This window comes from Trachinotus anak, unplaced genomic scaffold, assembly GCF_046630095.1.
Source record: "Trachinotus anak isolate AG129_WGS33_773 ecotype Australia unplaced genomic scaffold, CSIRO_AGI_Tana_v1 ptg000004l, whole genome shotgun sequence".
In the NCBI taxonomy this organism is placed as follows: Eukaryota; Metazoa; Chordata; class Actinopteri; order Carangiformes; family Carangidae; genus Trachinotus; species Trachinotus anak.
In genome coordinates, this window is record NW_027273855.1 from 2,707,501 (window position 1) to 2,818,539 (window position 111,039).

General features: G+C 41.8%; 5 protein-coding genes and 3 long non-coding RNA genes across 13 annotated transcripts; 3 read left to right on the plus strand and 5 right to left on the minus strand.

Moving 5' to 3' along the window:
• Positions 1-19,492: 19,492 nt before the first annotated feature.
• Positions 19,493-22,020, minus strand: LOC139619918 (uncharacterized). 2 transcript variants are annotated; one of them, XR_011690688.1, is made up of 3 exons: positions 21,608-22,020; positions 20,558-20,660; positions 19,493-20,177 (listed from the first exon to the last, which is right to left on the minus strand). It is a non-coding gene; the product is annotated as an uncharacterized lncRNA (long non-coding RNA). The 2 variants fall into 2 exon arrangements; XR_011690689.1 differs by having other exon boundaries at positions 19,493-20,387.
• Positions 22,021-24,203: 2,183 nt separating this feature from the next.
• Positions 24,204-36,203, minus strand: dalrd3 (DALR anticodon binding domain containing 3). Of its 2 annotated transcripts, none has more exons than XM_071475243.1 (13): positions 35,970-36,203; positions 34,454-34,761; positions 33,820-34,130; positions 32,630-32,688; positions 32,394-32,495; positions 32,246-32,310; positions 31,859-31,917; positions 31,660-31,742; positions 31,377-31,503; positions 30,382-30,440; positions 30,157-30,273; positions 30,001-30,069; positions 24,204-29,474 (listed from the first exon to the last, which is right to left on the minus strand). In XM_071475243.1, the coding sequence occupies exons 1-13, from the start codon at positions 36,201-36,203 to the stop codon at positions 29,355-29,357; spliced, it is 1,713 nt and encodes a 570-aa protein (XP_071331344.1). In that variant the 3' UTR covers positions 24,204-29,354. The 2 variants fall into 2 exon arrangements, with proteins under 2 accessions (XP_071331344.1, XP_071331346.1); XM_071475245.1 differs by lacking the exon at positions 35,970-36,203 and adding an exon at positions 35,810-35,930.
• Positions 36,105-50,623, plus strand: LOC139620080 (uncharacterized). Its single transcript, XR_011690733.1, has 7 exons — positions 36,105-36,225; positions 41,310-46,578; positions 47,695-47,871; positions 48,427-48,526; positions 48,726-48,822; positions 50,206-50,368; positions 50,482-50,623. It is a non-coding gene; the product is annotated as an uncharacterized lncRNA (long non-coding RNA).
• LOC139620079 (uncharacterized) lies at positions 37,525-41,901 on the plus strand. The gene is made up of 2 exons (XM_071475252.1): positions 37,525-38,152; positions 38,952-41,901. The coding sequence occupies exons 1-2, from the start codon at positions 37,606-37,608 to the stop codon at positions 39,230-39,232; spliced, it is 828 nt and encodes a 275-aa protein (XP_071331353.1). The 5' UTR covers positions 37,525-37,605; the 3' UTR covers positions 39,233-41,901.
• On the minus strand, positions 48,013-60,930 carry impdh2 (IMP (inosine 5'-monophosphate) dehydrogenase 2). Of its 2 annotated transcripts, XM_071475246.1 has the most exons (15): positions 60,474-60,930; positions 58,422-58,470; positions 57,302-57,403; positions 57,116-57,190; positions 56,561-56,767; positions 56,359-56,446; positions 56,029-56,228; positions 55,077-55,167; positions 54,716-54,811; positions 53,665-53,736; positions 50,891-51,034; positions 50,476-50,620; positions 49,839-49,982; positions 48,664-48,747; positions 48,013-48,439 (listed from the first exon to the last, which is right to left on the minus strand). In XM_071475246.1, the coding sequence occupies exons 1-15, from the start codon at positions 60,569-60,571 to the stop codon at positions 48,418-48,420; spliced, it is 1,617 nt and encodes a 538-aa protein (XP_071331347.1). In that variant the 5' UTR covers positions 60,572-60,930; the 3' UTR covers positions 48,013-48,417. The 2 variants fall into 2 exon arrangements, with proteins under 2 accessions (XP_071331347.1, XP_071331348.1); XM_071475247.1 differs by lacking the exon at positions 53,665-53,736.
• LOC139620081 (uncharacterized) lies at positions 59,984-63,840 on the plus strand. Its single transcript, XR_011690734.1, has 2 exons — positions 59,984-60,183; positions 63,264-63,840. It is a non-coding gene; the product is annotated as an uncharacterized lncRNA (long non-coding RNA).
• arih2 (ariadne homolog 2 (Drosophila)) lies at positions 63,126-80,510 on the minus strand. 2 transcript variants are annotated; one of them, XM_071475248.1, is made up of 15 exons: positions 80,356-80,510; positions 75,749-76,306; positions 72,521-72,588; positions 72,111-72,183; positions 71,054-71,195; positions 69,859-69,980; positions 69,161-69,270; positions 68,612-68,729; positions 68,294-68,344; positions 67,971-67,992; positions 67,011-67,162; positions 66,420-66,563; positions 66,144-66,212; positions 65,844-65,969; positions 63,126-64,829 (listed from the first exon to the last, which is right to left on the minus strand). In XM_071475248.1, the coding sequence occupies exons 2-15, from the start codon at positions 76,013-76,015 to the stop codon at positions 64,758-64,760; spliced, it is 1,536 nt and encodes a 511-aa protein (XP_071331349.1). In that variant the 5' UTR covers positions 76,016-76,306; positions 80,356-80,510; the 3' UTR covers positions 63,126-64,757. The 2 variants fall into 2 exon arrangements, with proteins under 2 accessions (XP_071331349.1, XP_071331350.1); XM_071475249.1 differs by having other exon boundaries at positions 75,749-76,281; positions 80,356-80,508.
• Positions 80,511-80,713: 203 nt separating this feature from the next.
• xpc (xeroderma pigmentosum, complementation group C) lies at positions 80,714-95,995 on the minus strand. Of its 2 annotated transcripts, none has more exons than XM_071475238.1 (14): positions 95,518-95,648; positions 93,788-94,108; positions 93,553-93,649; positions 92,615-92,699; positions 92,377-92,534; positions 92,107-92,227; positions 91,906-91,995; positions 89,490-90,344; positions 89,093-89,253; positions 88,040-88,121; positions 86,879-87,010; positions 86,416-86,585; positions 85,445-85,538; positions 80,714-84,239 (listed from the first exon to the last, which is right to left on the minus strand). In XM_071475238.1, the coding sequence occupies exons 1-14, from the start codon at positions 95,537-95,539 to the stop codon at positions 83,913-83,915; spliced, it is 2,715 nt and encodes a 904-aa protein (XP_071331339.1). In that variant the 5' UTR covers positions 95,540-95,648; the 3' UTR covers positions 80,714-83,912. The 2 variants fall into 2 exon arrangements, with proteins under 2 accessions (XP_071331339.1, XP_071331338.1); XM_071475237.1 differs by having other exon boundaries at positions 80,716-84,239; positions 95,608-95,995.
• Positions 95,996-111,039: the final 15,044 nt, after the last annotated feature.

Here is a 111,039-nt window from a genome sequence, read left to right on the forward strand (position 1 = left end):
GAGAGGAGGGCACAGTGGTTTATAGGCCAGCTGTGTGTAGTCTTTTAGTCAGTCAGTGACCTAAATCACAGAATAAATAGAGTGAGAGAGAATAAGAGGAGAAAAGCAAGTGAGAGTGTGTGAAAGGAGGAGTTTACAGATACAGGGACGTGGAGGAGCGGTAAACGAAGGAGTTGAGGAGGGGAAAAAAAGGATGTTGACAGAGAATGAAGTAGGAAGGAGTTGGCATGTAGGCAAAGAACGAAAGAAGAGGGGAGTGAGAGAGCGAGATGACATTTATGAAGCTGAAATTATGCTGCACTGATATAAATATCTGGGCTTGTTATTTGTTGTTTGTCTGCTTTACATTTCCAGAGCAAAAAAAAACAAAAAAAACGTCCTAACCACGGTGTTGGCTCACTTCACAAACACACAACAGCTCCCTGCAGCCACAGCTGTCTTCCTCTGTGACTGTGTACGAAGCACAGCATCACACCACCACATACATAATGGAAGAACAAATACCCAAAGCACGCCAAGCTGTAAAGTCGACACATAGAGAGGGATAATTAGCTGCTTTTGGGTAGTAGTGCGCCCTTGACACAAAATGCCACATTAAGAATTTATCACTATGCTGCAAATTAAAGAAGAAATTAATCTTTTTAAATAATTAAATGGCAGAAACAGTGTGAGGGCTCGTTATACACAGAGATTTGTACCAGCACGCAAACATATACGGATCAGAAAGACAGAATCTGTCATGTTTCAGCTGTAACTATTCTGGTGGTCAAATAATTATATTTGTGATGCAGGGAAGCACTCCAAGAGGGGCGAGGGGGGGTCAGAAACAAGGGCAGAATCCATTAGCGTCATTTTCAGGCCTCACATCAGCTCGCTGCCCCGCCAGCGCAGGACCACAGCACTGCCCAGGCCTCTGCACCAGCGTGGCTCGCCAGTAGTTCAGGCACAGTTTGAGCTTTGAGTGTGAAGTTGGAAAAATGTCACACAAACATAAACACTCGCTCCTTTTAGGCTGTGAAAAGTCTGGTGGAGAACAGAGGCCGGGAGTCAGGATGTCAGTGCAGTGACAAGCTCTCATGGTCAGACGTTAGAAGTAGATGTGATTCTTATTTGTGCGGAAAAAAGGGGATTTGAAAAGGTTTGTGCCAATGCAGTGTTTTCTCAGAGGATGCTCCACAATCTGGGCAGCTGCAGGTGTGACCGTGTTCAACTGTGTAGAAAAAAATAAAAAAAGAGTAATGCTCGATCAGCGAAAGCTTTTCCGGGATGTGTGTCTCAGAAGTTTCAGATTCTGGCTCTGCTTGCAAAAGTTGGCTTTTTCTGCGTGGAGGGGTAATTGGTCACCTCATCCAGAGATGCTTAACAGTCCATTAGCCTGGCAAGCTTTGTTTTTTTTATGTTGTTGTCTTTGGTCGCTTGTTCACTTGTTTCAAACAGCGGTGAAAATATACAGAGCAGTGCTTCTTGTGCAGATTAAGACTCACAGGCAACAACCACACAATCCACGCCCACTTTCTGCTGGGCGTCGCCATATTTCCAGCTGAGTGATCAGGTATGATCGAAATGTTTGGGGCCATAGTGCAAATGAAACACAGAGCACAAGACAGATCTTTTTTTTTTCCTCCCACACCTCCCATTCACTGTTGGAACATCTTGGGAAGCTGGTGACACTTCAGGCCTCACATTATTAAGTTTACACAGTTTGATTTTTGAGTGAACAGTAACGCGGTTTAAGATCTGAGTGTTTCGCAAATTCTGCTGAACTAATTCAAATGAGAAATCAACACGTCACATTAAACAATCGTACCTAACTGGACAGACTTCTATAATTGTTTTGTAAAAATTGTTGCTCCAACAAAGTTTCATTGTATGACCTACAATGAAAATAAAGATCTATTAATCTATCTATTCACATCGTGGTTTACATCAGGACAGTATCAGTTATTACACAGAACATTACAGTCAATAGAGTTTTTTCAGATGAGCTGGAACTGAAAAAAAAACCAACTCCACCACAGCCTTTTAAATAGCTATAGATCTATTCTTTGTTAGCAGTTTGCAGTTTTTTAAACAGTGATGGATAATCGATGACATGTGCAAAGCCTTAGGCCGGACAGTTGTTGTGATTTCATTTGCACAGCCCATTGAGTGTGTCAGTGGGCTTCACAGGCCTCTCAGCAGCGGTTAGCAACGCAGCTCAAACTCTCAGACAGCACAGGAAAAAACTCAGCAAAAAGAAAGAGAAATGTAAGAAACCTCAGGAGGCAAATCAAAGAGAGCTCCCTCCTCTTCAGACAGTTACAAAAAAATAATACAACAATGTGAACATTATCCAGTAATAAGATGTATTAAATCCGGTGCTAATGTGAATCCAGCACAGCAGCACTACAGGAAGGATCTTTACAGTGAAGCAGAAAGAGAGAGATGGTGAGCAGCAACATCACAGACCAACAATTAATTTTAATTACTATAACTATGATACTTCCCTAATCTTATCTAGAGCTTAACCACACTGAGGTTGTGCTGTCCTTTGTCAGTGCTTTGTCTGTTTGGTTAAATCCAATGTGAGAGGTCATGCAATGCCACAAGAAAGCGGGGGGGCGTGTTTGGAAGGCAGAGGACATTTTCCATGAAATCGGTTCCAATCCACAACACTGTGAGTATGTGGCAGGCATCACAACCCACTGAGCCAGCGGGGCGTTCAGGAACCCAGATTGGTTGTAAATTAGTTACACATGGTTACGGGGACAGACTTCCCTGTTGGACAGAGCACACAACACTCCACAAACAAATCTTTACTGCAATTATGCTCCTGACAGTGATGCAGTTTGATTTTCTGCACAGCGCGGAAAATACAAAGAGCATCTTCAGACGCATCACAGCCTTTATGCAGCAGCGTATCTACATAACAACACATGTGCACGTACAGACCTTATAGAAAACACACAGTACATCAGAATAATCACCTAAAATAACACAAGATAGGAAGATACAAAAACAGCAGGTGGGACACATCTTTGATCAGATTTTATGGCTGGAAAAAAAAGTGATAACTGAACCACAGATTTCATTAGATCTTATGTGAACAGCAGTGATTTTATGTCTTTTATCTCAAAGCACTGTTGCTGTCAAGCACTTTGAATTGTGTTGTGAATGAAAGCCCCTCTATAAATAACCCTCCCCTGCTCCCCTGTTGGTATGTCCCCTGTGCCAAAATCTGGTTTCTTGTATGTTTTGTATTTTACACCCCCCTCCCCCCATTCCTTCCCGTCACACCACAGAAATCCACAGCATTCAGATGTTTTATTATTTCCTTTTCAATTCATTTCATTTCCAGAGCCATATTCCACAAATCCCAGCCTCTGTCTGAGAGCAAAATGAGGAGAGTTGGACAAAAAGCCTGTTCTGGTTTTCAGTCTGTGTGCAGCAGCAGTTCTGTCTCACACATCACTTTTGGATCAGTGCATCGTTTCCCTCTGCCTTACGCAATCGAACATTGCTTCACATCCCTCCTGCTGCTGCACACACAGCGATAATGAAGAGAGACACTCAGCAGATCAGAGAAACCAAACTGGTAATCAACCTCGAAACCAAATCTGTAATCTGACTCTAAGCACCACTCATCACTGGATCCCATTCAGTTTCTGTCTCAGTCTGGACGCGAGTCAAACTGCATTCATATTCAGATCAGCATAGCTTTGTGCAGCTCTGGCTCCGGTTCCTCCATCACCCAGTCTGTGTGTTTGGCAGCGGGCGAGTCGGTCTGCAGCCAGAGCTCAGATGGAAATCAGACCAAATTGGATCAATATTGAATCCAGGAGGGAGATCTGTGTCTTATTACAGCGCGGTATTGGAAAGTTAGGCTCCTGATTACCTGCAACAGGATTACAGTAATGCACTGAGACAAAAAAGGTAACTGCACTTCAACAATCTAATTTTACTCACATGGTTAGACAAAAAAAAAAAAAAAAAAAAATCAGTCAGCGGTAATCAGACTGCACTGGATCAGTATTTAATCCAACTGGATGACTGAGTCTTTTAACTGGTCAGAATTAGGAATTTACTCATTTCATGTAATAGGATTACAGGATTACTGGAAATCTGGTCACAAAAAAAAAACCAAAAAAAAAAACTGTATGATACATTTCCTAAAGAAGACGCAAAGTCTATAGCCATGCTAGCAGCCCCACAAGGCTGTGATGTTCATTACAAAGAACAAAACACCTTTTTCGCGATGGATGAAAAATGAAAAGACGTCTTTGCTGTTCTCATTTCTTTACCACTAGTAGAGTTAAAAATGTAAAGTTTGAAAGGTTCATGGCACCTAAATCAAAAAGGCTGAACCTCAGCTTTACGTCGTGCCTGATCCCTCCACACAGCGACCCATTAAATATGAGAGCTTCTGGTGCAGCATCCCACAGTGTCAAAATGAGTTGCAGTTGATCCATTGTGCAAACTCAACTGTGTGGAAGCTCAGGAAGGATTTACTTGGTCTCCTTTGACAGAATGATCATAACCAATCATGTGATTTCTGTGTGAAATGTTGTCATAGATGCTGATGTGACTGGTGTGTGGCTCTTCCACCATTAATCAGTTTTCTGTCAAAAATAAATGAGAAATTATTTAAAATGAGGAGCTATCCAACAGACAGAGCTGCAGTAGCAGCGACAGAGCAGACACACGGCCGGTGTGGAAAACACACACACGCCTGTTTCTGCAGGAACGGCGGCTGAAATGCATACGCCACATATCCAGTGTGTCTGTGGTGTAAACTGTACTTTGTCAGGCTCAGCTGTTGTTAGTCCAACGGAACTTTGGCTTGAAGAAAGTCACGCTCATCATTAGGGCTGGATATCAGCTTTAATCTCCTGATTCAGTTCACACAGTTCAGGAGAGATTCAATTCAATTCAATGCTTGATGATTCAGTTACATCAGATAAATATCAATGCTGTGGGAAGAGCTCATTATAGGTTAAATTGTGAGAATACTTCTCAGTATTTTTTATGCCTTCATGCATAAAAACCTGCACCACTCACAGGAGCGTCGTCATCATTATGCACATTTTAAAAAATGAATGGACTGTTAACAGCAGATGCTTCAACTAAGTAGAGACGTCCACTTTATTTTCACTTTGAGCACAGACGGGGCTGAAACGGAAATTCTGCTCACTAATTCATCTGCACTGTTTGTGTGAAGGAGGCATCAGTCTGCAGACAGCTGGTTAACTAGAGCAGAATAGATATGGGATAATTCAAATAAAAATTAATTGTGATTAACTGGAAAGTCATCACAATAAACTCTAGCTCGATCCAAGAATGGGAAAATTAAAAAAAAAAAAAAAAAAAAAAAACGTTATTAAATGATTGAATATGGAGAGAACTGGTGTAGCTGTCTGAGCTGCAGCAGTGACGTGCTGCAGTGTTTCACTTCACTCCGGCTTGTGTGCGTCTCTTCAGTGAAAGAGACATCTACATCTGCCTCAGAATAAAGTCTGGCTGCACTGGGTATTGTGTCAATGCAAATACAGTCTGACTTGCTGTGTTAGGAAATTTCATAGCACCTATCACTTTTATTTCAGTCCCTTGTTTCCAGAGAAGAGAGAAGAGTTCTTTAGCTGCTCTGACACAAACATGAAATATAAAACAGATGCATAAAACTCTGTAGGTTCAGGACCAAAACTATGTGTTCGCACAAAACCAGAAACATGCATTTGCATAGTTTTCATCAGGATTACAAAGACGTGTGCAGCATGATTCTCTTTTATAAATCTCACTCTCACGTGCACGAGCTTCATTTTCACTCCTACAGTTGGCCATAAATGGATGAAGATTCTCCCTTAATCCATCAGTTTGCAAACACAAACACAGTCTGTGCCACAAGTTGTCAGACATGGTGCAGAAAAGAACAACAAAAAAAGAAACACAACTTCACTGATTGTTGGTTGGATTACAAACAAGAGCTGATCAGTAAACTTCAACTCCAACTGTGAAGTCCTGTTTTACTCTGAACTTCATCTGTCAGGGCCAGAGTCTTCATCAGGCTCCAGTCAGGCATCAAACTGTGATTAGTGAATATTAAAACAGTCTGGAAACAGTTAAATAATGAGGATATAAACATTAGAAACATTAAACTTACAAACACAATTATTTCACAATTGTTTTTTCTGTGTAAACATTAAAACTTATAAATAATAGTAATAATGAATGAGGCTGTGTGAAGGTGGCGACAGTGTTTCATGTTAAATGCTGTGTCTCCTCTTTATTTTGCATTTTGTATCTAACTTGTCTCGCTCTAAAAAAACATGAGTACACATGGTCATAAAAAGGAAAAAGGAAAAAGGAAATGGTGTGTGAACGCATCATTAATGCATCTGGCCCCTGATGTTTAAAGTCTGTGTGTCTCAGATCTGATCAGGCCCGCCCACAACCGTGCTTCTCTGCTATTGTGAAAACCCATTATAATCCAAATAATAACAACTATAATAGTAGACAATTTACATACATATTTCAATCATTCAGTTGACAGTCTAATTGAAGCAAATGCACTGTCTATGGTGGAGAATCGACCCTATAGGGATATAGAGGGAATTGACTCATCTGTGGAACATAATCACTGAATCACTGAACATGGTTGGTCTTGAGATGTGCATTAGTGCAGAAAGATGGGAGCGCTCAGCAGAACAGAGGGAACATCTCATCTTGTATTCTTTATAGGTATCTCTAGGCTTTCCAGCGCATTTACATTTCCACATTTACATTTCCTAACAAAAACCCAGCCACTTATCTTAAGTGCTTTCTGCAGGAGTTTGGTGAGAGTCCAAAGATTATCATCTTATCGTAAAACGCTGGCAGACGGATGACTGGGGCTCGTATACAGAAATGAGCTTTCCTGAAAATATGGATGGAGAGAGGCCTCATTTATTCCTCATTCACCAACTTATTACCACAAGAAGTGAGAGAGTAAATACTGCTACCCACCTCTGAGGGTTTGGTCCCGCGATTCAACTCAATTCTATTTTGTTCAACTCATTTTGAAAAACGAATCTTCACAATACAACTCACTTTAATCAGCTGTGTCCTGTCTGCACGGAGTAAAGTCTCGACCGTCGTCGCTCCATTGTTGAGCGACAGTCTGCTGTGGTTTGGAGGTATCCAGCACTGACGGCAGTTATCTGCTCAGCTCTCAGCAGGTTGAGCCTGTTGACTCAGCCGTGGAGGCCGTCAGTGAGAATCATCGATTTCACCCACTTGCTGTTTCTCCTTCCTTTCTGACTTTTCCTCCTCTTTTCTTTCCCCCTGGGCTGACAACACAGGCGGGAAACAAAGCCCTCTCGGTGCCAGTTGCCACTTTTCATCAGACGTATTAGTTTCTTTGCTGTCCGAGCATATAAGATGATACACGAGCGTCTGACAAGTTGGTTCTGTTTGCCTTTTGTTTTCTCTTTTTTCCCATCACATATGGGCTCCAGGTTTTCGCGTATGGATAAGAACCTGACTCGTTATTTTCCCTCCACAGACACAGAGCGTGTGTGCATGCTGGGCGTCGACTGCAACTTTTGCTTTGTGTTTAAAAAGACGCACTGCGTTTGATCATTTGGCCCTTGTTGCTGCTAGATCTTTGCGACTGCTTTTGTGTGTCAACTACAACAGCAACAACATGAAATGGTGAGTACAGAAATCAATAACCGATAGCTCTCTGACCAAAGGATGAAAGAAAACTGACTGCAGGGATTTTAAGTAGATCATGCGGAGACATACAGGCTGGTGGGCGTTTACAATAAGTGGCAAATAAGCATTTGAGAAACAAAAGTATTATTGTACTATAATACTATTGTATTAAACTTTTTCTGCAAGTTTTGAGTTGTTCACTGAAATGATGTTAAGACTGATCTCCCTGTACAGGCCACACAGCTAGCAGCCAGCTGTCCTATTAATATCTGCAGAGACAAGGTGGATGTGGAGAATCTGCGTGTGTTGTCTTCCTACAGCAAAAAAAAAAAAGAGTGTGAGTCATGAGTCATTATGAACGGCTGAGCAGATGGGTAAGTGCTTACAGTTGGATTCACATTGAAGTCCTGCTCTATCCTCTGGTGTAAATGGATGTGTGTGCACTGTGGCAGGTGTAATCACAGCCTGGTGCCGGAGAGGAAATTATGTCCAGGTTAAATATTCAACAAAATGAGCTGGGCTGTAATAGAGGCTAATATAGAGAGGTGAGGAGTGTGAGTCTGTGTGTGTGTGTGGTTCAGGTATTACTCATGTTGTGGGGACCTAAATCTGTTGAGTCTCATTATGGGGACTTGTCTTCCTCATGGGGACAAAAAGAAATTCCCTAAAGGTCAGGGTGAGTTTAGGTTTAGGTTAGGGTTAGAGAAGAGTTAGAGAAGGGTTAGAGAAGGGTTAGAGAAGAGTTAGAGAAGAGTTAGAGAAGAGTTAGAGAAGGGTTGGGATTAGACTAATGGTGTTTTCACACCAAAATTGTCTTTGTTCTGCTCCGATTCAGTTGATGAGTTTGTAAATTAGCATTTCCCCCATGGTTCGATTTGTTTCACACAAAGGAAAATTCAAGTGAACCAAGGCAAGGCAATCAATGAACTTTGACCGCTGTGATGAACATGCGTCAGCCAATAGAAACGAGGCATCCACACAGGTATGTAAAGTAAACGGAAAGTATACCTGAAAACGGTTGCCAAGGAAACGGAGCCCATTCACAAGCCTAATTCCCTAAGCTGCTCTCAACACCTGAGGACACCCACAGCCTCTTCTTGCTGCTCCACTTCCTCTTATTAGCAGGGCTCATGCTAACACTCGTTTCTTAGCACTGGACAGATGCATCCGTGTTGCTGGGAACGACAGTGGGACCTTCCCACTTTGTAGCGACATGTTTCGCTAGAAGTTTGGAAAACTCCGACCATGTTTGAACAATCTGCTCATCCTGTCTGCAAGCGCAGTGCAAGTCGCGTTCTGCCTGAAAGTTGCATGACTCTGCTTGGACGCACTGCTGTAAGACGTTTGAGAATTATGGAGCTAATGTCGAGGATGTACAATGACATGCTAACATCACGTCTAACCAATCCAGGAAGTAAATCAGTCAGCAGACAGGATTTTATGTGTGCTATTATCAATATCCATTCCTGCTCAAACATTTTCTTGATTAATCTGACAGATGAATAAATCAAGTATCAGGTGTCATTTTAATAATCTTTCCATTATTTCAATGATTCATTCATATAAAATTCCAAACAGTCACTCGTTCCGAGGATTTGCTGCTTTTCTCTGCGTGCAAGTGCAGGCGTCCGCTAACAGACAGGAATTATTCAAGTCAGGTTCAAGTGGAGCTTGTCAGTCAAATCATCAGACAGCATTTGGCAGGGTCTCGTCTCTGCTGTGTGAAGTTTAGCGTCCTGCTGTTCATGTAACTGAGACTCCAGGAAGTCCCATCTTGACAGTTGCATGAGGTCTCACAGATCGTGTCAGTGTGGCCAGTGATATTTCAGCGTGTCTGTCAACAGAACAGGACTGACGCTGAGTTATGTCAGCTACATTTTTATTTTACTATGTAAATACAATAAAAATATTCAGTGAAATTTCAATTTCGGATCAGTTTTTCTATCTCAATCACCCACTCTTTGTCTTTTCTCTTTCGTCTAGTAACAACAGAAACACTTGATTTAAAAAATGAAAAAAATGGAGATGGAGCAAATCATACATGATGTTTTTCCCCAAGCGTTTATTCAGAATGGGTTTATTTCTCTAGGGGGATGTATGGTGATTTTAACATGACCTGCGCCGGTAAATGATTTTAATTCCATCCAGAATTTTTCACCCCTAACCCAGCAATAATTACAACCCCCATTACCAATTACCCACTTTTTCTCACCAAATTCACTGGTCGTCCTGTAATTTAAATCCTGTCCGGAGCAACGTCCTTGTATTTCAAAGGGATCTCTGATTATTTTTAAACAGGAAGAGCTGCTTGTCTTTCAATACTTTTTTAAATCAGCTCTGTGTGAAATAAATGTTTTTGCAAAACTACACAGCTGTGTTACACATGTTAACACCAGCATAGACAAAGGAAAATAAAATTAAAGCCAACAGGAAACAAAGACCCCATAAAGCTTATTAAGGCTGTTGTAATGTCAGCTACAGGGAGGCACTGGCAGTGTTTTGGCTCGTCCTGCACAATGTCCATGTCTCTTACAGACCACATCCTGTAATTTAACACTGGTTAAAATGCCATTTGCAATGATGAGCTAATATTTCATTTCCCACATCCCCCTGTTCTGTTAATCTCGTCCAAATTGAGCTCTGTAATGTGCAGCCCTGTGTCCGTGACTCCTCCACGCGAATGTTATAACTTTGGTAAATGAGACGTGGCTTCATGTGAAACATCTTCAAGTGGGCATTGGACTGAGTGGGAATGTGTGTGTGTGTGTGTCTGTGTCTGTGTGTCTGTGTGTGTGTAAGCTTGTTGAGGACTGTATTGTATCCCACTGTTTCATGCCAGTATCAGAAACCTCCTTCCTTCTCACACACACACACAAACTGTGGAGTGCTTTCAGCCCCAATGGGGGTTCATCACACACACACACACACACACACACAGCCTGGACTCCCTGCTGCTCCTTCCCAATCACTAATGCTGCATATGCACTTTGATAGGAGTGTGTGCGTGTGTATGTGATAACAAAAGAGATGGAGAAAATGAGCGTATTAGCATATGTGCGTGCTATCTTGCATGTTTAAAGCCATTGTGTGTGTGTGTGTGAGTGTGTGTGTGTGTGTGTGTGCGCATGGGGCTTGGATGTGCGTTTTTAGAGATACAGCATAATAAACAGACTTGAATAGAGGCCTTGAAGATGAGTTGGGATACTGACAGCTTCTGCAGCAGCCCAGTGAACTTGAGCAAAATTAGGTTAAATGCTGTTTCAAAGCTTAATGACTTGCAATTCCAGGCTAAAGACCCTTTCATAGTTAATACAGGAAGTTATATCAGCACCAAAGCAGTGAAATGAAAAAAAAGAAACCCTTGGTAGTCGGCTGTAAGTGTTGGTGGAGAAATAATTTCCCCAACTACTGAGGTGTCTTTAATGAAGGTGCTCACATGAAAACCTCCACCTTACACAGGATGATATCACCAGACTGTGATGTTCAGTTTTGTTAAGTGTCTTTATATATATCTCTCAAACTGTCCTGTTTTGCTTTGACTGAGTTGTTGATGTCTAATATTTCCCTGAATGACTTTCCCTCATGTCCAGAAATCAGACCTGAACACTTACGTTTGGAAATACCCAGCTTCACCAAAGGAGAAAACAGAGGTCTGTGGTTGCACATCTGGATACGTCTGCAGTAAGCTCAGCTAACTTTACTCAGACAATCATAATAATAATAATAATCATAATAATAATAATAATAGGGATCTGGGCCAACATGTCTGTCAGCGTCTGCATAATTAGCTGCTCTCACTGCTCTGAACATTTGCTGCATCAACAAGTTTTCATCTGACTGAGATTTGTATCTGTTAGTCATGGTAAAAAATACTTATAAATATGTATAAATAAATATTTAAATCATGTTAGATTTACAGTGCAATTCATCACAGGAAGTTTTATGGATATTTAAACATGACCTCAGCGGCATGTACAGTTTGTGTGGTAAATATTCTAAATGCAACGTCCATTTACTTGATATGTCTTCATATGTCAGTATTAACACACGGTCAGATGACAGATCCTCTAGACTTCAGATGTTGTGTCCTGAGCAGCTTCGAAGGTAAAACAAGCTTCGTGAACATGAAGCTGATGCTGTGTCACTAAAATAAACACAATAATACCAGACATTAATTCAATTCTGTCTCTAAATTAAATTCAATTTATGTCTCTTGTACCCAGAAAAGTGAAAAACAAAACCATAGTACAAAACTGCAACAAACGTACAAAGCTGGGGAGCTGTGTATGTTTCATTATCTATAACAGTGTTTTAATGATGCTCATACTTCTGACTCTCAGGCTGTTACAGAACAAAACCTCCTCACCCATCTTCTAACAGCCATAGATTACTTAATGCCCCTGTAATCCAGCAGCAGAGATAAGTAAAGCTTAGTGGGAGAATGGGGAGGCAGGTCGACTCACTGACACTGGGCCATAATGAAAAGGTCAAAAGGTTTGATCTCTGCAAGACTGAGTGTTGTGTTAATCAGCGGCCAAAGTGTCCTTCAGCAGGACACTGAGTGTCCATGCAGCCCACTCACAGTAATTCAGTCTCTGTCAGAACATCTGCTAAAAAAATAAACCAAAAAAACAACGTAACAATAGATGTGAGCAGTGTGTTTGTTTGTCTTTGTTAAAAAGAAGATCCTCAGCAGCTGGATTAGAGACTGAGATGGATAATGGACAGAACATGAGCTGCCCTCTGACCTAATGGTATGTGTGTGTGTGTGTGTGTGTGTGTGTGTGTGTGGCTACATGCACACATTGGGGGTACACTTATATGCATGTTTCTAAGTACACTAGCATGCAAACACTCTTGTACTGACATGTACTGATATGGAGACAGAGAAAAACATTAAGCAGAAACAGAGAGAGAGAGAGAGAGAGAGAGAGAGGTTAGGAAGGGAGATTGGGTCATAGACAGGCTGGGTCTGGGTGACAGCTGTTGCAGCAAGAGTTTATCAGATTAAATCTGACCATCTCCGCTGTGGGAGGGAGGGACCCAGTTAACTGATGCCCCAAAGACACAAACACAGAGATGCACACACCCATTCACACACACACACACACTTCATGCTTTCAGCTGCTTTCGCCAAATTTTAAAAAATGTTGCTCATCATATGATAAATAGCTTAAATCACAAATTAGAGCTGCAAAAGAGAAAAACATAAGAGCGACCTCTGCTACTGAATAATTACAGTGTATATTTCCCCCAGAGTCTGGTGTGTTGTATAGTCACTAGTGGTAAATGACAAAACAAAGATTGCGAGTGAAATTCTAAAATGTCTAATAAACAGCAGCTACTCAGCGTTCTGTCTAAACACGGTTCACCAACGACACTAAATCTCTTCATCATCTCCACCCTCCAAAACTAAAACATGATCTGATATTAAAGAGATGTTGAACCCAAACAGGAAGTCTCTCATCAAGGTACAGCTTTGAAGTCTACATAACCCACATTTGCATGTTTTTCTTTCTGGAAATGATAATTCCAGTAACACCTATGAAATCTTTCAGGATCAGACGCTGCTTGTAAGCCAGTCGATCTCAGCCATTCCTCGCTGATACGTCCCTGTTTGGCTCTGGTGGCTGAAACAACATGTCCTCTTGAGGACAAGGACTACAGCTGAAGTCAGACAGGTTCAAATCTGGCTGAAAAATATACTCTCTTTGGTAAAGTTCAAACATTCATTATCACATATAGATTCATATTTTAAGATAATACTTAGAAAAGTTGCTAAATGCCATTTAGTTTAAATCTGCTTCTGCAATATTTTGCAAAATGGTTGGTAAATGTTGAAGTCAGATCCACTCCTCCTGCAGTCACCGCTGTTGTTTGCAGCACATCCTACAATCAAGCATCAACCTACCGTGATGTCACCTATTGGTTTGTGAGCTGCTGTTTTGAAGCGTCAAGTTTGTAATTTGGCCGTCGCCATCTTAGTTTTTTGAAACCAGAAGAAACCATATTTGGAGGAGAAGGTGGAACTGAGGAGGAGTGAGGGGTGAAGCTGACCTGCTCTGTCCTCTATCCTGATTGTCAGGCAGGTCGCTGTATGTGGTACAATCTGTCAATCACACGGTAGCCCCGCCCTAAAGCATCCCCTGCTTTATTGTCTATTTTCATCTAAATGGACCATAATTTTAAAAATGAACATCATGTTGTGTTGAAGACTTGAAACTAGAGACTGAGACATAAACTCATCAGGAAAATGTTTACTGAGGTAATAAATCAGTGAGAAGTAGAGACATTTTCCCATAGACTTCAATACAATCAGACTTCTTTTTACAACCAGTGGAGTCACCCCCTGATGGTCATTAGATAGAATGAAGCTTTAAGGCTCTTCAGCATTGGCTTCACTTTTCAGACCTGGAGTCTACGTCAAGTTTTATAAACAGTCTGTAGCTACAACAAATGTTTGCTGTGACACTGCTCAGCACTCAAGAACTGAAGCTTAGCTTAAATTCAATCTAAGGTGTTTTCTGTAACCAATCAGACTTTGCTACGATCTCAACCAGCCAATCATGTTGTTGCTGTCAAACTTTAAAATCTGTTCTCCTCTCTTCTGCTGTCATTTCAGTGCATATCACTGCAACCTTCCTCCCCTCTTCACTTCAGAAATACCATCACTCTGAGAGGTTGCCCCAGGAGTTACCTTGTGATCAAGTGCTAAATTACTTTTTTCAGTATCCACTTTCCTTTCAATTACCTTCTGCTGCAGTTAAAGAATCTGAACGTGAGCATGAGAAATTTTTTTGGGTCTTGTTTATCTGAGAAGGCTAAAATGCTACTCTACCAAGAAATGAGCTATTGAAAAGAAAGAAAAAAAAAGTAGGAGCCAGGCTCTGTCTCTTATTCAAATCACAACCTGTCCTTTTGGTTGCACTGGATTTGGGTCTATTTTCTGTGCCAGTGGATGCAGAAATTGCTTTTATGATGGATTTCTCCCTGTATGACTGTTAAACATCAGTGCAAAATAGCATGTCTACGAAGCCCCTGCTCTTTGATTCTGGGGGTCAGATTTCATGGTTAACACTGCTGAAGTCTCCACTGTAGCTGGAGCAGTAATATTTTCTACTTTAAAGCAACATTGGTTTGTCTGTGTAATTATTCCAAACAACGGCCCCGGCGCAGGAATGTGAGGTCCCCTGCAGATCTTTTGAGGTGGGTTTTTCTGTTAAAGCTTATTTACTCTGCAATGAATGGACGACAGAGGCTATTCCTTTTGTCTTTTTGAAGTCTATTAAAGAACAAAAATTATTTATCACAAGGGCAGAGCATCATTGCCATTGCCTCTCCTCCACCCAGCCCCCATCTCAACTACGAGCCATAGCCTCGGGCAAGCAGCCACAGTTCACAGCAATTAGATATACCCAGAATCCTAATTTATACAATTTAATTTAATTCAATTCTCAATTTATTCAATTATTGTATAACACAGACCCTGCTCCTATGCCACCACCTCCCCTCCTCCATCCTTTTCATGGCCAAACCCCCACCAATCTCCTGCATGTCACTTACACTGCTGCTGCACTTGACAGGCGCATTTGCAACTGTTTTGGAAATTAATTGAAGGGGCACGGTTCAGAAAATACTCCACGTGTTGAATCCAGCGGAGAATGCTGAGTCTCTGCTGCAGAGAGATTATTCCACACTAGCAGCCACAGTGATATCTGCAGCTTGCCTTCAGTCGCACTCTCATCCTCCCACTAAAATCAATTTAAGTGCAGCCCTGTTTCCGCTGAATCCTCGAGTGTGCGTGTGTGTGTGCTTGTTCACCAAAACTTTAGAGATGGCTGTCAGAACATGCAGGAGGTCTGAGTGTCACGCAGCAATGCTCTTGCTCCAGTGCAGCAATACACCCAACAACTCACATATTAGCACTTTGAAATATCTGCAGAGTAAAGGGAAAACTACACCCACTGTAAACTGCTTTTCGAGTTCTGTTTCATTAGGCGGTACGTCATGACCGATTCAATCCATTCAAAAATGTGTTTTACTTATTATTAATTAAGCTGCATTTTCAGCCTCGACTCTTCAGCATAATGTGTGTGCCGATCCCATAAACCTGTCCTCAAAATGACTTGCTGAGAGAGGAGAAGTTTCTCTGCTCGCCTGAAATCTCATTTTAAAGTGATGTGTGAAGAAAGTTTGGAGGAACTTCTTGCACACGTACACCGAGAATGGATTTTTCTTAGTGAAGTAGCAGCCTTCTTATGTCCACCAGTTAAACCTTTGAAATGAGTAATTTTCATATTTGTTGTTGGGAGAAGGAATAGATCAGTTTTAACAAGGTAATTTAACTTCTCAGTGCAGACTCAGATTATTCTTCCAAGCAGAATATTGTTATATTATAGATCAAGGCTGTCAGTATTCTACTATTCAACCAATACTTTGAATTGATCCCACACAGACCGTCCTGCTGCCATAAATAACTCACTGTGGGCAGTAATTGTGTATCAATCCACGGCTCCAACAAATGCACAGCAAATACCAGATATCACAACAACACTTAGACTTCTAAATATTATCTGACACTCTGTTTTTAGCTTGTTTACTTAATAAGGTTTGATACTCATCCATAAAACAATAGAGATGTAGAAAAGAGCCAGTAACTTCTATTGCTTCAGACATGAAAATAAGCAAAGTTGGAGTTCGGAGGTTATCTCATCATATCAATAATACGTTGTGTTTAGTGCTGCTCTAATTTTCATTGTTCAGTATTTAGAACAAGAGATGCACAAGAATGCGAAACAGCATTTCTTTTTCCATAAGATGGTCCAGAAACTCAAGAAAATGACAACTCATAGGCTACATTTGTTATATAAAGCATGTGGGCTGGTCACCACCAGTCTGACTGCTCCAGCCCTCCCAGCATCCTCCTCTTTCCGTCTCCAGGCTTTCCTGCTGAGTCAATGAGGATGAAAATATCTGAGAATAAAGCGTCTTAGCTTCCTTGTCGCCCAGATATGAGCTGCGTGGAATCTTGAGCAGTGTGTTAAGTCTGTTGACATGACTGTGTCAGAGGCCTAGATGAAGCGGACGTCACACCCGCCTGCGTCTCTCCTTGCATGGAGAGGGGAGATAAGTCTGCTGCTTGTTGACTGCTGCTTGAGATCGGGGGGTATTAATGTTTCACAGCCCACTGTACTGTATTTCTTTTATCTTGTGTTGTGCTTGCTACTGTCTTGAGTGAGTGTTGTTTCGCAAACGCATTATTACACACACCCACACTGCCGCAGACAGGAGAACACTGTGCTGTTTCCGAAATTTCCCATCACACACAACACTGCCGAGAAGATGCACGTTTTTCTTCACAGAGCCCATTTCCTCCTGACATCACCATGTCACCTGTATGCGTATGTCTTTTCAAGGTACGGAAAAACAAATGCTAATGCAAACGTCTCATTCCACCTTCTCCCGCCATCTGAAGCAACCCCAGCAAAGAGCTGCAGCCTGTACTGCAGCATCTTGATCTGGTTGACAGGTCTGCCGGCTCCAAGTTTGCTTCCTAATATCAGGTATAAACACAAAGGTCTAGGATGAAATGTTACTGTGTTAGCTGCAGATATTAGTGAGTTATTGATGAATTCCTGTTATTGATCAGTTAAGACATATTACCCTGTGACACAGAAGACGAGGACATGTGGAGTAACTGTCAGAAAATGTACTGTAGTTTACTGTAGTACCCGGCTGCGCCACCAGGTGGAGCCTCTTACTGTTTCACGAGATGGAGTTACACGTGCATTTGTTGACCCATAGGAAGGTGCACAAATCATAAAACAAACGCACCTTCTTGCCATCCAGAAAACACTGGAGATGCAGCGTGGCTCTCTGTGCCCACTGTCATGTTGATGACGCTGCTGGTAGAGAAAACACTTTTGTCCGGTTTAGCTAGCTGGTCCCATCATGTTGATGAGGTTTTGTATTATCTTATGTAAAACCAGTGAAGCGTGACTCCACAGCGAGAGGTCTGAGGTAACCTGTTTCATGTTTATCTAATAAAGTTGCAGGTTATTTACGGTCGAAGGCGACAATGAGTCAGGCCTAGTTTTAATTGTGCAATATGTCCAACATGTTTAATCTGATTTATGTTCTCTACTGAAGCCTGGAAGTTGTACAGTACTGTTTTCATTATTTTATACTTTGGATTGTGTCAGTAATTCAATAGCATGGAAGCTGCGCAACTTTAAAAGAAGTCATTATTTTGTGTTGTTTATGAATAAACTAACCTGGTGTTTACTTCATATGTTCTGTATTAATTTACTCTGAGTTTGCAGCATATATAAGAGACATCAGCAGTTCACAGTAAGTGCTTTATTATGGAAAATGACCGTCCTATTTCATAAATTGTTAATGATGGATCATTAACATGGCTGATTACTGATTAAGGAAATTGCTCAAAATGTGCCTCCCTAGTATTCCTGATAATATATTCAGCTAGAGATCACATGTTAACACCTGGTGTTGTATAACAGGTCAAAACACAAATAGATACTGAAGAGTGTAGTCGCACACACACAGACACACACACACATTCAGGTCGAGAGGACTCATCTGACTGATTGATACGAGGACGGTGGATATAACTGGAATAACAGAGATACCGAAGTGGTAAGAAACACCATGAGTGTCCAGTTTTCCAGAAGTAAAAGTCCTGCATGGACAATGTTTGGCTTGTGTGGACATGAAACTCTCCTGCTGAAATCATCAGTACAAACAATGAGCAACTGCAGAAAACTGATTCTATGATGAAGAAAAAATATAAATCCCAACTTGCATGAATAAATAAAAAACATTAAGAGAAGAAGTCAACACCAATCTCTAGGCTTCAAATTCTGTGTTGTGCTCCCAATAAGTCCTTACACAGCACCTGCCATCATTAGTCTGTTTCCCTCCCCAGGAGTAAATCACTGTGTTCCTGGATAAGGCAAATCCTCTCCCCTGTCCCCTCCCTTCTGACTGGAGGCCCCCCTCTCTGCTGATTTCCCTCAACCTCTCCGTCTTCTCTCTCTCTCTTTCTCCCTCATTAAACTCTCTCCCTGTCCTCCTTTTTCCATCTCTTCCTCTCTCTTCCTGGTTATCCACCAATTTACACTTGGTCTCACGCTCTCTCACACTTCTCCTATTTTTATCTCCCTCTTTCCTGCTGCCTCCTGCTCTTCTTTCCCGCTCTGTCTTGCACACTTTCTTTCCTCATTCTCCATTTCTCTGTTATTTAATTCCTCACCGCTGTTGCCCTCAGTCCATTTCCACCTCATGCATTTACTCCATCCTACCTTCTGTTATCCCCCTTTCTCTCACTCTATCAAGCCTCCTCTCTTTCTCTTTTTATTCTCAGGGGCGTCCCTGACCCCATTCATTCATCTCTCTTCAAGACAGTGGATCCGCTCTCAGCGATTACTCTACATGCTCCGCTCTCTCTAACATCACATCCCTGTGTTTCCCAACCACTTTCACATCCCCACATCCCCCCACCACCCATACCCCCCCTCCTGTTTTATCCTTCCTCCCTTTCTCTCGCTCTCCTCCCTCTTTTGTCTCGCTCCAACCTATCGCCCGAGGGGAGTGATTGACAAGCAAGTGGGGGTCTTGTAAGGGGGAGTTTCTGATTGGTGGTGAGGGAGATGAAAAGGATGAAGCCTCCTGGACCTGCCCTGACTACACTGCAAAAAAAAAAAAAAAAAAAAGATTGATTGTCTTGTGCTCAGTGTGAGGGAGCATGTTTGAAGTGGCATCTTTGAACTTGGCAGTGTTTACAGCTTCAGTACGGGTCTGTCAATGGGAGAGCGGTGCCATCCACAGCTCAGATGGCACCAAAGTATCAAACTGATTAACAGTGAAAATGGAGTTACTATAACATCCAAAACAGAGTAGGCATCCCGAAGAGGTCAACTGAAACTCTTGGAGAAAAAGAAGGAAAGCCATACAACAGTGCAAAAATCAAATACCAGCAAACTGCTTTGACGTGCAGTCTGTGTGGCTGCTTTGTTCTGTATTGTGTGCAGAAAGATTTGGTGAATTAAACTTTCTTTTTGCATTGAACAGCTTCCCTCATATTATACCAGGATTGTTCTTAACAGAGACCATTAGATGATTTATTTATTTTTTATTATTAATTAATGAATCATTGTGACATAATTTGGAGCTCATGCCCTCATGTGAAGAGCAAGGTTTTATTTTGAGAGGAAAAACATAAATGAACCGTGGTTTCAAATTTAAAATACATTCTATATCAAAATTTGCTCAGCATTCAAAATTCTGTTACAACAGCTTTGTTATAAATGGTGAAGTCATTCATTTTCAGATGAGAGAGGGATCATCTGCACTCTTTGAAGACAGCTGCAATGTAGCCAGGACTTATGACATAACAAACTAAAGGAAACAAGCCTAAAACCAAAGGGTTTGTGGGTATGAAGAGACAGATGTTGGCAGCTGGCAGCCGACAGTTCCTCAGGCCTAGAAAGCTGAGCACAACAAAATGAGCTGAGGAGCCGAACCACGATGCTCATATTCAGCTTCTTCTTCGTGTGACCTTTAAAACGGTATGCACACCAAAGAGGAAGAGCGATGACCGATGATCACACTTTTCTGGATCTACAGGAACTGAATTCAGGTTTTGACTCCTTCTCTTACCATAGATTCCACCAAAATGACAGAATTATGAAATTCAGGGCCTATAATAAAATTATCATAGTGAGATAGTGTTTTTTTATATATTTTTTTCTAATGATCCTAAACATAACATGTATTGAAACCATTTTAACTACATTTAAAAACATCATCCACACTGACACAAACAAAACAATCAAAACGTACAGCTCATTAAAAGACCACTGTCCCTCACCTTGCATTTGTTAGCCGACAGAAAACCTGTCCAGACATCGCCTCCATGTGGTGGATCTGCTGCACTGCTGCTCAGCTTTCACCTGCTCTCCAGTCAGCTTGAGCTGTGTTTCATGTCAGGAGTGGAGAGATTTGTGGGCGATCAAAAAAACCACGAAGAGTCAGACTGAAGAAACATCTCAGTGACCGTAAAAACTCGTGTGAGTGAGTAAAAATCACAAACAGCTGTTTTTGCTTTTGCTAAACACACAACAGACCCCAGCAGCAGATGATTCCCCACCTGAGAGAATCCAACAGTGACCTCTTTATCACCTGACTCGTGCATCTGTGCTTATGAACACACACATACACACACACACACAGACACACACACACATACACACACAGCCCCCTGATCGCACTCCCTTTGAGACTTAAACCCACCTGCCTCCAGCTGCAGCCAGAGAACAGTGTGTGTGTGTCTGTGTGTGTGTGTGTGTGTGTGTGTTGGTAGTTGTATGGGTGTATGACAGCACATAAGATAGAGGAACAAGCATGAGAAAGCACTTTGGTGTATTTTTCTACATGACTGCAAAAGTAAGTGTTTCTATGCAGGAGTGACTATGAACACAGATAAGAAAATAACATTTTTAAACAACAAGCTGAGATCAAGAGTGTAATTTGTTTTTTCGCATCCAGGAAATCCTCCTCTTCAAACAAGTTTTTCAATCACCTGATGGCCAGACACCCCACTAAACCAGCGGCACCTCAGACCAAAACAAACGCTTCATCACAGCCTCATCTCCGGCCTCCGTTTGACCCCAACCCCCCCTCCTCACCTCCCCTCTCCTCCCTTCACACCCTCAGCCAGGGAGGTGTTACAAGCCCAGTGAAAGCTCCACAAAACACACAACAAGAAACACAACTGAATAAAGTTCCTGTCCACACATGGGCCAACAAAGACAACCCAGCCACAGCCATTAGCCACCTTAGCATCAGTGGCTAGCTAGCGATAGCAACATTTCCCAAACAAGTTAGCTAATGTTACCACGGTACTCATGAAAACACACACCTGGCATTATGCAGCATGGAGGTACTTCCTCACTGAGAAGTGTGAAGGCCGGTTCAGGGTCAAGCTGGAGTCCGCTGTCAGCTGGTAGGGCTTCCCAACCCTGGCAGAGGCCGGAAAAAGTTCTCGGGTGTTTCTGAATCTGAGCCGGTTGTCCTGGAAGACGGTCCGCCTGTAATCTGGTCTCACCTCTCCCTCTGTCCTGTACATGACAGAGTGGTTTCTTCAGTGGAGGAAGTTCTGTAAGGTGACCCTCACCTGGACCTGTGCTGCACTGTGCCATCTCACCTGTGGGTGGTCCCAGGTGTTTATATAGGGACCAGTGGTTTAACAAGAGTACAACACACAACCACCCAGGGTGTGATTTTGGCCTCTTCTGACTCCTCCACTAGAACTTTACATAGAAAATAGTTGTTTTCTGCTTTATTATGGTTTAAAACCTTTAAGAATTAGAGATCAAGAGAAGTCTCATGTTCTCTTAGCAAATTGCAATTTAAGCTGCAACCCTTGCACATTTCCTTCCAAAGCTGTGTCACCAGTGATCTTTAAACAACAGCAGGGGACTTGGTGTAAGGACTGCCTGGTGCTGTCTTATTTAGATTTTCCTGGAACAACTTCAAAACATAAAACCTGTTAACTTAAATCTTATTGAGCCGTTCAAGTCTCCAGTCTACAGATCTGTAAATCACTACTACAGATGATGCTTGTGAGCCCATTTCTAAACCCTTCTTATTTTGTCCATATCTTATGTTTGTACACATTTCATAACAGATGTACTGTAAGAAAAAAAAAAGTAATGCATGTGTGTACTGTGAGTGTGTGTGTGTGTGTGTGTTTGAACTATGTGGTCTATAACCGATACAGCTGACTGCTGCTCATTACTGCAGGTCAGAGCAGGTTGTGAAAAGGAGGAAACACATCATTAAATTGCTCTGTGGGCTCACCATGCTTATTGGATGTCTGTGGCTGTAAATGTCAGGAGTTTATAGCATTATTTCAAGTCAAATCTAAAAGCTGACTTGTTATTCTGTTTTAATGTATACAGTTTTCCTGCGATATTATTCTCTGCAGGCATCCAAAGGGGCCTGCACCTCAGGGTAATAAACACTGTGGCTTTGGATCTTTGTGAAATGGTCTGTCAGTTCTCTATGTGCCATGTTGGCAGGAGGATGCATCAAGACTACGTGGACTTGGACCATCTCTCGCTCTCCACACTGTCCTAGAGGAAATGCTGGAAGAAGAAGAAGCTGACAGCCAGAGCAGGTGGAAGCTGTCTTGTCCCTGGAGACACCATAAATCATCAAATCATTTTCCTCTTCTCTTTAAAGAGATAAAGTTCTGTCTAAGAGGAAAACAGTGAGATATAAATTTAAACACAGATGAATAAGTAGTACAATTTTAGGGACAGTATGTGAGATTTGATTCTTTTCCTCCACTGTTTTTACAGTATCTCATGGCTGTAGTTATTCAGTTAAATGACTACATGAATACTTGTATGTCAACAGTATTGCTTCTGGTAATAAACCCACAGAGAAATATCACCCAGCTCTCATCAGTCTTGTTTTCAGCTCCAACAGCAAAAACCATTTCGAGGTTATATTTCCCCAGGAGTCAGTGGGGACTAAAACAGGCATAACATAGAGTCAATATTGTATTTGCATTTGTCAGGTAGCCAGAGACAGGACTTCAAATGAAAGCTAATGTTGTTACTTATCTGGCAGATAAATAAGGAGCTTGCTGCCAACAAATTCACCAGATTAACTTAAAAATGTATGAGTCAGGGTTGTGTTTACAGTTTCACCCTGCCAACGGCAAATGGCAAAAAAATCAGTTAATTAATTTAAAAAAAAAATAGAATAATATAATAAAATAATAATAATAACAATGAACACTAGTTATTGCAGATTTCAAATATGCTGCTTTCTGCATTTCATAGCAGTAAAATTACATCACATGTAGTGACAAGCTTCACAACCAGAGTCAAGTCCAGAGATTCCACGGCCAAGATGTTCAGGACAAACACAAAGTTGGCAACGCATGTTTGTGGAAAGTTTCACTGGCACAATAGTTGCTCTGAACAAAATGTACCATTAACATCATTAAAAAAAACACACAGAGACACAAATGGTATTTGGCACATCTATCAAGCTCAGTCATAATGGTTTGAGGATTACCACTGCAGCATAATGATCTTCTTATCATCTTTCCCATTAGTTTAAGTTGATTATAATGATCTTTCAGTGGATAATTAAAATTTAAAACCATCATTGTTAAACTGAGCTAATTGGGATTTGTCAGTGCAGGATTATTGTAGACGTTAACCAACAACACCAAGCTACAATCTTCCCTCTGTGAAATTTAGAGGGTCCAGTAATTGCCTCCGTGGTTTCCTACAAATTAATTGGTGCTTGTGACCTTAACCATAGTGATGCTCTCCACTAATAGCATTATTATTATTAGGGCATCCAGCTCTTTGTCTGTGTTGCTCAGTTAATTAAAATTACAGCTGATATGTTGACCAACTCGTGCCTGACTCTTTGTTTCACTGCAGAACTAAATGATCCAAAATATCACAGACTGAATAAAATCAAAAGGTTGGTGGAGTTACAAATAATTTATTGATCCCACACGTGTACAATTAGCATAGCTTGGAAAGAACAGATTTACACAAGAACACAGAGAAAAAGGTTGCAGGTGAGACACACAACTATGTTTGTGTGTGTGTGTGTGTATGTGTTATATTCAGACAGATACAGAGACAGATCTCTGGGTTTTATAGCCGTATGATGGGATAAATACTTTTTCTTAAGCTTTTCAAACCAGAGAAAAATTTAATTCTGGAGGAAAGGACACTTATTCATTCACAATATAAGCAATGCTCAATTTACAGTATATATACTGAATATCAGCACTGAAGTTTACTGGTCCAACCCTTGTGTGCGCATGTGTGTGATTTGTCCCACGTACAGTCATGGTCAAAATTATTGGCACCCCTGAATTTGAAGTAAAGAATTTAGAATATCTTCAGAAATAAATGCAAATGAACAGAATTTCTATAACCAGAATATTTAATAAAGTAAACAACAATTTGATTAATTCGAATTAGTTCCTCAAACAAAATAATAAACAGTGTTCATATGACCTGAATTAGCCAATGACTATTGGTTTTATTGTGTAAAAAGGAGCTGATTGTTTCCAGTTTCTTACTTTATTAAAGAAGCTGTCTGAGAGCATCAGAAATGCTTTTATCAAAAAAACATATAACACTTCCAAAGCCTGCAAGGCCCCAAAGATCCTGAAATCTCTGTTTCAACTGTTCCTAATGTTATCAAGAAGTTTCACAGTCATAGAAATGTTAAGACTCTACCAGGATAAGAAGAAACTTGACAGTTGGTGAGGATTGTGGGTAAAAAAACAAACACCACATGACTTCTAAAAAGCTGCAGGTTGACCTGGAGCAGTCAGGTGTGGTGGTTTAACCTGTGCACAACAAACCAAGCAGGGCTCCATGGGCTAAGGCCAACGAGGGCACCACTACTGAAAGAAAAAACTGTCATAGGTGAGCCTCGGGTCTTTAAGCAGGACGCAAAGCTCACATCCAGCAGCACAGAAGGGTGTCGCATAAAAGACTGCGGCAAACTTTAAAAAGCTTGAGCACACAGCAGTGGAAGAGCAAGAAGCTTTTAGACGGCTACAAGAAACATTTAGAGGCTGTCATTAATGTTGCCAAATGTGCTGCTGACGTTTTCGTGGAGGCTGCCAATAATTGTGTCCGGGGTACATTTTGTGTTTTGGGTTATTTCATTATTATAAGTTTTTTACCTTTTGTTCAGTAACCTCGGAGATGTTATTAAAATATTCTGGTTAAACAAAATTGGTTAACTTGTATTTATCTCTGAGGGGGCACTCATTTTGATTAGGACTGAATAATGTCACAGAACATTAGATTGGAAACAGTGAGAGAGGAAATGCAGGACCTTCTGAAATAGTGCATTTCAAATTAGTCAACATTTACCATCTGTTTCATAATCAGTCAGTCCTTCCGCCTCTTTTTCCCTTTCTCTTGGTTTCTTTTTTACTGACTGAATGAGAAGAGGGAACAATAAGGGAACATGCAAAGGGGAGACTATTGGAGGACTCAAGAGGACGGCTGAGGAATAAGAGAAATTAGGCAAGGAAAGGAAGAAAATGATGCATGGAAAGAATTACATAAGGAAGAAATGACATGAGAGAAAAGGAACAGGAGTCTGGTTGTGAATAGCATCATAACTACTGAATATGTCAAGTTTTATAAATCCATGATCACACTTTTGCATCTGTATGTAAAAGCATATAAAGTTAGTCGGGATTTCCAGTTTGACTGCAGCAGAACCAGTGGGTTTGATACTGGTGCACTCACCAAAACAAGGATCAGACAAGAGCTGCATTACAGTAAATGTAATATTCAGTTCTCAGGCCTGTGACAGCAGAGATACAGGAGGAGATGGAGACAAACAGCAGCAAGCAGTTTCAGCTGGGACAGGATACATGTGTATTCACAAAGTCAGCAGAGGGCCTCATTTATAGAATATGAAAACTTCATACTGGAGTAAACTGTATGACAGTCTAATCAGAAGTCAACAGGATTCCTACCCTGGACTATTCATTAAAATAAGGTGGTTTAAGGTTGTGATAAAATCAGAGAGAATCTGAGCAGAAATGTGATGCAACCCTCAGAATTATGAATTAAGGCTCAGATTTTAAGAAGTCAACACTTTGGCTTGTAATCAGCGCTTGAAATTTTATAAATGAGCTCCAAAGGAGGGAACTGATGATCAGCAGAGGAAAGGGAAGAAAACACCGATTTAGGAATCCAAGCAAGAGAAAAGGACATACAAAGAGAAAAAGGGACAAAGACAAACAGCACGTCACGTTACCATGGTTGTATCTACAGTGATGGATCAATGTTAACAGCATACTCCGTATATCCATGCAGTTTGTGGGTTATTGTTGTATCTATGTGGCCTAAGGGTAGTGCGCAGCAAACGGAGCACAAGGGGATTTATCTATAGAAGAACAGTATCAGTATGTGCATCTGTCTGATGCTGAAGCCAGAGACAAACACGCAGCAAGAGAGTCTGTCGTGGTTATTTTAATTCTGCAGACGGGAAAGACACAGAAACTGTGGACAGACAGATGTGTGTAGGAGTAAGTTTGGCAGTTTTATCTAGTTTCAGATGGACGGAGAAGGGTCAGAGACATATATAGATTTTTCAGGACAGGAAGGAATTTCCTGTGAGGCTGAGGCAAATATTGTAAATGTCTGAGTGACTTTTATTTAGTTTATTCATTTTATTACTATTGAAAATAAGAGAATAGAAATTCATGATGTTCATTCCTTCCTCAGAAGCAGTATTTTTGCTGCCTGACCCTTGGCTTAACACGGTTATTTAAAGCATTTGAATTGTGTTGTAGCTGTTTGGTTTCCAGCTGAAAAAAACCCTTCATGACAGGATTTCCAAAAAAAAAAAACGTTCCAAGAAAATTAATCAGGAGTACTTGAACATCCAAAACCTGTGGCATTAAAATTAGGAAAGGGGAGGTGTGTGAGCTCTCGGTTTGTGATTATATAAAAAAGAAGAGAATGAAGGGACGTACATTACCGGAGAGACAGGAGTAAGGGGGAAAGAACGAGAGATGGGTGAAAACGTGGCAGCACGAGAAACACGCCATTGATGTGAGTGAACACTCTGCATCTACACCTACACTACCTCTGTTCACAGATACAGGGGGACAGTGAAGTATGAGGCGAGATAAAATGAAAATAAAATATCATCCTGCATCTCTCCTGCTTTAATACTGTGGTAATTACAGCGCCAGTTAACAAGACACTTACTGTAAAACAATCAGCATATGCACAACATCCCCTTCTCTTCTCTTTAGTGAATAAAATGTCAAAATAAAAGTCCACAAAAAAAAAATATGTGGACAATTCAAGAACAAACAACATTTCATGCAGTGAGAAGTGAATTTGTAAGATATTTGATTTTCATGGAGGATACAGCTGCTTCGTTTCAATGTGAGATCATTTCTTAAAAAACAACAACAACAAAAAAACATTTCCTTACAAAATAATGTAGCAGAAAGTTAAAACAAGTTATGGCACATGTTAACAGATGGCAAGGAAATAAAAGAAATGTCAGCTCCCATTTCAGAGATGCTAAAGGATCAACTTCAGGTCATTACTTTCCCCTTCCCTTAATTCATAAATAACATTTTTGGCATAAAATTCTTCACATATATTATTTTCATGCCATTTCATGCATTTCCTAACATTTTGGCACAAGGTCCTAAATGCTGCTAATGTACTGGGTTTGTCACACCTGTTTATCCTGGTTTCATACTGAACATGATGTGATTTGTCAAGCAAGATAACTAGAACTAATCTGAGGACTCAGAATAATCATATGAATACAGCAATTAAGACTCGTTATGCAGAATATATATATTCTGTACAGGTCTACAGTTTTTTTTTTAAATTGAGAATAAATATTTGTATGGCATTAATAAATGCAAGGTGGCTAACATACATGAAACTGGACAACAACAACGCATCATTAAAAGTAGGATTTTTGTTCTGACTAAGACACTTACATGTGTTTCAAAGAGGGGGGGCTGTGGGGGTACTGAGATAATAATAAGGCAATTTAGAAAGTTGAACAGGTCTTACTACAGTTTAGATGGGACACTTAGACTAATGTTGGGATTTTGGCACCAAAATCACAATTTATGGGTTGTTAGGTCCCATCTTCACTAACAGGAGCTCTGTGATTTCTTTTTCCTGGAAGGAGGGAAATCTTCATGAATGTAGCAGCTAATCCAAATTTAAAAGAATAGTTGAGACATGTTGGGAAAATACGCTTATTCGCTTTCTCTGAGGAGAAGACTGATACCACTGATTCAGCCTGTTCGTTAGCTTAGCATAAAAACTGCAAACAGTGGAAGACAGTTTGCCTCCAAAACTGACAAACTGATTCTTATTTGTTTAATCTGTTCAAAAACAGACAGTTTGCTGCTTTGTGGGAGGTGTGTGACCCTGTTCTTCCATAAGTACGTTCACATCGACAAGTACAGCAACATGCAGTGCACTGTAGGTACATGGATGATGTACTGTGTGGAACAGTGACCTCCAACACCCTCGGCAGTCTGCATCTCAGTAACAAAGCCACAAACTGTCATCACTGACTGCAGATTAAACACTGAAGATACAATGGTTTAACCTTTGGATAGAGCCAGGCTAGCTGTTTCCCCCCACTTCCAGTCTTTGTGCTAAGATAAGCTAAGCTAAGCTACTGCTCGCACAAGCAAATAAGCAGATTTCAAAACGTCAAACTATTTTTTTTTTTTCACAATGTAAAAACTGTACATGTTTGTCAAAGTCAGTCAGGCTGGGTGTGCAGAGTTCAGACATTTACCAGTGTCACATTACATGATTGATGGGTCTTTAAAATATCCAAACAGCTACAGTATATCCAGCTACAGGAGTCATTCACAATGAGCTTTAGGTAAAACTGTACTGTAACAACGGAAAAACCAGGGAAGAATGTGTCAGGTGGATACATTTAATTTCCAAGCATGAGGCTACAGTGTGTGTGTGTGTGTGTGTGTGTGTGTGTGTGTGTGTGTGTGTGTGTGTGTGTGTGTGTGAGAGACAGGATGGGTGGGGAGGTAGGACCAACAGTGATCACAGGGGGAGTGAATTATGTCGAGGCTATAGTTGCCTGATGGGGGGAAGGTTAAGGGTGTCCAGAGCGCTGTGGTAGAGCTCTCTCAGGGCTCTCAACAGATACAGACGACAAAACATCTGGTTGAAGAGATGAGGCAATGGCTCCTGGAGAGAAGGAAGGAAAGACGAGAGAAAGACGAAGAATATGATGAGAGCGTGTGTGGGAATTAAAGGAGGGAGAAAAAGGAGAATGAATAAGTGACCAAGAGAGATTTAGAGAGAGAGAGAGAGAGAGAGAGAGAGAGAGAGAGAGAGAGAGACATAAAAGATTAAAAACAGCTGACCTGACAATGAACTGGTGTGTTTTTTTTTGGTCAGTAATCACATTCTGTCAGTGACTGAAAGTCATCAGTCTGGGCAATGGGCTATTAACACACTAATGTCCATATGGTGTAGAGAAGGAAGGGAACGCACAAACCCAAACAAACTACACCAACACAGACTCACTTAAGCATCCACTTCAGTGACTAAATCACTACATGTCCACAAGTACCCTACACACACAAGACCAACTTCTTTAATCAAAACAATCTCTATGATGTAATCCAGTTGAATCAGTCTTATCTGCTGTATGGACACACACACACACACACACACACACACACACACACACACACGAATGCATCCTCACCCCCAGCACGTGGACTCTGTTGTAGTACGAGCTGAAGTCTTTACTGAGAGACACGAGAAATTTACAGATCTGAGGAACACAAGCACATTATTGAGTTACATTAACATCTCCACAGCATCCTACTGAACTGTCATCTGTTCGTCTGAATCCTCCTACCTGTTCAGTCTTAATATTGACTCTGGCCCCTCCCCCTTCTCCGTCTAACGCTTGTCCCGATTGGTCCAGCAGCTCAGAGAAAGGAATGAGGTAATTGAAGAGGAGGAGCCACTCGCCCTGTCAGTCACAGCACAGAAACAGGATGAAAACGTTGCAGTTTATAATGTATTCCTTAGTGGAAAGAGAAAAATGAAATGGTGGTACAACTGTAAAGTAAAATGGTACCTCCTCTTTCAGAGCAGAGAAGTCTAGCTGGGAGCACTCAGGGATTTCTGGGTACAGACCTGGAGATAAACATAATCAGACAAACCACATGAACATAAATGCTGATCCACAAATCAAACTCAAGTTTGTTATAAGTAATAACTATAAAAATAAGAAGCTCAGACTCAAAAAGATGTGGAGCGGCTCAACTAATTTGAGAAAATGATAAATAATGATTTGATTTGATTTGATTTGATAAAAAAAATAAAATAAGAACATTAACAGCCAAACAGGATTTCAAATTGTTGCGAGGCTGATCTTCGTTATACTGGTTGGCACAATGACCATTAACCTTCTGGCTGCAGCAGACCACCCACACAGGATACGTCTCAGTTTCTCGCTGACATGAATCTGTTTTAGCACCTTAACACCACAACTTGCTGTTGAGAGCACATGAAAACTGGTTAACAAGCAAGCATAAGTGGTCAAAACAAATAAGGCAGTGAATAAAACATGGATGAAACATTCAGCTTCTGCCAGGCCCAGTGGTTGACCAAACCCAATTAAGAAAGAACTCAGATCATGCCTGAGCATCGACAGTCCCGGGATCATTGTGTCTAGTGCGCAGCCACAAATCCACCACAGACACCGTGCTCTCTGAGCTGAAATGCTATCGATTCATTCCAACAATCCATCCTGTGTATTGCAGGTTATGATGAAGGCATCAGTTGGGAACCACTACCACTGAGTACTTCTTTTTCATTTACACCTAAATCAGGCTGTAGCTTACCAAAGTATGTCATCACACAGCTGCTGGACTTTTAAGATTGTCAGCTTCAGCATTTTTATCTGCTTCTTTTCCAGTGGAGCGCCTAAAAAAATATTGATTTTCTTTGCAGGTCTCTCTTTGTTTTCCATTCACTGCCAGGCCACCGTGCTCTGCGTTATTGGTTGTTTGTAATGTTATTGATCACAGAAGAATGAAACATGAATCTCCTGCAAAGCACAAGTCTCACCTCTCTCCACTCCTCTCTCGTAGCTGTCGAACAGGGTGTGGAGTCGGGCACAGTTGTACATCACAAACACTCCTCCTCTCGGCCCTTTGGTGGACACGCCCCCTTCCCTCTGGACATCCAGTGTCACCTGCACAGACAGCTGTCAATCACTCTGACCCAACTTATTACATCACGGACAGTGAATGAAAAGCTTGTCAAATCAAATCAAACACAGTCGTTCTTAATTAATCAGTATATACATAAATACAACTGCAGGACACACTCAGCTGTAATGATAACTCACAGGACTAGTGTGGACTGTTGACAGCAGTTCAAATCTGACAGTGGCAGAGGTCATGACCCTGATGATGTCATCCCACGTCTGACCTACAGGAGGATGAGGCTGTTTATTCACTTCATCATCTCAGGTCAGAGTCATAAGCACGGAGCCTATAAACACAAACCACGTGCACAAACACACACTGTTTTATGTGCACACACACCTTCTACTTGATCTCCGTACTTCATCTCCGAGGCCTCCTTCATCTGTCCTCTTCTCAGCCTGGAGGAGAGGAGGAAGGCAGAAACAGCAGAGGTCTTATTTACTCCGACCGCTGGGCCAAAAATACACTGAGATAACACAGAGATGATGAAAAGCACCATCAACGCCCACTAGCGTTCTTTTAATTTGGTTTAATTACAACTGCAGTTTTACAGTGCAGAGAGGATCCTAGTGAGAGTGTCCTTTGTGTTAATAAAGATGTGTCTGGTGGAGATCTGGGCAGGAGGAGAGGAGGTGGAGAAGAGATGGGGAGGGAAAAGGAGATAGTGAAGACAAGTGGAGACAATAGAGGGAAGAGAAAGACAAGGAAACAAATGATGTGTCTTACTGCAGGTACTGTGCAGCAGTGAGGTGAGAACCAGGCGTCTTCACAGGCCCACACACCAGATGTCTCTGCAGTCACACGAGCAGAGCCGGTAAGAATAGGAACACAATGCAGGACACGATTGTGTGTGTGCATAAGCGTGTGTGCTTACCTGTGTGTGTGTCGCTCCACTAGCTCTCCACAGCATTGCTATCTGCTGCTGGCGGAACTCATCCTGACAGGAAGTCACATGTAACGCTGTTGCCATGGCTACCTAAGAAAAAATGCAGAAAGGATATACAAGTAAATGATTTGTTTGTCTGTTGTTTTGAATAAGAAAAAATAGAAAAAGGAAATTGTCAGTGTGTGGTTTTTTAGTGCATGTTTGCGTGTGGGTGTGGGTCTCACTGTGCAGTCGGCCGTGGCCAGGTCCAGTTGCGCCAGGTGGGAAACGCTGTCCCTGTGTACTGAAACAGACGTACCACAATCTCTCATTAGCAAATACATAGCACCAACTCTCTGTTACCCCACTGGTATTTTCTTATGCCTCAAGCTGTGATAACACAGGAAACACTGCCAAGTTATTAACACTGCCAAGTATGAGTATGGAGCCGCTGGAGCCAGGAGACTGTTAGCTTAGCTTAGCTAGCCTGACCCTGTCCTAACCACCTAACCTCACCTCTAAAGATCACTAATTAATATGTTGTGTCTTCATTGTAGCATGTAAGTCCCTGTAAAACCACCACATGTTTCTGACATCTCTCATTTATCAAAATAAATAAGTAAGAAATTTACTTCTTTGTAGAGGCCCATTTGGATCAAGCTTTGAACATCTGGATTTGAGCAGAACAGACACAGAGTATGTGAACAGCCATCTTTAAAAAAATATATATAAATTTAATCCTTTTACAATTAAATGTTCACCATGACACCAAAGTCTGCTAGAAGTAAAGGGGCCTGAATACAATGTAACTGTGAATAATGTTTAGGAAGCCTCAGAAGTCGTCAGTGGTCAGAATAAATAATGAATAAAGAAATGAATGTAGTACTAGACAGAGGAAAGGAAGGCTGTAGGAAAGGCTGACAAAATGCAGCCAAAGTTAGTTTGTTCAACTGATGTACAGCCACTAACAGGCCACATCTCAGGCTGCCTGTTGTTGGGTCTGTTGATGCTATTTTTCAATACAAAATTCAAAACACAAGGAGGAACAGGTCAGAGCCGATAGAAAGGCAGTTTGGGTTTTTTCGATGGCACTAAATGACTCTGACTGCATTTTATTTCTGAAGGACAATTTTCTTAAATTGAAACCTTCATTAGACAAAGCAGCAGTAGAAAAGTAGGCTATGTTTTGTTTACATGAACATTTGTTATAAAAGTTGGACACAAAGACTGAAGATGTTACATTTGGTCACTGGGGAAACAAAGTGTTTGACACACAACCTGTTTTATCCCTTCACAAAATGCAAAATGACTGAGAAACACAACACAACCTTATTATATAACCAGAAAAAAATCTATCGGATCGGATTCTCAAAAAAAAAAAAAAAAAAGAATAAAAAAAAAAAAAAAAAACAATCACACCCCCTTGTGGCCTTACCTGTGCAGGTACCGAGGCTAGGGTCATATCCCAGCAGCCCCTCCTCCTGGAACACTCGTTTCAGGTTGACCCTGAGCTCTCCCTCGTTCTCCCCCTCCTCCACCTTCCTTCCTCCCCCTCCGCTGGTCCTCCTGCCTCTCTCTGTTTCCCGCTCTCTGTATGGGCAGCTCTCCAGCGCCTCCTGGATCTTCTCCTCCCGCTCCTCATTGGTCCAGTTGGCTGGAGCTGTCGGCCAATCGATCCCTAGAGCTTGGAGAAAGGCGATGATGTCGCTGTCTTCAGGAAGCGTGGGGCAATAGGACACTGTAAATCTGAGACAGGTAAGGAGATTCACACCGGCATGTTACAACTATGACGGTAAAAAACAATCATTTTCATAATCAGTTCACCTGTATAATAATTTTCTCAATTAACTGATGAATTTTATAGTCTTTCAAAAGTCAGAAAAAGTTCTCATTAAAGTTTCCCAGAGCCCAAGATCACATTTTCATGACTTTAAATTCTGACACTGTTACATTTGGCAGCCTCGCTGTTATACAGAGGTTAGAAGATAAACAACAAAGGAATTATTTAGGATGAGAGTAAAACAAGGGAGGTGGATGTGGTGGATTCAGGAATTAGCCCACGGACTCACCCCTGTCCTCTCAGCAGCGCCCCCATGTGGTCAGCCAACAGAACAGTCCTCAGCTGACCCAGAGTCAGCGTTTCAGGAGTGGGTGTGTTGGGTTTAGGGTGCAGCGCGGGGCAGTTGAGCACCACACAGCCCTGCCTCTGACTCGAGGGCTTCAGGTATTCTGCGGCTCCACCTGCCAGAACGGCCCTGAAGGCTGCGGCCCGGTCCACCCTCACCCTCAGCCCCTCACCCATCACCTCCCCACCAGCCACAGGGAGAACCCCGCTGCCACGAAGGGACAGGACCCTGGACATCACAGCTGGAGGGACCTGGGTGGATACAGCGAAAGATTGGAGAACAACGTTAGGGGAAAAAACTGACTCTCAGGGCATGACATCATGCCTAGAGGTGGTCTAGCCAGCAGCTGATGTTAACTGATATTGTAGATCCCTCACTGTGGTCACTTAATCCTTTCATTATTAGAAACACAGTAAATGTGTCTGATCTAGGGTTGTTAAATTTAGCTCTTGCCTTAAGACATGCATGTCTGGAAAAACACAGCCTGCTTTGCACTGTCAGTCAGTAGCACTGGAAAAATACCATTTATGATCTGCTGCAAAAACACATATCAGTGCATCATGGTGCGTAAACGCATCATACATCCTCATGATGCACTACATGCAAAAGCAACGTCCTCCTACACAAGGAGAACACATGGACACGCTTTCAGATGCATTCACACTCGCAGCCTCGCAGCTTTGTGACAGGCTGACATGAACAGGCCATGAAGCAGGCCATCGCGCCTTCCTGCCGGCTGTGCGTGTCTGCCTGACCCACATTGTACCTGCCACTCATGGGTTAATAATTACTGCCGCAGGCTGCCAGTGTCTGGTCGATCATGATGGGGCAAAGTCAGCGGACTCCAGGGGGGGGGGTTGGGGTTTCTATATCACTGAAACATATTGGTGAATAAGGGTTTGAGGTGTATTTACTGAAGCTTTGTGACAGTCCCGCAGGAGGCTGGAATCAGCTGAGCGCTATAAACAGATAGTTCCGGTCCCGTGCTCCTATTGGCCGAGTCACGTTGGAAACGTTTGAAAACACCTCCGTCCATTTAAATATTAAAATTCAGTTCAGTATCCGTCATTAGGTTAATAACATTGCCAAAAGCTTCAGGTATAATACAATTTAACAATGACATGAGGATAAAATATCATTATTATTATTATATTGTATCATCTTTAGTAGTATTACTGCGCTAAACGGAATCACTCGCACCCCAGTAAACAGCAGCTGTCCAGGAACTATACTGTTTAGCGGAAGAATAAAATGTAGACTTTCTCTGCGCACATAGTTTTGCGCTTTACCTGACGCTACCTGAGCTGCTGCTGTTTCATGAGAGTCCACTGGCGACGCTCCTGTTTGTAAAAACATGGCTTTCAGCCGACGGCTCTCTTCCGTGACATAAAACACCGCCGAAATAAGCATGAGAGCCATAAAAATGCCGGTGAACCCGACAGGTACCAGTCAAACCAACCTGTCCGTCCGCATACAGCGTGTTCAGCATCGTGGTCGGCGACAAAAAGTCCCGGTTCCGCAGGTTTTTTGCGCTGCTCTCCTTGAACCAAAGCTTCTCCGGTTCGGGGAAGATCCTGTCGCCGTGTCCGCGGCTGGAATCGGGGACATTTTCACGCTTCCCCCGCAGTGCGGAGCTCAGCGCCCGGACGGTAGGTGTGATCCGGAGGGGCGAAGGCTCCGCGATATTCTCCATCGCCAGCCTGACACAAGCACAGGTGAGCTCGCTCCCAGGCCCTCAGCGCACCCACACCCTGCACATGTCCTCGGTTAAAGCGCGGATGCAGGCTGCCGACCTACAGGCGATATTCGGCTGATCGCTGATCGATATTGACTGTAGAGCAGGACCGCATTGACCGTTTTCCTTGCGGAACTAATGAAGTGCAATTTGTGTTTCTGTCGAGTTGGTTTTCCGTGTCGGACCATTGGGATGTCGCCCATAGCGCCATCCAGTGCATGGCAGAGCAACTGCAATAATAACTACAGTACACGGCCAAAAGTATATGGACAGACGGTCTGGGGGGGGGGGGGGGGGGGGGGGGGGGGGGTGTTTTTTCTGGTTTTGGAATGAGATGTTCAGTATGTTCAGTACAACCACTTATACTATAACAACAGTTTTGATGAACCATTTTAAGGGACTGATATTATATATTATATTATTTGATTTGTCTATCAATAGCAAATTAAGCTTTAAAATCATTTCAGACATTTTAAGATAAGATGACAAAAAAGTCACCCGTTCCAGCTTCCCAAATATGAATAGTTGTTGGTTTGTTAGACAAGACAAGCCCTCTAAATATGTCAACTTGGGCTTAAAGGGGGCATTTTCTTTTACTATATTCTATAAAATGTAATTTATTGTCATTATTTTAGTATTGAAATGATTTAATCTCACCATGACTGCTTATTTAAATTAACAATAATACAATAAGATAATAATAAGGTGAAATGTATTATTTTAAATATCTACTTTTTCAAAAACGTATTAATCAATTATTACAGCTACTACCAATCCAGTCCTTTATTACCAGTTGAAATACCTTTAAAGGGACAATACAACCAGTCACATAAAGTTTTCCACAGCTTGATTTTACTCTGGATGGTTATATGTGACACAGAGTAGCTTTCATGGGTTGTATTGCTGCATTAAAGATATTTAAACTGATTAGAAGAGACTGGATTGTTTATAATGTAGGGAACTTTTGATTAAGCATTTTAAGAGACTGATAATATAGTATTTTATTTGATATGTCCACCAATAGCAAATCAATCTTTAACAATTTTGATAATCACCTAATAATTTCAGACATTTTAAGTAAAGTTCCTGTCAATTAATCATGAGGAATAATTGCTAGAGATAATTTCTTAACCCATCCATAAAGCAAATAATTACAGTTTAGGATATTATATAGTGAAATATATATATATAATGACAATGTATTATAAGTTCTTATAATGCATCCATGTGTGAAAGGGGCTTTCCTCTGAGCGCGTCTTCTTCCGGCTCAGAAATGTGACGTGTAGGGCGCAAATATACAAGGGAAGTCTTTGTAGTAAGTTGAGGCGCTTCGGCCGCGGCGGTTTCTCCCGGAGAGAAGATGCACAACTGGCAGGAGAATGAAATTAAAGAACTTCTGAACATCCGGGGGTCGGAGGCGATCCGCAACCAGATCACGGGCACGGTGAAGGACTCCGTGGTGTACAACCGGATGACCAAGCTGCTGGCGGAGCGGGGGGTGTACAGGTCGCACATGCAGGTGATCAGCAAGCTGAAGGCGCTGAGGAAGCAGTACATCAAGTACCAGCAGCAGAAGAGCCGCTGCGGGAACGACCGCGTCGACTGGCCGTTTTACGAGCAGTGCCACAGGGTTTTCGGACATGCCCCCGCCGTGAACCCGGTGAAACGGCAGCGGAGTCCCACACCCCCACCTGCAGCCTCACCTGCACCGCCACCACCTCCTCCTCCTCCTCCTCCACCGCCTCCTCCGCCGCCGCCGCCGCCGCCGTCAGCCCTCAGCGACGACCACCAGGAGGTCGTGGTCGGCCTCTGGGACGAAGTTGACAAACATCTGGGTCCAGTGGAGCCGGACGACGACGAGGACCAGTACAGCCCCCCGGAGCCGCTGCACACCACCACCACCACCGGTGAGTATGAGACGAGATGCCGGGCTGACCTGCAGGCTCCTGTCCGCGGGGGTCCCAGGTCCCGCTGAGGGCTGGGGCTGGGGGTGGACAGCATTTTGTCAAATGTGAATCCATCATCACACCCAGTGTTGTCTCAGAGCCTTAAAAAAATCAGCTTTAAGGAGGAAACAAAAGTTATAGGTAGCTAGAAGTACATCTCAAAGACCGACAGGTAAAGAATTATCATTTTAGTTTTCAAGACAGGTGACATTTGGTGTTTAAGTGAACATGTTTTAATTTGCTCTTTGTAAATAAAACAGTGGGAGAAGATGAATTATTCTGTAGGAGATTTGTTACCAGACTAAACACTGAAGTGACTCTTCTCACATGGAGTCAGACAAACAGCCCAAGTTTAAGTTTTAAAACCTTTATAAACTGTGCACTGCTGCAGACACACAATAAGTGTATTTGTCACTTTGCCTTTTTTTGAAGACGTGAAAAGTTACTACTTGATCCCCTCAGAAACTTTTAATTATTATACTCTGTTATTTGTTGTGTTTGTTTTGTGTAGTAGTAGTTATTACAATCTTACTTTTGGCAGCGCTGCACAGTGGAGAGTTAGTCTTCAGGATGTGTGCGGTAGGTTTAACCTGGTGGATGTAAAGACTCTCACAGCTGAAAGTCAGCACTTTAAACTCACGGTCTTTGCTTTAATTCAAGTCCAACATGAGGAAGTTCAGAGACGAAACATTAACAGATGTGTGACCGTGCTGTCGCTGACACGCTGCTCTGTGTCTTTGGGGTTGTTTTTTTTTTTTAGCGTACAAGGCTCCAACAAAGAAAAAGAAAACAACGGTAATGGAGCAGGTCTCTGCTTTAGTGTCTGCGACAGTCGCCCAGCTCCAAGAGATGGACGCCGCCATGCAGGCGCAGGAGGATGCCCGGCTGCAGAGGTTGATGGACCATGAGAGGGAAATGCAGAACAATCTAGTGAGTCAGCTCGTAGCCATGCACGAACGCATCAGTCGAGAGAACCACGACAGGCACCTTGAACTCGTGGACACGATACTCTCCAGGTTCCCTTCGCCTTCGGGCCGCTGACTGACTCTTCCAACGATGGCGTACAACAGGGTTATTCCGGTGCAGGGAGCACTTCGCACTCTCCAGCAGCTGACCAGTGCCTGAGCCCACATTTACTCTCATTTTCACAGGATTAACAGAGAATTCACGGAGATCATCTTGCCTTTAACCTCAACCCTGCTCGCCTGCAGCTAAAACAGATTCAGGTTCAGGCCACGCTCACACTACAGGCCCTCACGCTCTGCTGTGATTCGCTGCTCATCTTTTTATCTGTCTAGACACATTATACCATAGCATAGCATAGCATTGTAAACTGAGTGCACAGGAACACTAATTAAACACTAATTTGAAAGGGACTGAGACCCTGCACCAAAAATAGTCAACGGCTGCACCGTCATTCCACCTCTAATGCATATTGTAATGAAATATACCAAAAGTAATATTGGTAGTACAGTTTTAATCTTTTAATGATGTCCCCTCGGAGCACTTTTATTTTAATGGTAACGATCGAACTTTCAGGACTGAACTGAAAACAGGAGAAGCTCAGTTCTTGTTATTTGTTTGACAGTGTTTTCACCATGGAAACAAATATACAATGTGGTGACGAAACAAGTTTTTATTATAATTTTTAATTGAAGATGATTTAGTTTTAAAATATTATTTATATATATATTTTGTTTAATAGTAACATATTTTCACCCAAATTGTACTTTTTTCAAATGATTTGTCGGCCACTTGTAACACCTTGGCGGCCCACCACTGGGCCCCGGCCCACAGGTTAGGAACCACTGGATTAGAGTATATCAAACATCCACTAATTAAAGGATGTGTTGGTGTATTTTTCTGACTCTACTGACTCAGAACGTGCTCAAAAAAAATCAGCTGAGTGTGTGAATTGACTCATCCACTGAATTGGGTGTCGGGTTCAGTCAGATTTCACCCCCAGCTTCTTTTTGCCTCCCAGTGTTCGTTTATACCGTGTGTCCATGTAAAGCGGCAGACTGCTGTTGTACTGGGTTGATTAGAAATCATCAGATCCTGGAAATCTGGAGACTGAACAGCTGCAGCTTCACTTTACAGGAAAGAAGGAAAAATCTGACGTATGTATGGACGTACTGTCCCTCCTCTACCACCTCAGCTGAGCATATCGGTGTGAACCGTGAACCCAACTCCTCAGCGAAAGCAAAACGCACCTCACCGGCAGCTGCAGCCTTTTGTTGTGGAGAAACTCTTGACTAAGCATTTGCTTTCATTCAGGATCATTCATGTTGAAAGAGCCGCGCTACAGCCTGACTTCAGTAAATGATGACAGCCGCTGCACAACGTGGGCAGTAACGCTGTTGAAATATGGCATTTAGAGAAAGCCGTGCCGTGTCAAACACTGATGTAAATATCATGTTTTAGTCATGTCACCCAGCAGGGCGCCCTGGAGAGGGAGGAAACCAGAGTAAGCTATCAACACCACTGTAACACTGTCGTAGAGGAAGAGCTGCTCCTCAGTGGTTCATGAATGGTAGATCATAAACGATGATGTAAAAAAAAAAAAAAGAAAAATACACAGTAACTGATCAAGTTTAAAATTCAGAGGTTTATTAGCACTGAAGCAAACAAAACAGTGGAACAGTTTAACAACCTCAGAACATAAAATAACTCGTGAGTCGCCGTTCTAGGTGTCATTCTTGGCTGACACGAAATTCCCGGTTGCGTTCACTGTCCTCAGCAATCCGGGAGAAAACGTGTCATTGAGGAAAAACACCGTCTGCATCTGTGACCTCAAACCAACCAAAAAATTCAGCCATTACGCAGCAGAATGGGGGCGACACCAAACCAAACTGCCGTCATGGCATTAGTTTCACTTTCTTTAGCAATTTTGAATGAAACAAAACAGCAGTTCTACCTTAAATGGACCAGTGGTGAGCAGGTAGCGCTAGCTCTTATGAATCAGAATGGGTACAGTACGTATAAGCTGAATAGGCTTTGGTTTGTCCGTGTGGTTCAGTCAGCTGGAGTGTGTACTAATAATGTAGATACTTTTATACTGTTGCCAGTGTTTTACTGATTAAAATTTATTGTTGGTTTTTTTTTCTTAATAATAAAGGTTTCAGCTGGACTAATGTGAAAACACAAGCGAGTCCTCTGCAGTTGAAAAGTGAGGCTGTAATACAGGAAGGAAGGCGCCCCGCTCGTGAGTCTGTTTATCGATGAGGAGAGGAGGAGTCGCCAGCAGCCCATCTGCTTAGGATGTCCTGTGCGTTGTGGGATGGAAACGGACCCCATAACCAGCTGGAGCGCAGAATCACAGCTGCATTATGGGTTCCGTTACAATCCCACCCACCAAAAGAAGGTCCAGGGCTGGGCTCAGGTCTGGTCTGCACAGCACAGCTAAAAAAAAAAAAAGAGGAAAAATATGGTTATTAACAGGAAAAAAATAATTTACATGAAATAATAATCAAAATGTTGCGTCTGCAGATTCTGGAAGAATTTAAAAATGTTTTACAGGAAGTAAAGAAACTGAAGTTCATGCAGCATGCATTTGACAAAAATGTGAACACAAGAGCACAAGTGTTTGTTAGCATCCACTGAATCACATTATGTGTGGTTTACATTGACCAGCCTCCTACTTTGTGTACTGTACTTAGAAAAAAAAAACAACAAAAAAACACCTTAAGCTTTTATTTTGAAAAGAAACACTAAGCCAAACTGTTGTAATTGAGTTTTAGATGTCAGTTCTAGAAAAATCTCTATAACCAGGCTTCGCTGACCTTTTAAATCCAGTTTTTGTAGCAGTAACAAAGCTGTAAACATTTCACATTTCTTTTTTTTTTTTTGTCTCATCATAAACCACAGTTCAGGTAATTGTGTTGTTTCCAATCAGAAGCTGAGGGAGCAGCAGAAACTTCTGTTAAATAATTTTACAGCCGTTGTCACACCACAGCTTCCTCAGGCTCACTTTGTTCTGTTTTTGTTTTTCAGTGACGTTAGGATCTGATTTCACACCAACAGTGACGATTTACATATTCCAGTAAAACCACAGCTCTGTCAGCTGTGGTTTTACTGGAAAATCTTTCTCTTCGAGCTGCAGAGGGACAGTATTTTTACTTCGAGCTTGTTTGCTCAGCTGCTAAGTGAACTGGACAAATTTCACTAACAAATGACTGGAGCACTTTAATAAAATATCCTTTCACTTCATTCAGTATTTCAGTTTAGCTCATAAATTATTTGCATCAGGTTTCAGCTGTTTCGTGGAACGCTCGCAGAAGCAGAACGGGGGGAATCTGGGTGGTGTAACGTGAAGCAAGGCCACCATTAAAAAGCATCCATCCACTCAGCTGTAGCTCAGTGGTTTACAACTGCCTCCTGAGTGAAACCACAAAATGCCCCCCCCCCCCCGTGGACACCCAACAGCCTCCTAACAACAAAAGCTTCAAGAAAATAAAAAGATGCTTATGAATCAATTTGACTGAATATTGTAAATTGATGAAGACAGTCACTGTGTCATGGCATTAACACTAAAACTTTTTACAGAAAAGCAGATATTAATCAGATTAGTCCTTTAAATTTAAGCACATTTTTGTGAATGAGGCATTTTCCAGGAAAAATCTCTTTTTTTTAAATCTTATTTTAAAGTTTAGTCTTAATGTGGTGCTGTTTAAATGAGCTGTCCCTACAGACCTGAGCAAATTAGCCTCTGAAAGTGTTTTCTTGTGGTTTCTGATCAGATTTGAGATTTTGGTGTCTAACAAACAAAGAAGAGATAAGATTAATCTCAAGAAAATACCGGGGATGTTTTCTTTTAAAGGCCCTTAAGAATGAATTATGAAAACACAGTCTTCTTAATTTGGAGCATTGAACCTCATTCGGCTGTGGGACTGAGGAGCAGCGGTAGCGAAAAGCCAGTGACACTTCTGTCACAACCTAGCAGCTTCCTCAAGATGCAGGAATGAAAGAAGAATCAAAAAACAAAAAAAACAAGTCTTGCATTTCTGGAGAAAAAAATCTGACAAAGCTTATATTTTAAAAACCAGCCCGAGGCCCAACGTGTCAGCTGATACTGAAGTTATCACATTTTCTTCAACTATCACTCACTGTAGCACACTTATAAATAGAACTTCTGTAATGGTGACCCATCTCGAAAAACCTGTTGTGTTTTATCTGTTGAGACAAAGAGAAAAGGAAAGCAAGCCTGATGTGGCACGAGGGGTCAGCCTGACAAGGAAGAGCTGATAGAGCGATAAAAGGAAGGAGAGGGCTGAAAAAAAAATTAAGGAAGAGATTTTCATCGTAGGACTCCTTCCTGTGGGGCTCAAAACAGGTTTGAGATCCTGATTTGAAGCCACCTTAAACTCTCATGTGCTTAAAAGCTTCAAATAAACCTGTAAAACAATAAAATAAAAAGGCAGTTGATGAAAGAAAGAGGACAGAGACAGCACAACACAAGCCGCATCGTGCTTTCAGTTTAGACTTTAACCTTTGATAAGAAAACCTGAATGCTCTTTAACTCTCCAACAACAGCAGGAATGATGGAACAAACTCATTCCTCCAATAATCAACCGGACAAAGTGTAAAAGTGAAAGGGTTAAATAAGGAGGAACAGGCAGAGGTGGGATGAGGACGCTCAGAAACAGCCAACATGAATGAAAGAAAGCAAAGTGAAAGCAGACAAGCAGCTGCCGAGAGGAGACACTCGCCGTGTGAAGTTTGTCACAGTGGTGAGAAAGTTTGTAACATAGCGAGGAAAAGTTGTCCAGCTCACCAACAATGTCCGAGCGGGGTGTGTGTTTGCGTCCCCCTCCGTGGTCCCGTCTGCCAACAGCTCAGAGAGTCCAGACTTCCTCTTTAAATACTCCACAGATTTCATTTCACTTTCACTTCTCCTGATCACACAAACTCCTCCTTTCCTTCCTCTATCCACTCCCACCCTGCTGGAGGGAGAGAGAGAGACAACAGCCACTGTATCTTTATTTCAGATTAAACTCTAGATGAAAGTAAATGATCATTTTTGTAAGGTTTGCTTGTTCAGTTGTTTCTTCTCTTGATTTCTTTTCTCGTCCTGAAGCACCTTCAGTTTATTTATTAAACCTGTTCTAACTAGAAATCATTAGAATTAAATGTTTTCATATATTATGAGATATCCAGATATTTATATTGTCTTGCTTTAATTTCTTGAAATGACTATTGTGGTCTCAATAGTTTAGTGTTATAACTTAAATGAATTTATTTTCTTCAGTATGTGCATCTTCTTCTCTATGCAGCCTTTACATGTCCGCACTAGTTAACATCAAGATTTAAATCTATTTACATTTTATAAAGGCTCAGTTCAGTACAAAGCGCAATGAAAAAAAAAACAGATTTTGTCACTTAGCAGATCTTAGCCGTGCAAATAGTTGGGTTTTATCTGCTCAGGTGTGGTGATAAAACTTCAGCAGCAGTGTCTGTCTGAAACAAATCACAAAGCAAATCACTTGCCTGTGGAGGTTTCACTGGAAATACTTGATACTAACAAGGACACTGTTTCTGGAAAAGAGATCTTGGTGTTAATTTTTTAAATGAAGCTGTGAGCTCCACACATGGATTTCATCTTTCATGTGGAGGCAGAAATCTCAGATATGATCTCAGAGCCGGGACAAACGTAGTGAAGTTTCAGTGAAAGTTTGTGGTCGCTGTGACTGAAGCTCCTCGCTGCTTCCTAATCTGTTTGTTCCCTTTGAAGCAGACAGATCTTCCGTGTTCCTCAGTGTGAAACTCAGTGCACCTCCTGCTCACACTTTTAATTCATTCTAACAATGCGACTCTGTTTGTCATTTGGCAAGTTTTTATTTTTATTTTGACCCTGTGTAATTTAGAAAAAAACGTCCTGGTCTTCGTGCAGCTTTGGTCCAGTTCATCGTCCGGAGTTGAAGCCTGTGTCATGACTTTGTTTGACAGGTCATGAAAACTACAACAAATGTTTGACCCTAAATGTTCACCACAATCTTAAGTCTATGTCTCTTTTAAAGCACACATTCAATTCCTCACTGTCTCATATTGTGAAGTGTAATTAAGTTAAAGTCAGATTTTAGATCTAATTAGAATATTAGTAGTAGCAATAATAATAGTTTTTTGGTATAGTAATAGTTAGAGTAATAGTAGTAGTACTCATGGCCAGACTGTGACATGAATACGTCCTTCACCCCCAACAAGACACCCAGACTGAGACAAAGCGCGGACACAGAGTTTGTAGTTGTTTTGTGTCTCTTTCTGCACAAATAAGAGATAACATGTAGCATGTAACATTTACTACTGTCTGTACTTCATACAGGGATCATACCAAATACTACACATTAAAAAATACTGCAAATGAAAGGAATCAGTGAAGGCCTCAGGTGCAGCTTCTATTTTCCTAAAGCAGCAGGTTCTGCTCTTCTGCTTTAACTTGCAATGATGATTTAACAACCTGTTAAAGAAATACATGTCCGTATGACGTTCAGCTGCGACATGAGGGATAAGATCAACAAATACTGGATTGGATTTAGTCGCAGATGCTCAATAATAAAAGACTGTGATCAGGGTCAGAAACAAAAGAAATACGATGAGGACATTTCTACTTTTAGCTGATTCTGTAAATCATTTAGTGACAGTCATGTCAAAGAGAGGCTCTAGCCCAGGGGCCCCATGACCATTTGGGCCCCTAAGTCTATGCTTGGTCGGCCCATTCGGTAACATTAACATTAGTCATGATTGCATTAGTAAGAGTAGACGTAGTAACAGTAGTGGTTCCCAGTAAGCTTTGAATTTGATGATTTGCACGTCAGAGGTCAAATTAAAATGGGATGAATTTGATTTAAGAATGAATAAAACAACAATATATTTCAGTGTCTAGTTGGGAGCGGCTTTACACTGAGCTATAGTCATTCCATGCAGACGTCTATGGAAATGATGTCTTTGAAAAGTAACTTTCTCATCAAATTTAGATTTAAAGTCTTCACCTTGACATCACCTTGATGTCCTTTGATAATTAGTAAATCAAAGCACACTGAGTTGTTACTAATTGTAATTATTTCAGTTGTGGAAGGAGCAGTAATAGTTGTTGTAGTAAATGTGAAGTGCTGGTAACTCTAGCGTCAGTGGTAATGGTGGCAGAACCAGTGGTTTCCTCATGTAAAACCCGGATCTTTCAGCTGTGCTCGCTGCGGCCTGTAAATTGACTCCTGTCTTAATTAGAGACGTCTGCATGTGGCATGATGGATGATGTGAGACAGGTGTGGCCAACAGAGTGTGACTGCAGGAGGCCCATCAGTCTGTCTGGGTTTCAGCCTGGAAAGTCCGGTGGATTTGGCAGAGTATCTGATCCTCCCTGGAGACCTTCAGCAGGCTGAGAGGAAGGTGAGGTAGGTGGAGAAAAGGTGACTGTTTGTTCCCTAATGGAGGAAACCTGGGCATCACTCCCACGCTTTGTCCTTGAATGCACTTGAGTAATTAACAGGTTAGCAGTAATGCAGCATGAAGGGACAGACTGGCAGCAAACTGGGCTCCGACTTCCCTTTACTGAAATAAATGCCACGTAGCAGTCTTTCATTTACAAATGCATGAATTTAGTTTCTATGTTAACCTCAGCTTCTCAAAGAAACTGCATGCGTTTAAAAACTCACTGTAGTTTATTGTACATGGAAAAAAAAAACCCCCAGATGGAAAATGTTAACAATCACTTGTATGTAAGTGCATTTATTGTGGCTGTTTTCACACAATTTGGTAACAGCTTATTTCACAGGACCCATAGTTTCTTAATCATTGCCAAAACAGAAAGTGTAGCTGGTCATTGCTAATGTGACCTATAGAGTGTCTTTGACTCAGAGTGCAGCGGCTCAGCTCAACATGCAAAAATATCAAACCTTGTTTACAGTCAAACAAACAACTTCACAGATCTGGAGAGAAGTTTGCAATAATTTAGGTAATATTCACTTGTGAATATACCACTGTATGCATTATCCTGTCATATTTATTTGTACTTGGATGTCAGTTTTTGCAGTCATTTAAGAAATGTCTCCAGATATTTTCCCTATGATTAGTTACAGGGTTTAGTTTGTACCGAACTGTATTTTCCACCTGGAAACAAAGAACTCATAGGACCCTGAGAAAATAAGATAATATAATCATTTCTTAGTCCCACAGCAGCGAAATGACAGTACAAGAAAGAAAAACTGCAAAATGTCAAACAAATAATCTGATAAATAATATAATATGTACAATATTTACAGAAAAGCAGCATATGAGGGATATTACACAGATGGTGTGTTGCTCATTACACATTATTGCACATGGTGAGTCTGTCAGTTCCTGGTGTGTGTGTGTGTGTGTATATAGTGTTTTTAAAAATTGAATAGGAAAATGTGCTGGTTTTGTAGGTTTGGCCCAGTTCTGCCTCAACTCTGCTCATCTGTAAGTCCACCTTGAAAAATAATGATCAGATATTTAATTATTTTGTCAATGCCTGATTTTATAAACAGGATTAAAAGGACGGGTTCCACATGTGTGGCGGTCACGGTCACATCTCCGCTGGTTAAATGAAGGGATTTTCTCCCCTGGTTTCCTCCTGAACAGAAACTTAATCTCTCGGTTGTGACGGGTGACAGATTCTCATTAGACACCACAGGCTGCAGCACGTCGTCTTCTTCTCCTCACAGGTAAGATGAGAATCCGGCCACATGAACTTGCATCAGTTGAAAAATTGTCCCCACGTTGTAGAATTTTTATCTGAAGCATTAAAGCTGTAAAATCTGCCAGTTCTTAAATGTACGACTGACAAAAACACGACAAACAGCAGCTTGTGGAAAAACATGAGCTTTATTATTGGACAACGTTTTTTTTGCCTTGAGGACACCAGTGTACTGGAGATCACATTAATACAACATGAAAGGCGGGAGGACTCAGACACACCTGTACCGGTAAACACCGATTAATGCTTAGTTCCCCTCCTTCACACACAAACAGCTAAACTAAACACTGACAATGCATAGATGACACTGGCAGGAAGACTGATGGATCCTTGGAAGAGTGGTGTGCGTGTGTGTGTGTACTTTAGAGGCTAATTTGTATGAGAGGTCAGTTAGTGCATGTATAGAGTATGAACATGAGAGGGTCTGCCAAGAAGTAAGTGTGTGTGTGTGTGTGTGTGTGTGTGTGTGTGTTGGAAGGATTCCTCCTCTGCAGGCTGAACGGCTGGCTTCCTCTCAAAACAGACGTTTCTCATAACTGTGGGAGAGAGAAGAGAGGGTCACACGACTATCCATGATGCTCCCTGAGGTTTCGCGTTAAACAGACGCAGCAGTTTAACTGGAGGTTTGTGTGGTTGTGGTGAGACATGAAACTAAGAACTTTTTAAGACAATGCGACATGAAACGCATCTAAAGAGGTAGGTTGTATCTGCTTAGCTGAGTAGTTGTGTGCTGAAGTAACACCAGTGTGTGCGTTTGTACCTGTGCAGGCTGTGGACTCCGCCCTCCATCTGAGCTGATGTGGTTCTCTTTTCAAACTTCAGATCTCCAGAGTACATCATGGCTCTGCAGGGAGGAAACAAACGCTATTACACACAGCGCCCCACATAACAGGGAGGAGCTGCAGACAGACACAAGCATGTGAGAATATAATAATAATAATAATAATATCAAACATTCAGGACTGAACTAAAAGCAGGAGAAGCTTAATTTTCTTTTTTCTTTGGCAGGGGGAAAACAGACGCAATGAAATTAGTTTTTCAACATTTTAAATGTTTTTAAAGATAATTTTGTTTTAACATTTAAAAGCATAATTTGTATTTTTATGTTTCTATATTTTGCATTTATTTTATCTTCAATACTGTTACTGTGTTGCTGCTATCTTGGCCAGGTCTCCCTTGAAAAAGAGATCCGTGATCTCAATGGGACAAACCTGGTTAAATAAATGAAAAGAATAAATAATATATTTTCCCTAAATTTGTGCTGTTTGGCAAATAATTTCTCAGCCCACTTGCAATAACTTTCCGGCCCACCAGTGGGCCCCGAGCCACACAACCCATGCTGGCAGCTCTCTGAGGATGCACTCAGGCACAGCAGTGCTTTGATATTAGCATGCTAACATCTGCTAATGACTGCCAAAGTGCAACTGAGGCTGAGAGCTCAGATTTACAACTGGTGCCAAAAATGAATAGTGTAAAATACATCCTGTATGATCATCAGCCAATCAGATCAGTGTAGAAATTAGCTCCTGTTTGTTAGTTTTATTTATCTTGTTGCATTATTTATGTGAGGATATAAAAATACCGGCCGAGACGTCCATGTTGTCTTTGAATATCACAGAGGAACAGTTCCACAGTTCTGTCCTGCTGAATGCAAAGTGAGTGACCAACATGTTGGCTGGTGGTGTTGCTGGTGTGATCCCAATCACAAGATGGTCTCCGGTTCATTAAGCTTGTATAACAGTTGAATACATTACAATTTATAATTCCCCACTTTTACTCTTCAAAAACAAAACTCCCCAAAATTCCCCTTGTGTTTTACGATAATGTGCACTCTCATTTCCTCCTCAATCATTTCATTAGATTATGTGACTGAGGGCTCAGTGAAATGCACTGTTCCTCTGGCCGACAGGCAGCTGTGTGTTGTTGTGTCTTTACCTGAGCTGTGTGAGGCTCTTGGCACCGATGTCCTGACAGGAGTGCTGAATGCCGGCCAGCAGGTAGGGAACAAACTTGTGGATGGAGCCTTTGTCCTGCACCGCTCCAGAAACACCCTGAGCAACTTTAATCTTATCGCTCTCACTGTGGGGGGAGAGGAGGAACAAAGAAGAGAGCAGGGTGGTGGGTGTAGGAACCGTTTCTATCACTGACATTTACAGCCTGCACACTGCCACCTTGTGGCTTCAGATCTGATCCAGAGTTAGGTGAATAAATTGAAGCCCCCTCCTTTTTGAGAGGGTTGTGATAAGCAAACAGTTAAGACTTTTTTTTAAGTATTACTGTCTAAACTGTCTCTTATTAGTAGGCTGATCATTCTCCACCACCAGCGAGGTCGAAGGCTCTGAAAACCACTGAAAATCAAATGAGGAAGTGATGGCATCTGGGAAAAAACTGGACAGTCTCATCTCCCAGCAAAAGAGCAGTGTAGAAGGGAACAGCCCCCCTTCTACTTTCTTCTCTCTTCTGGGGTAAGATTGAGTCCTGTGCATTGGTGCGATTTGACCTGCAGATTTGCAGTAAATGTCCGGGGTGATGTTACTTAACTAACGACAACAGTTTGTGTTTGTTTCTGTACCTGAAGTATCTGGTCTGGGAGCCCAGGTTTTTGTCCATGGCATCCAGGGAGCCCATGCCGCGGTACTTCTTCAGCCTGATGCCGTCAGAGAAGAAATATTCACCAGGAGCTTCGCTGGTGGCGGCCAGCAGAGAACCCATCATCACTGCACACAGAGAGAGAAGCTTTAGTGGAATACAGGATCTGAATGATGACAAGTGAAAGGTTCAACCGAGGTGAAAAATCTAGTGTAATCACAGTTTCACCCTGAGGGCCACAATCCAAATCTGAAAACCTACTGTTCACATTATAATCCTCTGTGTGACATGGATTAAATAAAACCAGTCCTCATTATTTATATCCGTCTGATCCAGTGTCCAAATATTTAAATCTTAACCTGCTGCTCACTGACCCTGAAACACACATCTATCCATACCTGTGGATGCTCCCAGAGCCAGGGCTTTGGCGATGTGCCCGACCGTCTGGATGCCACCATCAGCGATGACCGGGACCCCGAAGCGCCGGGCGTACTCTGACACCTTATAGACGGCTGTGGCCTGGGGTCTGCCACACGCCAGCACTGAGGGGGGGGTGAAGACAGAGACAGGGGGATTAAATGATGAAGTTAGTCATCTGAACTACATGTTTCTAGTCTCATCATCAACACTGGTTATATGATCTTATACTTTAACCAATCCACAGCTCAGCAGTCAAAGCTTTAGACTAATGTTGGAGAGCAGATTAAAACGTTGGCTCTTCCATTTTTACCGATTCTCATTTCAAAATCCTTATATTTATATATCCACATATATTTACATTATGTGGACAGGGACACGGCAACATCAGAGTGTTGCACAGTAGGAATTTCACAGAAATACAGATGAGCTGCTCAGATGGCTAATACTTTTCATAAACTCTGAACTCGGAGCATTCAACTGAGTTTAGATAAACATGCATGGTTGAGACTCTCAGGAGGTGACGTTTAATAGAAATCAAAATCACACAGAGTGAGTGAGCAGACAGGCTGGGAACATGTTCACTTCTGTTGACACAGAATGAGGAAGTTAAACTTGTCACATCAGCAGACAAATACCACACCGCTCCTGAAACTCCAGCTCTGTCACACATTCTGCCTCCATGAAGCCCAACACTGCCAGTTAACACCTTTTAAGATTTCAACCTTACAGTCTGTCTCTCCATCACGCGAGCTGCACTAATGCTCAGATTTATGAAGAACCAACAAAGAGACACGTTCCAGTTCCTTTTTTTTTACTGCTGGAGACGTTTTGTTTCCTGTGAACTTGGGGCTGCACACGATGATACTAAACCTTATCATCCACAGGAGATATGTTATATCATGTAGATACACACAGAAATTAAAGTAAGCCTTCCTGGGTGCTGCTACCTTTGTATTCTTTTAGGAGAAACCTGCTTTATTTCTACATTCCAGGTTATAGACTGGGGGTGGGCGATATATCGAATACGCTCGACGTGGGATGTAGCAAAAGACTATAACGCAAACATCGAATATAAATTGTCATACAATTGTTTTAAGACGCCGTCATGGAATTCGCTTTGGCTTTTCGCTCCTCTCACTTTCCCCCTTCCACACCCCCCTCCTCGCTCTCACAGACACGCTCCCCTGCCCATCCAGAAAAATCTCCTGGCTGCGTGTGAGTTTGTATCTGGAGCAGAAGGAACTGGAGAGAGAAAGTGAGTTGAAAGGCGACGTGTTTAGAAACGGTAACTGAAGCTGCAGGCTCCGTCTTTCTCCAGAGTTCGCCTTGAGGTTTATTTACCCTCGTTTAGGAGAAGACACACACACAGAGCAAAAGAGAGAGAGACTGAGAGGGAGTGCACAAGTGAGATAACACCTTTCACCTATTAAATTATTGACATAATATAATTATAACCAACACCGGCCTCCTGACTCTCCACGCAGTTGGTAAAATGTTTAAAAGATATAATATTTATATTTTTTCATGTCTTTGTCGTATTCATTTGAAGTTCAGATATTGAAATTACAGTGAAAGGTGTCAGTTATATATAATGTTGCTGGTATCATTTCAATATAACATCAACTGATGTTGCCCTAGTTTGTCAAATCTCAAGCTCACACGACACAGCAGTAAGGCATGAGGTGCATCAAAGGGTTAAACGGTGCATTTATGAAGGGCTTCAGAGGAGATTTCAAAACATCAAGATATATATATAGTCTATCACAATACAGCCTAAAAATATAGCTATGTTAGTTGTAGGCTCTGACCTATTACAGACTATGATATTTCTCACGGTTCAGCTCAGGTTTCACTTCAGAAGCAGAGCAAATGAAAACATCTGACACAAACTGCAACAAACCTGTAGAAATAAAAATCACCATCTCTTTCCCAGCCCCTCCACCCTGATGCTGCTCAGACTGCACACAGAGCAGGTCAGCACTGATGCACCGTCTCACACAGCCATGCTACGAGTCAGTAATCTCCTCTGAGTGCAGCAGCCACAGGCGTGTGCTGGTGTGCCACAGTACGTCTCTGTGCAGACTGAATATACAATTGCAAAGTGAGGCGCAGACATTACAGTATTAGATTAATTTAAGTTTATCTAAGAGATAAAGGGGAAAAAAAATCCTGCCTGGTTCCACCCAGCCTCTCCACCTCCGCTGAGCAGACATGCTGTGGCTGCCCAGCTCCTCTGCTGTTTGCTCATTCCAGTGCCTTATGTTAGGAATGGGTGTTAGAAACCGATGAGAGCTGCAGCCTACAGCTGACACAGCGGTGGGGGTGGTGTCACAGAAGCAGCACACAGAGGGTTTGGACTTTGTACCAGCCACCATCTGACCAACGGCAACCAAAAGACACAAATGGGTAGTGTCTCAATCTGATGACAGCATCCAGAACAGAGACCAGTAGGTCAGTAAAGTGGGTGGAGGAAGAGCAACATCCACTCAAGATGATTGACAGATTAGTGAGGACATGGGAACAAGCAAACCCCAAAACCCCAAAACACCTAAAGCCAGATTTCAAAAAAAAAAAACAAACAAAAAAAAAAACTTACTTCCTCTACCATCACTACTTCTACTGAAGCAAAGCTGTTAACCAATCAATGCAGCAGGCTGTGAAGTGAGAAGTATGGGGTTGGGGGGGTGTGTCACACTGTGATAGTGGAGCCAATGGGAGCCCGGCGCAGGCCAGAGGGCGTGGGGAAACTTACTGCAGTATCCCGTAACAGTGGTTGGGGTTTTGGGGCTGTGGAGCTTTATTGCTGGTGGTACACTGAGGGGAGCTGAACATGGACGGACACACAAACACAAACACACACACACACACACACACACACACACACACACACACACAAAGATGGGAGATAGAGGAGAGAGTTCAAGAAGGAGAAAGCAGAGAGGAAGGATGAGAAAGAAGGGGAGGGAGTCAGTGGGACAACAACCAGATGAAGATGACAGACAGAAATGAAGAAAACGATAAGCACAAGAAAATGAAGAACAAGAACAGCTAATGATTTCAGAGGAATCTTGGAAAAAGATGAAGAGACAACAAGAGGAACAGAGACAAACAAACTCTATACATCTGCACTATGCCTGACAAATCACAACTAACGTTATCCCAGTGACAATTTAGATTCTAAATCCGAACCCACCAAAACAAGCTGGAGTTCAAACTTCATTTTTCTAGGGCACTGAATCAAAACAAGCCTGACTACACAATTTAACCAGCAGCTTTATTTCTAAATTCAGGATCAGACAACACAGCTCGTCGTCACAGACGGTCACAATGTCAGATCAGGTGATCATAGCACCGACCGACAAATATCAGACTGCACACCGAACCCCAATCACACGTAGCTCATCTTCCTTCACAACCTGCGTGAGAATCAAGCAGATGTGGGGCAGAGACTTGTCGACAACAGCTGCATCCAAAAAAATAAAATAAAATTTTTTTAAAAATCAAAAAAAAAAAAAATCACAGAGACGTCAACAAGCTATCTGAGAGAAGGAATAAATCAAAAACGCTCATGTCTCCATCTGAGCCTCCTGCACTAAGACTCAAACTACTGTGCCATTGTCAAACTGATATAGTGTCGTCTGATCCGTGCATTAGGTCAATAAACCAACATTTTACCTTCTGCTCCTATTGCTTCCCTCCTTCAACACATTCAGTAACAACATTAAACTGGCTGCTGACTTGCTTTGTGGCTGGGAGGTGTTAGTGAGGCTGGGGGTGCTTGTTGTTGCCGGTCAGTCACTCACCTTCCTGAGTGATGCAGATGGAGCCGCTGCCCATCCCCACTCTCAGTCCGTCCACTCCTGCATCGATCAGGTTCTTAGCCTGAGCTGCTGTCACCACTGCAGCACAGGGAGACACACAAACTTTTAGTACTAGATCATGACGATGTTCTATCTTTAAGCTAATGACAAATATCCGATGTGTGTGCTTTATCTTTTCCCTATTGACATGATTTTTAGAAATCATTAACAGGTCCACTTGATAGATGTACAAACAGCATATTCTATAGTTCTCTACATTTTTTACTTGGCATGGGCTCAATGAAAAGATCTTTTCCTGTTACTCTGCACACGTTGGTGTGTAATCAAGTGCAAGTGTAGTTACCATTGCCTCCGATGACCTGCAGGTGGGGGTACTTTTCCTTGATATATTTGATCATGTTGATCTGGAAGATTGAGTTGCCCTGAGACGAGTCCTGGAGGTAGAGAAGGAACACGCGTCATCACCATCTATAATATATTACTTGGAATTTGCTCCATCAGTTGAGAGATCGAGGTTTTCATGCCACATGGATCTTTATTAAAAAAATTATCTCTTATTATTAACATCATTAACAGTGTGCAGACACATCAGTGTCCAGCCTGTCCTGTTAAAGAGCTCACTTCCAGTCTCTTCCCCACCAACAATTCCAGTAGTGATGAAGCCAAAACTGCTTAAAACATGTTTCTATACATGTTTGGGAACAAAAGCGACCCTGTCTAATGTGCACCACAAGGTCTGAAACAGATCTGTATATAACAGTGCTAAAAAAAGTCTTTATGACCCCGATCTTCCTTCCAAACATATGCTTTACACTAAAATTAGCACGTTTTTTCAATGCAAGTAAACCAGCTAATAAAAGCCGATTGACCCCTTTTCCACTGCCAGTCGAGTTTGCCTTTCTGTTCAGACCGAGGACACACAACTGCAAGGAGTGATGTCACCACCTGCACTTACAGAGCACACACACAGACGCAGGTGAGAGAGAGTGAGCTGCTAGCCGCCGTGCAGACTGCGTCGGTTGGTGGTTGTGTGTTTTTAAAACTAATTTTGAGGCTGCAGCTCAGTCTTTCATCCCTGAGTGAAGTGTAGCTGTGGTGTTTCTGGTGTCTCTGGAAGACGTCACAGCAGGCGTCATGTTTACATCAATACTGATTGGAGCTGGAGGCCTATTGTACCTTCTTCCTTTGCCGACTAAAGCCGGACGTTAGTGGGTCTTAGTGGGGTTTTTTTTTTTGACCCGTGGAAAAGGGGCTATAATCTCTACTTCTAACACCTGTACTAAAGTCCTCCTTACCAACACGACCACATCCACCCCGCTCTGCACCAGCAGATCCAGGCGGTACTTGTCATCGTTGTGGGTGCCGATGGCAGCGCCACACAGCAGCTGTTTACGGGAATCTTTGGAGGCCAGAGGGAAGTCTCTGTTCTTCTTCAGGTCTGTACGGGCGATGATGGACACCAGGGATCCCTCTTCATTTACTATGGGCAGTTTACCTGCGCAGGGGGGGGGGGGGGGGGGGGGGGGTCAGACAGGTTAAACATGTACACACACATTTGCAACTGCATGTAGGTTAATCAGTGCTGTGTCATTTTTTTTAAATTCACGATTTAACATTCTACTCACCTTTCTTACTCCTCTGGAGGATTTCATTGGCTTCTTTCAGTGTCACTCCAGCGGGGGCAACAACTAGGTCCTCTCGCTTTGTCATCACCTGTGAAGACGGTGACACAGAAAGGAGGTAAACTCAGCATCTGTATTTAATGGTGAGGTTCCTGAGACGGTGAAAAGTTCAGGCTCTTGGGGAAAATACTGTGACTTGTCTCACCTCGCTCAGTAGCAGGTCATGGTCCTCCTCCTTCAGGAAATCTATGTCTCTGGAAGAAATGATGCCGACCAGCTTGCCGCCCATTTTGCCGTTGTCTGTGATGGGGATGCCGCAAAAGCCGTGGCGAGCCTTGGCCTGGAAGACGTCTCGTACGCGCTCGTTGGGGCTCATCACTACAGGGTCTGTGATGAAGCCCTGCTCATAACGCTGGAGGAGGGAGGGAGGGAAGGAGGTGAGGAAAAAGAGGGATGGGGATTAGGAAGAGTAATGGGAGGCGGGAGAAGGAGCAGTGGTGGAGAAGAAAAAGAAATCACTGCCTACAGCAGAGGAGCAGGGCATGCTGGGGTAAATATAGTTCTACTGGATCTATCTAAATCCAAACTGACTGCAGCGACTAAAAGGACAAAACAAGTACAAAAGAGAAGATAATGTGAGACGAGGAAGATGAAGATAAACATACAAAATAAAGAGCAATAATAAGACTGAATGAGGAGATGAATGAAAAGAAAGAACAGGTGAAAGAAAGAAAGAACAGAACAACGTCATCATCTCTACCTTGACTTTGCGAACTTCGTTGGCCTGGAACTCTGGAGTGCAGTTGTGGTGAATGAAGCCGATGCCACCCGTTAGCTGGGAGGAGACGGGACATCAGGGTGTGTCACGGCGGGCAAACGTGATGACAGGGACAACAAACAGTCAACAACACTGGGAAACCTTCGTGTGTTTGTGTGTTATACTCACTGCCATAGCGATGGCCATGTTGGCCTCTGTGACGGTGTCCATGGGAGAGGAGACGAAGGGGGTCTTCATGGTGATTTGTTTGGTGAGCGCTGAAGTCAGGTCCTGGGTAAGAGACGCACAGTGGAATCCTATAGTTCAGCACTTTATCCTTCATGTGTCACAAACACTTTCACATGTCACAGGAGCAAATATTCAGCTGCTTCAGTCTCAGGCTGCTGGTGTTGTGCCATGATTCTCCTACTACATACCGAGAGTATACAGGATATATTATGTAGGAATATTTATAGTATACTGATGCATAGTACATAATACCCCCCCCCCCGCACCACCAAATCATTATTTGTCAGAATGAGTTACACTGTCAGGTTTGTTTACATCAGCTGTGCTGAAGGCGACATGCAGTGATAACACAACAGATATAAACTAAACTTTTCCAACAAACAGGAAACCTGTTGCTGTGGATTAAGTGAGTTAAGCCCACGTCTGTTTACATTTTTGAAAAATAAGTTTATCTATTTTAACTTCCTGTTTGTTAGGTACCATTGGATGTGCTGACAACTATCACTGGATCACTGACTGAGGAGCTGCTTTATTCTCTGATCTCTAAGCAGATTTATAGACATTTATTTGCAGTGGTGTTTGCATGTTTTTGGTACAAAATGTGGGTTTTATATATTGGTAGTTGATGACTTGTTAAATTATCTGGTCTGGTATGACAAGTAGGTTATGGTGGTTAATGGTAGAAAACTTTAAACAGATAATTCTATGTAACAGAAAATCCTGACTAACTTCACGACTCTTCTCTTCTTGTGCTTCTGTTATACAATATTTTAGAATTAACCATTATCCCATAAAAGTTTCAGTGGCAACGTTCAGCAAGAATTAAATAGGCTTTAAAGTGAAAATACCGTGATCAAGTATAGATTTGAAATCATAATTATTAAACAATGGAAATACAGTGACCCGAATTCAGGAAATTTGTGACAGGAGGCTGATAATCCTCACTCCCGCCCAGGATATCGTCCCAAACTCAGATTAGTTTAATGCCAAACAGCCGGGTTAATCAGATTCTGTGTGTTGGTAAATAAATGTTTTCCTCCATCACAACTCAACAACTCACCACTTGATCTGAGGTGAAGTCGATGTAACCAGGCAGAATCAGAAAGTCACTAAAGGAGAGATAAGAAGGGAAGAAAGAGGTTACCACAGCATATGTAGACCTCACAAGACCTGTCCATTGTAGCAGCTTTGAACCTGCCTCAGCCAATCAGACAGGAAAGATTCAGATGTCATGATCTGGAAACCTCCTGCTTGATAACGCTTCACTAAACAATTAGAGGTCTAAGATTTCATTTTTTAAATGTAACGAGTAAACATGCACTTAAATCACACTTTTGTAGTTCGTGTGTGTGTAAATAGTTAGCATGCTTGAGTAAATATTTGCCAGCTAAATATTTTCCAGTTCAGAAATAGAAAACCAAGAAAGCAGTCGAGGGAAAAAATGTGACATGAGCTACTCAGAGCAGGACATAACATGAATTTCTTTCTCGGGAATCCTCAGAGGTTGTCAAGTTACAGGACGAGTGAATATGTAAAATATTTCTGCAGAGAATTTCTTAAATGCCTGACGAGCCCTGTTGGATCAGAGTTGCAGCAAGGCCCACGTGACAGTGAGACCAGAGAGAGACAGCGTGCACCAACATGTGAGGTGAGTCACTGTCGCTCATGTAACTATACCTACGATACTTTAATATGCTGAAAAACAGCATTCAAACTAATCAATTAAAAAAATAAATTAAGACAATGTTGAAGAGTTGATCAACTTTGCTGTATCACTGCCATAATATGGTTCATGCTTAATTTTTCACTTTCAAATAAAATTCCTGAAAATAGTGAAAAATGTCCATTATATTCTCCCAGAGGCCGAAGTGCCATCAACAACAGTCCTTTGACTCAATGTGAAGCCATAAAAAGCAGCAAACACTCACATTTGACATGTTGTGGCCAGCAAATGTACAGCATTTGTACTCGGTAAATGACAAACAAACTGATCTATTATTAAAATTGCATTAACTTCACTGACATGAATTGTTACAGCACCAAACATTTGCTGGCTACAAGGTTTCACGCTCTGCTCTTTTTCATGTCGCTGACTTTGTTTGGCTGCTGGTCAGAATAAGCAATTTTATGATGGTGCCGACAACTTTTACTGTTGAGTACATTGCACTAATATTCTTGCTTTGATTTACGGAGCATTACCACACAGATGGTCTAAATATAGCAGGGCTCCACACGGTCCAGCACAACAACACTGGCCTGTGTAAACCGGGGCCTAAATTTGGGACCTGTGTGTGTGCAGAAGGAATGTGTTCCCATCTCATTTCCAAGAGGCTGCAGGAGAAAGTTACACCACTGTTTTCACTTTATACACCATGCACTTGTTCAGTTATCAGCAATTCTTCTTGACAGACATTTAAAAAGTGAAAAAAATAATTCCTCTCTATGTATAAAGTTCACAGCAGTCATAAAACTTCACTGATGACGGCTCAATGTGTTTGTTCTGCTGCCAACAACAGTGATTTCCCAGTTGGTGATGTAAACACAGGGACGCAGGTTTTCTGAACTTTGACCTTATAGTTCAAACACAACAGCGAATTAACTTGGCAACCTTTGTTTTCCTATTGTAAGAGCTGCCCTATCAGAGCACACGAAGCTGTCTCTAGGTCCTTGTTATGAATGTTAAATGTAAGACACCACTTTGAGCTCTAACTTCTACTGTTCCTGTGAGAAGACTGGACATTTACACGGCTGCTCCACTGGTTTCAAACCTGAAGTTTGGTTTACTTGTCATGAGGAGATCTACTCAGCCTGTGAAAACAAGGGTATATTGTCTTTTGTTGCTTTATAAAGTTTGAAGTTTGCATTATGGGAAATGTAGGACCAGGTGTCCATGAGAACGACCCACACTGAGGACTGTCTCTTCATAGAGGTAGAAGCTTAATGCTGCTTTGAACAGATGCTGGACCCATGACCCGGTGCTGAGAGCGTCTGGCCACTGGAAGGACCCAGGCCCAGAAATATCCTTTAATTACTGCTAGCAGGCTAAGCTAACACAACGGGATGCCCGTGGAGTGTATCGCCGTGTTAGGACCGGTTAGCCCGGCGTCTTTACTTGTAAGTGAGCCCGTCTCCTCCGTTGAACAGCTGCTGTCCCGTTAGCCCGTCGTCGGGGACGTAACCGGTCTGCCCGCTGATCAGGTAGTCCGCCATGACGTCCAAGAAACCCAGCGGTCCCCTGCTCGCTCCTGACCGACTACAGACAACTCACCGACCCGCGAAGGCAAACACACACACACACACACACACACACACACACACACACAGGCCCCGGGACGGACACCGAGAACTTTCCTCCACCGCCGCGGCGGTAGCTCCCCTCCCTGGGCGGTCAACCGGTCGACCGCTGTCCTGCTTCGTGCGGCTCCGAGCTGCAGAGATGGTCCGCTCCGTGTGACCGGGTTACCGGCGACAAGCTGGGCTGGTGTCGGTCTGAAGGGGCTCGGCGCTCGGTGCTCACGGTGTCTCTGCAGCTCCCTCCAACATGTGCGTTATTCCCGTGTCTGACAGCACTTCCGGCTGACGTCACATCCGCCCACCCCGCCCCTTAGCTTTATATCATTATTATTATTATTATTATTTTTATTATCATTATTATTATCATCATCATTATTATTATTATTATACGTTTTATTAATAATAATTCAAATGTGATATATTACTATATATTTTGCATGTGTACATATAGAGACAGATATTTCCTGCAGTAAATCCTCTTTCATGATGGGTATATTGCTCAGTTTTTGTTTGAGCTGATCACCATTTGGTGATGATGGCCATCATAAGGATGCATTTTGTGGTGCTGTTGAATTGTATTGCATTTTCTTTTGTCCAACTCATTTTTGCCAGTGAAGGCTAAAGGCTAAATAACAGAAACTCTCTGTATAATAATCTTCAGGTTTCTGACTTTGGTCAGATAAAACAAGAGCTACAGGAAATAATGATGAGTTTTTTTCTTTATTTAAAAAAAAAATCATTTTACATATTGAACAAATAAATTAAATTATTTTCAGACCTATTCTGATCATGGAATAATACTACCTTTCTGTGCGTTCATAATTTGACACAGGAAAAATGGCAGCAACTCAATGAAAAAAAAATGAGCTTCAACAAATTACCTCAATATAAACTAAAAAGATGATGGACTTAAAACTGGATTTTGACACATGAATTCATTTATGTGGTGAGAGCAGCAACTCTCTGAAACACTCCTCCAACAGAAATACCGATAAAGTTTACTCCATGTCATGTGGGATTAATTAAAAGAAACTTGCACCGACTGAAGTATAATTTTTAAGGCCTTAACTTTTTTAGTTTATATTAAGCTAATCTATTGTAAAGTTGAGTTTAATCAATTTGCTTCCGTTTTTTTTTTTTTTTGTGTCAAATAATTAACACTCAGAAAACCTCAGGCAGGGGAGTGTTAATTTTATCACAGGAGAACCTGCAGCCAACTATCATCTTCATTATCAATTATTTTTTCTAATGACTGACTGATTGACAGTGCCCCATACATGTAAATATGATATTTGGATTTAGGAACAAACTGCTGTGTCATGGATCCTATGATATCAGCAGGACCTCCTTTCATTTGTTTGCAGCTAAAAATATACATCCCCCAAAAATACGTCATACTGTTGGGCTGGTAACTTGAAAGAGGTTGGTGAATTTTACAGAGGCCGGAAACTCAAAATGTGTCCCACTTTATCTGAACTTATCCTATTTTGCAGTAGCTTTAAAAAGAAAATTCTTACAGCCAGTTAAAGTAGTTTTAAGTTAGGAATCACACGGCTGTCCTGCTTTGGAACAAACACTTGAGGGTGCAATTTTCCCCACGCGTCATGTCACTATGTGAAGGTGAAAGTGGGTCACACACACATAAGGTCAAGCAGAGCAGTGGAGCAGTTAATAACTCCCTCGGCACACTATTACACGTAACTATATTAGGCTGCAGCGGACACAGCAGGCCCTGTGTGAGAGGAGGTGCCAATCTGATAATGTCAGAGGTGGCCTGGGTTTCTGCAGCATGTGTCAACACCGCAGTGACTGTTGAGAAACATTCAAAATGATTCAAAATGTTTTAAAAATTTTTTTTTTTTTAAACTCATTGTTCTATTGTTCATATTTACATCACAGATGTAGAAGACAATGGATCTGAGGTTCAGTGTGATCAATGAGTGGCACATTGAGTATTTATGTTTGAGGGCTTACAGATTTCTTCCTTTATCAATATATAATCACAGTGTGGATCATGTGTATCCCTGTCATTTCTTGGGGTGAAGCATCACATCAGTTAAAGAAAGTTCATTATGACCAATGGTTCTGCCACTGTCAACAAAAACAAGGTATTTATACATCTCGGCTGAATTTTTATGGATGGTTTATTCTGCATAAATCAGTCTTCGGGTGGTTTTGTTGTTTGGGAGTTGTGTTAAAAATGTCATGAGCCTTTTGTTAATTTATAGGAAACATTTCCCTACAAGGATCATTAAGTCATCACGTTTCCTCCTTTAATATGAAAAACAAAATGAAACAAAACTTGACCCTACTTAACCCTACTGCATATGAAAATATAATCACTTCTACTTGACTCCTATCCATTTAAATTGAATTGTACGTGTGTGTGTGTGTGTGTGTGTGTGTGTGTGTGTGTGTGTGTGTGTGTGTGTGTGTGTGTGTGTGTGTAATGAACACACAAGACACAGGGTCCGGTTTTAAAAACTCTCTCAGTAACTCTATTTCTGTATTAATGTACAACCGTTGAAAATTACAGCAATTTTTTTTGTATTTTTTTTCTCTTTTTGTTTTTCTTTTTTTTTTTTTTAAACGATCTATCTATCAACAGCAATGTTCCAGAAGAAAAGTGAACAATGTGAGCAGGAAGAAAAGAGAAAACAAAGAGCAAAACAAAGTGAGGGCATGACTGTAAAGAAAGAGAAGAGAGCACGAGATGGAGGGATGGAGGCAAATCAACAGGTAACGGTTTTTATTTTCTGCAGCGGAGTGTTTTTGAGCGTGAGTGTGTCGACGTGTGCATGCTGTGTCAGTGTCGGTGGGTGGTGCTGTAGTGTGCGTGAATGGCTGAGATTACACTTGCTGCTACGAAGCATCTGATCAGTGGAGGTGTTAGAAGGCCAGGCTCGCACTCGTCTCCATCTGCATTAGCTGACTATGATCAAGCACCAGTATGAGAATGTTAAGAGACAGGAATGGGAGTAATTCAGTAGTTTTACTCAGTTAATAACGACTAGCAGCTATTTGTAGCCAGTAGCAGCCGGTTTGACCCTGACACAACCCGAGGGGGAAGGTGTGTTTACTGTGAAACACTGGTGACAAAATCTTAAAAAAAAAAAAAAAAAAAAAAGCTGTCATGTTAACACAATTAATCTTATTCTATAATATCTTGCGTATATGAACATGCATCATATGTAGGAAAATACTGTATTTGCTTTTTTTTGTTTGTTTTTTCCCAAGTAATTTAAGGAGTATGTGGGACCATGTCACCATCTTTTTCACAGCAAACACACCATATTCATATCATGTCATTGTTCACCGCCATGTCAAGTTGCACCTGTGCTGCTCGGTCACAAAGTTTGTTCAAACCAGAGCCAGGGCAGTGACAGAGACATGTTTTATCCAGAATTATTCCCATCAGCCTCTGGCCGTACAGGAAAGGAAACTGACATCAAGAGTAAATCTGTGGGAATTTTTGAGTTTCAGCTCTGCGTGTGTTCAGACAAAATTGAGTAAGTGCTACAGGTTTAACTACCAACAAATGCCTGCTAGCCATTATGGTCGATTTAAAACCACCAAATGCAGATCCACAATCAGCACCATGTCTTCAAAGAAAAAAAAAAAAAAAAAAAAGTTCCTTCTCTCACATCTTCATCCGCTCTGCCTCTTACACACTCTCTTCAACAGGCAACGTGTCGCTTTAATTTCTTTTTTTCTAAATTCTGAAAGTGAAATAAAAAATACCTGCTGTTTTCACAAACTTGACAAAACCTCAAAATGTGACCTTTATGATCAGATCTGAAAAGCTCCAACAAGTGTAACCACAGTGAATGTGATGCTCTGAAGCCAAAACATGTAAATGAGGTGAGGGTGAGGATGAGAAGAGGAAGGGGAGATACAATCGTGCTATTCTCTGACCCTGCAGCATTATGGGAGTGAGAGGAAGGAAGAAAGACAGAAAGAAAGTAGCAAATGAGCGAGTGTAGAGAAGCAAAAGGAGGGGTCAGTATGACTGCACCGAAGGATGGATCATGGAGAGAAGCACAGGTAGGAGGCAAGAAAAGTCAGGTGGGAGATGCTGGTGCTTTGCAGTCGCGATGGAGCTTCAGGTGTCGTGGAAATCCTTCAGCAGTGTGCGTCGCCTCTGCTCAGCAATGTGCATCTGATTCTCCAGATCCTGACAAAAAAACAACAGACAAATTATCAGTCATTGTAATAAGTCAATATTATACATTTTTCTTATTTTCTACAAATACAACAAACAAACAACAATCAATTAGCCACAACAAACACACCATTTACTGCTACAGTAACATATTGAACTTAACTAAAAACTGGAGCACCCATTGGTCTTAGGAAAATACTGAACCTTCTTTCAAACTGAAACTAAACGTTTGTGACCTATTTTCAAAGATTTCCATCCTCAGTAGGAACCAACGAGTTTGACGTTAAGTGCCTCAGACACGGTAGGAAAGTACATAAAGATAGTTTTGATCTGTTTATGGAAAATATAAGACCTGCCATAACCTTGAAAGACTCTTCACAGAGAAACCGAAAATTTAAATTGTAAAACGGATCTGTCACATCTCATCCCGGGTTGGTGTTCTTCAAAGTGCCAGGGCCTCCATGTAAGAGTGTGTTTTTGAAACTTATTTTGGGGCTGCAGCTCATTCTTTCATCCTCAAGCGCAGTGTAGCTGTGGTGTTTCTGTTATAAGAGCACTGCTCACAGGTCTGCACAGAGCACAGATGACAGGTCTGTTTACAGTGTGTATGCTCTGAAGACGTCACAGCACAGAAAAGCGGTGAAAATGATTCTTCACCCAGGTGTTGTGTTTACATCACTGCAGAATGGAGCTGGAGCAGATAAATACCTGCGTCTAATGCAGAGTCATTTGACCCAGATGTGAATGTCAATCGTACCCTTTTCCATTGCTGACAAAATCCCAATGTTAACTGGTCATAGCAGGTTTTTTGACCAGTGGAAAAGGGGCTGTAATATCAGGGACACGTGGATGACTTCTGTCTTTCCTGTCTGTGTGTTCTCATCACTTAATATGTAATTTGACCAACACAAAAAACAAAAACAATATGCATTCCTTTGCTCATCTTCTCCTTAATCAGTCAGTTTCTGACTTCCCCTTGTTATGCTTAGGTTGACTCCTATATATCATATATTATCCCCCCCTTACCCCTCTGTCACTGGCACTGAGCTCCCCCTCGCCTCCCACCACTCCTCTCTCGTAGCTGTCGGCTCGCTCCACCTTCCACGACAGGTTCTCGATCTCTGCCTCCAGCTGGGCCTGCTGGTACTCAAACTGCAGTGGACAGATTTTAAAAAAGAGGAAGAAAAAAATCAGGCTAGATACATCACTTCTCTCCACTGAGAAAAACAAAGATGATTAAAGACATTATAGGGTCAAAACTCAAAATAGGCTGTAGGATGAAACCAGGATACAGTTACTATGTCATTATAACACGTGTTCACTCACCAGTTTCTTGCGTGGGCCGGACTCCATGTAATAGGCATAGGGGTATGTATACTGCAGTGTGTAGCGACACTGAAAACAAAAAGACACCAACAGTTAGTCATCATGCTCACTGCTCTTTTTCTTTCTACTCTGACAGAGAGTGAGGTTTGAAATTGAATTTAAACAACCCTGTCATTTAGTTAAATTTAAAATAGTGCCCCCCCCACACCCTACACCAATCACTTACGACCTCTGCAACAAGCATGCACACTCAGTCACTGTTTAGTGTGGAAGTACCTTAGCCAGTAGCTTTGCAGCGTTATGTAGGTACTGCCAGTCGATCCAGGTTCCCAGGTTGTTCATCACTCTCTCCTGGATCTTCTCCTGGATCCTCTGGTATGTCTGAGCCTCCAACTGCAGAGACTTGTTATGATTCTCCCACTGGTGAGAAAAAAAAGGATAGAAAAAAAATAAAGACAGAAAAAAATAATATGTCTCTAGTAGATCTCAAACTTTGTTGAAATGAAACTTGTTTGTATTAATAAAATGTTCTAGTTGTAAGATTCAGGGAGTGTGCAGTGTCTTTTGTCCAGAGAACAACTTCCCCATCACAAAAGTCCCTAAAAACTTGTGTACAGGAAATCTGTTATGTGTTAATCTCCCTCTGGTTTGAACGATGAAATTACAACAGTTTTCACCAGAGTTCATCTGGTCTGGTCTCAGGCTTTGCACAGAAAACAAAAGCAAAAATCAACAAAAGTAAAGACAGGCAAGTTTTTTTACTCTTTACTTCTTTCTAGGAAGGAGTTATACTGAGCATTTTGCTCTTAATACATTTTTATTTTATGTTATTTGAATAAAACACATATGGGGACACAAAAAACTCACCCTCTCAAAGTAGAAGAGGTATTTCTTGAGGGCCTCTCTGGCCTGAGCCTGCTGGCTCTGGTTGACTATATCAGGGTTTTCTTTGTAGCGGCTGCACTCGTAGTATTCGCTGCCATGAGTCTTCCAGTCACCAAGACACATCCAGCAGAAGTCTGTCAGGAGACACAAAACACACTTCACCACAAACACGCAGTACACAGCATGTACAGTAAAGCTGTGTCTCAATCCGTGTACCTCCATTCTCACACGTGCCCTTTTGTGTGCACAAGTGTATTCACATTGACAAATACGGCAACATGCAGTGCACTGTAAGCACCCAGACGGTGCACTGAAAATGCATGACACAGGAGGCACACACCGTAAAGTAAAACCTTTAAGTCAAGTGAGCACAGCAGCCAGCAGGTGGGCGGCAATCGAGGTTACATGTTGTAATCGTCATTTCTGGTAAGTGTTTGATTTGGGACAACGCTACTCTGTTGAAATTCACGCACCGCGCCAGTGAGCTAACTGCGTACAACGTGTACTATGTGAGTGTACTGACTGAAGAGACACACCACTTGAGAATCCTGTTTACAAACCACTGTTTACACTTCTTTATCACAGAGCTGCCTAAAGGCTCTGCTGAATTCTCAAGTCTCCAGTTAATATAAACTGACTGATGTTGGTTGTGGTTGGTAATTGTGGTTTTCCACTTCTCCAGATGACTAACCAGTTTGGTTTAGCCACAATCCTAAACTAACTGATTCCATCGAACTTGTGCAGTCTTTCCTTGTAACCAGGTGTTGTCTTTTACTTAGAGTTCCTCAGAAGTTCAGTCATTTTTGTCTTGCTATTATAACGGAAGGCTACTTTTTGTGTGATGCAACATGCCACTAGGTGGATGCCAAGTGCCTCAGAGAACAGCAGCTTCATGCTTCACAAGATCATACAGGAGGTGTGAAAATGAGACATACTACTCACCATGTTTACACTTGGAGCATTGCTGGAACAAAGAAAGACATGAGAGGAATTGAATTAGTGAACCAGAAACTTGAAAAACAACCATGTGAGTCACACTTTGAATGAATCTGAGCAAATCAGCAACTGAATGTCTGAATGTGAGATGTCTCACATGAAGCTTAGAGGCTGATAAAAAAATATACTAAGATACAGAAAGGTAACGTGTTTGGGCCCAGGACTGATTTCACCAAGTGTCAAACTATTAAAGTTGAGCTCATAGAGTCTGAATATATTTTGAGCATTTCCTGTGTTCTGGGAAAGTGTGATTTTCAGCTCTGACTCACCATGTGATTGCACCCGCCGTTCTTCTCAATGCAGATATTGCACTTAGGACACTAGAGAAGAAAAATACACATAATTTCAATCTGTACCACACAACTGTGATCCAATTACAGCAAGGTAACAGCACAGTGAAATAATATGTATTTTTACATGTTTTCAAACTATGGGAGATTTTGGGTGTGAGTATGCAAAATAAGTAAGTTTGCAAGCATGTTCAAGTAACAGTGGTTACAGTATGTTTGTATGTGTGTGTGTGTGTGTGTGTGTGTGTGTGTGTGTGTGTGTGTGTGTGTGTGTGTTCACGGGCAGATCCATCATACATCTTTAGTGTGTGCGCTGATGTAGTTGGCCGTCTCTGAGTCGTCGGCGCATTTGGTCAGCCATTTTCGGATTGTTGCACAGTCTGTGGGTGCATGGTACATCTGACGGCATTTAAAACTGAGACACAGAAAAAGAGTGAGAAAATACAGAGATTTACATTTTTATTCTTTACAGGAATAAAAAAAAACAGCTTCATAATAAAGTCATGTCTTAAAAACAGTCTACAGACAAAAATGTTTAAGAACTATTATGCAACAGTATAAAGTCAGTAAGACATTTTAAATACTAGCATGGGATTTGCAAGAGCCCTCAGCATACAATTTGTGGACAGATTAAGAAATTGTTTAAAAGTTAGTAACAAACAGCACGAAGAGCACTTAGAAGATTTAACTAAATGTGGTCAAACATTGGTAAAACTTATTAATACTGGAGTCTTGTGAAATTGTATGATTCCGTTCATATAACTGAATATGAGGCCCAGTGTTTGTACATGCACTTTAGTGTAGATTTTGTAATGAATGCTCTGTGTGTGTGTGTGTGTGTCCTACCAGAAGACTTCACTGCAGCGGCTACACTGCACCCTGCGCGCCCGGGGCTCCTGCACCTTGATGACAATGGGACAGTCTGCACCCGGACACAACTGCAACTGGAAGTGATTCTGCAGGTCAAACAGAGAGAGAGAGACACAGAGGGTTAGCTAACACATGAAGAATGTCAAAATGGAGATGAATCATTATGGTTATACATATAAATGTCCATCTTTGGATAAAACTGAGCAGGAAGATTTAAGTTCCTTTTAACTTTAGCGGTGAGAATGATGATGAAAATTTGACACTGTGTTCTGTGGATTATCCAGAGTTACAAGGACAATCTGTCTGTTGAATTTCAAATGTAATTTTTCCACAAACAATCATGAGAACCTCAGTAAATATAACTGAAAGTGAACTTTTGTAATTTGGGTGAATGATCCTTCAAAAATAAAGACTTATTTGAGATATCGTACTAGATGTAGATGGAAACCCAGATTGTGAGCCAGACGGTGAAGACAACAAGAGAGATGGTTCAGATTTTATGATGCAGATTCAAAGATTCACTTGTTGAAACAAACACACAAGGGCTTACTGAGTCTCTCTCTCTCACTCACTCTCCACATGCCTCTGACGTCTCATTTGCTATACATGCAGACCTTGACGCAACAGCTGAGCAAACAGGTTCAGCACACACAGACACACACACAGACACACACCTCGACGTAGTCTCTGAAGAGGTAGCGTCTGTATTTGTCCTTCAGCTCCTCTCCTGGCAGCAGTGGCAGGACAAAGTCTTCAGGCATCTGCAAGGAGCAGTCCTGAGCCATACACGAGATACCTGAACACAAACACACAAACACACACACACACAGCGCCCTGTGTGAGCCCTGAATTACTGGAAGACACAGAAGCAGCATGTACACATAACACCCTGGAACAAATGTGGAACAAATAAACTGCACTCGTCATTTAAAAATCATCTGTGACTGAGAAAGTTCCACTGTGGTTGTGTTGTTGGTTTCTAGTGTTACAATGACCCACAAGGTGGACTGTGTTCATCTGTTGTCATAAACATGTCCTTTGTGCAGCTGATAATGGAATACTTATCAGATTCAGACAGACTTTATCAGAGAGACTGTTACCAACTAGCACAGGGGCACACAATGGGTTAAAGCAGACAAACATGCTCAAACACTCATATACACACACACACACACACACACACATTCATGAGCACTTGAGCTCCCACACACTCACAACTACAGGACAGCAATTCTGGGAAACTGTATGCACTGTACCACACATATACAGTATACTGTACAAAAACTTGTACGTGATGCGTGTGCACACCCACACACCCATCTGCTCTCCTGCTCACACTCTTCCACAGACACACACTTATAATCATTGGGCAGCTGCACAAGCAGGCCTGCCTGTTAATGTTTTGCACCAGATGGGAGTCATCAAAACCTCATATTACACCTCCCATATCTTCAAAGTCACAAGCTCCTCTTGGATTCTACACACAAGCATGTAAACAACTGAGGACATGTGCACAAGCATCCAGCCAGGATCTGCAGTGTCTTCTGTCGGTAAACACAGTGTCATTACGTGACTGATGCAGCTTGCCCTGTTAAATCTAACACCAGGCTGCAAACCCTGCTGCTCAGGCAGGAAAGCAGAGGCTGAAATAAATGTATGAACGGATCAGAGCCTGAAAGTGTGATGAAACCCTGAGTGTACACACACACACACACACACACACACACACTTAAACACAAGGAGAGACGTACAGATACGTGAACAGACACTTGGGCGCTCAGATCAAAGTGTGACTCACCCACTCTAATACCAGCTTTGATGACTACACAGATGCACACAAACACATACACAGACACACTCTCTACTCACCCACTCCCATCCCATCTTTGACCAGTACAGTGCAGTGCTGCTCCCAGCATGCTTTGCAGAAGGAGTGCTGACAGGGCAGTGCCAGCAGGGAGTCTCTCCGGACGACCTGTAGACACACACCACACTGGAGGGACTGAGGGGCCTGCGACACACAACCACATGAGAGTCATGAACACGTCAGCAAACACAACCTGAGCTAAACCTCAATGTGCTTGTTACATATAAAATGGCAAAATACAATCAATCAAATCAAAGGTGAATGTTTGAGTGCAACACAGATATTATAAATAAAACTGGAGAATTTTATTTTTTCAATAAAAGAGGTCGTGCAACCGATCTGAATTTCACCGTAAGAAATTAATGAATCAAGCACCAATGTATCCGTCACCGAGTGTGAGTAGAAGTTACTACTACAACTGATTATTCTCTCTACTGATTTATCAATTAGTGAACTGACTGCTTAGTAAATAAAACAAAAACAATAATTTGTCGTCTCATCTTACCACAGTGATGCCTTAAAATTATTTTGTGTGCAAACACTGACAAAATACCTGAAGGTATTAAATTCTGATGACAGGAAACTGAGAACAGCAGCAAACCCTCACATTAAAGGAGATATAATCGTTTAAAAAGGTTTGCAATATTATCCTAATAAATTACTTGGGCGATCAATAATCATTTTTTAATGTCAAATGATTAATCAGCTGATCTTTTTCAATACTGGTAGATTATCTGCAGCATTGCAGTAACCAGATAACTATTTGTCTTTATAGGTACTTTCCTGTAAATATAGGTACAGCAGAAACCTGTACCTGTAATGACTGTAATGGTTTTATTATGGCTTTTACACAGTGTTGTTTACCAGCCCATGTCTGAAAGCTTTCAATAAAAGTCATGTTTACACAAAGGACCAATGCCACAAGAACTAAGTACGGTTACTTTCTATCTTTTGATATATGAATGATATAAACATTTTGATTGAAGGTAGACAAGGCATAAAATCAGTATTTGTGTCAACAAGTAAACCCTGATTTATAGCATGTGGTTTGTTACTCACAGTGACTGATCTGCAGGTACTGCTGGGCTGGACCAGAGCGTCTGACAACAGCAGAGACGAGTTGGACTTATATCTGTGGGGAACATGGACAGAACCAGGGGACATGAGGATGAGAGAGAAAAAGTTAAAGCTGCAAAGCAGAACAATGAAATGTAGAGAGAAATAAAAATAAGACAACCAATGAGAAATAACTGAACAATGAGAACCTGAGAGTTTCAGAGTGAGAGAGCGATACCACGGGAAGGAGAGTAAGGAGGAGGAAAAACAAGAGAAACAAAAAAAGACTAGAGAACCATGAGAAAAGGGCAGAAAGGAAGGAGGAATAAAAGAAGAAGAGATGGGGTGATGAAAGAGATAAGACTGAGAGAATGAAAATAGACAAGAATAGGGAAGGAGCAGAGGAGACATACCTGTCCAGTATTTGTGAAACCTGCCAGTGAAAATGCACCAGGATCAGTTTTGCTACTGCTGGTAAAACCTGAGAGAGAGACACACAGAACAGACAGAGAGAGAGAGAGAGAGAGAGAAACAGAGAGAGAGAGAGAGAGAGAGAGAAACAGAGAGAGAGAGAGAGAGAGAGAGAAACAGAGAGAGAGAGAGAGAGAGAGAGAGAGAGAGAAACAGAGAGAGAGAGAGAGAGAGAGAGAGAGAAACAGAGAGAGAGAGAGAGAGAGAGAAACAGAGAGAGAGAGAGAGAGAGAGAGAGAAACAGAGAGAGAGAGAGAGAAACAGAGAGAGAGAGAAACAGCGAGAGAGAGAGAGAAAAAGAGAGAGAGAGACAGAGAGAGAGAAAAAGAGAGAGAGAAACAGAGAGAGAGAGAGAGAAACAGAGAGAGAGAGAGAGAGAGAGCATGAGAAGTTGCTTCTGTACCAGGAAAGTGACTTGGCTGTGTTGAAAATCAGCTTATCTGCACTCGTGTCCCCACTTTGCCTGTTCTTACTGTAATGGATAAAAAGCTGACTCTACTTCTGATGAGCAGGAAATGCACCAAGACCCTGAGCCTGCTGGAAACACAGATAATGCACTGTTTTCTTAGCTCTTATGTTTTGGCTACTGAACAAATAACTTCCCAGCAAAATAAAACCAAAAATGAGGGGCAACTCAGAAAAACTATATATGTTAAAAGTATTTAATTTCACAAAAAGAATATATATGATTGACAGCCTCTCAAATGTTAAGATTTGCTTAATCTTCTGTTAATTCATTTTGTTTGCTGGTCACTCACAAGAGAAATTAAGGCATTTGAAAACATAACTTTGGACACTGACACGCAAACTGAAAAATTCAGCAATTCATGAAACAAATAATATGCAGCTTCATCCATAATACAATATATATTCCATAAATAGACACTGTTTTAAAACAAATGGCTGGACTGAATCCATTAACACACACTGGCCTTGATGACTTATCAGCCTAGAAAACTAAAGTGTAGTTTACGCTCTGATGTCCCTGTAGTTTAACGGATGTATTCTCTCAGCTGATACTGTGCAGTGAGTATTAGATGAGGCAGGAAGACAATTCAGAGTATCTAGGATTACATCAGCATATCACTGTGCACTACAGGCCAGACATCAAGGGTTGGGGAGAAAAGCCTTGAGGTCAATTTCTTATATCCAGGAAAACGCCTGAGAAGGAATCCGTTCTTTCATCTACTGCCATCCAGAAACACACAACTGTTCCTCTGGGAGCTGCTCAGTCCTGCTAACAGGAAACTGAGCAGCTCCCAGGTGTGATTACTGTGAGTGTGAAGTAAGGTGTTACTGCATAACAGCATGCACAATCAGCAAAGTTAGCCCAAATAAATAGAGTAAAAAAAAAAAGAAACTGAAAAAAAAGCACTTCTCACTGTGAAGAATTAAAGGTCATATTCAAGATGATATAACCTCATGTTCCTTCAGCCCCAGTGTAAGAATGTATAAATATTAATGTGTGAACTCTGAACAATGTAAACTGTCAGACTGAGATTACAATTAATTAAGAGTGTAATTACTGTACCTACTTCAGGCTGATCACCTTAATACAACCATCACTGTGCACATACAAATTTTGTTGTACACCTTTCAATATTCAAGATTCAATAATCTTGTGGCATATCAACCTGATGGTTCATGGGAATTTATTTTGGTGCCCTCAACAGCAGCAAACATATTATCAATAATATCTCCATAACATGTTGCCATCTTGTCAAGCAGACTTTAGCCTACACAGTACTGTGCAAAAGTTTGAAACACTTAAGCACTTTTTATCTGTCATGCAGTATCACCAGGGAGGCATCTGATCGGTCCCAAATTCATTCTGCAGCATGACAACGAGCCCAAACATACAGCCAGAGTCATAAAGAACCATCTTCAGTGGCAAGAACATGGAGTCCTGCAACAGATGGTCTGGCCCCCACCGAGTCCTGACCTCAACATCATGGAGTCAGTCTGGGATTACATGAAGAGACAGAAGACAATGAGACAGCCTAAATCCACACAAGATCTGTGACAAGTTCTCCAAGATGCTTGGAACAACCTACCTGCCGACTACCTTAAAAACCATGCACAGAGGAAATGGTGCTGTTTTAAAGGCAAAGGGTGACCACACTAAAGAAGTGAGTTAACTCCAACAGTTAACTAAAGTTAATAAAGAAAAACTACTCATGATGTGATTTTTCAAGGCATCCTCACCTTATTTACAGTGCCTAAAACTTTGCACATATACACACACAGCAGCTAGACACAACAGCATTTACTGCAAAAACAATTTTGGAGACTTTTGCCATTATTTTGGAGCAAATAATATCAAGACTCTTGGCACATCCATTAGTTACCTTATGTTACTCACTAAATGACAGACTCATTAATGCTGGAAACGCAAAGCCTTGTAGACCCTCAGAGCACTGACTGAAAGACACTTAAGATATTTTATCAAGACTACACACTATTGCCTCAAAAATGCCTCAGATGTCTTGACAACATCCAGACTAATGTGTCTGGGTCTGAAAAGACATTTTCTCCTCTTGCTTTGGCCTCTATGCACACTATCACTACACACTACCATCAGCTTTTCAGAAACACACTACAGTCAATGGATCTTGAAGCTGCTATTCTGCTGCAGACAAAATGCGAGCTTTCCCACAGCAATGACGTTTGCCCTCACAAACACACCTGGGTACAAAATAGCAGAAACACTAGGAATCCAACTTTCAGTCGCCTCCAATGTTTTCTGTGATCACTTATTCAAATAAAACTTTGGCAAAAGTTCAATAAGTAAGATCTGCTGTCTCACATACTGATTTTATTCCTCTATCGGTGAATGTCTGATCTTTCCTGCCGTTTAATTTTTTCTGTCACTTCTCTGTTTTACCGCAAGCTCTAAATCTGTACATTCCCTCCTCCCCATCTCTACCTTGACCTCCAGGACTTCGAGGGGTTTCCCATCCAAAAGTTTCCACCTTTTCACCAGCGTTAATGAAATATCCTCAAATCCCTGCTTCAATATGTCACTGAAAACAACTAAAATGCCTCTTCATCTGAACACACCATCACTACTCAGAGTAACCAGACTCTTCCTGTTCTAGTAAAAATCGCATCAGTCTTATTACTGTTTTGCACAATACACAGTTAAATGATTTTTTTCTTTTTGCACTCACCTTCAGTTCAGCAGCCACAGTGTTAACCTCCTCCGTCAGCACCCTTTGACTCTCTTTGTAGGTGAGACAGGTGAACTGGTACTCCTCTGGGTCAAAGGAGTCAGCGCCCTGTTGCTCCACGTCGCTGGCCACACCCTCGTAGTAGGCTGCAATGTCACCCTGGTCCTCCTCCTCTCCACCATCGTCCTCATCCTCCTCTTCTTCAGAGTTCACCCCGAAGTCTTCCTCGTTGCTGTCCGACGCCTGGCTGTTCATGTCCACAGACATCCAGTCGACTGAATCAATCACCCGGACAGGTAGACGGCCCGCCTACCTGTCGGATCCTAGCGGTCCGATTGGCTGAAATGGCTCTTTTGAAGCCGCGCCTCCCTGCTTCTCCTCCGCCCCCCTTTCCACCTGCTAGTGTCACTCCTCAGAGACACCCTGGCTTCTTGTCTGCCTGAGGCGCGTAAGAAGCGCACTCAGCAGCAGCGGAAGAAGCAGAAGAAGTCACACTCCCCGTCTGTCATTTGGAAAGCTGGCTATAGGGCAATCTGAAGAGAGACCCAAAAAAAAAGACTGAAGAGAAAGAGAGGAGGGAGAAAAGGAAGAGAAGAAGTAAAGAAGAGAGCAAGAGGTGTGAATGGGAAAAACAGGTGAAAAGAAATGGAGAAAGGAAAGAAGTGGAGCAAGAAAGGAAAAATAAGTAAAAACAAACAAAATAAGCATCAGTAATCAATCAAGTTGTTGACTATTGCTGCTGCTGCTTTTTAAAAATTGATTATTTCATCGTTAAACTAGAGACCGTCTTGCAATGCAACCACAACATTTGCATTGCCTGCTTCCATGTTGACCTTACAATAGTGGTTTCCAAGACAGAGAGACACACACACAGAGACACACACACACAGAGAGACACACACACACAGAGAGACACACACACACAGAGAGACACACACACACACACACACACACACACACACACAGGCTCATATTGTTTTAATATTAAAACAAAGTTAAAGTCAGTCTCTCTTGCAAGATTAGACTGTGTGTCTTATTGGGTTAATAAAAATGTTTTTGCCCACATTTTCTGTCAATTTCCCAAACTCTTCAAATCATTTTTTTGGACTGATCCAAACATGTGGGAACTCAATATTTGCTAAAGTACATGCCAGTGGTTCAGTGCACTTTATATTCTCAGGAGAATATGACCCAGTATTGCATCAGCACAAAAGGTGTCACTGGTAACAAACTTGTCATACAAGTCAAGTTTTTGGACAAAATCTCAAATTCAAAGAAATGTATATGTATTTTTGTTTTTAATGGTCAATGCATGTTAATTATTTGACTATGTTTAAATTCCAGTTGATTCCTGTTAATCAAGCTATCATTCACATTCAGCACATATGTTCTATGTTCCTAGCACATGAAGTGTCATCTTTGTGTTGGCTCTTCCTGAATATTAGTCTTTAAACTGTTTACACTGAGAGCCAGTGTCAAATTCCTTTAATGCAGAAACATACATGGCCAAGAACGGTGATTCTAATTCACAACAGGAACTACGTAGGAAATAAATCAATAAAAACCTTGTCAGAAAATATGAAAGCTAAAGGTATAAAGTGACAGATAAGTTGAAATACAATACACTGTGGCTCAGCTGTCATCCACCTTGTTCTGATAGCTCTCCAACAGGGTGAAGATGTATTTACAGAACAGAGCTACAGTATTTCAGTGATACAGACAACACAATAAATCCCTGCTGTTCTCAGGTGGCCATCCTCAATTCTACTGAAAACAAATTTATATTAACTTCTCAAATGTTGTGCTCTGGTGGAGGGAAGCTCCAAATAATCACACAGGGTAAAAAGGAAACAGAAACGGTCACAAAGTCAGTCATTGACAGGAAGCCCTGCCATCTGCATTACCACAGAGGAGCACCCACGCAAGACTCCATCTAAAAGGTCAGGATACAAAATATCTAAGTAGTATTTCTTAAGAATAATTCTGTTTCAATTTAGAAAAAAAAATTCTGGATTTTTTTTTCACACTGAAAGAGATCAAATTTTAAAAATATATTTATAAAATATGTTTCCATACTGTTCATTTTAAGAGTTGGGTAGAGATTCAAAGACAAACGGAATTCTTAAAATGCCAAATATCTTAGATAAAATTAATGTGCAAATGCACACAAAAATCTACACATGGAGCTGAGAAGAACTAATCCCATTACTTCTTCCCTGGGCCAGTGTGCACAGTCCAGCACAGCACTGTGTTATCTTAATATCTTACATTATTAGTTTATGAAATTTCTTTGCAATTAATAATGCTGACTGGCTTAGAATATGATAGACTGCATCTCACTCCGCTGAACACATTTGGGAGCACCCTTTGGGAGGTGAGTTATTAAAAACGCTTTGACTGGAAAGTAGAAGTGGATTTTAATATTCGTTTGTCCCTGTGGCACATGCATAAAAATGCTAGCTTGACGACTGAGGCCCCTCAGAACAGCAGACCCCGTTGTGTGATAGATTCTGTTAAAACTATTACATAACACAAATTTTGCTGCAACCTCTAAATGATCCTCTTCGTAAATTTAATGTATGTGGATAATATATAGCGCCCCAACACCGCAGCCGGGCTGCACAAGCCACCAAGCAGTTGCTGAAAAACTTTTGGCTGACTCGGTTTCATCAATCCTCTCTTCTTAGCAGTTGACCTTTCGTTACAGAATAAGACCTATTCCATAAAACAAGGTGGAATGTACTGTTAACAGTCAAAGAAACTCCTTTATTTACTAAATATAAATTTAAATTTTACATTTTCTTTATGGGCTAGAGGACAACTAGCTAACTACCATACTTACCATGTGACTTGCTGCTTTTTTATGCTATGAACAATTAACATCCTCCTGCTTATTTCCTTCCTATGGATCCACCTTCTCTCTGTTTGTGTCTCTTTCTGTGGGCCTACTTCTGCTCCCCCTATCTGACTCTAGTTTCGGATTAAATTTCACAAAGACAGGATTTAATATCAGCACTTGCTCACATATCCTGTATTTCTCTTTCCTACAGTATTGCCAATCTGTTTCCCACATGCAGGACATAAGACATGGGTTAAGGCTTAATGTCACAGTTTAGAGGATTAGGTGAAGATGCTTTAGCTTTGTGGATGAGGGAGAGACAGTCCATAACTGTAGTTAACTTGGTTGCAAACTTGGCAGTAACACTGGACACAAATACAGGACAAAACAGCCAATCTCAGTTGAGGGTGAACCCAAAAGTGCAAGTACACAACGGCAAGGCAGTGATACATGAGCAGGTTGGGTTTTTAAGTGACAGCCAAGGATCTGGCCAACACATGTTTATATTTATTGGTCTACAATTGTAATCATTTGGTGGAGTTTTAAATATATTATGAAGCACTTCCAAGACGCCCCTTAGGATGATATCCAAAATACTCGAGACTGCCAGTTTAGAATAACTACAGTACTGAACTTCAACCTCACAACTGGACTGGGGATATTCCCATATTTAAAACAAATTATGTGACATTTATTGTCATGTTTTCCCCTAATACCACCCAGCCATTTGGCAGAGCAATTACATTCCTTTCCAAGTAGAAGATTAATTGTGGAAATTAAGTGTCCAAGCATTGTTGTGCAGCACCGATGTCACTTTCCCATGCCCTCTCTCAGTTTTTATCCACGTCCACACTGTGGGTTTTGAACCTGGAGAGACGAGAAGCGTGTCTTCCCCTCCATAAAGCACGGGTTATAAAATCTCCCAGCTTTGAGAGAGAAGTACACTCTGCAGAGGACACAAACTTTAACGCCACAGAGGGCCCACGTCGACTTATTTCGACATGTCATCTGTAAGCGCTGAGATCAACAGACGTCGGAACACAACCGTTTTCCTGGCACCGGGGTTCAAATGTGACTTCGCAAATATCCACCTGGATAGAAAACAAGGTTAGCCGGGAAAGCCTGCCAGCCGGCCCCGGTGCCAGACCAGCGGCAGACGAATGCTTGCATTCCGCCTGGTCCGGGCTAAAAATAGGCAGCAAACTGGGTGACACACATCTTGCTAGGCTAATATGTCACAGCGACTCAGCACAGGGTTGATATCTTGGGGGGTGGGGAGTAAGGTGTTCGGGAAGAGATTTAGCAACACACAAACCGGCTTGGTTATAGTTGGAAATAGGCAATTTCGGACCGACTTTGAGGTTGAAGCTGAAAACGGCAGTGGAGTCAACCCCACAGAGCGACCGGCTAACTTACCGTTAGCCAGATTAGCTTCCTGGCTAGCGTGCTGGCAGTTACATTCAGCGGCGAAGTAACGGCATGCCAAAACCAACGAGTTTGACGGGTTAAATTGCGAGATGCTTTCAGAATAGACTTGCAAAAGTTTTCAAGAAAAAAGTTAATTTTGTCACCCAGCAATAATTTACGACATAACAGCTCACTAGGATAGCCAGCTCCTTTATCGTTCCCTCCCGCTGCGCCTCCGCCTATCACCCACTCGAGTCCGGGGATTGAGATGTAAACAAGGCCCTGTGGAGCTCGGGAGTAAACAGACACATTTAAACAGCCGCTGCGGTGATTCCCGCTGGTTAAAGTCGACGGTGTTTACCTCTCAGAGCAGCGTCGGCTCAGCCCGCACTGACAGCCAGAGGTGGTTTTGTGTGGGGAAATCCAAAGCGCGATTTCCACTGTGTTCGCCTGGATGGTAGGCGGAAGACAGACCGTTACAGAGGTACTTATCAATGACGCCACTTCCGCGTTTCGCACGCCAGCCTCCTCTCTCCTCTCTCCTCTCTCCTAGGAAGGATGCAGCAGCTTCAGCTCATGCATTAGTGCTGCCCATCATTAGTTCAGCAGTATTGCAAGATGGAACAATATCTTTGTACTTTTTACACACATCTGCATTATAGCAGGGATATGCATTTCTTTTTTTTAATCTGGAGTTAGTTGCAGGGTTTTTAATGACAGTTCTTATATCCCAGTGTGCTTGACATGCACATACATCTGACAGAACCCAGAGGGAAAAAATGTTTGCAAACTGCTCTTCCCCATCATGGCCAAATGTACCCCCAGGGCAAAAACATACATAGCAGTTTCATTATATCCTTACAGCCACCCAGAAACCACCCAGTCAACTAGTGCAGGAATGACTAGTAAATAGAATTTTAATAATCACTTACTAGTTTCAGTCATTTTTAAGCAAAACTGCCAAAAATCCACTGGCACCAGCCTCTCAAACGTGAATATTTTCTAGTTTCCAAGTTTTCAATGATAATAAATGCCACTTTTTGGGGGGATTTGACTGTTAGTAAGAGAAAAGAAGCAATATAAATATGCTAACTTGGGCTTCAGGGAATAAAGATGGGATTTCTTCACTATTTTAGTTTGTATATTGAACAAGCAAACAATTATTAAAAAAAAATAATTGTCAGGTGTATTTATTAATTCCTTTCAGTTCTTTTACGATAGAATAATACTTCTGCCCTTCTTGCCCAGGTTTTCTGTGTGGTATCTATTCACAGAAAATAATGAAAGTAATTCATTAAAACACAACTTAAAAATTAATGAGCTAAACATAAACTAAAACAGTTAAAGTCTTAACACTATATATTCTTTATATTTTTAAAGTCTTGAGGGAGCATATCAATACAGACATTTCCATCCTTAATCAAAAGAAATCACAGTTTACATTCAGATCATATTGCGAGACAATCATTCCAAATTTTGATCATGTATATGAACATGGTTTGCAACTGATAGCACCATTATACAGTGTCACATTATTAACTCATATGAAGTTTGACCACAGCAGCTTTAATATGCGCGTCAATGGTTCTGAGGTTTAAACTTGCAGCTGTAGACGTGTCAAATTTGCCTCCGACAGGCACAGTCAGTGGAAGCTGTTACAGTTTTAAGGCAGTTATGAGTGTTACAGCTGCAGTTTTTAAGGCCAGTTGTTTTGAGGTTTTACACGTTATATTTTACACTTACCACCTGTTAGCAAATTAATCAAATAAATAAAGTGAAGCATTATTGCAACCATGTTGGTGTGTACAACACTGTGACGTCAGTTGATGAGGTGCCTGTAGATGGCCAATCTAGTCTAACACATTATCAAATCATAAATATGCAGATCTAAATCACTCATTGGTCCCTTCCCTTGCCTCTAGGTGGCACAGACTGGACTGTAACTGCAGGTGTTGTGGTTCCACAACTAAATCAAGAGCTCCAAGTGCTTTAGGTCTGAAGGTATAGGACTGATGGCTTTATAAACAATGCATGACTCTCTGCTGTGCCTCTCAGCGGCGCCTGAGAGAAGCAGTGGATCGAGTCCCTGGGGTTAATGCATTGGTAATTGGTCTCAACTTTCTGAGGAGTCAGATGCACCATCTAATGTAGCTGATGCTGCTGTTTATGCACACAAAATATCATTCACAAAGCCCAGTCAGTAGTTAGAGAAGAAAAACTATACTCAGGTCATTGATTGTGAATTTTCACTGTCAGGAATCCTTGCACAACTTTCTTGACAAGTTTTTTGAGCCTAGTCACAAGACTTGGTTTGGCTGGTCTTGACTATTACCACTGTGTGTGTCCCTGAATCCTGCAAAGAGCACTAAACTCCTGCGTCAGCTCTGTGTGGATGTCCCTCAGATCAGTCAAATCTCCTCATGGTCAAGTGAGGAAGGAATGTGAAACAAAAATAAAATGATTGCTGGTGAAGGATTTTGTTTAGTTATTGAAGCTGTGTGACTATTGATGATTTGGAAAATTGGAAGATGTGTCATGATCACAGCCAAATACACTTTGTTTTTATACTAACCTTGATAATGTTCAGATATATTTCCTGCTTTTAGAATCCAAACACAGAGAGTCAATTTAAATTAAAAAGACAAAAACATTCATTTTGGGTGTTTTGCCTTTTACTTGTATTTAAACATTTCTTACAAAAATACTTTTCATACAAAAACTGCTTCCTACTTTAAATGCAGCCATCAGCTGCTGTTTACAAGCATGTATAGGTGTGAAACGGTGACTGAAGCGTGAAAGAGATGAGATGAGAATAGAGCAGAAACAAGTGAACCTCCGGGGATATCGCAGCCCAACAAGGTAGGAGAGAAAAATGGGAGGTCCAGTATTTGTGAGAAATCAAAACAGAGAGCGTGTGAGCTAAGACAACTTCTTAGCTTAGCTTCTTTTACCCTAATAAAAAAGGAAGACATGGTCCACATGAGCTTCTCTGTCAGATAACAACACCGTTCGACCCAGAATCTGCTACATCAACTCAAAAGTACAAAGTGGTTGAGCCTAAATCACGGTGAAAAGTCAAGCCAGTAACAACGGCTGTGCTCCGGCGTGCTGCTGGGGGAACCTGTTTACGTGGACTATGATAAAATGAGACAGTTGATGGCTTTTGTGCGTTGGCGTCATTTTGAATACGTGGGAAATTTGTGTATTAGCCTGTTTATTATCAAGCCGACAGAAGCTGCACGCCGTTTTTTGTGCTGAGCTAAAATGGAAACTACGCCCACCGGACTCGAACCAGCACTGCACAGGTTTTGGAGCACACCCACTGAATACTTACAAGACAGCTGAGAGTGTCACAGCTTTCTGGGTAAAATAACCAGCAGTGTGTGTTTTATGGAATGTTAAACACACACACACACGGAGCTACAAGGGCACTTCCCTGTTCTCACTCTATGTTGAGTTTGTTCTCGCCATGACAACCTGACAACATTGTTCAAGAGTACATGTGCCAACTTGCCAGATTTGACATTGACCATCCATTGTTTCCGACACAGGCGAACTGGCACGTTCTGCGTATCTCTCTTAAGCTCTCGTACAGGAAGCTAACAGTACAGCATGTGAGCTAATGGGAGTGTGTACAATCACAGTGGAGGAGGCTTAATGGATATACATGCACCACTGGCAGAAACTGATCTCCGTCTTCCTCTGTCATCTGCTCCTCCTCTTAGTGTTAAAGCCAACGGATCCAGGGTTGACCAGACTGAATATTTCAAATATGTGGCGCCTGAGAAACTTTTTATCCAGCTTTACAGGCACAAGTTAATCTCAGGACCAGAAAATCAAGTTATTTTTTGACAGCAGAGTGTAATCAACCTTGATTTATGAAAACTTGATAAGAATGTAGTGTTTGATCTCTTGACTTTACACTTTTTCAAAGGGGAACAAATGTTTCCCTTGTCCTCTCTTCTCTCGTTTTGTTGTCAACTTCTTCTTCAGTCCGCTGGCGTTCCCTCCTTCCTCCTCTGCTTGTCTGTTTTGGGGCCAGGACATTGCCAGAGTTTCAGATGCAGTCTTAGCTCTAGAGCTTTCACCCTCATCCGCCTCCTCGTCAGATGAAAGCCCAGCGATGTCGTCTCCGGGAGCGAGGCTCCCCTGGTTCTTCTTGCCGTAACGCTGTTTGAGCCTTTCTCTGATCAGGAGTCCTTTCACCAGCAGCGTCCAGTTGGAGATCGCCCTCTTTTCTCTTTTCTGAAGAGTGGAAGAAAAGAAAAGATTAGGTGGCCTTTTGGTGCTTAAAAGGTTTCAAATAAGTGGTTTTGCTTTAACTAAAATGTAATCTGGGCCCATAATTATCAAACACTTAACACTTAATCTCTAAACTACCAATTTAAGAGTAGAACAGTTTTAAGATGAGCATGAGACACATTTATTAAGTGACCTTTTCCTTGTGGAAAAGTAAGTTTTAATCAATCACACATATGCTCAGAGAAAGAATACCCAATCAGAAATATAGACTGATCCTACAGCTGCTATATTGTACATAAAAACATACATAACATACCAGATTCCTGAGTCTATTCAGTGGTATGTTATTCTGCAAGAACATACTGCATATAATTTTTTATTTATTTTTAAAATTCATTCTGTGTGTGTGAAATCTTTAAATCTCCAGAAATAATTAACATGGGAAATTAACAACAATCTAATATATGCATAAGGTATAATGTATGTAACTTTAGAGATAAATAAATAAATAAATAATTAAATAATTACATAATTAAATAATAATAATAATAATAATAATAAAAATAAAAATAGAAAACTGGCTTCAATGGAAACATAATTCATTCAGAGAGAGCATATAATACAGAGAATTTAGAGCCACATTGACAAGTAGAGACAATAAAGATAATTCAACAGTGACTGCAAACAGAATCAATGCCAGATTCTTGTTGTTTGCTCCCCTGATAAATGCCAAAAAATTATAAAGCACTTTTAAAAACAAAGTAACTAAATAAGTCACATAAGAAAATCAAGATAAAACTATTCAGACCAATAAAATGAAGTAGAATCAGGCCAGAAAAAGTACAGAGAACAGATAAAATACCCAAACATTTTTTTTAAAAAGGTGAGATAAAAATACAACAAAACTTCTGAGACCGCTGTAGCTCTCTTACATTTAAGAGACTTTTAAAGTTAAAATAAGTTTGATGAATAGTTTTTATTCTTATGTTTGTGAGCAGAAATAAAGGTGAAGGATTTTTACTTCCATCTTTTAAAGTCCAACATTTTAATTTTGGCAGTTTGATGAATATGGTAAGTTCCCACCTTGTCTTACATGTTTACAGAAAGGGCTCAGCTTCTAATCTATATTCTCAAATGAGCTCAAAATAAATCCCACGAAAGGAAACACATGCACGCACACACACACACAGACACACACACACACACACCTCTTTCTCCTTCTGTTTCTGAAGCTCTTGTTCTTCCACCCAGGCGGCTCTGAGAACCTCCTCGTGCTCCTCACACACAATGTAACCATCAGTCCTGAAACACACAAAAGAAATGTTAACTGCATGTTTTTCCTTCTTTCTTCAGTAGCAGAGGAAACGATTCTTGAGCAGATTTTACAAAGTGCAGACTCTTTTTACAAGTTATTTCAAATATTCAGATCACACGATGCAAATGTTTACAATGTTCACAAAATGAAACAATGAATCAATACAAACTAATGAAATGAAAAGTTGCTCACTGAGAACAATACAGCTGAACCTGTAAAAAAATATAGATCAAAAGCCAACAGATATGGGGTTGAGAGGCAGATACTGAGATAAGAACCTGAGACTAAGTAGAAAAAAAACAATGTAAGATGATATTTCCTTTCACATAACAAACATTTTTGACAAAGGTCACGATCCATGTTTTAAGAGATTATGTGTTCTTACAGTAGTTAGAAAACTCAGAAAGAAACTATAAAAACCATAATATACTAGAATTACTGCCTTGCAGTTATATGTCTCCGCCACTCAGACTAGTTTCAGATTACAATATTACATTATGAACCAACCGTGTGAAATTTAGTCATAACTGCTGTGTGTAGTGACCAAGCGAGGGTTTGTAGGGATTCCCTTGAGGAATTCTCAGAATATTGTGTTCACAAGGCCAAAATCATGTTTTGTGAAGTCACCGTGAGCTTGACCTTTGACCTTCAGCTACCAAAACCTTATCCATTCATCCCTGAGTCCAGGTGGACATTTTTGCAAATTTGAAGAAATTCCCTCAAGGCCTTACAGAGATATTGCATTACACAAGAAATGAGATACAATCGCAGCAGGTGTCTGTCTGTCTGTCTGGGGGACATTCCCCCACTTCAGTGCCTTTAACTGGTCTCGTCCCACAGGGAGGTTTGTCAGTGTGGTCTTACACAGCATGCGAGTATCCTCCATGGAAGTCAAAGCCTGTGACCGCAGGGGCGGCGTCGAGGTCCAGCTTCCTGGCCACGCGGTGCAGGTTGGGCAGCCTGAGGTGAACACAGCCCACAGGTAACATACAGGGCTTGAACAGGTACACGTTACCGTAGTCGTTACGGGGAACCTGAAAGGAACAGACAGGTCAACAATACTGGACTCTGCTAAGGAGCTAAGTTAATGAATTAATGGACAGACAAACGATCAACAACAGTTCTGATATTTGATTATTTGTTTAGATCATGTGTCGAGGACAAATAAAATAAATGTGATATTCTGCATTTAGAAATAGAAAACCTTTGAATTTGGTCTTGTAGATGAAAAAATAAGCGATGTCTTTTTGCTGTATCTTGACAATATTTGCTACAACAGTGACTCTTATTCCTCACAGTTTTCATTCTAGCCCACAGAGACAGTTACCTTCCCGTCCACAGCTAAAGGCGGTTGGTACTCTTCAGTCTGCCATTCTCCAAACAGAGGCAGGTCCTTTTCATCCTTCTGCTCTGACATCATCCTGGCTTTACGGGAACGATTAGAGAAGCCTTTCACCATCTGACAGAGACAGAGTGTGATTACTCATATTCTATCATTATCTCCTCAACTGAATTCATACAACCAAACACTTAAATCTCTACTGAGACTAAAAGCAAATATCATGTCTCCGTCGGTGTGAACAAAAATGTAAAGAGTGAGAAGATTTTCTGCCACGTTTGTGCAGCGCTCACTGGCTGAAACATTAAGACGTCAGCTCACCCAGTCAAAGTTCCTGCTGCCAGCCACCTTATCACTTCCATCAGTTCATTGATCCAATTAACACAAACTGAGATGTAATAGCATAATTGCTCACTAACGGATTCCATACATCTGCACTCAGCAAAACGTCACAGCTTTAATTAAAAATTGATCATATGAGTTCAGCTGGAAATGATGTTAAAAACTGACAAGACACTATCACATTAATCATTCTTCAGGTCATTGACAAGAACTTAGCTCTGCAAAACCACACATTTAACTTTCTTAAATGTGCTAAACTCAGTCTAAAACTAAAGGGACTGGAGTGCAATTTCTCCTGAGTGGCCTGAACCCTGTCTGATCCCTGTGTGAGAGAAAATACAGCAGTAGTTGACCCTCAGAGGGAAAAGCTGCTCGTCAGTGGCTTGTTTTTGCAGGAGAACAATGTAGGTTTCCTGTTAAACTGAATAATCACATGGTTCATTTTCACTGCTCAATAAAATAGAATTCATCCACTTAAAGAAGAATCTATGATGGAAGAGTGATGGTTAACTTTGTTAATCCTGTTTGTTTGGTGGTTATAAAGACATCAATGGAGAGTTGAGTATTTACAATTCAATCAGAAGACTGTGACTGTGTTTTCATTTTGTCAGTAACTGTTTCTTAAGTCGTTCCTCTTTTTTGTTTACACCAGTCACGAGTCATGCAAACGAAGACAGCTGAACAGATTTGGCTTACGGCCGGCATGAGACCAAGCCAAACAGGAACAGAAATAAGAGAGAAACAAATTGAGAGAAGAGATTTGATGGATGGAAGAGGAACACATTTGAGAAAACTCTTCTCTCTCACTTTAAAGGGCTCTTCTCCAAGTCTGACAGTCCGTGCTTCTTTCAGCCACGTGTCTCTGGAGTGGAGGGTGTGGACACAATCCCTAGAGAGAAAGACATAAACAAGATAAAGAACCGAGAAAACATATGTTTATTATACTGACATTCTCATTTGAATCAAGATTTTAATGGTTAAACAACACATGGTAGATGTATTTCACAACCAGCAGTTCACTACAGCTTCATGCACATTACAGTTTAAATAATCACACAGCACCACCAGGTGGACACTGACGCTCACACCCACAATTCATCCAACACTGATCTACATTAGCAGAGCCCTGATGAGTTGATCATCCAACGCATCTGGCTGATGAGGGCGTCTCCTTCAGAGGACCACAAGTCCAGACTGAACCTGCACAACAAGAGGGTCCAACCTCCCAGAGACCAAAACTAACAGAGCTTAACTCACAAAGTAAAATAAGTTAAGTTCATGATGAAGACGTTGCCATTAAATCACCAACAAAGTGTGAATACCAGCGGCAAACTGGTGCAACTTCCATAATGCCCTTATTTAAACTACAAGTGGTGATGTTTTACTTCAATACATGATGGACAACTGGCAAAAATCTACCAGATTAATGGTAAATACATCCATATACCACAGATGCATCTATAACACCCTGAGATTCACAACATCCAGTTTTATTTCTTCCCCCCCAAGTTAATAAAATATATGAAATTTGGCTTATGGGGTTCTCGCAGGCTACAGAGGATAAAGTGGTTGTGCCCTCCAAAGACCAAATATGGCTGCATTTCTCACACATTCGAAAGAGCCTTCGAAACGGGGACAGACCCTCTCAACTCATTTGTTTTTGTTCAAGGAATGTGGACTAAGAAGGATCCAGCTCCTGAACTGGGACACAGCAACTGTCTCCACTAGAAGGAACAGGATTTAAAACCAGTTGTCATCGTAAAAAGAAACCAGGCTCACACAGGTTCTAAATGTTGAGACAGTTCATCCTCAGACATGATTTAATTTAACAACAGCTGCCTTCTGCACTGTAGCACAGACCTGGAGTACACTGGCTCTCCTCTGCAGTATCCCAGTACAGTGGCTGTCGGAGGGTAGATGGCTTCATATTTCAGCAGGTGTCTCTTTAAGGCGTACAGTGGGTGGTTCTTGTACTCTCCCACGGAGATGGGCAGGGGTTTGTTCAGAAGCTTATTCTGGAGCTAGGTGAGGAAAACAAAGAGAAGAGAAGAGGGTTGACATCTGAGCATCGAACCTGATCGAGTAAAACATTTTCTGAGCATGTCAGATACATATATATATATATATATATATATATATATATATATATATATATATATATATATATATCTCAGAGAATCTCAGAGAACCATGAACGATGTTGAGTACTAATAAATGATCAATAAATGTGTGTGTAAAGTAGCTCTGTGTGTCTCACCTCCTTTTCCTCCTTCATGTCCCTCTCATCCTCAGGTCCCAGGAACGGCTCGAGCGTTTCCTCCCACCAGTCGTCATCCACCCGCCTCTTCCTGGATGATGTCATCCAGGTGGGGTCGTACTTCCTCCCCATGTCTTTCACAAACCCGTCCCCGTCCAGTGACACCACATATGTCACCGGCGCCGTTGCATTCTGGGAGCAGAGGTGAGGCATCCCGACACCGTGCTCAACATCCACGCAAACCCAGGAGGACGTTTTTTCCAGATACACCTCCAACCACTCGTCCGCTCCAGGCCCCTCCTTCTTCTTCCCGCTCCTTTGCTTTGTTCTGTTATTTGTCGTTCCTTCTCCCTCTTCATCATCTTCCTCCCCCTCTTTCTCCCCCTCGTCTTTTACCTGTTTTTTCCCTCCACCACTCCTTCTCTTTGGAGCTGCAGTGTTCTTGTTGTTCATCACTTTGGCTTTGCTCTTCCCTTTCCCCTTCTTCGCCTTTGTGGATTTAGCCTCACTCTCTGAATCTTCACTGTCTTCCTCACTGGTCGCCTGAAATTCTTCCTCCTCGCTCAGCCCCTCTTCCTGTTCGCTGTTGCTCTCCTCCTTGTAGCTGACCTTTGAGGCGATACTGCGCCGTTTTGAGTTCTTTGGTCTCTGTCCTCCTGATGTTACAGCCTTCTCCTCTTCCTCCTCTTCCTTTATTTCTTTCCTCTTTGCTTTCTTTCCTCCCCGGTCTCCCTTGGGTCCGGCTGGTCTCTTGGTGCCAGGAGAGACCTTCGGCTCAGGAGAGCTGGTCTTGGAGGTCTCTTGGTTTGTGTGGCTCTTTCCTGGGGCACCAGTAGATGTTCTTGCCCCTTTGCCCTGGAGAAATGACAGATATTCACAATATTTGTAGAAGACCCTTAAAATCAAACACAGGTTGTTTTATAATTGTGTTGTATTGTGGAATCACAATAGTAGAATGAACATATGCAAAAGCAACAGTATGTGTACATTTAGTAGAATATGAGAGAGGATGTTTCTGTCTCTCCACTGAGGAGCTTTGCTACTTTGATGACTAAGCAATGAAACCATGCAAAAATGTTAAAGACATATAGTATAGACCTGTGATTCCTTATCAGGGGCATGTCTGCCCCACTGGGTCCTTCTGCAGTTTCCAGGTGATACATTGGGGAAAAATTGTGGAAGAGCTTATTTTTAAAAAATGTCAATTAATTCTGTGGATTAATCATCAGAATAGAGGCACTCGTAATAACAATCTTTTTAAGGTTAACATGAAAAAAATGAACTTTACAGATCCTCTAATGAACAAACAATGTTCCTGCCTACAAATTCACCAGACCCGGTCAAAAGTAGACTGACTAATTAACTGAGCTATACGTTTTCTCAGTTACAAGGGCATGAGTAACCTGATATTAATAGGTCTGATAGTTCATTAACTGTCACACAGTCATTATTCAAGCAAAAACTGTGAAAAAAATCCTTCACTGTCTTTGGTTCCAGCTTCTTAAATGGCAGGATTTTGTGCTCCTCTTTGTCATATACTGTATGGTATAATAATAAACTGAATACCTTTAACTGTGCTAAGGAAAAAGTCATCACCATGGATCCTGCAAAGTTGAGCTTGGCATTTTTTTAAATTTTTTTTTACAATTTTGTGACATTTCATAGACCAAACAAGTGATCGATTACTTGGGAAAATAAACACCAGATTAATCAATAATGAAAATAAAAGTCTAAAAATAAGCACAACTCTTTGCTCTGGTTTTGCTGACTCATTATGCTGTGTGAGTCAGACGTCTACAGATGTCAACATTGTGTTGCCAAAGCAACATCAGAGTCCTCTAACGCTGGGACCACACTGCCTGCGCTGCCTGTGCCTCGTGGCCGCCGTCGCTGATCTGCTGAAGAAGAACATGTGTGTTCACACCGGCTGTGTGTCTGCTGCATCTCTGCTACTGCAGCTCTACCTGTCTACATAGAGTTTGCAGGCTACTCGAATGTTGGAATTCTTTTCATTATAAATTAATTTTTATTTTTGAGAGGAAATGTCACTAAATGTCACTGTCTCCATACACAGCTGCTAAAATGGTTGGTAAAAATATATTTATATTTTTTCATGTCAGCCTACACATAGAAAACTATAGTGGATGGTGTCAGTTTTGTATAATATTGCTGGTATGATATTAATATGATGATCAACAGGTCTATTCTCTGTCTATTTTTGCTGGGAGCTGCACGTGTCATGTGTGACAGATAGAGGCGCCAAACCTCTAGACGCAACCGCAAGGCATGAGACGCAGGCAGTGTGTGTCCACTCTAACCATTATCATGGCCGAAAAAATGAAAACCAAGATGTTCTGCAGCTTTCATCTTTCCGGGTGTTCCTGGCCTAAAGCGCTCAGTAACAGATTGTTGGTACCTTGGCTGATGGGGGTTTGAAAGAAACCGGCTGTAGAGAAAGAACCAATCGGCAGAAGAGCTGCAGAGACCTCAGGACCAGCAGGAGCAGCTGCGGGAAACACAAAACACACAGGGAAATAAGGGTTATTCTGGTTCTTCTACCTTTGTATATGCACTCAAAGGCTTCATTAAATGGACTAGTTTTGTCAAAACTACCAACATGAGTCATCTCCTGGTGGTTCCTGGCTGAGAGGCTGGCCAGCCGCCTCTCCAGGAGAGCCCGGGGGTCTGGACGCTCCTCACAGGGAAGACTGGGGTTGAGGGTGAATGTGGCTCTAAACCTGGAAAGAAGAAGGTGGCAATTACACCAAGCTAATATCTGAGTTGTATCACCGGTCAAGTCCAAGGTTACTTTCATTTTCTCCCAAGAGATATTTCACACACAGTTTTACACATTGTGACATAAAAAGTGTCTGAAGGCTCCGCCCACCATTTGAGCAGCCCAGAGAGGTAGTTTTGGTCCATGCGTTCCTTAGCGACCATGCCAAAGTGGGCGGGCAGCAGCGACAGAGTGATGGCCAGCAGGTCTGGCTCACTACACAGACGGTTGCGAAACATCCCACTGGCTATCAGGCACATGAGGTGGACCTGAGACACAACCAGAGGTTTGTAAGAGCCGACATCCTGCTGCAGTGAATACAACTCAGACGCAAGGTGTGTGTTTTCACCTTGTGTGTGTCTATCAGCAGGTCCTTCTTGTATTTGTTCATCATCCGCCTCAGATATGTCTCAAACTCCGCCTGCCTCTTCTTCCTGGCCAATCAGAAATAATGATTATTCAAGTTAAACAGAGACATAAACATCTGCAAATATATCCAAATAAACACGCAGGACATACAATAGGGCTGCTCTTGCAATAATTCGGGCAGATATTGTGATTGTCACGAGTCACGATTTCAGTTGGAAAGATTGTTTTTTTTTTATCTAATGAAAATTTTTTAAAGTGATGATGATGTGATTTTTGTTGGGGCTTAAACCAAACAAGTATGTTCCCTTACATCTGGAGAATATAATTTATAGGCCCAGGCGTCTCTGTGGAACCACAACACTTATGATGCTAACAACAATGTTGTGACACATTTTACCTTGATCTTTGACAGTCACGTGTTTGTATGAAACTTGAGGATTTAAAAAACATTTCCTTAAAACCCAGTGTGAAGACACAGTATCTGCATGTTTCAGCCCGATTCAATTAGATGAGTTTTACTGAAACAAAATTGATCATAAATAGAAAACTACCCCTCAAATGTGGCCAGTGAAACTAAAACAGACTTCAACACAAATTTCTTAAAATCATTTTAGGTTTTAGGTAGTTCAAGTTGCTTATCTTTACTATATGTACATATTTCTTTGTATTATTCAAGTGCCTATCATACTAATTAATTTCTCTAAACAGTGACAACAGATTAATTTAATTTCATATTGCCATTTATTACAATTACTTTAAATGTTACTTGGATTATATAATTGTATTTATATTGCCTTTATATGTAAGTTTTCAATTGTGCAATATATTTTAATTGGAAAAATAATTTTGTAATTTTACATAATAAAACAAAAGGTATATACTGTGAGTGTGTACATGTTCTAACACATGGTCACTTACTTTTTTCTGACTTCTGGAGTCTCGATCTCGATCTCCACAGGCTGGGAGGGGAGGGCAGGTTCTGTTGGCTCAACTGGACCAAGAGGCTCAGCTAGCTCTGATCAACACACACACACACACACACACGCACACACACACACACACAAAATGTTTCTCACCTTTACATATAAAATTACAAAACAGTGAAAATGTAATACAACAGAATAACAGATTTATTTTTTTTACTCATCTTTACCTTCCACTTCCTCCCAATCATCCTCGTCTTCCTCACTGTCATCCTCCTCCTCCTCCTCCTCCTCCTCCTTTTCTTCTTGCTCTGGTTTCTTGGCTCTCGCTTTAACCACAGGTGGTGGTGAAGTCACCATGTCAAAGTCATCTTCACTGTCGACCTCCCGCTGCTTCACTGGTGACTGGAAGTATTTACTGGTTTTGACAGCAGCGGCAGTCGTGGTGGATTTGGAGGGAGAGCTGTTACATGCTGCTAGCTTGGAAGATACACGTGACCTGGGTTTGACCTTCCTCTCAAGCGTCTCTTCTTTCTCTGTGATGCCATTACCTGGATGGACAGACAGAAAAAAATGGCTTTCTGATTGAGCCTTATACTGTTAAACGTCCTTGGAATTTACAGCTGCTGCTGCTGCCATTTACCATCAATGAATCTCAACTGCATTAATACAAAACATGAATCACTAAACCTTAACAAAGAAGACAACCGAGAAAGACTATTTTGACCTAATCAACCACTGCATAAGCTTCCATGAGCCACAGGGTATTATATATTATATAATGTCTAAAATGAAAACAAAAAAACAATAAGTGGCTTCACAGTTTTTGGGAAGAGGCCACAGGAAAAGATTGTTTCTACAAGATTAAAAGGCAAAGAAGATTGGGCACTAATCACAAGTGATGAAATTGTACAGAGGTGCTGGTGGTGGTTGAGTTCCTCCTCCAACAGAAAGCAGATTGATTTATGTTAATTACAGTCACTGTTTCATTTGTCATGAAACAGGTGAGGAATAAAAAGGCATGAAACACGGGCTACCGATCATCTCAACAATAATCTTGTTTGTTTATAGCAAATTCAGCCTGGTATCAATAATGCTGCTGTTCTAACTGAGACAACAGACAGACACAGAAACACTTGAATTGAGACAAAACAGCGAGGTGAGAGCAGGCTTGTGGGACACAGATGTATTAAAAATGCATTTTAAAAAAAGAATCAAACTTGCAGAAACATTTGTTTTTCACAAAAACACGTTTCACATTTTGAAGAAGTGGAGCACAGATGTGCATCTGGGCCAGCAGATCCACTCCAGTAACCATGACTTTCATACCTCCATGCACCTGCACACTGGCTGCTCCAATGGTGTCTTTTTGGAGGCAAGAATAATAAAAACAGCCAGATGCATAAACACAAATCAAACAGCTCTGACAATCTGTGTATTTTCAACCACTGAAGACCCTGTTATATTGACAGCAGCTACAAAGATGAACACATCACACTGAGTTCATGATAAGATGAGGTGAAATAAACTCTAAATAAACTGAGTCATTTCTCACAACTAGGACTGGGCTGTAATTCAATACTGGCTTTTGATTTTCAGTGGAATCACATCACGATGATATATTTATGCGATTTATGTCCAAAGCAATTGAAACCAAAGGTTCTGAGTAACTGAGGTCGTGCAGAAGTAACTGTATTAAACATCAACTGATCGCATTATATGTTATTTGAATAATATTTCAATTTATTATATTTATACCTGTATCACTGAATGAAGTCAGCACTGACAATCAGTTACTATGCATAACCCTACGACTATATACAAACAATATTATGATATGTTCAGGAGGAGGTAAATCGACACAGAACAAGCAGACTGACCAACTTTATTTTAACAACTTGAGTTTTTCCTTCACAGATAAACATGTGTTAGCTAGCTAAGTTGGTTTTTACCCACTCACTTTTCACGCACACTCGCCACATCTTCTGCAGGACTCAGAGATTTCAAGCCGTCAGATTTGTTGGTAAATCATGAGGCTAACTTTTCGTACCTGCGTCTTTCTTCTTCGCTCTCGCTTGGGTCGCGCTGCTCTTCGCCTTCAGCAGCTGCTTCGGCTTCTTGCTATCGGCCTCTGTGTCCGGACGCTCCCTCCGCTTCGCCATGCTGTCCGCTGTCCGCCTTTTCTCATCCAACGACACTTTCTTCAAATGTCTTTTAGCAAACCCGGACGAGCGGACGCCCCCCGGCTCCACGCATGCTGTTGTGTAAGCGCAGGGAAAGCGCAGTTATCCAACATTTCTCTCTTTCATAACACAAGAAAATTGCGCTCCGGCTGTTTTGGAGGCCGGACCATGACGTCATATCCGCTCCCTCTTCTTCTTCGCCGCTGGCATGGCGCTCACCTTCTTCATAAACCCCTTAAATTCTCTACATTTGCCAACATTACTGTTTGTTCATGTCTCTGCTGCCATAAGAACTGAAGAACAGATATGTGTGGTTTTATAAACCGATGTAATACCGCCGTTTATCCACTGAGGGGCGGTGCTGTGCTATATTTGAAGCTAATCTACAGGTGCAGTGTTGAAGAGGGGCCTGTGTCTCCATTCCTGCTCCTGCCCCCAATATTAAAATGTCATAATGTCAGCTTGGTCGGGTTTTTCAGTGACACATTAATAACGACATTCATGGGGTTTCAAAGGACTCATGCTGGCTGGATACACAGTCCTCTGGCTACAAAGCTCCTCTGTACTTGCACATTTAAGCCAGAGGCACACACAGTAGAAAAACTCCAGCTTCTAGATCGATGTTAATGCAAAAACTATTATAGAGTTTGTACGTTTAATTTCATTTACTACTAATCAAATATATTTTCGATTCCTGCCATCCATTTCAAGAGCATGTCATATACTAATGCTTGCCATTTATTACCACCATCGCTTGTCAATGTGATCGATGACTCAAGCAAGTTTCATGCTCATTTTCCACACTGTGGATTGTATGAAAGCCTATGGTGTGAATGCAAAAGGTGGTATGTAAGTTGCAATGCAAACTTGAGTCGCAGTCCCATGACAGGTTCACTCAAGCAATGGTGACTTCATTATTGATGTGTTCCTCTGATGTGAGTTGTTGTACCTTGAATAACATGTTGAAAACAAAGAAATAATCAGGCAAAAATGAGAAAAGAGAAGAGTGTAATTTATGAATTCAGGTAAAGATTTTACTTCAGGATGATGAATGAACTCTGTGGATATGCACAGAGAAAACCTTCAGCCAGCTCTGGCCAACAATCTGACAAAATCACCTGGCTAACAGGTGATTCTAATAAGAACAGATTTTTAGTAGCCAGGTCTTAAAATACGCAGTCAGAAGCAGAAGAGCTACGTGAAGGAGCAGATGTTACAGATTTAAGTCTCTACCTCTTCCTGTTCTATTTAACTTATGTAATGAATGTGTAGTAGGTCATTTCACACCATGACAGAAGTGGGATGTTTCTTCTTTTAAGGGTTTTTAAAAAAAAGGCTGCTCTGTTTCAAATGCTGTTTTAATTGTTTTCCATGCAAAGTGTGATACTGTGACGAGGATATGCGCTGATGGGACTACACTCTGCTATGAAGGTCTTATGAATGTTATTTTTTTGTAACTGTCTCAGTCACCTCACAAACAAAAAGATCTTCTCTTTGATCCACATCCCATTTGCACAGGTTTTTTTTCACAACTATATGTCAGGAGGACTTCAGAGTCTAGATTCACTGCCTTTCACCCAGTGCATGCTGGGATGCTCTCTTCACCCCACCGAGACCCTGAATAAAGAATTAAGTAAGTACAGGACCATGACTGGATGAATTCTTTATCTTGCTGTTTTGCGATGCATCTGTGTGAGTCCCCTGAAACAAGCTCTGCCTCTTCACTCAGAAGCAATTTGGTTCATTTCAGTTCAATTTCATTTTCATTCTGCTCAGTTGTGATCTGTATTGATCATGTTGAGGTCCTGCGGCAGATGTGTGTGTTTCACTTCAGAGAGCTGTCCGTCAGCTGATACAGTCCAACAGCTTCAGACTGACTCGCTGCAGTTGCGTCCTGATGGGACCAGGGTACCATTTCTGCCCTGAGTGTGTGCGTGTGTCGAGCAAGCACCATGCATATGCATACCTACTGCATGCATACGCATAAATGAATGCATGTTTATGTGTGCAGAGCATGTGTATCCATATTTCTCTCTGACATGTTTTCACTTCACGGTCTCCTGGATGTGCACATGCATTTATTGCCCTCTGTGAGTGTGCAGGCTCCTGAGAGTGTGCTCATACATACAGTTGTGTGTCTGCGTGTGTAGGTGTGTGTATATAAGGTGACAGGGCTTGAGTCCATGGTCCAGTGCGCTGGGCTCCCAGCGCATTGCATGGCTTCCATCCCTATATGAACCATCAGTACAGTCAGATAGGAATAAAAAGCCATACAGCGCACTGGGCATTGGGAAGACTGGCTTTTAAGAACAAGGACACACACACACACACACACACACACACACGAGTCAGATGATTGATAGAAATACATTCAAATAAAACCCCCAAGGTCTGCAAAACTGGAAAACAGGATAACAGCAGGCAGAGGACACAGACACCCGGAGAGCTGCTAAAAGACGACACTGGGTCCTGCATACTGGGTGTAGTGGAAATACAGCATCATGCATGGCTGAGGACTGAACAACTGACTGACCAGGAGACAGACAGTGTGACTGTGTGAGTCAGAGGGAGAGCACTTGAAGCCTCATCAAGGACGAGTGATGCCACCCGTTACTGAGGTGTGGCAACAGGTTTAATAAGTACCCAGAGAGCACGCAGGGGCTTTTTCTTCCCACAGTGTTGTCTCCAAGGAAGCTGGATTTCCAGTGATGCAGCTCTGGGCTCATGACGATCATACAGAACCCTGAACTTGGAAAAATATTGACCTGTTAACCTTCAGACACATATTTTAGGTGGTGCAGTCACAGAGGGTCCTTTTTTGATATCAGGTTGCTGCACAGATGCGTCCTTTTCCTTCCCAATGTATCCATGTACATATCGTGCCCTACCTTCATCTCCTTAACCATTTTCCCTCCTTCAGCTTTTCCAGGGGCACAAATAACAGTGTGTCAGCACAGACGCACGAGTGCTGTACACTCTAATCCACATTCCTGCTCCCCTCATGGATGTCTAAACCTTGAAGAAAGAAAGAAAGAAAGAAAGAAAGAAAGAAAGAAAGAAAGACTCACTCAGGTGCTTGTCTGAACTCATATCTGAGAATACTGAAAATACAAGTTAAATCTCTTACATCTCCTAAATCACCTACAAATAGAGTTTGGTCCAAGTTTATTTTTCACAAACACGTACTCCCAGGATATAACCAGTGTGATGTGTATTTTTCCATAAATTGAATTCAAACACGCTTTTCTTCTTGTGGATGTGAATGAAATGTCAGAATGTCTACACACAGCAGTAACTTTTCTGTTGGTGTCACACAGAGACAAACACAAATAAATTAAAAAGCTCCCTTTAAATAAATGACCCTTCAAGTGGAAGGATCAGCGTTTCCTCCGTGCGTGGGGGCACCTGTTGTCCTCTTGGATAGAAACCTCACGATGCAAACGCATCCAGACCAACGACTTTAATGAACCCAATTTTAACCAGTTTAGAAAAATCTGCCAGTCATGTCCACAGTTTATCACATGTGGACACTCTCTGGAATATTCCTCAAACAAGACCCAGTGCACTTTGAGATCGATCGGGGCTCAGATAAGAGGGAGTTCTGCTTTGTGCTCTTAGTACAATATGAAATAATAAAAATCCCTCTCTTCTGCCTGAATTACATGTCCTCCTCTGTCCTGCATTCTTGGGCCTCATAAGCCTCAGGAATGACTTGAAAAAGGATTGAGAATTTGGCGAGTGACTGCATTATAATTAGAAGAAACCCTCCAAAATCCCCGCAAGTCTGGAGTAGGTACGTTATTATTGTTTAGTGCAGAAATGCAGGCTGAGAAACCACTCGGCTGCACCGTGAGAGGCTTCACAACTTCAAGGAGCGGATATGAAATAAATCCAATTACCTAGCTGTCAATCAATCCGCTAATTAGTAAGACTCCGGCGGCAGACTAAGTGGCATCAAAGCTGCAAAACTCACAATGGAGGCGACGAGAAAGACACAAATAAAATCAGACAAAATGGGAAAATTCGCCGCTGAAAACATAAATACCGCAAATAAACATGATCAGACGCTTCCTCACACCACCTCTAGACTGGCTGCTCTTTCTGGCTCGCCACCGACGAGCCAGAGAAAAAAAGAAGAAGAAGAAGAAGAAGAAGAAGAAGAAGAAGAAGAAGAAGGGGCGAGCATCCATGCATCCGAGGCGGGACTCTTTCGCCTCTGTACCCGCGCTCCCTGCGTCCTCCGGCCGGGCTGCCGGGGCTCCTGAGCCCCGCCGGGTGATCCGAGCGAACAGGGTCCGGTTTCAAACAGGTGGTCTCCGGGCTCGGGCTCGGGCTTCTGGTGGCTTCTGCTTGAGGCTTGTACAATTGTCCAAAGATAATAGTTTGTCCCCTGCTCGGTCCTCCTGTCCAAAGAGACGGGGCCGGTGATGCTGCCGCTGCCACTGGTGGATATGTGGAGTTTGACCGCCCCTTTACGCGTCTGTGCGTATTTCCATTCAGCTGCAGAGGCAAACAGGCAGGGAGAGAGGGAGAGGGGGAAAGAGAGGGGGAGAGAGAGTGAGAGGAGGTAGGTGTGGTGGAAAAGAAGAGGAGGAGGAGGAGGAGGGTGAGGTAACAAAAGCCCCGGAGTGAGGAGGGGCCAACGAAAAAGAGGGATGAGAGAATAGGGAAAGAGAGGAGAAAAAGGCGAGAAGGGGGCATCATCATACCTGAACAGGAGACCTCCCTCCGCCTGTGTGTGTGTGTGTGTGTGTGGTTGTGAGTGGGTGTGTGTGGAGGCAGACAGAGGGTGTGAGGGAGGGGAGGCTTATGTCGCCTCAGTGACGCGCAGTGTTAATAAAAGCCGGGCAGAGGGGCTGAATAGGGCTCTTTTCTGTCTCATTCAAATACCGCCAGAAAGCACTTTCATTCTGCTGATAAAGTAGAGAGAGAGGGAGAGAGAGAGAGAGAGAGAGAGAGAGAGAGTATGTGTGTGTGGTGGCACGTTGGAGCAAGGGTATGTGTGAGTCTGTGTCCATCTGCATCTCCATGTGTTTGCTCTCTCTCTCTCCCTCTCTCTCTCTCTCTCTCTTTCACTGGCATTTACATTGCTAACAGCCAGACAAACAGACGGCTGGGTGAACAGCCTGACCGACAGACGATAAACACAACCCCCAAAGTCACACAAGAAAGTAGAGATTTTAAAAAAAGAGAGAGAGAGAGAAGAAATGATCAATCAAGATCATCAAGACATTGGCATGTAGTAGGAGGTGAAACATGAGGTAGGAGACAGGTGGACAAGTCGGTAAGGACACTTGGAGAGACAGAGCAGCAATAAGAGAGATGGAGACGAACAGTAACAGTGCTTGGCAGCCTCTTCTCAGAGAGAGAGGAGGGGAAATAAAAAGGGAAGAGCCCCAAATATCTACAGACAAGACAGGAAGAGACGAAGTGAAAACAAAAAGGGGGAGAAAAAATGGGGCAAGAAAAAGACAGAATAAGAGAGAGAATTTGGGAGAAACACTTCACAGGGATAAAGTGGAAATACTTGCTCTCGACCTTCCCTCACTCCTCCTCCTCCTCCTCCTCCTGTTCTCAGGGGCTCGGCTGGAGTTGCATTCCAACGCGTCGCTCTCAATCCCCGCTACTCCCGGCAACACGGTTCCTTGATCTGGTCCCACGTCATGCCGGGCAGAGGAGGAAGAGGAGGAGGAGGAAGAGGAGGAGGAGGAGGTGGTTAAGGTGGGAGCCCAGGAGGAGGAGGTGAGGGGGTGGGTGGCAGGATGAATGAAAGAATGGGTAAGAAGACAGAGGTGGAGGGGGGGCATCAAGGGTGAGAAGGAGGGAGAAGGTGAAGGAAGAAGAGGGGAGGAAGGAGTGAAAGGAAGGAAGAAAAGAGGGCTAAGATGAAGGGATGATAGAGGATAGTAGAAGAATAGGGAGGAAAACGCACGAGGAGAGGTGAGACGAGGCAAAGGAGGTGACAGAGGACACAGGAGAGGGAACGGGAGAGGATGGGGGGAGGAAGAGAAGGAGAGAATGAAAGGAAATAGCCAAAAACAGGCTGATAGAAGAAGGGAGCGGGTGAGAGGGAGGGAAGGATGGAGGAGTGAGAAAAAGGAGGAGCCAGCATGTGTGGGAGGAAAAAAATAGGAGGAGGAGATGCAATAGAAAAGGACAGAAAATGAAGTGTCCTGAGAGTGTTGAAGTCACACCCCCACAGCCCCCCCAGCCTCTACCCTAAAAACCCTCATTCCTGATTATGATAGAAAATTAAAAGTAAAATCACAGTTGAGGATCATTAGCTTTGCTCCGGAGGCCAGTAAAGTCAGCTGGGTTTGTTCTGAACTGCCTGGACTTGGTACAGTCCAACAGAGATAAACAGAGTGAGAGAAAAGATAGAGAAGATAATAAAGAAGACTGAGAGCGGCTGGAGTGCTATTTGGAGAGTTGTGGCATTTGTTTTAAAATGCTTGCAGTACCAGACGGGTGGGACGTCGGCCGATGAAACGTCTGTGAATGTTTAGATGATCAAAGGCGGGTCAGAACAGTCTCTCTAACATCCTACCTGGCAGAGAAATGTCAATGCCACTGTCATCTAGTAATGTTCATCGTGTTGTTGTTGAGAAAAATGTCTGAATCACTGAATTTCAGGTTTTATTCACTGAATTATCTGTACACGGTTTAATTCCCTCATTGCATAATTCCATAAGCTTGGAAAATTTTGATTACTTCCAACCCCAGCTGTGTGAACGGCAACAATATAATATATAGTATATATTATATACCATATGTCATTTATTAAACCTGCAATGACAGATTTTTGAGGGCAGTGAAAACAAGCTGTGAACACAACACTGACTTTTTTTTTTATCCCTTTTTGAGTTGATGTGAACTCTCCAGTAAATAGTTGCCTATTAACACATGCAGCAGATACAGAGCAACATCTGGAGTCGTGTTTCTGTTCACCTAGCAAATGTTTAGTCCTAACATTCACTCTGTTTGTGGTCTTCACTGATTCTAGTATTGCCTTATACTGACAGGTGTTTGTATTATTTTGTCCACCCTATTTATATCAGTGAGGAAATGCTAAATAACAGAAAAAACCTTTCTTTATCATTCTAAACAGCTCAACAGCAGCACAAATTGCAGCCTCTGAGAAAAACCTGTATATACTATACATACATCCTTTTCCAGCTCTGGTAAGACGTGGGGGTTTTTTCTTTGCAGGAATTAAAATTCCCATCATTTCCAGATTGACTGCTACGTGTTTGATTACAGCTGTAAAATCTTGGTTATGCTTCACTGCTGCCTGATGCCTCATTTTCACATTCATATTCAAAGTACAGAGCAGCCCTCTGTACATTATGGCCTTTTTACCACAGTTGCCAGCGCATGTGTGCTAACTAATAAGTCTCGGCCAGTTTATACACTCAAACAGAAAAATAATTAGCTGTGCTTTCCACGGTACATATCTGATACCTCTGATTGCCTGGCATAAAGTGGCAGTCTGCAAGACATTTTTTTTCCACCAAACTAGTGGCATGTCTTTAGGGAGGCAATGTCTGTTAGTTGGTTCATCCCTTTTGTCCAGACTGAAGTATCTTAACCATTTGCTAGATGATATTTTGTACAGTGATTCCCTTTTTCTCCAGCAGCACCAGCAAGACAAAGTTTTCACTTATTCAAATTCAATTTTATTTGTATAGCACCAAATCATAATATACATTATCTCAAGGCACTTTACAAGGTTAGGTTCGAGACCTTACTTTATTATAGAGAAAAATCCAACAGTTCCCAAAAAGAGCAAGCATATGAAATATAATATGAAATATCTCAGCATCAGCTTGATGGATTGCCAGAAAACAATTCCTACAGATTGAACAACAAAATGTATAATTTGTCAAAGTGTTTTCTAATACGACCTCCTTGTCTGTGGTTTCCAAAACTGGTACAAATCACTGTTAAATGATAAGGTTTTATGGTGTGACAATGCATAGGCTACGTTAAGGTCGTTTCTCATTTCCATTTAACATGATCTTTACATCACTTTAATATGTGTGTACTATGATGACAAAGGTCTCCTAACCTTTGATCTTTCCAAATCAAGTGGGTTTTTTTTTGCGTCAACTTAACCAAACCTTAATGTAGCCTATGCATTGTCACACCATAAAACCTTATCACAGTACGTGGTACGGCCGCTTTGTCACTTCAAGATAAGTCACTTTGGGGGATTTACTGAAACGACTGATGTTATTGTTCAGCTGATGGTGCAGAGCATCAACTGATCAACATTTTCATTTGTCCAATACTTTTAGTTTATGACCAGTAGCCTCCTCTGTACAGGTACAAAGTAGGCTACAGGTGTTTATAGCTGTTAGTTAGCATGCTAACACGCTCAGACGGAGATAATGGAACACGCTATAGCTATTAAACATAAGAGTATTAGCATTGCCATTGTGAGTATAACATCCTTATGTTAGCATTTAGCTCAAAGCCTTGTTTAGCCTCACTGATGTGTTAGCATGATTGTAATCTCATTTCACTGTTTCTCAATCTTTGGTTTAAAACATTTGTTATTGAGATGCTTTTTCATTTGTCAGCTTCTTCTTTGGATTTTGTTTGTTTCTGCACTCTGTCCTTGCTCGGTTCATGTTTGCTGTCACTGTGAATTCCTAGTTCTTCTGTTTATTCCAAACAAGCTTCTGCTGTTGATTTCTTAAACATACCTCTCCTGTGCACCGTGAAACATTTTCCAGAGACACCTGCCTGACACCGGGACATCAGCGTGCACCAGCTTGAATTAGCATTACTGTGATAAGAGCAGCAAACAACCAATAATGTCACTGCAAACAGCCTGTTTGATATCACAAATAAACATGACGGGCTGCTACAGTGAGTGATGTCTTATGTCCTCCATGTTTCTTCTATTTGTATTTGATCTGTGAAGGGCAACCAAGCTGTTTGTTGAGATGAAGCCAGGCAAAGGCCACTCCAACGTGTCCATTAGTCTTCTAAAGAGTCATTTGAGGAACTGCAGGGCATCCTCAAACTCTAAACTCAAACCTGTTAAAGTTTGCTCGCCAATTCAAGGCTGCATATGTCAGAAGTCATCGTATATTCACTTTGGGAATAGCATTGATATTTAGGGGTTTAATACAACATCTGCACTGAGGGTTAGGATTTACAGTTGGGGACTAAGGAATGCATTATGTCCTAAAAACACACAAAGCTGTGGGAGTGTTTGCGTTATAAAATAAGATCTTGGTACTGACATCATTTGACATTTGGAGCTGAGTGGATGTTGTCAACATGAGGATACTCTCATCTCATCCTGTCTTCACACACCTGCTTCCCCCTGCTTCTCTTTCTCCACCCCCCATGTCTTGTTTGTCCTTCTATATCTGACAGCATCTATACTTCCCCTCACCCCTCCCTCCACAATGTGCTCACCTCCTTCCACACGTCTTCTTTTCTTCTTCATCTATTCTTCTTAATCTTTTTCTAATTAGAGCAATGTGTCAACTGGGCCTGATGGTAAACATCATATGTCAGCTGCTGTGCCTTAATGAGCTATTAACACTGCAATTATTTTATCAGCCTGCTTTTCATGGTCTAAATGCTGTTTTAAAGGCTTTTCAGCTCTGACGTGAAATAAATTCTGACAAAACCTGAATATTTCATGTTTGTACTTGATAAAATTTAGACAGTGTAAAATATTGGTCTGCAAAACCCAGATGAGTTGACCATTAACCTCAGTTTTCATCTGATCTAATCCCACGTCTGATAAATCACCCACTCCTCTCACATGTTGATCAATAAATACCATTTGCAATAATCCTGTTTGCAGTAACCCTCCTGGGAGTACTATATACGTGGTTAACTACACTCGGACTGCCCATCGTGGCTGTTATGTAGTCATTAAGGTGGATGTCTGTATTTCTGTACACAGTATTGGGTCAGAAATGGACAGCCCGACACAAACTCACGGTTACTCTGTGAAAACATCCTGTTTTCTGTTTGTACGTGCTTGAGAGCCAACAGTTGTTCCTTGTAATTCCAGCTGAATGAGACACAATTAGAGCTGATTTGGTCCTTAGAGTAACATGTAGCTGTTTCTCCTGCTGGTCTAGTCTGGTTTTATTTATTTTTATATTCAGTTTTATTTCATTTTATATAATTGTTTCATAAAGAAGAGGAGGAAAGTCATTTCACCTCACTGGAAAGATGTATTTTTGAGGAAATACATAAAATATAAGCGAAGTCATCCAAGAGCAGTTGCTTTACAAGCTTTTTTTTCCCTTAATGCTTTGATCATATGTGCGGCATCTTATTACAGGTAGTGAGCTAAGAAATAAAGTATTTAGGTGGTAAGACTCTAGATATTTTCATATATAACACTGACATCTATTGTTACAAATGGCCATTAAGGGTGAGATGGGAATCAGACTGAACATAACAGTTGACGAAGAGCTCCGGTCAGATTTATGCAAAGATAGTCTGTCAGCTACTATTAGTGCCAGGTTCAGATTAGTTCATTGTAACTGTCTTCTTCAGCTATACATCACCCCATAGAAATTACACAAATCCAAACCTGAATTGTCAGAAATCTGCTTCAGATGTGGTTTAGGGGTTGGCTCTGTCCTGCACTGTACCTGGATTTGTACTAAGTGAGGCCTGTCTGTGACACCTTGACCAAGATTACAGGAGTTTCCTTCTCATTAGATCCTGAACTTTGTTTACTGGGGAATTACACAAATATCAACAGATCCATAACCAATTTTTAAATTAAATTTATGAAAATTGCTGAGTGTGTGGTCAGGGAACGTGTAGCAGTAATATGGAAATCTAACTCTCTTGGTGGCAGAAATAAATAGTTGTATTCTTCTTGAAAAGATCACATATGGCTTAAGAAAAGGATACAACAACTTTCACAAAAGCCTTATCTAAAGTATACAGGGACATCACTGACGTCACCATAATGAGCTATGTGCAGTTAACCAAAGACCTCTTTTAGGGAAATACCATTGTAGGCATAATGTCCCTTATATTTCATTCTATACTCTGATTTTTTTTTCTTTTTCCCCTTTTCTTCTGAGTGGGGGCTTGGAAAGGAAACTTTGTGATTTTTGGTGTTTTGTTCTGTAAAATATGAAAAAATGTGAGAAAAAAAAAAAAGCCCATTAGTGGAAAACCAGAGTGATGATGCAAAGGAAATACACACAGAATCAAAATCAAAAGATTGGATGTGTCTTTTGATCACTGCCTTGTGAATTAGATCCTATATTAAAAAAAGAACAGGAAAGAAATAGGTTTTTATGTTTCCCACAAACTTTGGCTGCTTCTGCCTGACTACAAGATTCAAGTCAAGTCAAGCAGAACTTTATCTGTCTCCAGAGGGTCAACTGCTTGTGCAGCAGTAGCTGCTGCTGCCGGTGGCTGCGTGCACACGCGCCTTCTCGCCATGACTGTACACAGAGCATTAGTGGGGCGAGAGAAGGTGAGGAAAGATTGAAATAGGCAAGAGAAAAAATGAATAGTGCGAGCCAGAATTGAACACAACAGAAGAGAATAGGCTGCAATAGAAAACATGAAATATGAATAAGCCCTTGATGATATTCCCACTCTATCTGCCTGTCAGTGGGGCTTCATTGATATTCAGGGGAGGGCTCCCCTTCTAGCAGCACATATCAAAAGGCAATATTATGATCAATAAATATGTCAAGGGAATCAAAGCTTTTTTCTTTGATAGCATTGGTCATTTGCCCAGAAACTGTTTGGAAGTGGGAGCCAGCTTTGAAGGCAGTCTGGTATGAGTCACTGGTTACATTTACAAGAGAGCAAATCAGATTTTTAACCTTTTGTGGGTCAGCCGAGCCACTGATCCCTCTCACCGCTGCCTCAACAACGGACAACGAGATGCCAGGGCGTCTTGTCCCTGCTTAGACGGCCTTGAAAAGAACAGCTGTAAAAAAGAAAGTTGGGATTGATTGTAAAAAATGTCAATAAACAGCTTGCACCCTTCGACTTTTTGATTGATAATACTGCAGTAATAACAAACTGTGTGACATTTCTGCCTGTGTTAACCTGTGGGTTGAGGACTGATTGAACTGAGCCGCATGAAACTGGAGCACATAAAATCTCTGAGGAAAGACTAAATAGTGAAAATATTTCCTGGACCTGTGCTCTATCATTCTCAGGTAAAAACTATAAATCAGCAAAAATGTCCCGCTAAGTTATTTTAGAATCAAATAATGCACTTTTATCAAGTTCTGGTCTAAAGACTGTATTTTTCTGTATCAATCCTGACAGCTTGGTAATACCAAAGTGCCTGAAAACAAAACAAACATGGACGCCTCACATCAGCAAAAGTCTGTTGTTCATTTTAAGTAAAGCCAATATCATGGATCTGGTGTTATGTTGTCAGTGCACAGTATTTTACTCCTCATACAACGTCCTCTATAATTGCACACCACCTCTTTCACTGTCCCTCTTTCAAACCCATATGAATGCAGCATAACTACAGCCCCTCAGAGACACTAGCATGGCTGTGGACTTTTACTTTTGATAATGCAGTTGTGAACACACACTTCTTAATTATTTTTTTTCATTAATTCACATTGTTCTGTGACACTGTTCGTGTTTTCTGGATTTGAATTCTTGACACTTGGTGAATGCAGCTGTCGGTCCATGCTATTTGGCTGTCAACTCTCAGATTTCAGATGTCAGATCTTCCTTGAAGGGCTAGAAAGATGTAGATTTGAACATCCACTGGGCATCTGTGTGGATGTGGTTCATCCCGCAGCGCCAGTTCTGCTTACCAAAAGTGGCCCACTAGGCGGCTCGCATACAACTGCAAGCTCCGGATTCTGATGTGGCGAGACTGTTTTTCAAATGTGAATTTATCCGCATTTTACCGTAAAAAGACTCTCAGATGTCTCAGTTGTTATAATTTTAAAAATAGTCCATGCATCTGCATTAACACAAACAGATAATGCGTTTAACCAAAATGAAACTGACCAAACTGTCAATGTTCAAAAGCTGATTTTCACCCTGTTCTGAAATAAACTGAAACAAATGGCTACCTCCAAGGTAGTTCAGTGCTTGTGCTGAGGGAAACTGTTGCCAGTAATGCAGCTTATACATGATTCATAGATAATGGGTTAAAAATGCAGAATCATAGGAATCATCTTTCATTCTATCAACCCATTTCCCACCCAGACACCCCTCTCTGCAGCTACATTCTGCAGCCCTTCCTGGGGGATCCTGAGAGACTCCCAGGCCAGATGGATACAGATACATGATCCCTGCAGGATCCTGAGGTCCCTTCTCAGTTGTACAGAATACCTTGACGGGGCCATCATGATTAGACGGCCAGTCTCCAATAAATCAACCGGCTCTCTTCAGTTCTGCTCTGGGCCCCCATCTTCTCCCACAGGGTATGTCCACACAGACTTTGAAAAAAGCTCTTTTATGCCGTATGGGATGAATTTAAAAATAAAGACGTGGCTGAACTGTGTTGTTGTGTCACACTACAGATTATTCATTTGGAGATTTTACACGGTTCCTAACTCACCTGTGTGATTCTAGCATGAATAAGTGCTTATTTGCATTAGACATCTCTCCTGTCTTTAAAATGTGCATCCATTATTCTGTCTTTTTGGAAACACTTTTCCCTTCTCCATCTTTTCCTCACTGATTAACTTCATTGCAAATAAGAGAAATAAAACATCAAAACTGCAATTACAATTTTTGTTTTGTTTGTTTCTTTAAACACCTCACTGACTCACAGCAAAGACCCTCTGATGTCCATTTCTGATGAGGCAATCGGACCCAGCGGCTGCTCGGTTGCTCATCACACTTCTATTAGCACTGGAGCCAAATGCTGGTGCAATCACTATCACTGTCATGGCAGATACAAGTGGCACAATCCTGGTGATTAGACTCAGGCTCTGACACACACACACACACACACACACACACACACACACACACACACACACAGTTTGTGGTTGTAACTTGGCTAAGTGGATGCTCCATTGCTGTGCTACACTCAGCCACCTGCTGCCGTCTCTGCACCTCCGCTTCAGGCGGGAACATAACAGTGCTGGAGACATTAGACATTAGTCATTAATTGAGCTTTAATTGTCTCATTGTTTAATTGTCTGAGACCAACCTAATGATTATGCCAAACTCAAGTGCACTGAACACCTGGCTGCAATAAACTTGAAGCCAGAGTTTCTTAAGCTAAGGGTGGGGACTGGAAATGGGTCACGGGCTCTCCTCTCCTGGGTCCATGTGTGACGAGAACAGGTAACTCTTAATGAGCTGAACCCAAATCCAGGGTTGAAAACTTTATAAAAACATATTTAGAGCTAATGGAAAAACAGAGTGTGAGTGTGTTAATCACTATTAAGAGAAACTCCACACGACATTGATACAAAGTAAAGTGAAGTAAGACTGTGTCAGGATGAATTTATGGTTAAAGTTAGAATTAGTGTTCGGGAATAAAGACAGGAACCGTAATAGGCCTTTTCCACTGCATGGTACTGACTCAATTCAACTCGACTCCATTTAATTGTCCTCACACCCATAGCAATAGAAATGTATGTGTGTGTGTGTGTGTGTGTGTGTGTGTGTGTGTGTGTGTGTGTGTGTGTGTGTGTGTGTGTGCCTGGAGCAAAACTCCAATTACCACAACTATGACATTCTTGTTTGGCAGGACAATGACAGTTGGCAAAAATGTCCAGGATTTGTTGGGTAAGTGTTTGTGCACACACACATGCATTCACACATGTACTCATTATTTCAGTTGGCTGGCTACTGATTCGGGAGGCTGCGGCAGCCATTGGCGGTCAGATCGGATGGAAGGCCGTGTGGATGGAGAGATGGAGCGTGGGGCGATGAGAGGAGGGATGCATGCAGCAGGGTGGTGGGGGTTTTGAGGGTTATTGGGTGGACAACTGCCTACCCTTTGTGCTCCAAATCCGGGGGGAATCTGCTGGCCATTGTGGCTCCCTGCTTGTTCACCATCCAGAGAGCTGAGAGAGGGGATTTCAGCTCCACAGAGCCGATGACTAGCAGGGTTTTTTTTAATCATCCTCTCTGGTTTTCTCTCTTCCTCTTTTATCCTCTCTGTTTTTTCTCGCTGTCTCTCTGCTTTGTTCTGGATACAGTGCACAGTCAGCCCCGGCCAGCTATAGTATAGTAATCTGTGAGTGACCGAGGTTAGTGATCCAGTTCTGCGGTCCGATTTAGGTTTTAGGGGTAACACCTGTGCGTGTTGTGGAGCACGTACTGCAGCCTGTGATAATGTATGC

Coding starts and splice junctions, on each gene's coding strand:
- dalrd3 (XM_071475243.1), bottom strand. CDS start 36,203: ATGGAGAATATCGCGGAGCCTTCGCCCCTCCGGATCACACCTACCGTC. Junction 30,070..30,156: donor TCAATATTAAGACTGAACAG/GTAGGAGGATTC, acceptor TGTGTTCCTCAG/ATCTGTAAATTTCTCGTGTC. Junction 29,475..30,000: donor ACAGAGTCCACGTGCTGGGG/GTGAGGATGCAT, acceptor CCTTCTCTCCAG/GAGCCATTGCCTCATCTCTT.
- xpc (XM_071475237.1), bottom strand. CDS start 95,719: ATGGCGAAGCGGAGGGAGCGTCCGGACACAGAGGCCGATAGCAAGAAG. Junction 94,109..95,607: donor AGCGAAGAAGAAAGACGCAG/GTACGAAAAGTT, acceptor CTGTCCATCCAG/GTAATGGCATCACAGAGAAA. Junction 88,122..89,092: donor GGAGAGCCAGTGTACTCCAG/GTCTGTGCTACA, acceptor CTTTCTCTCTAG/GGATTGTGTCCACACCCTCC.
- impdh2 (XM_071475246.1), bottom strand. CDS start 60,571: ATGGCGGACTACCTGATCAGCGGGCAGACCGGTTACGTCCCCGACGAC. Junction 56,768..57,115: donor ACGAAGTTCGCAAAGTCAAG/GTAGAGATGATG, acceptor TCCCTCCTCCAG/CGTTATGAGCAGGGCTTCAT. Junction 55,168..56,028: donor GGGTGGATGTGGTCGTGTTG/GTAAGGAGGACT, acceptor CTCTACCTCCAG/GACTCGTCTCAGGGCAACTC.
- arih2 (XM_071475248.1), bottom strand. CDS start 76,015: ATGTCTGTGGACATGAACAGCCAGGCGTCGGACAGCAACGAGGAAGAC. Junction 69,271..69,858: donor TCTTCAGAGACTACGTCGAG/GTGTGTGTCTGT, acceptor TTTGACCTGCAG/AATCACTTCCAGTTGCAGTT. Junction 66,213..66,419: donor CTGCAAAGCTACTGGCTAAG/GTACTTCCACAC, acceptor TTTTGTTTTCAG/TGTCGCTACACACTGCAGTA.
- LOC139620079 (XM_071475252.1), top strand. CDS start 37,606: ATGCACAACTGGCAGGAGAATGAAATTAAAGAACTTCTGAACATCCGG. Junction 38,153..38,951: donor GCACACCACCACCACCACCG/GTGAGTATGAGA, acceptor TTTTTTTTTTAG/CGTACAAGGCTCCAACAAAG.